Source organism: Bubalus bubalis, chromosome 8 (assembly GCF_019923935.1).
Source record: "Bubalus bubalis isolate 160015118507 breed Murrah chromosome 8, NDDB_SH_1, whole genome shotgun sequence".
Taxonomy (NCBI): Eukaryota; Metazoa; Chordata; class Mammalia; order Artiodactyla; family Bovidae; genus Bubalus; species Bubalus bubalis.
The window spans coordinates 38,480,550-38,624,728 of record NC_059164.1 but is presented as its reverse complement, the minus strand read 5'-3'; the positions used below and the strand labels follow the sequence as shown (position 1 = coordinate 38,624,728).

The 144,179-nt window shown below is 36.3% G+C and overlaps 1 protein-coding gene across 4 annotated transcripts; it reads right to left on the bottom strand.

The window, feature by feature from the left end:
• Positions 1–46,678: 46,678 nt before the first annotated feature.
• On the bottom strand, positions 46,679–132,092 carry HGF (hepatocyte growth factor). 4 transcript variants are annotated; one of them, XM_025291053.3, is made up of 20 exons: positions 131,931–132,092; positions 131,516–131,645; positions 126,103–126,135; positions 124,443–124,608; positions 118,843–118,955; positions 116,985–117,099; positions 111,190–111,332; positions 105,108–105,228; positions 103,627–103,745; positions 83,900–84,074; positions 80,477–80,604; positions 70,161–70,263; positions 64,050–64,183; positions 60,125–60,163; positions 58,847–58,943; positions 56,365–56,439; positions 55,379–55,525; positions 54,582–54,688; positions 54,316–54,461; positions 46,679–50,335 (listed from the first exon to the last, which is right to left on the bottom strand). In XM_025291053.3, exons 4-20 carry the CDS (start codon positions 124,505–124,507, stop codon positions 50,159–50,161), a joined length of 2,004 nt encoding a protein of 667 aa, XP_025146838.1. In that variant the 5' UTR covers positions 124,508–124,608; positions 126,103–126,135; positions 131,516–131,645; positions 131,931–132,092; the 3' UTR covers positions 46,679–50,158. The 4 variants fall into 4 exon arrangements, with proteins under 4 accessions (XP_025146838.1, XP_006069492.2, XP_025146835.1 ...); XM_006069430.4 differs by lacking the exon at positions 126,103–126,135; XM_025291050.3 differs by lacking the exon at positions 126,103–126,135 and having other exon boundaries at positions 111,190–111,317.
• Positions 132,093–144,179: the final 12,087 nt, after the last annotated feature.

Here is a 144,179-nt window from a genome sequence, read left to right as displayed (position 1 = left end):
TCTTTTTTTATTTATCCATTATTCTCAGGAGGTAATCTGTTTAAAAAATAAAATTTTTTTTTTTAAGGATTGTCCCTGGGTTTAAGAAAAAAAATGTTTCTTACATGCAGGACCAGCTGTATTTCCAATGCCCTGTTTTGTTTGTTTTTACAAGTATTTTCAAGTATTTAAAGGCAAATAGAAAGGGATGTTAGTGGATTTTGATTTTTGTTCTATTGTCTATCTTCAATCTTATTAAAGGAGTCCTAACACCTAGCCTTTATACCAATATTAGAGCTATCAATATTTGTTTTTAATTTAACCAATTCAAATAATCCATTATGTGGCCATTATGATGAGTAGTATCTGTTAATCTTAACAGCAGCTGAGTCCAATAAGCCTTTTTGTGGCTAAACCATGTAGTTAAGTGCTATACTATAAAAGAGTGGAAATATTGCAGCCCTTACAAGATCCAGGAAGTTCACTGTCAGAGTTAAACCTAAGAAAGTAAAGGCAGTAACTATGAGGGGCTCTGTTTTTAAGCAGCAGAGAATCTCATGTTTTCCCCCCTATTGAACAGAACAGAGTGACTTACCAACCCACAAGTTCTCCATTTCTTTAGATCCACAGCCTACTCAGCTGCCCACCAGGTGCATATGTATCCTCTGACTGGCAGCGATCAGAGAGAAAACAGTGACCATCTCTGGCAGGAACAAGATCAACAGAAAACCAGAATATAACATCCAAATATTTTCTAGGGTCCCTTTAGCCCAAAGAACTAGCTCCACGTATACTTTCTTTTGCTAATCTGAATTTATCTATTTTGGCTGTTTCTTTTTTCTTTTTTTTTTTTTTAACATGGGCTTTTCTCTAGTTGCAGCAAGCAGTGCACGGGCTCAGTAGTTGCGACTCGCAGGATATAGAGCACTGGCTCAATAGCTGTGTCACATGGGCTTAGCTGCTCCGAGGCATGTGGGATCTTCTCGGACCAGGGATTAAACCTGTGTCTCCTGCATTGACAGGTGGAGTCTTAACCACTGATTCGCCAGGGAAACTTGCTTATCTTAATTTAGAAAAGAGAGAGGGGGTCAGGGGGAAAAAAAAGACAATTCTTACCACTTTCACTTCTAACGTACCCTAGAGCAGGCTGAAATCTGGGAAACTGATATGGCAAGAAATGTCACCTTATTATGCTTGCTGTTGTCAGATGTCCCAGAATCTATTCATCTGCCATAGTTTTTGGGAGAAAGCAGTTTTCCAGCCAGAGAATGCCCATGTTAGGTACCAAAACTGTCAGGAAGGAGAAAAAGAAAACTTTTCTCTACCCTTCTAGGTTCTTCTGGCTGGCCTAAGAATTAAACTGACATGAGACATATTAACAGTAAAGAATTAAACTTAATTTTGTACATATGGGAATCTAACACACATGAGAAGTTCAGAGACAGAAAGATAAAATTATATATATATATATATTTATTTATTTATTTATTTATATATATATGGCATTCTTGTTTAAGGAATGGGATAGGAGCCCAGGGATTCCAAGGACAAGAGGGTCATTCACAGAATGATAAGAAAAGCAGATGTTTGGTAATTAGATCTTTGCCCTGACATATAGATGGAACCACTTAGATAAAATTTATCTCTAGTAATAATTATTTTTCTTGGAAAAATCCACAATTTAATTTCTTCTAGGTAGTTAAGAGATAGGCAGTAGTTTCTCTTGAACCTGTAGCTAGGTTGTCTTTAGCTCAAAATAATCTTCTTGCAAATGTGATACATTTGGGGGAAAGCTTGTTCTGAACCCCTACTGTTTCTTGTTCAGTAGTATTCTTTTAGATTTCTAAAAATCATGAAGAATGAAATGCATCACTACAAGGCTTTTGAGGACAGTATTCTTTACTTTAAACTCTTTTTGTTACAACACTTAGAACAAACTCATTTCTTGTTTTGGTATCAAGAAAGGTCTGCCTCTTCTGAGTAATTTTTGTCTCTGTAAACTATATGGCTACCTGTACATTACTTTTAAATTTGTTGGTAAGGAAGATTTTTTAAATGGCTGCCTCCATTTATAATTTACTAAAATTTTATGGCACTTCTGTATATGCTTTAGCTGGGTTTCAGCTATCAGCTAGGATTGCCTGGGGCACCACATGGGACTGTACTACTTGGGTGATTTGCCATAAACATTTCTCCAGAAAGAGCCAATGTTGTGGCTGGACCAGCCCTTCTGATTCTTATTATGATTGCAGGATGCTCCTCAGCAACAACTATCAGGAAATTTTGAAAAACAAGTTTTATTACTCACATGTCCTGGAGGGTACACAATATGCCCAGGGCCACACAGCTAAGTCAAACAGAAAGACAGAGAGAAAGCAACAACATGGGGTTCTGCCTTTGTTAGGATCATGGGGTCATGGGGTGGGGTCCCCAGGATTTTGTGGGTTTACTCTTTACTAGTTAATTTAAAACATAAGAGTAGGAATGAGAGCATGGGAATAGAAGAGTGCTCCCTCAAGAGGTCAGTAATCTAGGTCACTCGGGGCTTTCTAAAAGTAACTTTATGGGTAGAGTGGCCTGAATCTTTATTTAGTTGTATAGCGGGCAATATGTTTATTTGAGATGAATGTCTTTGAAATGGATGTCTCAGCAATCAAAAGCTTGATGTCAGTCACTTACATTACAATCAAAAAGCTGATTGTCAGGTACTTACACTAAATTAGGGCTTCCCAGGTGGCCCTAGTGGGAAAGAACCCTCCTGCCAATGCAGGGGACAGAAGAGGTGCCGGTCAATCCCTGGGTTAGGAAGATGCCCTGGAGAAGAAAATATCAACCTATTCCAGTATTCTTTCCTGGGGAATCCTCCTAGACAGAGGAGCCTGGAGGACTCCTCTGCAGTCCATAGGGTGCACAGAGTCGGACACAACTGAAGCGACTTAGCACACACAGTAAATTATACTAACCTCATCTTTGCTGTGTTATGTTCCTGTCATTTCTTCCTCTGAAATTTCTCTAATATACTCCTTTCTGTTTTTTTCCCCCTCTCTGGGTCAGATAGGCTAGCCTCCTTCAGGGAGAGATATCACAGATGTCTTCTCTATTTTAGTAGTGGTACTCATAGAAACCACCAGTCCCAATTATGATGAAAACTATGGCCTTGAAGAAAGCCACCTGAAATAGCAGCTGGAGAGTAGGGCCTGGAGAGAAAGGAGGTTCAGAGGTGAAACAGTGCACCTCAGATTGGGACTTGAACTCAGTCTAAACCAGATTGGGACTTGAATCAATGGTGTCTTTTAACTGAGATCACATACCTGGTCTCAGGACTTAATGTAACTCAGGTTCTTTATGTCTTACAAAAGAGAGAATTCGGTGAGAGATACGGTGATAGGTAAGAAGTGGATTTATCTAGAGAGATACACACTCCATAGACAGAATGTGGCCTATCTCAAAAGGCAAGAATGGCCTTGGTAGAAACACACACCACAGAGTGTGGGCCGTCTCAGGAGATGAGAGGGCCTCAAATATGGGGTGCTTAGTTTTTACAGGCTGGGTAATTTCATAGGCTAATGACTGGGAGGAGTATTCCAACTATTTCTGGGGAGGGGTGGGGATTTCTGGAGAAGGGCAGGGATTTCCAGGAATTGGGATGCACCTCACTTTTTGTTTTGTTTTTTTTTATGGTTTTATCTCAGAACTGTCACAGTTCAGGTGGGTGTGTCATTTAGAATGCTGACATATTACAATGAGCATATAACAAAGTTCAGGTCTGTTGGAAGTCAAATCTTCTGCTGTCTTGGATCTAGTTAGCTCTAGCCAAAGAATGCTCAAACTACTGCACAATTGCACTCATCTCACACACTAGTAAAGTAATGCTCAAAATTCTCCAAAGCCAGGCTTCAGTAATACGTGAACTGTGAACTTTCAGATGTTCAAGCTTGTTTTAGAAAAGGCAGAGGAACCAGAGATCAAATTGCCAACATCCACTGGATCATCGAAAAAGCAACAGAGTTCCAGAGAAACATCTATTTCTGCTTTACTGACTATGCCAAAGCCTTTGACTGTGTGGATCACAATAAACTGTGGAAAATTCTGAAAGAGATGAGAATACCAGACCACCTGACCTGCCTCTCAAGAAACCTATCTGCAGGTCAGGAAGCAACAGTTAGAACTGGACATGGAACAACAGACTGGTTCCAAATAGGAAAAGGAGTGCGTCAAGGTTGTATAATGTGACCCTGCTTATTTAACTTATATGCACAGTACATCATGAGAAACACTGGGCTGGAAGAAGCACAAGCTAGAATCAAGATTGCTGGGAGAAATATCAATAACCTCAGATATGCAGATGACACCACCCTTACGGAAGAAAATAAAGAACTAAAGAGCCTCTTGATGACAGTGAAAGAGGAGAGTGAAAATTTGGCTTAAAGCTCAACATTCAGAAAACAAAGATCATGGCATCTGGTCCCATCACTTCATGGGAAATAGATGGGGAAACAGTGGAAACAGTGTCAGACTTTCTTTTTTGGGCTCCAAAATCACTGCAGATGGTGATTGCAGCCATGAAATTAAAAGATGCTTACTCCTTGGAAGGAAAGTTATGACCAACCTAGACAGCGTATTGAAAAGCAGAGACATTACTTTGCCAACAAACATCTGTCTAGTCAAGGCTATGGTTTTTCCAGCGGTCATGTATGGATGTGAGAGTTGGACTGTGAAGAAAGCTGAGTGCTGAAGAATTGATGCTTTTGAACTCTGGTGTTGGAGAAGACTCTTGAGAGCCCTTTGGACTTCAAAGAGATCCAACCAGTCCATCCATCCTAAAGGAGATCAGTCCTGGGTGTTCACTGGAAAGACTGATGTTGAATCTGAAACTCCAGTACTTTGGCCACCTGATGCAAAAAGCTGACTCGTTTGAAAAGACCCTTATGCTGGGAAAGATTGAGGGCAGGAGAAGAAGGGGACGACAGAGGATGAGATGGTTGGATGGCATCCCCAACTCAATGGACAGAGGTTTGGGTAGACTTCGGCAGTGGGTGATGGACAGAATGGCCTGGCGTGCTGCAGTTCATGGGGTCACAAAGAGTCGGACACGACTGAGCGACTGAACTGAACTGAACCAGTTTTTGTCATATCCAATAGCTATGTCATTCTTTTAAAGATTGTGCCTTGCCCTCTTCCCTCTTGTTGCAGAAGGACCTTGGAAAGCCAGTATTTCCTGGAGCCCAACCTGGGTAAAGAGGGAATCCCAATGGAACCTGTCGTGTGATACAGACAGGAAGTGTGGAGTGACCTTTAACTTCTGGACCTGATTTTAACCACAGTCCTTCCATGAACTCATCCAGTAGATTACACCCTGTTTCTCTTAAATAAAGACAGTAACTCTAGCCAGTAGCTAGCTGCTAGAAGTTGGATATACCCGTCATAGGGACATCACATGTATCAATTATTACCTTGCCCTAGTCTGTTCTTCACAGTGAGGCTGACCCCTGTAGCCTACACTTCCCAGCTTCCCTCAACTGGGTTCCTACTATTTTCTGCCTATAGGAGGCTCTTTTGGAAGAGAGGATGGAGTCCACAGGATGCTAGAAGCCACAGTACTTCTTAGCTCTTTCTCTGCAGGATTGCAGTCAGTAACTACTTCCTCCACATGGACCTGGCTCCTTCCTGTCAGACAGACCTGCAGTGGGTCTAGTTCCTATGAGGAGACTCTAGTCCTTACATCCCTAATGCAGCTTTATTTCCCTGTCCTTCAACTGAAGATGGTAGCTACTTCCTGTTGTTTATAAATTCTCTGTTGCCTAGTGAATTTCTGTTGCCTAGTGAATTCTCTGTTGCCTAGTGTCCCCTATTTGGACTCTCACTAGTTTAATAACCCCTGGGTAAATAATTTCTGTCATTAAACTAACTATTTAAAACGCAGTTAGAGCAGTTTCTGTATTCCTGGTTCGACTATGACAATGCTGTTGGTGAATTTCATGTATTTCCATATAAGGGATCTTAAATACTTTTGGGACACAGCAGAGTCTGGATAGACAGGAAGCAAAGGACAGAGAGAGTCAAAGAGAGACACAGATTCAGAAAGAGAGGCCATATAAATATTATGTTTGTAATGATTGTAAACAGATTTCTAAGGCACAATTGCTTTTGAACTTGTATTTTATTTTATAATTCTTTCTGGTTTTTTTTTTTAATCATTTTTGCTTTCTTAATGGTTGTAAAAGGATGTTAAGGAATAAAATTGTTGTAAAAGGATGTTAAGGAATACAATTTATAAGAAGAAGCAATTAACTTTTTTTGCATGTCTATGCTGAAAATAACTGTAATCTTTTAATATTTTTCCATTTTCATTTGGATTTAAGACATCCTTCAGTCTTGCATAAAATAACACATCTTACTTACTCTTATCAGTTCAGTTCAGTCACTCAGTCGTGTCCAACTCTTTGCACCCCATGAATCGCAGCACACCAGACCTCCCTGTCCATCACCAACCCCCGGAGTTTACTCAAACTCATGTCCACCGAGTCGGTGGTGCCATCCAGCCATCTCATCCTATGTCGTCCCCTTCTCCTCCTGCCCGCAATCCCTCCCAGCATCGGGGTCTTTTCCAGTGAGTCGACTCTTCGCATGAGGTGGCCAAAGTACTTACTCTTATAATTTGAGTCAATTTAAAATTAATATGCAAAGTCTCATGTTTTTCAAAGACATACTTGTTTTCTTTTTTATGTCATGAATATTAATTACTCTGAGAAATCCCTGATATTTATACATGGGGATTATAATAGAGATATTATAAATCTGTTTCACCTGTAAAAAGCAACCTAACAGCTGTCTTATTCCATATGTGCTCCAGATATTTTTCTAGAATCTTTTAATGAGACATAATTATTTTATTATGTACCCATGATTTTAATATGTTTGATAGGAGTTTACATTTTTTTATTTTTCATTTTTTTAAACATTCCTTTCTGACATGCTGTTTGTCAAGAAAAGACATATGATGTGTAAGTTGCAGCTCTTCAATAGCAGACATATACCATAAGAGACTTCAAGTTTCTTTTTGATAAATATTTATGTGACTTTAACACCACAAATTAAACTCTAAACAGGCCACACTGATATTTTTCCTCTAAAAACAATCTTTAATAATAAATACATTGACAAAGACAACTACTCTCTATTTTGACAAATATTAAATATCATCAAAAAATCAGCAGTTATTACTAATAATAAAGTTTAACTTTTGAGACAAAGACTCTTTAAAATGGAAGCTAACATTTTGCATATTGGTAATTATGAATTCCATTAATAATTGTGGTATATATTACATGGAAGTATTTATTTTTTTAACAATGTATTTTTTTTTGCCTGTCTAACTTATTCAGTGTAATTCTTTCTTTTTTTGAAATATAGCAGATTTACAGTATACTGTTAGTTTCAGATGTACAACACATTGCTTCAGATTATGTACACATATATGTGTGTGTGTGTGTGTTCTTTTTCAGATTCTTTCCCCTTATAGATTATTACAAATGTTATTATAAAATATTGAGTGTAGACCCCAGTGCTGTACATTATTAGGTCCTTGTTGGTTGACAGGTTAATCCCAACCTTCTAATTTATTTCTACCCACCCCTTTCCTCTTTGGTAGCCATAAATTTGTTTTCTATGTCTGTGAGTCTTTCTGTTTTGTAGATAAGTTCCATTGTATATATATATATTTTTATATTCTACATGTAAGTGATATCATATGATATTTGTCTTTCTCTGCCTGGCTTACTTCATTTAGTATGATAATCTCTTAAATCCATCCATATTATGCTAATGACATTTTTTCATTCTTTTTATGGCTGAGTAATTGTCCATTGTGTATGCCTGTGTTTGTGTGTGTACCACATCTTCTTTATCCATTCAAATACCCATCAACATTTAGGTTACTTCTATGTCTTGGCTATTGTAAACAGTGCTGCTATGAACACTGGGGTGCATGTGTCTTTTTAAATTATTGTTTTCTCTGAAGATATGCTCAGGAGAGGAATTGCATAGTCATATGTTAATTCTATTTTTAGTTTTTTTAAGGAACCTCCATACTGTTCTCCATGGTGACTGTTCCATTACCACCAAGTGTTCAGTTCAGTTCAGTCGCTCAGTCATGTCCAACTCTTTGCAAGCCCATGAATCGCAGCACGCCAAGCCTCCCTGTCCATCACCGACTCCCAGGGTTTACCCAAACTTCTGTCCATAGAGTCGGTGATGCCATCCAGCCATTGTGTCCTCTGTCGTCCCCTTCTCCTCCTCCCCTCAATCCCTCCCAGCATCGGGGTCTTTTCAAATGAGTCAGCTCTACCCATCAGGTGCCAAGTATTGGAGTTTTAGCTACAGCATCAGTCCTTCCAATGAACACCCAGGACTGATCTCCTTTAGGATGGACTGGTTGGAACTCCTTGCAGTCCAAGGGACTTTCAAGAGTCTTCTCCAACACAACAGTTCAAAAGCATCAATTCTTCGAGGTCAGCCTTCTTCACCATCCAACTCTCACATCCATACATAACCACTGGAAAAACCATAGCCTTGACTAGAAAGACCTTTGTTGGCAAAGTAATGTTTCTGCTTTTGAATTTAGGTTGGTCATAACTTTCCTTCCAAGGAGTAAGCATCTTTTAATTTCATGGCTGCAATCACCATCTGCAGTGATTTTGGAGCCCCCCAAAATAAAGTGTGACACTGTTTCTACTGTGTCCCCATCTATTTCCCATGAAGTGATGGGACCAGATGCCATGATCTTCGTTTTCGGAATGTTGAGCTTTAAGCCAACTTTTTCACTCTCCACTTTAACTTTCATCAAGAGGCTCTTTAGTTCCTCTTCACTTTCTGCCATAAGGGTGGTGTCATCTGCATATCTGAGGTATTTGATATTTCTCCCAGCAATCTTGATTCCAGCTTGTGCTTCTTCCAGCCCAGCATTTCTCATGATGTACACTGCATAGAAGTTAAATAAGCAGGGTCACAATATACAGCCTTGACATACTCCTTTTCCTATTTGGAACCAGTCTGTTGTTCCATGTCCAGCTCTAACTGTTGCTTCCTGACCTGCATACAGATTTCTCAAAAGGCAGGTCAGGTGGTCTGGTATTCCCATCTCTTTCAGAATTTTCCACAGTTTATTGTGATCCACACAGTCAAAGGCTTTGGCATAGTCAATAAAGCAGAAATAGATTTCTTCTGGAACTCTCTTGCTTTTTTCATGATCCAGCGGATGTTGGCAATTTGATCTCTGGTTCCTCTGCCTTTTCTAAAACCAGCTTGAACATCAGGAAGTTCACGGTTCACGTATTGCTGAAGCCTGGCTTGGAGAATTTTGAGCATTACTTTACTAGCGTGTGAGATGAATGCAATTGTGCGGTAGTTTGAGCATTCTTCGGCATTGCCTTTCTTTGGGATTGCAATGAAAACTGTCCTTTTCCAGTCCTGTGGCCACTGCTGAGTTTTCCAAATTTGCTGGCATATTGAGTACAGCACCTTCACAGCATCATCTTTCAGGATTTGAAATAGCTCAACTGGAATTCCATCACTTCCACTAGCTTTGTTCTTAGTGATGCTTTCTAAGGCCCACTTGAGTTCACATTCCAGGTGTCTGGCTCTAGCTGAGTGATCACACCATCATGATTTTCTGGGTCGTGAAGATCTATTTTGTACAGTTCTGTGTATTGTTGCCACATCTTCTTAATATCTTCTATTTCTGTTAGGTCCATACCATTTCTGTCCTTTATTGAGTCCATCTTTGCATGAAATGTTCACTTGGTATCTCTAATTTTCTTGAAGAGATCTTTAGTCTTTCCCATTCTGTTGTTTTCCTCTATTTCTTTGCATTGATCACTGAGGAAGGCTTTCTTATCTCTCCTTGCTATTCTTTGGAACTCTGCATTCAGATGCTTATATCTTTCCTTTTCTCCTTTGCTTTTCGCTTCTCTTCTTTTCACAGCTATTTGTAAGGCCTCCCCAGACAGCCATTTTGCTTTTTTGCATTTCTTTTTCTTGGGGATGGTCTTGATCCCTTCTCCTGTACAGTGTCACCAACTTCCATCCATAGTTCATCAGGCTATGAACTCTATCAGATCTAGTCCCTTAAATCTGTTTCTCACTTCCACTGTATAATCATAAGGGATTTGATTTAAGTCATACCTGAATGGTCTAGTGGTTTTCCCTACTTTCTTCAATTTAAGTCAGAATTTGGCAATAAAGAGTTCATGGTCTGAGCCACAGTCAGCTCCCGGTCTTATTTTTGCTGACTGTATAGAGCTTCTCCATCTTTGGCTGCAAGGAATATAATCAATCTGATTTCAGTGTTGACCATCTGGTGATGTCCATGTGTAGAGTCTTCTCTTGTGTTGTTGGAAGAGGGTGTTTGCTATGACCAGTGCGTTCTCTTGGCAAAACTCTATTAACCTTTGCCCTGCTTCATTCCATACTCCAAGGCCAAATTTGCCTGTTACTCCAGGTGTTTCTTGACTTCCTACTTTTGTATTCCAGTCCCCTATAATGAAAACGACATCTTTTTTGGGTATTAGTTCTAAAAGGTCTTGTAGGTCTTCATAGAACTGTTCAACTTCAGCTTCTTCAGCATTACTGGTTGGGGCATAGGCTTGGATTAGCGTGATATTGAATGGTTTGCCTTGGAAACGAACAGAGATCATTCTGTCGTTTTTGAGATTGCATCCAAGTACTGCATTTCGGACTTTTTGTTGACCATGATGGCTTCTCCTTTTTTTCTAAGGGATTCCTGCCCGCAGTAGTAGATATAATGGTCATCTGAGTTAAATTCACCCATTCCAGTCCATTTTAGTTCACTGATTCCTAGAATGTTGACGTTCACTCTTGCCATCTCCTGTTTGACCACTTCCAATTTGCCTTGATTCATGGACCTGACATTCCAGGTTCCTATGCAATATTGCTCTTTACAGCATCAGACCTTGCTTCTATCAGCAGTCACATCCACAGCTGGGTATTGTTTTTGCTTTGGCTCCATCCCTTCATTCTTTCTGGAGTTATTTCTCCACTGATCTCCAGTAGCATATTGGGCACCTACTGACCTGGGGAGTTTCTCTTTCAGTATCCTATCATTTTGCCTTTTCATACTGTTCATGGGGTTCTCAAGGCAAGAATACTGAAGTGGTTTGCCATTCCCTTCTGCAGTGGACCACATTCTGTCAGATCTTTCCACCATGACCCGCCCGTCTTGGGTTGCCCCACGGGCATGGCTTAGTTTCATTGAGTTAGACAAGGCTGTGGTCCTAGTGTGATTAGATTGATTAGTTTTCTGTGAGTATGGTTTCAGTGTGTCTGCCCTCTGATGCCCTCTTGCAACTCCTACTGTCTTACTTGGGTTTCTCTTACCTTGGACGTGGGGTATCTCTTCACGGCTGCTCCAGCAAAGTGCAGCCAATGCTCCTTACCTTGGACGAGGGGTATCTCCTCAGGGTCGCCCCTCCTGACCTTGAAGGTGGTGTAGCTCCTCTCGGCCCTCCTGCTCCCGTGAAGCCACTCCTTGGACGTGGGGTTGCTCCTCTTGGCCGCCGCCCCTGACCTTGGATGTAGGGTAGCTCCTCTCGGCCACCACCCCTGACCTCAGACATGGGGTAGCTCCTCTCAACCGCTCCTGTGCCATCACAGCCTGGCGCTCTCGGTCGCCTCTGACCTTGGGTGAGGGGTAGCTCCTTCGGCCACCCTTCTGCACGTCCGTCGCAGCTGGAATGTCTAAATTGTATAAAGGATTACTAGAGCATAATAAACTGTAAAACCGAAGTAAAATTTTGATACTATCATTTAAGTCTACTGCTTTAAATGTTGGAGAATACATATGGAACAGAGACCATTTTTCATTGATGCTGAGATGCTTTTCCAGGCATGAATCAGTCATGAAGCCCAATTTCAACACAAATTCACTACAAAAATGCAATAAGTATGAAGGTGAAGTTTTGTCCTTTTCATATTTTCATAGAGTTAAGGTACATATTCAATTCACTGATAGATATAGTAATGATAATAGATTAAATAGTAAAAATATATGAGGAAACAACCATTTGACAATTTAAAGTTGGATTAATATCTGAATATAGGTGATATGGTAATGTAAACCCTAAAGGTAACTAGTAAAACTTGAAAAAATAAGTAAAAATTGTGCAGAAAAAAAAATGAGAAAATTAGAATCAATGCTTAAAGAACCATCTTGATAAACCGTGCTGTTAGCTAACTCTGGACACTAGTTCAAGAGATAGGGGAATTATAATTAAGCAGAAGACAGCGACTAGCTTGTAATGTTTCCAAGAGTAATTTTGCTTTAAACACAAGGCTTTATGTGGTTGTTGTTGTTCACTGTTGCTCAGTCACTAAGTTGTGTCTGACTCTCTGTGACCCCATGAAATGCAGCTCTCCAGGTTTACCTGTCCTTCACTATCTCCCAGAGCTTACTCAAACTCATGTCCATTGAGTTGATGATGCCATCTAACTATCTAATCCTCTATCGGCCCCTTCTCCACCTGCCCTCGATCTTTCCCAGCATCAGGGTCTTTTCCAATGAGCTAAATCATTGCATTAGGTGGCCAAAGTATTGGAGCTTCAGCTATAGCATCAGTCCTTCCAATGAATATTCAGCATTGACTTCCTTTAGGATGGACTGGTTTGATCTCTTTGCTGTCCAAGGGACTCTCAAGAGTCTTCTCCAGCACCACAATTTTAAAGCACCAATTCTTCGGTGCTCAGCCTTCTTTATGGTCCAACTCTCACATCTGTGCATGACTACTGGAAAAACCATAGCTTTGACTACACGAACCTTTGTCAGCCCTAAAGTATGTTGTTCCACAAACCTTAAATTCTAACTGGTGTGAAGGATTGAAAGAAAGTAGACCAATCCATTAGGGTGGATAAAACTGTTTTAAAACTATATTTACTTTATCATTATAACTCACTAGCAATTTTCCTCTTTGAAGATCTCTATTTTGTAATGAAGTAATTGGAATTGGTATATACTTAGTACCTTCAGAGAGTATGATTATTCAGTGTGGAGGCAGGATGTTAAGAAAAATCAAGTCCTTTGGGGGGAGGGGAGAATGCTACAATTTAATGAAGAAAATTGCTTTACCAGCTCAGTTTTGTTGATAGTAAGTCTTAAAGACTTCTCTTTAAGAAATGGTTCTGGCTTTCTTTTTCTTGAATAAATTTACTTGTCTTCCAGTAAAACTTTCAATTACCTCCACCCAATCCAACTGAAACAGAAGTGCCTCACCCCTTCACTGCTATCTGTTGTCACTAGTCATTTGAGTTGGAATATCATAGCTATGAAATGCATGGTTGTGCCAAGAGAAATATTTCATAATTTTAAAGTAGTAGTATTACTTGAATTCCTCTATTATATATTTCCTTCTATGAAAACTGGGACCACAACTAAAATATGATACCAGACACAAACTCTTCTTCAAAGATTGTAGTTCTCCCAATGGATAAAGATAAACCAAACTGATAACTTTAATCTCAACATCAACTATTAAAGAGATTGATTAGGAATAAGACAGCTGAATTTACCCCCCCAAAAAAATCCCTAGAGTAGAAATTATTTGTTCATATCAGTCAGTCAGTCAGTTCAGTCGCTCAGTCGTGTCCGACTCTTTGTGACCCCATGAATCGCAGCACTCCAGGCCTCCCTGTCCATCACCAACTCCCGGAGTTCACTCAAACTCACGTCCATCGAGTCAGTGATGCCATCCAGCCATCTCATCCTCTGTGGTCCCCTTCTCCTCCTGCCCCCAATCCCTCACAGCATCAGAGTCTTTTCCAATGAGTCAACTCTTCACATCAGGTGGCCCAAGTACTGGAGTTTCAGTCTCAGCATCAGTCCTTCCAAAGAACACCCAGGACTGATCTCCTTTAGAAGGGACTGGTTGGATCTCCTTGCAGTCCAAGGGACTGTCAAGAGTCTTCTCCAACACCACAATTCAAAAGCATCAGTTCTTTGGCACTCAGCTTTCTTCACAGTTCAACTCTCATGTTCCATGCATGACCACCGGAAAAACCATAGCCTTGACTAGACAGACCTTTGTTGGCAAAGTAATGTCTCTGCTTCTGAATGTGCTATCTATGGTGGTCATAATTTTCCTTCCAAGGAGTAAGCATCTTTTAATTTCATGGCTGCAGTCACCATCTGCAGTGATTTTGGAGCCCCCAAAAATAAAGTCAGCCACTGTTTCCACTGTTTCCCCATCTATTTCCCATGAAGTGATGGGACCAGATGCCATGATCTTAGTTTTCTGAATGTTGAGCTTTACAGTGAAAAATCCTTGCATTCCAAATTTCTAACAAAATGTCCACTAATTCAAAAGAAAACTTTAAATTTAATTACAGATCAAATGTCTTTCTTTAAGCCAAAGTTGAAAAGAATTAGAAAGTACTACAGTATTTTGGAAATCAAACTTGGTGACTTCCATTCTGCAAAACTACAGGAAAATGATTCCTTGCTACTTAGATTCACAGAGGCATATATTATAGTCTAACTACCGCACAATTGCACTCATCTCACACGCTAGTAAGGTAGTGCTCAAAACTCTCCAAGCCAGGCTTCAGCAATACATGAAATATGAAATTCCAGATGTTCAAGCTGGTTTTAGAAAAGGCAGAGGAACCAGAGATCAAATTGCCAACATCCGCTGGATCATGGAAAAAGCAAGAGAGTTCCAGAAAAACATCTATTTCTGCTTTATTGACTATGCCAAAGCCTTTGACTGTGTGGATCACAATAAACTGTGGAAAATTCTGAAAGAGATGGGAATACCAGACCACCTGACCTGCCTCTTGAGAAATCTGTATGCAGGTCAGGAAGCAACGGTTAGAACTGGACATGGAACAACAGACTGGTTCCAAATAGGAAAAGGAGTATGTCAAGGCTGTATATTGTGACCCTGCTTATTTAACTTCTATGCAGAGTACATCATGAGAAATGCTGGGCTGGAAGAAGCACAAGCTGGAATCAAGATTGCCAGGAGAAATATCAATAACCTCAGATATGCAGATGACACCACCCTTATGGCAGAAAGTGAAGAGGAACTCAAAAGCCTCTTGATGAAAGTGAAAGTGGAGAGTGAAACAGTTGGCTTAAAGCTCAACATTCAGAAAACGAAGATCATGGCATCTGGTCCCATCACTTCATTGGAAATAGATGGGGAAACAGTGGAAACAGTGTCAGACTTTATTTTGGGGGGCTCCAAAATCATTGCAGATGGTGACTGCAGCCATGAAATTAAAAGACACTTACTCCTTGGAAGGAAAGTTATGACCAACCTAGATAGCATATTCAAAAGCAGAGACATTACTTTGCCAACAAAGGTCCGTCCAGTCAAGGCTATTGTTTTTCCAGTGGTAATGTATGGATGTGAGAGTTGGACTGTGAAGAAGGCTGAGCGCTGAAGAATATATGCTTTTGAACTGTGGTGTTGGAGAAGACTCTTGAGAGTCCCTTGGACTGCAAGGAGATCCAACCAGTCCATTCTGAAGGAGATCAGCCCTGGGATTTCTTTGGAAGGACTGATGCTAAAGCTGAAACTCCAGTACTTTGGCCACCTCATGAGAAGAGTTGCCTCATTGGAAAAGACTCTGATGCTGGGAGGGATTGGGGGCAGGAGGAGAAGGGGACCACAGAGGATGAGATGGCTGGATGGCATCACTGACTGGATGGATGTGAGTTTGAGTGAACTCCGGGAGTTGATGATGGACAGGGAGGCCTGGCGTGCTGCAATTCATGGGGTCGCAAAGAGTCGGACATGACTGAGTGACTGAATTGAACTGAAGGGAATTTAGCTTAATTAGCCATTTATCTTAATATGATTTATTTTAAATGTATATATATACATATCTTATACTAATTTATTTATAAAAAAACATATTTTAGGCTCAACTGTGGTAATGTTCACTTTTGCTCTGATGAACAAAAAGGAAAAAAAGAAAAGAATAAAAGGAAGGGAAGAAGAGGGAAAGAAATTTGAAAGTTATGTTAATGAAATAACTTGAAAATACACTACACTTTATTATATATCAGCCTAGTATTTGTGCAAGAGAAAAAAATTGTACCTACATATGCCAAAGAATAATCATTAAAGAAAGGAGAACAAAAAAAGCCAATTTGTGTCAGCAATTAGATCAGGCACATCAGAGCCCTGAGCTAATTGGTTCAAGGAAGGCAACAAACTGGGATGACAATTTTCAGGTTTAAAATGTACACGTCCGTCCCTCATAATACAGAAATAGTTGTTTATTTACTGCCTTCTTCAGCGTTAGGATTTATCTTTTTCTCTTCTTCCATGAAATTCTTTTTCTTTCTGTAGTCCCTTCTGAAAAGGAATAGGAATGCTGATCTTGAACTACTTTCCTCCATCAGGAGCCACTGTACTCTAAGAACTTTCGGGGAATTCCCACTTGATGAGACATAAGTTAAATCTAGCAAATGGATTTACCAATTGTTAGAAAAATAAAATATTGGTGTTTATAAGCTTAATAGCTTGTACTACAACATTAACACGACTTCCTTGATAATATTAATGGCACAGACTGGCCATTATTTCAATAGCCAGCTTAGTTCAAAGCCAAAAGAACTTAATTTATAAAATGGCTTTGTATTTATAACAGATAAATGTGCAGGACAGTTGCATTTGTGCTTGATTGAAAGCTACATTGAATTATATGCCATTCTTTGGAGAGAATTCTACTTTTAGATTTATTTTTTGGAAACAAACAGCTGCTTTTAGTTTAAATAGTTTACTCTTGCTAAAAGTGATGGCAGTCCAGAAACATTTTTCTATCAAGGTTTATCTCCACTTGTTAAAGTTTAGATAAGAGACTGCCAGATTTTCTGCTTCAAAAGAGATAAGAACAACTGTAACCACAGACACTGCTCATTTATCACTAGTGCATATGGTTTTACAGAACAAAGTAAAAATGCATCTATCTCTGCTTAGACAGAGGATACATTCGAATTAGACCAAGGAAGAAATATTGGATATTTAATTTCAAAAGATAGTAACACGGTTTTTGTATGGAAGGAGAGAATAATTCATATCTAATACAATAATGAAATTTCAAAGATAAAGTTGATAAGTGAGTTTTGAACTCCACTAGTTTCAGTTGTTTTAAAGGTTTTGCAGAAGACTGAATGTTCAAAATAATCACTTATTTTTATTCTAGTGTTCAGAATTGAAACAGTGATTTTTCTATTCAAGGAGATTTGCAAATATTTTTCATGACTACATAGTATCCTTTTTCAATTTAGCCTCCAACATTTATGTGCACTTAAATTATTGAAAATTACTAATTACTATCGGAGAAGGCGATGGCACCCCACTCCAGTACTCTTGCCTGGAAAATCCCATGGACGGAGGAGCCTGGTAGGCTGCGGTCCATGGGGTCGCGAAGAGTCGGGCACGACTGAGCGACTTCACTTTCACTTTTCACTTTCCTGCATTGGAGAAGGAAATGGCAACCCACTCCAGTGTTCTTGCCTGGAGAATCCCAGGGACGGGGGAGCCTGGTGGGCTGCCGTCTATGAGGTCGCACAGAGTCGGACACGACTGAAGCGACTTAGCAGCAGCAGCAGCAGCACTAATTACTAAAAACAAAATAATTATCAGGAATTACTCTGTAGGTAGTATAGTCTAGGCATGATGCTAACACAGAGGATTAAAAGACAAGAAATAAAAGAATTCCAGAGGGAGAAGTGCTAGAAAAAGTACAAATACTCATAATGTAGTATGATAGGGATTATGGGAGAATAATGAATAATTAATTTATTGATAAAGCAAGATTCATGGAGAGGAAAATATTGGACCTAGGATATGAAGAATAATCAAGTTTATGCCAGAGAATGAGAAAGGGAGAGGCATACTATTTAAGTAAAGGCACTGGATCATAAAATATCAGGGGTTTAGGGACAGAAATACAGTATGACTCGATCATACATTACTAGGTGATGAAATGGTCTGATAGAAAACATGGAGGAGATATAGATTTGGGCCAAATAATCAAGAACATATAATTAAAACTTTGGCAAAAGTACATCATATATTTTTGTCATGGCAAATGTGTCACTATGGCTTTATCTTTGAGTACCCAAGGAAAAAAGAAGCAGATAAAAAAGACTAGAGAGATACGTTTGCAGCACATTGAGAAGCACATCATGTCATACTGAAAGGCTTATATTTAACTTCAGGCAGTGAATTTAAGCTGGGAAGTAACATGATGAGATGTTAATAGAGAAAAACTCCACTGATGCTGTATAGTATAAGAATGTGAAGGAACTAAATTGCTTAAGACCAGAGTCATGTTAATTTTGCCTTCCCATCACTCTTCTTCCCCCTTTTAGTAAATGCACTTTCCCTTTTTTTTTTTTTTTCTGAATGTAGAAGAAAAGAGCATTCTACCTTATCTTGACTGGGTTAATGATAAATAATAACCATTTATCCATGACCACAGTGAAAGGAACAGAGAAGAGTATATGCTAGCTGCCTGAAAATTACAGATTATAGCTGAACAGAGAAAAGAGTTCTATCCTTATATCTAATCTTCTCTGAAAATAGCTTCATCCCATTTCTAAATTTTATTTATATGAGTATAGTATATTGAGTATGAAAATGGCACCAAGTCTTCCTCTCTCTCTTTACCTGTGCCCTTTGCAGTGTGAATTTTCATCTCCTTCCTTGAAAATGCAGCATCTATTTCTCCATGCCTTATATCTGGCATAGCTGTGACTTGCCTTGGGCAACAAAATGAGGCAGACGTGCCTATGTTTCAGTTATGAGCCTGGGCCTCAGAAAGCCTAAGACAATTTGTTCTTTAGAAACCCTGCCATTGCTATAAGAACAAACTGAGGGCAACATGCTGAAAGTTGGGAAACCATATAGAGAAAAGTTGAGTCAGCCCAAATACTAGGCAGCTGGCCTGCCAGTCTACCTCAGACACATAAACTAGCCCAGCCAAGGTTATTCAAACCAGTCCAATCCACAGACTGCTCACCTAATTCACAGACTTACAGAGCAAAATAAATTTTAGTATTATATTTCACAGAGGTTTTGTTTTATTTTCTGATGCAGCATTATTGTGGCAGTTCATACAATAAGCCAACAAATCCCACCCCCCTTCCCCACTTTTTAAAGTAAGTTACCTGGATTTGAGATTCTGACACAAGACCTTAAGAAGGCATTTTGATATCAAGGTGAGAGTTCAAGCCAGAAATACTGTGGAATGCACAAGACATTAACATTAAAAATCAATCTAATGAGTAATGGCCAAAACTTTTATGCAGTTGAATATGGTTTGGGACAAAGTGGGCATTGTTAGGAATGATGCTAAAATTTATGTCTAGAAAAATTGGGTGATTTATAATTGAAGTGGGGAATAAATAAGCAGACCAGATAAAGGTGGTCTAGCAAAAGAGTAAGCATAGCAAAGGTATTTTGCATCCGATGACCTGTAGCTTGGGGTTATTATGGATAGTGCTGCTATAAATATTTTAGTACTCATCTAGGTGAACATGTTTATGAATTTCTATTAAGAATATATCTAGGAGTTGAACTGCCAGGTCACAGGGCATCAATATGCTCAGCTTATTTTATAAAACTAGTTTTCCAAAGGGGCCACACCAACATACACTGCCCCCAGCACAGATACAAGTTCTAGTTACTCTATATCCTTTCCAACACTAAAAATTCCAAGCTATTTCCCTTATTTTATACTGTAGTCATTTTGGTGGGTATGTGGTGATATCTTAGTAAAGTTTTAATTTTTGTTTCCTGGCCTTCCATTCCTACCCTCGTGTCTTCCCAAGACAGTTGACTGAGACCTGAGACCCAGCACAGCTCTCACATGACTGCACTATTTTATATCCCATAGTAATAGTAAGCAATTAATAAATTTAAGTCTTGCCCCACAAGAACAGCCCAGAATTTCATGGATTAATTGGTTAATTGCATTTACAGAATATATAACATCAACACCTCAAAATTTTTTTCAGAAAATAAGAGGAAAAAGCAACACTCTTCAACTCTAGGAGGCCATATTACCCTGATACGTAAGCCATTAAAAATATATTATTAAAACAAGAAACAAATATACCTTATAAATATAGATGTAAAAATTTTCAACAAAATATTAGCAAATGGAATCCAGCAACATATAAAATAATTATACCTCATGACCAAATGAAGTTTATTCCAGTGATACAAAACTACTACAACATTCAAAAATCAGTCAATGTAATCTACATACATTGTAGATTACATATTACATATTACAACCTACAGAAGAAAAGTCACATGAAATACAGTTGAGTACAAATTTATTAAATTTCCAGCAGGCTTTATTCCCCAGAAATTGATAAATTTCTAATCCTCAAATTTATATCAAGATATAAAGGACCAAGAATAGCAAAAAAAAGCATTGCCAAAAAGCAAGGCAGAAAACAGCTGCCTCCCAATTTCAAAATTTTTAAAAACTACAGTAATAAAGACACTGTGGTACTGGCATGAAGTAAATTCTCCATTTGGATGAGCAAATAAATGAGGACTCAAGCAAAACAGAACAAACAAAAACCAAACAACAACAAAAACACAACAGTTTGCCTGAATGCAAAGTGTTGTAAAGTTATATGGAATATGATCAAGGAATTTCATCAGCTTGATTTTGCTGGAGCATAAATTGTGCTATGGAAGTTGCAATCAATGAAGTCAGGAACAAAAACAAGGTCCAGATGATGAAGACCTCTATGCATTCCTAAGATTGGGATTTGTCCTATAAAGAAGCTTAAGGGTGGATGATGCTTAAGGCAAAGGGCTATAGGATCAGATTTTTATTTAGAAAAATAACTCAGGGGACAGTATGGAGACAGAAAGAAGTAGGGATAAGGCTAGGGTATAAAGACAGTCCAGGTAACATACTTTTCAAATATCAGTTATTCCCATAAAAGTCTTCAAGATTTTTTTGCATTTAAATGTATGGCCTATCAGACATGACTGAGCGACTTCACTTTCACTTTTCACTTTCATGCATTGGAAAAGGAAATGGCAACCCATTCCAGTGCTCTTGCCTGGAGAATCCCAGAGACGGGGGAGCCTGGTGGGCTGCCGTCTATGGGGTCGCACAGAATCAGACACGACTGAAGCGACTTAGCATAGCATAGCATAGCATAGCATATGTCTTTTACTTAATCCTTACTTTTATATCAACTTGCTTTAAAATTCAAACCTATTGATTCAGAAAGAAAATTTATATATCTTAAAATAAAATAAATAATGGCTCCTTTTTAAAATTTATCCCTACATGCATTCTAAAATAATCTTCCATACTGCTAGTGGCATGTGTACAATTTGGAAAATAATACTCTGTCATTCAGGGGTAATACAAAGGAGAGGATAGAGTTAAGAGATACCAAGAGAAAAGATTTGTCAAGACCTAGTAACTGATTGGATGATGGTGGGAATATTATCTAATCTTATATTAGATAATTAATATATGAAGAACTGTACAAAAAAGATCTTCACAACCCAGATAATCATGATGGTGTGATCACTGACCTAGAGCCAGACGTCCTGGAATGTGAAGTCAAGTGGGCCTTAGAAAGCATCACTACAAACAAAGCTAGTGGAGATGATGGAATTCCAGTTGAGCTATTTCAAATCCTGAAAGATGATGCTGTGAAAGTGCTGCACTCAATATGCCAGCCAATTTGGAAAACTCAGCAGTGGCCACAGGACTGGAAAAGGTCAGTTTTCATTCCAATCCCAAAGAAAGGCAATGCCAAAAATGCTCAAACTACTGCACAATTGCACTCATCTCACACGCTAGTAAAGTAATGCTCAAAATTCTCCAAGCCAAGCTTTAGCAATACATGAATTGTGAACTTCCAGATGTTCAAGCTGGTTTTAGAAAAGGCAGAGGAATCAGAGATCAAATTGCCAACATCTGCTGGATCATCGAAAAAGCAAGAGAGTTCCAGAAGAAATCTATTTCTGCTCTATTGACTATGCCAAAGCCTTTGACTGTGTGGATCACAATAAACTGTGGAAAATTCTGAAAGAGATGGGAATACCAGACCACCTGACCAGCCTCTTTAGAAATTTATATGCAGGTCAGGAAGCAACAGTTAGAACTGGACATGGAACAGCAGACTGGTTCCAAATAGGAAAAGGAGTACATCAAGGCTGTATGTTGTCACCCTGCTTATTTAACTTATATGCAGAATACATCATGAGAAACGCTGGGCTGGAGGAGGCACAAGCTGGAATTAAGATTGCTGGGAGAAATATCAAATATCTCAGGTATGCAGATGACACCACCCTTATGACAGAAAGTGAAGAGGAACTAAAAAGCCTCTTGATGAAACCGAAAGAGGAGAGTGAAAAAGCTGGCTTAAAGCTCAACATTCAGAAAACAAAGATCATGGCATCCGGTCCCATCACTTCATGGGAAATATATGTGGAAACAGTGTCAGAGTTTATTTTTTTGGGCTCCAAAATCACTGCAGATGGTGACTGCAGCCATGAAATTAAAAGACACTTACTCCTTGGAAGGAAAGTTATGACCAACCTAGATAGCATATTCAAAAGCAGAGACATTACTTTGCCAACAAAGGTCCGTCTAGTCAAGGCTATGGTTTTTCCAGTGGTCATATATGGATGTGAGAGTAGGACTGTGAAGAAGACTGAGTGCCGAAGGATTGATGCTTTTGAACTGTGGTGTTGGAGAAGACTCTTGAGAGTCCCTTGGACTGCAAGGAGATCCAACCAGTCCATCCTAAAGGAGATCAGTCCTGGGTGTTCTATGGAAGGACTGATGCTAAAGCTGAAACTCCAGTACTTTGGCCACCTCATGAGAAGAGTTGCCTCATTGGAAAAGACTCTGATGCTGGGAGAGATTGGGGGCAGGAGGAGAAGGGGACGACAGAGGATGAGATGGCTGGATGGCATCGCCAACTCGATAGACATGAGTTTGAGTAAGCTCTGGGAGTTGGTGATGGACAGGGAGGCCTGGCGTGCTGCAGTTCATGGGGTCGCAAAGAGTAGGACATGACTGAGCACCTGAACTGAAGTAAACTGAACACAACTGTAAGCACTTTACCCTATAAGAATACCCTTATCATTTCCATTTCATGGAGGGAAGGTCTCAGTGAGAGCTTTGCTCTTTGACAAAGACCTGAAGACATTAAATCATGATATAACCAAAGTAACAATATTCTAGTCAGAGATGGAGAATAGAAGCTGAAAGTATTAGCTGGAATTTACCCATTTCAGTTCAGTTCAGTTCAGTTGCTCAGTCGTGTCCGACTCTTTGCGACCCCATGAATTTGCAGCACGCCAGGCCTCCCTGCCCATCACCAATTCCCGGAGTTCACTCAAACTCACATCCATCGAGTTGGTGATTCCATCAGGCCATCTCATCCTCTGTCTTCCCCTTCTCCTCCTGCCCCCAATCTCTCCCAGCATCAGAGTCTTTTCCAATGAGTCAACTCTTTGCATGAGGTGGCCAAAGTACTGGAGTTTCATCTTTAGCATCATTCCTTCCAAAGAACACCCAGGACTGGAAGATAAAAGAAATGAACAATGGCAAAGTGAAAATGAAAGTCCTTCAGTTGTGTCTGACTCTTTGCAATGCCATGGACTGTATAGTCCATGGAATTCTCCAGGCCAGAATACTGGAGTGGGTACACCCCTTTTCCTTCTCCAGGGGATCTTCCCAACCGAGGGATCGAACCCAGGTCTCCCACATTGTGGGTGGATTCTTTACCAGATGAGCCACAAGGGAACCCCGAACAATGGCAACAACATGTTCAGTTTATTATGACTCCATTTGCTGGTTATTATGGATTATAATATACTTGAACTCTGAACAGAGACCAGCAACTAGCTCTTCCTTGAGGAAACACTAAGAATGGGCTTAACAGAAGCAGGCATGACATGAGAAAAGGGTAAACGTATTGTCCCCAGTGCTGCTGCTGCTAAGTTGCTTCAGTCATGTCTGACTCTGTGCGACCCCTTAGATGGCAGCCCACCTGGCTCTCCTGTCCCTGGGATTCTCCAGGCAAGAACACTGGAGTGGGTTGCCATTTCCTTCTCCAATGCATGAAAGTGAAAAGTGAAAGTGAAGTCACTCAGTCATGTCCGACCCTCAGCGACCCCATGGACTGCAGCCTTCCAGGCTCCTCCATCCATGGGATTTTCCAGGCAAGAGTACTGGAGTGGGGTGCCATTGCCTTCTCCATACTAATAGAATAGTAGGGGGTCTTTGCACAAATAACTTCAGTTTCTGCCAGATTGTGTTCAAAGGATTGTTTTTCCAGATTAACTTCCCTGTTATCATCATATATGCATCTACTTGGCTTAATTCATCATTGAAATAAAGTCAATATTATGCTTAAATACAGTAGCTGTTTTCTAGTACATTATGGAATAATCAAAGGTAGGATGTTTAAACACTACAATAATGCAATTAATCACTCTTTTTTTAGAGTACTCTCACTTAAGAGTTATCTTAGTTTTAGTAAAGTATTGAGTTTCAGTTTATAGAAATCAATACCTCTTTGGAAAAGAATTTTATGACAGTATAAATATGTGTTCAACCAGTAAAGTTGCTCATATGAGGAAAACAACCTTCAAATATAGGATATTATTGAAATGAGTTTCCTATATTTACACTGTTTCTAAAATCATAAGAAGAAAGTGATTATAAAAATGAATCAAAGGCCACTGAAATGTCAATAAAATCTGATGAAAGAGACACGACGCTCACGTTCCAATGTTGGCTTCACTCAGTTCAGTTCAGTTCAGTCACTCAGTCGTGTCCGACTCTTTGCGACCCCATGAATCACAGCACGCCAGGCCTCCCTGTCCATCACAAACACCCGGAGTTCACCCAAACTCATGTCCATCGAGTCAGTGATGCCATCCAGCCATCTCATCCTCTGTCATCCCCTTCTCCTCCTGTCCCAATCCCTCCCAGCATCAGAGTCTTTTCCAATGAGTCAACTCTTTGCATGAGGTGGCCAAAGTACTGGAGTTTCAGCGTTAGCATCATTACTTCCAAAGAAATCCCAGGGCTGAGCTCCTTCAGAATGGACTGGTTGGATCTCCTTGCAGTCCAAGGGACTCTCAAGAGTCTTCTCCAATACCACAGTAATGTCTCTGCTTTTGAATATGCTATCTAGGTTGGTCATAACTCTCCTTCCAAAGAGTAAGCGTCTTTTAATTTCATGGCTGCAGTCACCATCTGCAGTGATTTTGGAGCCCAAAAAAGTAATGTCTGACACTTTTCCACTGTTTCCCCATCTATTTCCCATAAAGTGATGGGACCAGATGCCATGATCTTCGTTTTCTGAATGTTGAGCTTTAAGCCAACTGTTTCATTCTCCTCTTTCTCTTTCATCAAGAGGCTTTTGAGTTCCTCTTCACTTTCTGCCATAAGGGTGGTGTCACCTGCATATCTGAGGTTATTGATATTTCTCCTGGCAATCTTGATTCCAGCTTGTGCTTCTTCCAGTCCAGCGTTTCTCATGATGTACTCTGCATAGAAGTTAAATAAGCAGGGTGACAATATACAGCCTTGACGTACTCCTTTTCCTATTTGGAACCAGTCTGTTGTTCCATGTCCAGTTCTAACTGTTGCTTCCTCACCTGCATACAAATTTCTCAAGAGGCAGGTCATGTGGTCTGGTATTCCCATCTCTTTCAGAATTTTCCACAGTTTATTGTGATCCACACAGTCAAAGGCTTTGGCATAGTCAATAAAGCAGAAATAGATGTTTTTCTGGAACTCTCTTGCTTTTTCCATGATGCAGCAGATGTTGGCAATTTGATCTCTGGTTCCTCTGCCTTTCTCAAACCAGCTTGAACATCAGGAAGTTCACAGTTCACGTATTGCTGAAGCCTGGCTTGGAGAATTTTGAGCATTACTTTATAGCGTGTGAGATGAGTGCAATTGTGTGGTTGTTTGAGCGTTCTTTGGCATTGCCTTTCTTTGGGATTGGAATGAAAACTGACCTTTTCCAGTCCTGTGGCCACTGCTGAGTTTTCCAAATTTGCTGGCATATTGAGTGCAGCACTTTCACAGCATCATCTTTCAGGATTTGGCTTCACTAGAACTAGATAATTAGAAATGAAGAAGGTACAGCTATCATGAAACACTTCTGGTGCCTTTAAAAGGAGGCCAGGAGAGTCTTTCCTTAGTTCTTCTTCCTGTGGTCAGCAAAACAAAATACATGATTGGGACTTAAGATTGTAGTACACTCTGGCAATATCTTTTGGCTTCTTTGAGTTATCTTATAAAAGAGATGTCTGTACTGTGTTCTGACCTTTTTCATTATCAATTCTGGAGTAGAATAGGCTGCAAAAGTGATGTTTTACACCATGATTAGTATCATCTATGGTTTTTCCAGTAGTCATGTATGGATGTGAGAGTTGGACTATAAAGAAAGCTGAGCACAGAAGAATTGATGCTTTTGAACTGTGGTGTTGGGGAAGACTCTTGAGAGTCTCTTGGACTGCAAGGAGATCCAACCAGTCCATTCTAAAGGAAATAATTCCTGAATATTCATTGGAAGGACTGATGTTGAAGCTGAAACTCCAATACTTTGGCCACCTGATGCGAAGAACTGACTCATTTGATAAGACCGTAATGCTGGGAAAGATTGAGGGTGGAGGAGAAGGGGACGACAGAGGATGAGATGGTTGGATGGCATCACCGACTTGATAGACATGAGTTTGAGTAAGCTCTGGGAGTTGGTGATGGACAGGGAGGCCTGGCATTTTGCAGTCCATGGGGTCGCAGAGAGTTGGACACAACTGAGCGACTGAATTGACTGACTGTCATCTGCGTGGTATAGACATACAGCCCCACAAAAGATGCAGATTTACCTTTATTAAATAGTCTTCATATAGATTTAGTGATTTCTTAGTCTGTTGTCAGAATTGGTATATAACCTTAAAGTAATTATTTCGTGGGATTTATTTAGCTTTCATTTCTTGAGCACCAACTATTTTAACCAATGGACTAGACTGTTGGGAAGACAAACAGTAGCCTCAAACAGTGATCCTACTTTCCAAAAGTTTGTGTTCTAGTGAAAATATAAGCATAGTCCTACTATCTTATGATATGTACTATGGTAAAGGCATATAAAAATTGTTTCACAGGTTCATAGTAGGAAATGATTTTTTTCTCTGAAGAAGTCTGGGAAAATATCCCTGAGGTGGTGACAATTCAGTGGCATGTGAAATATGAATTTAAGTTCACCATTTGTATGAATGAGTTGAGATAACGGGAGAAAACATATGCAAAGTTGTAAAACAGTATGCCATGTTTAGTGAGTGAAAATGAGTTCTGCACGATTATGGTATAGGGAAGTGAAGTGAAGTGAAAGTCACTCACTCATATCTGACTCTGTGACCCCATGGACTATACAGTCCATGGAATTCTCCAGGCCAGAATACTAGAGTGGGCAGCCTTTCCCGTCTCCAGGGCAACTTCCCAACCAAGGGATCGAATTCAGGTCTCCTGCATTGCAGGTGGATTCTTTACCAGCTGAGCCACAAGGGAAGCCCAAGAGTACTGGAGTGGGTAGCCTATCCCTTCTCCAGTGGATCTTCCCGAAGTAGGGGACAAAAAAGTTTGAATGGCTTTTTAATATTCTTGTTAATTTAAGCCTAGATCCTTTAGAGAATTTGAAGCCATTGGAAGTTTTTAAGTATGATTATTAAATTTTATTTTCAAAGATAAAATGTGGAGCAGTGTAAAACAAATGTTATTTATTATGAACACTTAAATAAGTGACATTAAATGGCTTAATGGAAAGATTAAAGGCCATGTATTTATACAGACATGTTCATATACTATCACAGTCATTTATCACCTTTACTTTTTAAAATGTAGAACCAGTTTTCCCTCCCTTTTGTAAAATGATGATTATATATTTAACTTGCATGATAGCTGGAAATCACAGAGTATCAGGTACATGGTAGAGGTTAAATAGATATTTTATCACCAATGGCTTTTATTCTCAGGGTTGTTATGAAGATAAAAAATAATTTATACAGTTAAAGTTCCTAGTATAATGCTGGCATATGTAAAACACAATGTTTTATTTCCCTTTTTCTTTCTTTTTAAACTGAAATAGAGATTTTTCATGGTGTTGTTCATGAGAAAAAGCAAAAATAAATTCATTTTGAAGGTACCGTAAGGAAATCTTGGGGACTGAGTAGTGTGATTAAAAATAAAAAGTGACATGACAAAGTTATGTGGTATCCATTCAAACAAAAAAGTAATAGTTTTTAGTTGAAATGCTAACAACAATGTACAAACTAAAAATATAGAATGATTTCAGTAATGAGAGAAAGAAATTGTTTATAAATGTGATCAAGGGAAGATGCACTACCCTATAGTCTTGAGCACACAAAAGTGTATATATATATATATATATATATATATATATATATATGTAATATAAATAGATATAATTTAAAAGATATATGCCAAACTGTTAATATAATTTCTATGATGATGTGTCAGTTTCAGTTTTACCTTATATTGTTACATTGTTCTGCATCTTTTGCTTTTGTTCAGGCATGTATGATTTTTTTTTATGAATACAAAACTTGGTAAAACAAATGCGCACACACACAAACACAAATTTACACTAAGATAATACCCTTATGGCAGAAAGCGAAGAAGAACTAAAGAGCCTCTTGATGAAAGTGAAAGAGGAGAGTGAAAAAGTTGGCTTAAAACTCAACATTCAGAAAACTAAGATCATGGCATCTGGTCCCATCACTTCATGGGAAATAGATGGGGAAACAATAAGAGACTTTACTTTTTGGGGCTCCAAAATCACTGCAGATCATGACTGCAGCCATGAAATTAAAAGATGCTTGCTTCTTGGAGGAAAAGCTGTGACCAACCTGCTGCTGCTGCTGCTGCTAAGTCGCTTCAGTTGTGTCCGACTCTGTGAGACCCCATGGACGGCAGCCCACCAAGCTCCCCCGTCCCTGGGATGCTCCAGGCAAGAACACTGGAGTGGGTTGCCATTTCCTTCTCCAATGTATGAAAGTGAAAAGTGAAAGTGAAGTCGCTCAGTCGTGTCCGACTCTAGCGACCCCATGGACCGCAGCCCACCAGGTTCCTCCATCCATGGGATTTTCCAGGCAAGAGTACTGGAGTGGGGTGCCATTGCCTTTTCTGGTGACCAACCTAGACAGCATACTAAAAAGCAGACATATTATTTTGCCAACAAAGGTTCATCTATTCAAAGCTATGGTTTTTTCCAGTAGTCATGTATGGATGTGAGATGTGGACTATAAAGAAAGCTGAGCACAGAAGAATTGATGCTTTTGAACTGTGGTGTTGTAGATGACTCGAAAGTCCCTAGGACTGCAAGGAGATCCAACCAGTCCATCCTAAAGGAAGTCAGTCCTGAATATTCATTGGAAGGACTGATGCTGAAGCTGAAACTCCATTTCTTTGGCCACCTGGTGCGAAGAACAGACTCATTTGAAAAGACCCTGATGATGGGAAAGATTGAAGGCGGGAAGAGAAGGGGACGACAGAGGATGAGATGGTTGGATGGCATCACCGACTCGATAGACATGAGTTTGAGTAAGCTCTGGGAGTTGGTGATGGACAGGAAAGCCTTGTGTACTGCAATCCATGGGGTCACAAAGAGTAGGACAGGACTGGACTGAACTGAAGATAATACACCAAAGATAGCATTAAAGAACAAAACACCAATTCCTTTTACAAAGGGATCCAGCTCACAAAAATGCAAAGGGGAAGTGGTGGCTTTATCTCAGTGATAAGGCTGACATTGAGAAATTCCAGGGGAAAGTAATTGAAGAGACATGCGGAGCCTTGTCTCCACTCCTTTATGGTTGGTTACTAATTACTAACACTGCTGCCTCACAAGGACAGCAGAGGAAATCTGTGAGGCTTACAATTAAATAAGTAAAGATAAATCTCCCCCTTTTTCTACACTAAATTAGAGGCAGAAAGGGTCAGGGACTGAGGTGATAAATAGCATGAAATTAAACTTTAGCAAATGGCACCTACAGTGACACAAGATATGTCTTTGGAGACTCAGCTAGAGTTAAAGTTTTCATCATTTTCAAATGATAAATTGATGGTATAAGATTATGAAGTGGATTAATATGGAGCCATGAAGAGTCTCATTATATGTTGCACTAAAGAATGTTGGCAATGTTAAAGGGGAAAATGCTATTTTTCATGTAGATGAGAACTATGATTTTCTCTTTAAAACACTTACTTTATGAACATTTTGCATTTGTATATACTATGTTTTTCTGCTTAGAAAGACCAAGGCTGAGAGGGAACATCTGGAAAAACAAACTAAAGTTACCTGCTAATTCAATACATAATATTTAATTTCTTTTCACCCTCAATTGAATCTTGTCTTCCTAAGATATAACACTCAACATAACACTGAACTTTCCAAATCCTACAACCCCTGTTTCTTCCTTTTTAAACTGTGGATGCATGCATATACTATAAAGTAGTAAAAACTGTACAAAGTAGCAAGACTAATTTGAAATCCCTTCTTTGTTCCTCATCGTTTGACTATAGTTCTCACCATTTTGGTTTCTTGCCATCCCACGGTTTTCTCTTTCATTTTTTACTTTTACTATACTATATATAGACTTCACAAGCACAAGCATTTTACACGTAACCTCAGCAATATAGTGTATTTTAATAGCAGCAAAATATATCTATGAGTTTGTATTATACATTTCATCATTCTAAAGCTGGCCATTTAGGGTCCTTCAGAGTTGAAATATTGTAAAATTGCTATGCTAAACATATTTACATGCTTTCTCTCTCTCTCTCTCTATCTTGGCCATACTATCAAGAATTAATAATAATATGTATAAAAATGACTCCCTGACACCACTTACCCTGGTGCAAACCAGAATGGCCTATGAGAAACAGGTCAACTCTAAGTCAACACCTCTTTATTTAGAGTATCTGCCTAGCTGAATTTTAATTTTGTCTTCATACATGAAAACCATCATTTGTTTTCTCATTCCATAGAATCTTTTCTTTTCTTTTTTTTTTTTTCAGTTTTATGGAGGTATAATTGACAAAATTGTCTTGGATTTTTTTTTTTTTTTTTTTTTTAAGAATAGGGCGAGTGGATAAGTGGAGAACAGGGGATCTCTTTTTAAAATTTAATTATTTATATTTTTGGCTGTGCTTGGGCTTTGTTGGTGTGCATGGGCTTTCTCTAGTTTCGGTGAGTGGGGGCTACTCTTTGTTGTGGTACACGAGCCGCTCATTGTGGTGGCCCCTCTTATTGTGGAGCACAGGCTCTAGGCACATGGGCTTCAGTGGTTGTAGCACACAGGCTCAGTAATTGAAGCTCATGGGCTTCAGTTGCTCCACAGCATGTGAAATCTTCCTGGACCAGGGGTCAAACCTGTGTCCCCTGAATTGGCAGGTGGATTCTTATCCACTGTACCATCAGGGAAGATTCTGTCATTGAATCTTAGTGCTTATTGTATGCTGTTGTTGATCAGCCTCCAAGTAGGGGGTCATAGTGTATTCTAGTTGTAATCCTCAGATGCATAATTCTGTCAGTCAAGATAGGCTAGGTTATGTCATGGTAATAAACAAAATGAATATCTTAAGTGGTTTTCAAAACAAAGTTGTTTTTTTTTTTTTCATCCCCCATATGCTAGTGGAAAGAGCATGGGAAGGGACATCTTAGGAACTAGAGAGACTTACAGGGGCATTCAAACTCTAGCTCAGGAGTCCCCAATCTCTGGGATCTAATGCCTGATGATCTGAGGTCGAGCTGATGCAATGACAATAGAAATAAAATGCACAATGAATGTAATGCACTTGAATCATCCCCAAACCATCACTTGTCACCCTTCCCTCCCCACCCCATTTATGGAAAAATTGTCTTCCAGGAAACCAGTCCCTGATGCCAAAAGGTTGGTCTAGCTCCTTTCGGAAATCAGAGTAGAAGAAAGTGTTCCTACTGTGCTATGTGAAGAAATGAAAACACATGAAGCTAGAAAACAAACTACCACCACCAGAAAACTACCAGAGCTCATTAAAGAGTTTGATAAAATTGAAGGATACAAAATCAATATACATGAATCAGTTTCATTTCTATACACTAACAATGAAAGATCAGAAAGAGAAATTAAAGAAGCAATCTCATTTACCATCACATTAAATATCATAAACTACCTAGGAATAAACCTAACTAAGGAGGCAAAAGACCTGTACTGTGAAAACTATGACTCTGATGAAAGAAACTGAAGACAGCACAAGCAGATGAAAAGGTGTATGTATTCATGGACTGGAAGAATCAATACTGTTAAAATGACCATCCCACCCAAGACAAGCTACAGATTCAATGCAACCGCTATCAAAATACCAATTGTACACTGTACATTCTTCCCCACAAAATTGTTTACAATAAAAGTATACATAGTGAAAATTAAACTGTTTTAAAAAGTGAAACTTCAGGACTGTGGTCAGATGAAAACAGTAAAAGAATGAATATAAAAGGAGAATGTGAGGGGATGTGATTTTTCTTCAGCGTATATTCTTATTCTCAGCCTAAATAACATGGAGTACTTATTTGAACCCCTTACAAATACCTGATTGTCCCTTTATATAGCCTGATCCTGTCATTTAAAGAGAATGTTATTATTACTAGGTGAGTTACATAATTGTCACTACTTCCTCTAAGTACGTCTTCCTCTAAGTAAGTACTTCCTCTTAGCATGCCTACTAAGTTGCTTCAGTTGTGTCCAACTCTTTGCGACCCCATGGACTGTAGCCTGGCAAGCCCCTGTGTCCATGGGATTCTCCAGGCAAGAACACTGGGGTGGGTAGCCATGTCCTCCTCCAGGGGATCTACCTGACACAGGGATTTAACCTGTGTTTCTTATGTCTCCTGCATTGGCAGGAGGGTTCTTTACCACCAGTGTTACATGTATAATAATACTGATTTGTTATCTTTCCACCCTTTTCCTCTAAGCCCCACTACACAAGGAAGAGAGAGTAACTACTGACCCTAGGTGTAACCTTCTCTTGTCCTTCATCCTGACCAGCTGACTGGCTGGATCCCACTTTCTTGTTCAGTTTCTGCTAGACCTGTTGGCAGAGGGGTAACTACTTATAAGTTAAGTAGTCACCTAAAAAATTTAAATGTTTTGTTTAAAAAAGTAAATCTTCCCATCACATAGTTTGCTCTTAATAGCATTCCCCCAAATTCATTCTCCACTTCTTCCTTAAAAATAGCATCCACAATATTTACTTGGGCATATGGAGCCCAAGAGTCTACCAACTCTTTCAGCTAAAGTTTGGCCATGAGACTAAGTTATGGGCAGGGGACTCCTGGGAAGTGATCTCAAATGGAGGATGTCCTTCTAGCCTTCCTTTCTTTTTCCTGCTGTCTGGAAAACAGACTTAATGATAGAACTCTGAGCAACTACTTTGGACCTGAAAAAGAACTGAATACTGAAAATAATGCAGCAATAAAATAGATTCCTTGATGATTCCCTTAATTTACCATGCCAACCCTGGACTCCTACCTCCAGATTGCTTTTATATGAAACAGGAATAAAATTATTATTTTGAATTTTTGTCTACTGTAGCCAAACCTAATTTTAACTGAAAAACCCACCACTGTGGGATTTTTGTTTATATTACTGTCAGAATACTTAATATTACAAACTATAACAACAACAACAACAAAACCCCACAAAAGTATAGATGGAAAGTTAAGTACTGATACTTAACTGAAGACTTAAGGGGATCCAAACTACTATTGATTAACTTAAAATCTAAAATTAAAATAAACCCAAGGTCATAATTATTTTTAAAATCATTCATGTGTGTAGTTTTCTAAATTCCATTTCATAGAAGGGAAAGCAAAATATCAGAATCTGTGGTTCATTGATAAACACCTGTTCCCCCTGCAGTCCTGAACGTATTAGGTGACACTTGATGTGGAAGCAGAAGCTCCAAGGAAGAGGGATCAACTGTGAGAATAACATCACAGGAGTTTTACATGTGACTGTTGTTCAAACTCCAAAGGATTAGTCCCAGCTAACAACCACAGAACTGAGATCCTGTTGCCCCAGGGAAAGTAGCTTCTTTAAGGATAGTCATCTAAAAACAGATGGAATTGATCTAGAGCAGTGTTTTGCTCCCAGACAACAGGTCTGGCAGAAACTGAACAAGAAAGTGGGATCCAGCCAGTCAGCTGGTCAGGATAAAGAACAAGAGAAGGTTACACCTAGGGTCAATCTCAAAACTTAAGAAGTTAGCAACTAATAGAGATGGTAGGCAGAACTACATCAGGAAGACAGAAGACCATGAAATAGTTATTGAGGGAAGAAACAGAAGAACAAATGAAAAGAAACAAATGGTAAAACAAATCACCATTTTTTTCAAGCAGCTACCATGATATCTGTTTGCATGAAGCAGAGTGAACAAGGAGGGAAGAGGTATAGAGTGAGCTCTGAGGTCACTAAGAAGGTTGGTGTCTGCATCGTGGCAGATGGAGAGGCATATTTATGATCTGCCTTTGTCATGTGTGCCTTTTAAAAGGATCACTCTAACTATGGAAGAGGATGCCTTAAGGGAGAACCAATTTGTATTTAGCCTTTTATGATATTGAAGCAGTGGAGGGAAATAATGAGGGCTTCAACTAGGGGAGAAGAGGTAAAACAGAAGAAGAATGAGCCTTTTCAAGACATAGTTAGATGTCAGAATCAGCACAGCTGGAGACCTGAGCTGTAGGGAGCAGGGAGAAGAATGGTATGAACCAAGCTGGCACTGTAAGAGCCAGTGCCCTTGTTCAGTGGGTTTGCAGACGGTACTGCCATGACTGAAATAGAAAATATTGGAGGAAAATCAGGTTCAGTGGGAAATAACAAATTCTGGGTTTGGTAGAGTTTTGTCTTTTTGAGTAAATCTCAGAAGAGCATTTTGGACTCTAGATACATTAAACTCAAAGCATAGCATGGCAACCCACTCCAGTATTCTTGCCTGGAAAATCTCATGGCCAAAGGAGCCTGGCAGGCTATAGTCCACGGGGTTGCAAAGAGTCAGACACGACTGAGTGACTTCACTTTCTTTCACTTTACTTCATAACACTGTAAGAAAAAAAATCAGTTGACTAAAACATAGGCCACATTATTATGAGGTTAATAAAAATAACCTTTATTTTTAGGTTATTGTTACTATTACCAAAAAACCCCACAAAATCCAGCTTATCCACTGGACATCATTGACCATATACTTAAGTGATAAAAGTTGAAATGATCCAGGGGCCACATTTGCCAACACTACTCCTTCCGTCTTCAGGACTATAACATCAAGGAATGAGACTGCACGGTTCCCAGACAGGATCACTAGACTAAAGTAGACTTTGGGTATGTTTTTAGACAGATAAACATCCTGAGAATGCTCACTAGGTACATAGAGACAGAGTTTGAAAAATCAAACTGGTGAATTAAGGTAGCTGAGCAATATATAAATCATATGTATAATGTTGAGAACTATAAGTACTATTTCAATAAGCCTTTAATCTCAGGGTATGACCTTGTATTTGGGAAATTTAAAGCTAGAGTTTTAAACTCATCTCCTTACAGGTTGCACAACCACAGAACACCACTGACTCCACATGAGGAACTGAAAGTAATTCTAATCTGTAAGTAAAACCAAACTTTTAAAAACTGCTTTAAAAAATAAAATCCCTGGGTGAGGAACTCTTGCCAATTTCTGAATTGGTTATCCCCAGGAGGTTTATTTACCCAGGGGTTAGGAAGAACAGTCCTATGCACATCATTTCGTTTTATGCTACTGCTTGTTAGCGTATGTTTTTGCTTCTTCTGCATTTAAACTCTGTTTCTGCCAAAAAACTAACACATCCCCACTCCTCCCCCCGCCCCACCCCAGCTTGTCCTTAGAAGGCTTCTTCCCAGTCAGAGATGGGATCAGATCACAGACTGAGATAGGGAAGGAAGCCTGATGACACCCACCTTGGCTTATTCCTTAGTAGGAGTTTGCTGGCTCTCTACCTAGTACTGGGCCTCTCTGCCAGGAATTAGGCCAGATTCCTTTAGGTTGTAAAGTAAATTGAACCTCACTTTTGTCTGGGCAGCATTTTAAGTTTTTATTAACCCTTCTTTTTAAATTACTATTTTTTTAAACTATGGTTCTTTTGAGGTTTTGACTAAATTTCAGTATTATGTATTTTATGATCTTGGTTCAAAATAAGTAAATAATAAAACCAAAGTTTTGAATTTTAAAAGGAGTAGATTTGTTTCTGGGACTGGATCTGCCTCTAGCTATGTCATAGCTAGTTATGTCTAGCTATGACATAACAGATAAGTCGTTCTGTTTTTCTTGTTTTTTCCTCTGTAATTTAAAATGTGAGTTTTAGTATAGCTTTGCGGCTGTGAAAGTCTTTGATTCCACATGTGTGCCGTCATTTCAGTCTTGTCCGACTCTTTGCAACCCTGTAAATAGTAGCCCGCCAGGCTCCTCTGTCCATGGGATTCTCCAGGCAAGAATATTGGAGTGGGCTGCCATGCACTTCTCCAGGGGATCTCCCACCCAGAGATTGAACCCATGTCTCCTGCATTGGCGGACAGGTTCTTTACCACTAGCACCACCTTGCAAGCCCTTGATTCCATGTAATATAATGCAAAAAAAGAAATGTGTAAATCAAGTTTTTCCAAGGACTGCAGTGACCATTTGTAAAAGATTATAATTTCCTTGGGAGTTTTTCCCCTCTTTCATATAATACTTTCTGGTATCTGCAATTACAGGGCAAGCACCATTACGCCTTTGCTTTAGAATAAATTCTGAGTTTTTTCCCCTCATTGGGGCCCTTTTGAATTCTTACCACCACATGTTTCTCTGTGATTTTTATTACTTGTCTCACAAGGCTGTTGTACTTTTTTAGTCGATAGCTATTATCCAACTCTCCCATCAAAGGTAAAGAAACCTCTTCTGTGGAACTAGCTCTTTACCCCTCTGGCCTTCAACTCCATCATAAGTAGCAATACAAGTAACTCATCTTTTAGTCATTTATATTTAAAGATGAGAAGTTCATGCTCTTTTAGCTGATGATGACTCACAGAACTTTGGGGAAGGCCGGCTGAAAAGCAACTGTCCCTGAAATAGATTTTTGCTCATATCCTGTCCAGATGATGGCAGTGTTTTCTTGTTTAAATAAGTTTCCCCCTTGGCCCTACTTTGCTAGAAAATAATTAAATATACATTAGATAGGCTAGAAGGGAAGAATCAAGCGGAATTAATACTGAAAATCTGCTCCTATGTTCTTTTTACAAGTTATTTGAACATCTCCTTTTCTCTAAAATTAATATAGTTATGAAAGTGAAGTTGCTCAGTCACGTCCAACTCTTTGCGACCCCGTGGACTGTAGCCTAGCAGGCTCCTCCGTCCATGGAATTCTCCAGGCAAGAATACTGGAGTGGATTGCCATTTCTTTCTCCAGGGGATCTTCCCGACCTAGGGATCAAACCCGGATCTCCTGCATTGCAGGCAGACGCTTTACCCTCTGAGCCACCAGGGAAGGCCAATATAGTTATAGAACCTGCCTATGTAACATTGTGATGCTGATTAAATGAGATAAAACAGAGTCTGACAAATAAAAAGCACTGAATGAATGTTATCTACTGTCATTAAATCATCTTCAAATATAATTAAAAAGTTATCATGATAAACTTATCAGTCTTGCACTAGCAAAGGAAATCTTTATACATTTTTCTTTTCTTTCTTTCTTATTTTTTTTAAGGCAGAGTGGGGACTAGCTTGGGGGTGGGGTGGGGGTGGCCAGGCACTCTCTGCCCAGGGGAAAAGATGTTTGTGGTTTCTTTGAGTGACAGCCAGACATTCACTACATGGAACAGGATCAGAAGAAACCTTTATAATTTCATCTCTAAAATTTGTTAGTGTTATTTCCCTTTGAGAAGTTACATTATTCCTTTGATAATAAATACATAAACCTCTTTGAATCTACTAAAAGCATCAGAAGATTCTTGGGAATGTAAGGAAAAGGGTGCAGAATTTAAAAGATTAGTATCCTGGAAAACTGATTAATAAGGGAGAAGATGGAAAAAAAAAAAAAAGAAACTCTGTACTTAGTTAAATAATTAGTAATGCAATGAAGGAAATGTTCAAAAAATAGAATAAAATGAATATTCAAATTGTCAGGATTTTAGACTACAGCAGTACAGAAAGATCAAGGGAAGATGAACAAAAAGCTCAGTGAAATCTTACCATATCCTTCTGAAGTTATTCACACTTCTCAGTTAACACTTTCAGGTCCTTATCTTATGCTTGTCTCCCAGACTTGTCTGTATTTATAATTAAAGTAGAAGCCAAATTTTATTCACTATTATATTTCCAGTACCTAGCTCTATCACAGTAGGTGATCAATAAATATGAGCTGACATGAAATAGAAATATGTTACAGAGGCTGATAGAAACCTCCTCCTTAACACTACTACTGAAGAAATTTGGAAGTGTTATTAATAGCAAACAAAATTTAGAATTTATGAAATTGGAATTGATTGAAAAATAAAATATCCTGCAAGCAGATAATTACTGATACATTTATTTTAAAATATTATCATGTAATACTTAGTTGGTACTGAAGATACATGTGTGAAGAATTTACTTCTAGCCCACATTCTCAGGGAGCTTACAATCTAGGAAGAGAGACTATGCAAATAACAATTTAATTAATGGAGATAAATGTTCTGAAATAAAAGTGCATCATACTTTGAGATGTGTAACTGGGTCTGGAGCAGTGGTGAGGGGACAATTTGTGACATTTAAGTTTAAGGATGAAGTAAGCATTAGTCAGGGAAAAACTGGTGGGTAGAAGGTAATTTCAGGCAGAAAGAATAGCTGATACAAAGACTTTGAGGAAGTAAAGAGTTTAACATACTCCCACAATGGAAAGAGTCGGATGTAGCTGAAATATAGTAAGCAAAGAGAAGAGAGTGGATGGTGGATGAGTTAAATAGTCATGGACAGTTCATATAGACATAGTAGGCCAGTAGGAATAAAGGAGTCTCTGGACTGTGATTTGGGCAAGCCAGATTGATGTGCCTTTTGAAAACAAGATTGAGGGGAAAGGAGGGAGTAGTCTTTAGTTTTGGAGTCATTCAGTGTAGATGATGAGAGTGCATCCAAGGAGTGATGTCAAGTGGGCAGCTGGACGTTTGCCTTTGTGCTTCCATTCGATACCTCAGTTCTTTACTGTTGTGCAATCTTCCTGAGATTCCAGCCATGTTCATCTATTTTCTATGGCAGAGGAAAGATACTGAAGCCCTTGAAGGTGAGAAGGGTGTTATAATATTTTACAGAGCAATATTAATATATTGAGAATTTTGTTTTTCCTTATTGGATCATGGGTATGATGTAATTGAGAGAGGCAGCAAGTAAAAAAGGAATGGAGAAGATGAAAGAATAAAAATGGAACCCTGACTATGAATATAGAAGATCTATACTCATACTCTATATTTGTTAATTTTAGGGTCACTCCTTATATTTAGTTTTTACAAGTGGATTTAGAAATAAAAATGACTGTGACAAAGAAGGAAACAGACTAAAAAAGAAAAATGCTTTACATAATTTTCTTGACTTTACTTCCAGGGACATGTAAACAACCTCCAGAAAACTTTCCCAGCTCCCTTCCAGATATTTTTTTTTTCCCTTTTTCTCTTTCTTTTCTTTTTATAATCTTTTCTCATCTTTTTTCCCTCTTGGTTTCCTCACTTTCAAATAATTTCAGCAGATGAGAGGATACTGTGAGCACTAGTAAAATGGGGGGGGGGGAACGGGCTATTTTCTTTTTTTCTATTTTTAGTTTTGGGTGGTAAAATATTGTTATCTTATAATTTTGTTATCAATTTTGCTTTCATATTAATGATATGAGAGATCAGGTAAGTGGTACACATATACCAAAGTATATTCCTAAACTTCCCCTAAGTGTCTAAATTTTACTCAAATTAAGTACAAAAGGGCAAATCATGTAAAAAAAAAAAAAGATAGATTGATCTGGAAAAATTTGCCAAAAGGAAAGATTGCTGAGAGATGTTTTTCGGGAGACAGAAATTACTGTAGATTATTAAAGACAATAGAAAACTCGTACTGTATAGTTACTACTTCCTCTGGTTCAGAAAATATGTAAATCTTTTCCTATACTTCATTTATCAGAACTTTAATGCGAGAGGTATAAATATCATCTTCATAATTGTAAGGAGGTTTTTGTAGTATAGTAAATTTGAAAACCATGTTATACCATACTCCTTTGTGTAGCTTCAAAACATGTACGAACATCTGAAGGCCCCAGACAACTGTGCAGCTAAGTGACCTATTTAAAGCATCCCAGCATCTCTAAAACTTATTCAAACCCCAAACACTATGTTCTCAGCACAGCTTTTAGTATCCTACAAAATGGCAGTCCATGACAGACTAGTCTGGGTAAACTTACCTAAGTCAATGAGGAAACATTTCCTATTTTAAGAAGTGTCCATAGTAAGAGGTTCTGAGATTTCTTATTCATTTTTGTATTTTATAGTCTTCAGAATTATGGAGCCCTACCTGATACTTAAACTGACACAAATATCAATCTTATTTTCCCCAAATTCTTACTTTCTTAATCAGAAATATCTAAGCATTTATTTCCTCTCAGAATGACACTTTGAACAACCAAAGAATATGTTAAATCATGTGTGTACCTTCTCTGATAGACAGAGTGCCTGAAGAACTATGGATGAAGGTTTGTAACATTTGTATATTGTACAAAAATGAGGAGGCAACGATCAAGACCATCCCCAAGAAAAAGAAATTCAACAAAACAAAATGGTTGTCTGAGGAGGCCTTACAAGTAGATGTGAAAAGAAGACAAGTGAAAGGCAAAGGAGAAAAGGAAAGATATATCCATTTGAATGCCGAGTTCCAAAGAATAGCAAGGAGAGATAAAAAAGCCTTTCTCAGTGATCAATGCAAAGAAATAGAGGAAAATAATAGAATGAGAAAGATTAGAGATCTCTTCAAGAAAATTTCTAATCTCAAGAAAATTAGAGATACCAAGGGAACATTTCATGCAAAGATGGGCACAATAAAGGACAGAAATGGTATGGACCTAGCAGAAGCAGAAGATATTAAGAGGAGGTGGCAAGAATACATGGAAGAACTGTACAAAAAAAATCTTCTGCTTCTGCTTTATTAACTATACCAAAGCCTTTGATGTGTGGATCACAACAAACAGTGGAAAATTCTGAAAGAGATGGGAATACCAGACCACCTGACCTGCGTCTTGAGAAATCTGTATGCAGGTCAGGAAGCAACAATTAGAACTGGACATGGAACAACAAACTGGTTCCAAGTCAAGAAAGGAGTACTCGAGGCTGTATATTGTCACCCTGCTTATTTAACTCATATGCAAATACATCATGAGAAATGCTGGACTGGATAAAACACAAGCTGGAATCAAGATTGCTGGGAGAAATATCAATAACCTCAGATATGCAGATGACACCACCCTTATGGCAGAAAGTGAAGAACTACAGAGCCTTTTGATTAAAGTGAAAGAGGGGAATGAAAAAGTTGGCTTAAAACTCAACATTCAGAAAATGAAGATCATGGCATCTTGTCCCATCACTTCATGGCAAAGAGATGGGGAAACAGTGGAAACGGTGACAAACTTTTTTGGGGGGCTCCAAAATCACTGCAGATGGTGATTGTAGCCATGAAATTAAACAATGGTTACTCCTTGGAAGAAAAGTTATGACCAACCTAGACAGCATATTAAAAAGCAGAGACATTACTCTGACAACAAAGGTCCATCTAGTCAATATGGTTTTATAGAAAGCTGAGCACAGAAGAATTGATGCTTTTGAATTGTGCTGTTGGAGAAGACTCTTGAGAATCCCTTGGAGTGCAAGGAGATCCAACCAGTCCATTCTAAAGGAAATCAGTCCTGAATATTCATTGGAAGGACTGATGCTGAAGCTGGAACTCCAGTACTTTGGCCACCTGATGTGAAGAAGTGACTCATTTGAAAAGACCCTGATGCTGGGAAAGATTGAATTCAGGAGAAGGGGAGACAGAGATGGTTGGATGGCATCAGCAGCTCAATGGACATGAGTTTGAGTAAACTCTGGGAGTTGGTGATGGACAGGGAGGCCTGGCGTGCTGCAGTGTACGGGGTCGCCAAGAGTCGGACATGACCGAGCGACTAAACTGTACCTTCTCTATTTTGAAAAGACTTTATTAACTTTTAACACTCCATGGTGTCCAATTTCTACTTATTAAATATTTTATTATTATGATTTTATAAAAAATAAAGGTTTAGGGTATAGTCATATTCCATACTTTCATTGAATTTGAGTTTAGCACGTGAAAAATAAGATATATGAAAACTAGACAATATTTTGTAAACCATTAAAATATATGGAAAAAAAACAACTAAAATCCAAATCTGCCTTTTCTCTGTTTCATTTTATTGCAACATTTTATCTGAGATTTCTATCAGTTAAGAAAATTCATCAAATGAGGATCTTTTGCTAATTGAGTAACAATATTGTGAAACTTTCAATGCACAGCAGATGGCATATTTTAACATAAGTCATAAGTGGACTATTCTTGACTCAGAATATTTTTGCAATAACTGACATAATCCCTTTCCCCTAAAAGATATGACATCAACATTTCCCCCCCCAACACACACACACAAAATCAGACCAGAAAATGTTTACCAACATAATCTAAATTATATTAGGTTGTATGAAGTAAATATCAGTGTCCATTAGTAAACTAAAATCTCTTTTCCATTTTCATTTTAATAACTACATTTATAAATTTACATGTAAAACTCTTAAAGTTAATAGTTCCTCTCTTTTCTAGTTGTATGTTCTAGTATTGAAATACAATAAACATTTTAAAATAGCCCCAATTACTAATTCAAATTAATAATGCAATTAAATATAAAACCCCAAATTCTTAACCTTCAGTGTGAGTTGCACAATTTGTATAAACACTTTAAATCTCTGGATGATACTGATAAGCCTTCAAAAAGAGAATGGACTATAAAATATTAATAATTATATGATTGGGATATTATCATGTGAAAACATTGTAGAATAAAGGATATACAAATATTAATGACAAGATATTGCCGATGCCTTCAAGGAATTTAAACTGAGTGGAGGTAGAATGCATATTGAAAACAAAGCAGAAGGTGTCCAGTGACTTTCTAGCAGAAATATTGCAGGCCAGGAGAGAGTGCCAAAATACATTTAAACTGATGAAGGGAAAAATCTAAAACCAAGAATACTCTACTCAGCAAAGCTGTCATTTAGATTTGAAGAAGAAATAAAGAGGATTACAAACAATCAAAAGCTAAAAGAATTCAGCCGCACTGACTTTACCACAGCATGAAAGGAATTTCCCTAAGGGGAAAAGTCGGGGGAGAAGAGGGAGAGATGTACAGAAAGAGTAATGGAAACTTATATTACCATATGTAAAATAGATAGCCAATGGCTCAGGAAACTCAAACCGGGGCTCTGTATCAACCTAGAGGGATGGGATGGGAGGGAGATGGGAGGGAGGTTCAAAAGGGAGGGGATATATGTATACCTGTGGGTTATTCATGTTGAGGTTTGACAGAAAACAGCAAAATTCTGTAAAGCAATTACCCTTCAAAAAAATTAATTAATTAAAAACAACAACAACAAGAAATAATAGAAAAGGTCAATGAAGCTAAGAGTTGGTTGTTTGAAAAGTTAAATAAAACTGATAAACCTTTAGCTAGCTTCATCACTTCACTTCATGGCAAATAGATGAGGGGAAAGTGGAAACAGTGACATTTTATTTCCTTGGGCTCCAAAATCACCGCAAACGGTGACTACATCCACAAAATTAAAAGATGCTTGTTCTTTGCAAGAAAAGCTGTGTCAAACCTAGATAGCATATTAAAAAGCAGAGACATCACTTCGTCAACAAAGGTCCATCTAGTCAAAGCTATGGTTTTTCCAGTAGTCATGTATGGATGTGAACGTTGGACCATAAAGAGGGCTGAGTGCCAGAGAATTGTTTTCAAACTGTGGTGCTGGAGAAGACTCTAAGAGTCCCTTGGACAGCAAGGATATCAAACCAATCAATCCTAAAGGAAATAAACTCTGAATATTCTTTGGAAGGACTGATGCTGACTCTCCAATACTTTGGCCACCTGATGGGAAGAGCTGACTCATTGGAAGAAACCATGATTCTGGGAAAACTGAAGGCAGGAAGTGAAGGTGGTGACAGAGAATAAGATGGTTGGATGGCATCACTGACTCAGTGAACATTAGTTTCAGCAAACTCCAGGAGACAGTGAAGGACAGGGAATCCTGGAGTGCTGCAAGTACATGGGGTCACAAAGAGTCAGACCCAACTCAGCGACTGGACAATGAATAACAAGATTCATGAAGAGAAATATAATGATTTTTCCAAATCAATAAAATCAGAAACAAAAAAGGAAAAGTTACCATAAATACCACAGAAATACAAACAGTAAGAGATTACTATGAACAATTATATGCCCCCAAAAATGCACAACCTAAAAAAATGGATAAATTCTGAGAAACAGACAATCTCACAAGACTGAATCAGGAAGAAATAGAAAATATGTACAGATAAATTACCAGTAATGACTATGAATCAGTAATAAAAATCAACATCTGAACAAACAAAAGTCTAAGACCAGATGGCTTCCATGTGAAGTCTACCAAACATTCAAACAATTAACACTTACCCTGCTTAAATTATTCCCAAAAAAAGAAAGGGCAGGAACACATCTGAAGTCATTCCATGACCAGATAAAGACACCATGAGGAAAAAAAAAAAAAAAGAACTTGCTCTTTATAGTGCGTTTGTGCGTGCATGCTCAGTCGCGTCAGTCATGTCCGACTCTGGCATCCTATGGACTGTAGCCTGCCATTGAACCCACATCTCCTGCGTCTCCTGCATTGTAGGCGGGTTCTTTACTCACTGAGCCACCTGGGAAGCCCGTTCCTCATAGTACTATAAAATGCTTCTGAATTACCTTACATATAGTTTTATCTTAAAGTTATTAATACTTTTAAAATCAGCTTTCCCAAACAACACATGCAATAGAGATATTTGCAAATTCATGAACCAAAAGAAAAATTTATACTGGCTAAAATAAGACTTTTAATATAAGTTATACATGAAAGTGGTGTAACTTGGTGAAATGATGTGGAAAGCACATCTAGGGCTGTGTAGATTAAGGATGGTGCCTGTGCAATGTAATAACGGAGTGAAAGAAAGTGAAGTTGCTCAGTCATGTCCGACTCTTTGCGACCCCATGAACTGTAGCCGACCACGTTCCTCCATCCATGGATTTTCCAGGCAAGAGTACTGGAGTGGGTTGCCATTACCTTCTCCAGAGCATCTTCCCGACCCAGGGATCGAACCCGGGTCTCCCACATTGTAGGCAGATGCTTTACCGTCTGAGCCACCCGGGGAAGTTCTAATGGAATAGAATGGCAATAAAACTCCTGGATTAAAACACTGAGGAATTGCAAACCAAGGTGATTCTATTCAGAACACTGACAAACGGTGACTAATTAAAGCATTATAATTTGTAAGAGTAAATAAATACATTATATTAAGAAGCCAGCAAAAATATTGTCCAAGCTCTCCTTCTCAGATTCCAGATATTATCACAACTTTCTCACTTGCTCTCTCACTTCACTGAGTATCCTATTATAATACCATCTCTCAAAGGAGCTTTTCTGGACTATTCTACTTAAAATAGCACAATATAGGTTTAGGATGAAATGGAGTTTTAGAAAAGAGAAAAAATAAAAAATTAGAAAAATTAACAATATATACATTTGAAATGTTCTTATTGACACCAAAAATGAGTGAATACATATATTCTACTTGGATCATAACCATTAAAAAGATTAAATATTTTATAATGGGCTCTAGAATTAGATATACTAATCACCACTTGAGATGAGAATTTATGCCAGAAAAATTGGTAAAGCAACCTTTTTGAGGGATAGATAGTATAATATAACTTGAAATAGTCAATGGTGTTATAGAACTCTTTTTGGTTAGACCAATTGATAATTAGTTCTTCCAATTTTGCCTCCAATTTGAATGAAACGAGTGAATTTGATTCATATTTATTCTGAATTTAATGTATACATTGAAGATAAATTCTAAAGTGATTAATTGACTTATAATACCCTTTGTAATATATAGTAACATAGTAAAGGAATTCAGATGATCATTCATGACAACTTGTATCAGAGCATCACTCTAGCAAATATGAAGAATGAATAATTATATTTTGCAGTGGAAGAAACTGAAGTCCATAGAAATTAACAGTTTACTGAAGATCACTGATATTACCATAGATAGAAGTTGTAACAGAATAATAACTTTTGTCTTGGTTCTATACACAAGTTATATGATCTTTCTTGCAATTAAGCATATATAATTTCTGTCAATGAGATCATTGTTGTTTGTTTTCTGCATTAACCCCAGAGCAGATTCAAATATGTCCACTTATATAACTAAAATGAAGAGAGCATTTTGATAAAATATTTTATTAATAATAATAAGCATGGTTATAAAAATAACAACTTTATTAACTACAGAAAATTTATATACATGTCATAACCACAGTGTTCCCCTTTGGGTAAGCATCCAGCTATACCACTCAATAGGCAGCTTATCTATTTCCTATTTACATACAAGACAAACAGTAATAACATCCACAGTATTCCATTTTCAGTTTCCTAAAGACAGAAACTTTCTGTGCAAATGGAAGTGAACCTACTGAAAACCACACTGTCAATATTTATAGGGTCCAGAGAATTTTAACTTTTTTTATATTAGCAAATTCTTAGTTCAAAATTGTTGAATACTGAAAGATAAATTCTTTTGGATTTTATTATGAAACATAATTTATTTACATAAAGATTATATTTCATTCAAATTAACTTTATTTCTCAAATGAGTTTGTCTATATATATGGGGTATAATTGATTGAAAGTAGTTCTTTTTTGGACTATGTCAATTTAAAATATTTTTAGTGTGAGTTTATTAAAATTCTTCACCACATGATCCCTATATTGCAAAGCCAGTATTTTTTTTTTTAATGTTTAGAAAAAGCAAGAAAATTCCTGACAGCAATTTCTTATTTCTTGACAGTGTTTTTTTCAAGAGAATGTTGTGGCTATAACATTCACTTTCTACAGTACCATTGGTACCAACAAGAAATATTCACAGGAATAAGTGAAATACAATTTTGTTATCACATGTCATTATTGTTATTTTTCTTGCCCTCCAGTGTCTCACATTTCCCATAGTTTGAAACACTTAGATAGCAAGCAAGAGCCTGTTAATACTAGAGATTCACTCAATATAAACCATTTTACTGAGGACCTGCCCACAGCAGATAGGTAAAAGTCAATACACATTTCACAATAAAATTAAAGAAGTACACAAAAGGATTATCATTCCTTCTGCACGGCAGAGGCATTATGACAAATATTTTAATTTTACATTACTATTCCTGGTAGACATAAGAAAATGTCCACAATTATAACAGCACATAACCATTATTCAAACAGCCAAAATAAAAATGTCATTGAAAACTTCTAATTTAAAGATTTTTTTTCCATGACTCAAATGAAATGGATTTTTACAAAATTGGATTTTTTATTTTTTATTAAGAAAAAAGAATGCCCAGGAAATAGTATTTTTCACCAGAGAAAAATGACATGGTTATTCCCTGTTGCACCACCTAAAATAACATGGGTCTTGTTCATCTTGCTTTTATATCTATTCCACCAATCTCCTATAAAAAGGGAACTCCCAAAGAAAAGAACTGCTTTTTACACATCTGATAGTTATTGGTGGTCTTGTTTTATCCTTATTAAAATGGAAAACACTGAGTTCAAAACATCTATAAAGTTAGCTTCATTTTGTATCTATGTCATCTCTACCCTCAGTGGAAATTTAGAGGAAAAGACATAAAAGAAATATTTTTAAATGTGAGTATTTAAAAGAATTGCAATTTAGTAAGTGTTTTACAAATATAATTAATATGTGACAATAAAATTTTGTCATTTAGCGAGAAGAAACTGAAAAATACTTTAATATCTAGACAATTTACCTTGGAAATTTCTGTTTGATTATAATGGTATATTACGTAAGGGAGAGAAAAATACAATACACTGTTATGTACTAGCAACTTGTTGGATTTCTCTTCACTGTCACTGTTTCTTGATACCAGCACATATATTATTACAAAAAATAAAGAAAATGGCACAATTTCGAAAAGAATTTTGGATTTGCTGCCCATAATCTGAACTAAGTTCTTGAGTAAAATTAAAACCATTTTACTCAAGATTGAACAGTGTCTTCTGGAATTTTTAGAGCATCATTTGGATCCGTGGCCTTAACTGAGATCATCCAAAAGAAACAAGTCAGAGAAATGAACGTACTAGATTCAAAATGTTCAAATAATTATTTTTAAAGAATTTTTATACAGGAATATTTTGTGAAACTTCAGAACATATAATAATTACTCTTTGTTATTTCTTGACAAATACATGATCTTTAGCTAATCATGACTAATACAATAATAAATATGGTCTGGTTATTATCATACAGAATACAAAATCTGAAATTTCCCATGCATTAGGAAAGATCTATGTAAAATTAAGTAAGATAAAATAAAGGTATTTTGATAAAATACCTCATTCAGCAGATTTAACTGTACTTTAAAAAATAATCGAATACAGAGTTTAGACAAACTAGTTCCTTTCCTTTTACATTTTTTCCTTTACTTGAGTAAAGTTTGATTAGACTAAAACACCTCCAGTTAGACAAAGTGATTTTTATTTCTTTCTTCAATATATATTTTAATGCATAATTTGGTGAAAGGCTATTTACAAATTTTAGAGACATGGGAATTTTCCTCTTACATATTTGCTTTTAAGTTAAAGAAGATGAGAAAGAAGCCAATCACAGCAGCAAGTCTTAGACTTAGATCCTTAAATACATCTTAAGGACCATTACACTTTTAAATTTCAATTAGTTATCTCTCATGTTTTTAACTACTTTAGGAAAAAAGATCTAAAAATACCTTGCATAAATAAGTGTCCCTAAATTTGAAAGAAAGAATACTAATAAACAAATAGCCTATTCCCTTTAAGAATCAGAAACTATCTAAAATAACTTGGATAATAAATATACGTAAGCACCTAGGTTAGGTGTTATTTAACTCTGTGTGTTATGACCACACCTCAATTGCCAAGGAGTAGAGGTCATCTGCAGATTATATGGAGGATGATCTAGTCACTTCTATCTTGCACTTTTCCTTAATATTCCTACTAGTCTTTAGAATTTTTTAAATATTTTTCTTAAGGAAAAACTATAAATATACAATTTCAGCATATTTAGGGATTACATTAGATACACCACAGTTTGAACTGTAGTGTATGCACATGTGTACCCATGTATTTGCATATAGGTATATGTTTTTGTAAAAAGTATATGTACCAGTATTACAGGATACATGATGAGGAGAAATGAATGAACTATAATGTATAGCATATTAAAGGTAATATAATTTAATATAGAGTTACAGTTTAAGGACACAAGATATAAATTGTTTTTGTGAGGTTGAAATAATGTTTAACTTATGGTTTATTTATTATTATGAAACTAACCTTGGAAAGCAGCTGAGAGAAATTAATTGATCTTTTCCATTGTATCTTTAGCATCCAGCAATTATACCTTTGCATTTTTTAGTTCATTCAAGTATCTTCAGGAGATATGTTACTACACTTGCATGTACCTTAATTCACTTCAACATTTACAAAATAACACTGACAAACAAAACAACAGCAAACGCCCATAAATATTAATGAGTATCTTAACAAACATGACACTCAAGTAGTTGTCTCAGGATTTTTAAGTTACATTTTAATTCCATGTACTCCAAAATCTTCTTGTAAAAGAGACTTGTGTTATTGGAAGCTTCAGACAGTTATACCAGCTACGACTGTGGGGCCTTATACGTTAATATGATTTTGTGTATCCATTTTGCATAATATGCCACTCGGACAAAAATACCAGGACGGTTTGGAATGGCACAGCCACGACCAGGAACAATGACACCAAGAACCATTCTCATTTTATGTTGTTCACAAACAAGTGGGCCACCATAATCTCCCTAGGAAGAAGACATCAATAATAACAACAAAGTATTATTTTAGAAATAAAAATGAACAAATCATTAGCATTTCATATATCAATTTATATCTCAAATATATATATATGTAAAAAAGAGAATAACTTCAACTAAAATATGAAGACATTCAATTGATGTACTAAACCATTGGTTGTCTTTCTATTAGACAACTCAAGACTGAGATAAGTACAAAGGTTCAATAGTGTTCTATCATGTGTAGTAATCATTTAAGAATGATTTGTCTTTTCTAAAATAGTCACTCATATTTTAAAGTGGTTTTTGCTTTTGTTCCATGCAGACTAATTAATACATAACCACTGATAGCTTTTTAAGAAAGTAGATTTTATATTCATTCTGGTTTTCTTCTGGTGTTCTGAGTATGTTCAATATAGAAAAAATGGAAAATATAGACAAATACAGTATCAAAAAAACCTCACCTGTAATCATACAGTTTAAATGATTAAGCCACATTAACTTTTATCTAATTTCTTCCCTTCTCTCAACCCTGCCCCCAAAATGATTTTAACAAGTTAAACAAAAACTTGTAGGCAGTAAAATAATTCTATTTACTGTTTAGAAATTGCTTTTCTGGGCCTAAAGAAGGAATGTTCCTGCACTTACTGTTAGTATTAGTAGTTAACAGTTATATATATATTCGTCTTACTCCTTGTGGAAAGGTTGTATGGTAACCCTGTTGTATGATCATATCTTCATAAGTAATAGATGAAAGATGAATAGATTGATAAAAGGATTTACATGTATATTTTTTTAATATAGATGTTATGTTTATACCATTGTTGTATGTCATCATTAAAATGTGCTGCATCACTTTTTTTGTGCCATACAGCCTCCTGGGATTGTAGTGACTGACTTTTGGCATCTTTGTATCTAGAAGAGTGCTTGGGACTATCTTCATTTTCCCCCAACAGTGATGAGATAAACTAAACTACTGCAAAATTTAATTCTGTAATACAAGTAGAAAGAAGAGAGCTATCAACATTCTATGATAGATAAAATCAAGGTGGGGGTGACACAGAAGATAAAATACTAAGGAAAATAGTTTATTCAAAGAGACTTGATGCAGATGTACAGAAGGGACTTGTGGACACAGCAGGGGAAAGAGAGGATGGGACAAACTGAGAGAGCAACGTTGACACACACACACTACCATGCATAAGATAGATAGCTAGTGGGAAGCTGCTGCAGAGCACAGGGAACTTAGCTTGGCGTCTGTGATTACCTAGAGGAGCAGGATGGGGTGGGGTGGGTAGGGATATATGTATACTTATAGCAGACTCATGTTGTTGTACAGTAGAAACCACAACATTGAAAGGCAATTATCCTTTGATTAAAAATAAATGAATAAATAACCCACAAAAAAGTGCAATGAAGTGAAAGTCTTCTGAAGGCCAAAATTCATCATAAACAATGTTCAAATAAAGCCACAGATTGAAAGAACATTTGAAACTCCTATAAATCAATTTGAAAAAGTAAATGACTTAACAGATAAATTTGCAAATGAATGAAAAAGTAATTACAAAGTATGATGAAAATAGGAACAGATGCTTAAATATGTGAGCAATAAAATCTGATCAAACAAAAATGAGATAAATTTTGAACTGGCTTCCCTGGTGGCTCAGACAGTAAGGAATCTGCCTGCAATGCAAGAGTTCTGGGTTTGATCCCTGGAGCAGGAAGATGCCCTGGAGTGGAAATGGCTACCCACTCCAGTACTCTTGCCTGGAGAATTCCATAGACAGAGGGCTACAGTCCATGGGGTCATAAAGAGTTGGATGTAACTGAGTGACTAGCACTTTCATTTCTTCATTTGTACCAAAATATTAAAAATTGACGATACTGAGTCTTAGCAATGGGAAAAGGGGATTTCTTTTTCATATAGTGTTTCTGGAAGAATAATTGATATAAACTTTTGAGGGCAATTTGACAGAATGTATAAATTCTCTAAATTTGCTTTAATGTTGTCATTCCATGTTAAGAATCTATCCTAAAGAACTTATGATTCAGACACATGCAAAAAGATTTCTCTATAGGAATATCAGTTTTGCTGTGTGTTTAGTCTCTTAGTCGTGTCCAACTCTTTGCAACCCCAAGGAGTGTATTCCACCAGGCTCCTCTGTCCATGGGGATTCTCCAGGCAAGAATACTGGAGTGAGTTGCCATGCCCTCCTCCAGGGGATCTTCCCAATGCAGGGATCGAACCCAGGTCTCCTTAAATGCAGGCGGATTCTTTACCATCTGAGCCAAGAGGGATAGCTCTGCTAATAGTAGCAAATGATTAGAAACTAATAACTGAACTGAAGTATTCAATAAAGAGTAGGGGTTAATTTTTTAATTAAAAATAAAAAGAGGATATATGCATACATATAACTGGTTGACACTGCTGTACAGCAGAAATTAACACATTATAAAGCAGCTATATTCCAGTGATTTTTTTTAAAGACTTGATTAAACTCTGCCACATGAATTTATCTGGTTTTTAAATTAATGCACCAGTGTTCACTGATACAAATTGTTCAAGTCAATTACATTTTTAGAGACTTTCATTAAATGTGATACTATTGCTATCCTACAAATGTTTAAGAGATTTCTTTTTCAAGTGTTTAGATTTCAGTGGTCTGGGTGATTAAATTATCATTTCAAATAACAGTGATATAAAAAAATTAAGCATTTTTAAGAAGTGGCTGCATCAATTTGAAGTAAATGGATAAAAAATAGCAAATATGTGATAATATGATAAATTTTTCAGTGCTAAAGTTAGGAATCTAAGAGTATATAGATGATAAACCAGATTACAGGCTATCCAGAAGAGCAATTGTCAAAGTAATAATGGCAGTAGAACTTGAATAAGTGTAAACTTCCTAACTATCTCAAAGACTTGGTTTAGCTCAACATTTTTGTATTTACAGAGCTCTTTGGGGAATAAATAAATAGATAAAAAATATTCCTCATAAATTTTCATTTGTTATAATAGACTTAGTGATGTTAGATTTACTGGAACAAAAAACACCAAATTCCAAAGTGGTTATAAACACATAATCAGTTTCTATTCATATTATTTTCAAGCAATTTAAACTTTTTTTTTAACTTAAAAATATTTTATTTTCTTTTCAAAGATGAAATCTCAAAGCAATATATACATAACATATGGACTTCAATACAAATTTATGCTCCATACATAGGGCATTTTCCTAAAAGTCAAAAGATATTTCACTATTACTGAACTCATTCCATATTTTACTACACATAGTATTCTATAATTCCAGAATTCTCAGGGTTGGAGAACTTGTCTCTTGCATTGAAAATACATCTAAAATAGCAGTTTAACAGCTTGTTTATGTTAAATAGGGATAGGAACACTGCCAAGTAAAAAGAACAGTTGCCTAAGAAATGAAAATGTCCAAACTCTTAAAGTCACAAACTTTGACCTTCTGGTTTTTTAAAATAGAAGCGCGCACGCACACACACACACGCACGCACACAGACACATACACACATACACACACACACTGGCTTAACCAAAAACACATTTAAAGGTTTAAAACCAGGCATGGATCTCTTACTAAAATTAATAGAGTTAGGTTAGAATTTGGGAAGATCAGATAAATTTAGAAAAACATTAGAAAAAATGCAAGCTATGATATCAAACTGCACGTTGGCTACTTCTAATTTGAACAGCTTTCTCTTAGAGTTTTGGCTGTATTAATTTCTTGCTATTTGAGAGATGAATGGCATCTTAGTTTGCTGCTAATGAAATATGGATTGTTCACTGTTTAGCTAAAAGAGGTATACAAGAATAATAAGGGTTATATTTTCCAATTCCTTTCTCTTACAACAGGCAGATGTACAATGATTCTTATTTGAGAAAAATAGAAAAAAATTATAAACAGGAAAAAATATGCTATCTATCACGTGTTACTTATTTTAAAATCCCCCTTTTTTACCTCACATGGTCCTGATACAATATTTTCAGCCCCAGCACATATTTCAGACTCATTCAGAGTCACCTTCCCTTGATGATATTGGCTGCATTTCTCATTCCCCATAATATAGAGATGTGCTACTCGTAGTAGACCATCTGAGTTGATCACTGGAATGGTGCAAAATATGTATGGTTAATGAGCATAGGGTAAAGTGAGAAAATAAACAATTACAAAATATTTTTGTAAAATAAATATGATATTGCCTTATCTTTTAAAAAATAGCTTACATCCAGTGTAGCCCCAGCCATAAACACTGCAAGTGGTTTTTTCAGGAATTGTACACCCATAATTAGGTAAATCAATTGTACTAACAAAATCATCCAAAATAGCAGGCCTGAAAAGAGAAAATATAATGGTAAGTACCTTTGACTGGATTCAGCACAAAATAAACATATTAAAATGTAGTATAAAAGTTTAATATACTTCATTTAGAAAGAATAAATAATTTTGCTTCAAGTAGGTAGTAGAGAAATGAATATTTGAAAATATTTAAGAGTAAATGGTCATTGTTATTTTTAAATCATTATTTTACCTGTTAAAAGTTACCATATAATTGCTCACTAAGCTTTGGTTTTAGAGCAGGCTAACCATATTGTTGGCCCAATTTCATTTATTCACATATGAACAATTTGAAATGCCCCTCTCTTTGCCTCTGTATGCATATACACACATACACACACATATGACATGTGACATATGCTTTATAATATATTTACATGAAAGTGAAAGTGAAGTCACTCAGTCATGTCTGACTCTTTGCAACCCCATGGACTGTAGCCTATCAGGCTCCTCCGTCCATGGGATTTTTCCAGGCAAGAGTGCTGGAGTGGACTGCCGTTGCCTTCTCCAGGGGATCTTCCCAACCCAGGGATCGAACCCAGGTCTCCCACATTGCAGGCAGACCCTTTACCGTCTGAGCCACTAGGGAAGCCCATGAGAGAGAAGGAATAACCACACAGTTGAATAAAAAGATTCAACCATTCAAGTGTATGATAAAAATATGAAACTATCTAAAGGAACTAACCTAGCAAGCTTCAGTAATACCAGATCTGATCCTTCAGGCCCATATACCAGTTGGGTAACATTTAGAACCTGTTTGCGTTTCTCATCTCCTCTCCCATGGACATCATGAATTCCAAGCCAAGCTTCATAATCTTTCAAGTCCTTGTTTCTAAGTAAAAATTAAAATATAAAATATAACTTTAAATTATGCAATATTATTTATATGTATTGTTATATTAGCTTACAAGGGCAGATAAATAACCTAAATTTAAAGTTTAAAGTATAATAAAGAGCAACACATTTTTTATTGGAAGATTCTGAATACTACAAGAACATATAAGCAGAAAGAGCCTTTAAATTGCTGAAATTCTAAACGGCTATTTTTTCAACTTGCTTATTCTTGCTAGAGAGTAGGTCATTTATGAAAAATTCTCAGGTAAAGCATATTACAAGAATTATAATTTATTGCAAGTTTTCCTCTGTATCTCAAAAGTGTATATGTTTGCCTTATTAATAAGGATTGAAGATTTATACTAACAAAATCAGTATAATCTTGATGAAAATCAAGAAGTAAGCTAACAAATGCTATTTCTTTATCTTTTCCTTAGGCTAATTTACTCTGAAAATCATTCTCAGTATTATTCTGAGGCTGGCTGTACATAAGAAGGAAGTGAGGATTGAAAGAAGTTTGTTGCTAATTCAGAAAAAGAATTTCTATCTAGAAATATAGAATTCAAGAAGGAGGTTAGGGTAAAAATTATTAACATAATTCTAGCAAAATTTTCTCCCAAATGAGAGTAGTGCTAATCGTGGAAAGAGGTAGACAGAAGTAGTACTCATAACTATTAATTAAGTCAGTTTCATAAGCTAAATCTAAAATAAAAATAAATTAATTTGTTCACCCTATGCTGGTGAATATCTGTTAAATGACTATACATTCTAGGGGGAATCTAGGGGGAAGCCATACATATTTTTAAATGCTTAAAACAAATATTGGTTTCACTTTACCGAGAAGGGAAACACTGTCTTGCAGTAAGAATCCAACTTTCCTTTATCAATGATCCTCCGCAGATATGTTTATTTCTAAAAGAAAGAGGAAAGAAAAACAAGTAACATCTGTACAGAAAGAGTGCTTGCCAATTAATGCAAAACCTATGGCTCCATTTGTTAAGCATAAACACATTGAGAGGAAACTGTAGATATTAACCCAAATAGAATAAATGAGTATTTTTTTATCAGAAGGATGATACTTGATGATGTAGCATTAGAACTTGTTTTTCATAATGTGATTATAATTTTATATAATCAACTTTATTGATTCATTACCAAACACATGTTCACATGTGTGTAGTCTATCCTTATAAAAGAAAGCATGTGCTATAAACAGGATTATCAGACCTAATTTAAATTCAGTGTTTGATTATGAAAATGACAAATTTGAGTTTTTATTTAAATTCTGAAAACCATCTTGTGGTAACCATATATAATATTTATGCACTATTTGCTTCTTTCATTACCATTATTTAGTTCTGATACATTAACAGGATATAACAGTAAATTTGTTTGTCCAGCTTAATATCAACAATATAACATTTTACTTATCAAATTAAAACAGTTTTTCAAGATATATCATCTAGGAAATTATAATATATTTGTAAAGAATAATAAATACTAGAATATTTATTTGATGATATCCAAAATCTGTAAATGTATTCTTTTTTGGCAAACACATGGGAAAAAGTACAACTACTCAGAATTTACATTTCCAAAGAGTACAGATGTTCAGTGCTTCAGAGAGTAATAGAATAAGATTCCCAGACTAAGACCACATTTATTTACGGCCTATACCACACAGGAGGATAAGAATATATAGAGAGTTTTAGTTTCTATTCCTCTCTATGAGTTTTGGAACAATAGATAAACAGCTGTTGTTACTAAGAACTTAGATTTAAAAGGAAAAGAGTACTTTTTTAAAAAAAGTTTATACTACACTGATCTGGTGAAAAAGTTTCACCTACTTCTCCAAAGATGGAGACTTCAAAAGGAAGTCTCCTATGAGTAAGAATAAATTCAAAAGTATTTGCCTTTTCTTCTGGAGTAATGAGATTTGCAGAGATCCTCTAATTAGCTCAAAGATGTAGATTATTGGAAATTTTTCTACAGTAAAGAAAATACCACCCTCAAATTTTACAGCCTTCATTATGTCTTCACATTGCATGATTAACTTTAATATTCTGGTGAGTTTCATAACTCTATTTTAGTTACTACCCTACAATTATCAGCATAAAGATTTATAAAAATTGATGTTAATTCCTTGAAAGAAAGACACACTAAGGGAACTCTAGGTCATTTTCTACTTGGTGTATAAAGAATATAAACTTCATGCTTATTAAGAATTGACTTATTCATTGAAAGAAACATAACCAGTTTCAAGTTGTCCCTATTCTACTTTAATGTCACTGTGAGTTAATTATAGTAAAAATGAATTTTATTCCTAAATTCTAGGAAGCTAGAGTTAAAGAAACAGGGAAGGTTTAGAAAAAAAGGAGATATTCCAGTTTGTATTTAAAAAATACACATTTTGTAGGCATAAAATATGGAGGAAGAAAGCTCCAACAGCACAAAGGCCAGAGGGAGAAACATGGAGGGTCTTGAAAACAAGGGAAAATGCGGCTAGAATTCAGGTGCACTTTGAGGTATGTTTCATGATGACATTCCAATAGAGATAGATATAGAAAAAAAAATTTTAACGTTCTGATTACCATACAGTATAATATGTGTAGTATATAGAAAGTTCTAAGATCAGGTTTTAAAGCTAGCTCCTATTTTCAGTATTTACTTCTTATAATAAATAATCTTAATTTTGTATAATAATATATTTTGAAAACCTATTTTACATAGAACATGGCATTGATTTTTACACTAAGCAATAGACATGTCTTGTCATATCAAATATTATAATTTCAAGACTGTTAAACTATCAGTATAATTTATACTTTTCTTAATGATAAAATATTCTAGTATTTTAAATTATTGCCATTTTTCATTAGAATGACAATGAAAAAGTCAGAAATTAAAATCAAATATAAATGTTTTGCTATGCTTGTGCATAAACATGTTAGAAAATAATCTCATAATATCCTTAATTGGGAAATTAACATAAATATTACAACTACCGTGGTTATTTCAAGGTATAAGTAGGTTTCCTGTGTAGTTGTCTTTTGCTTAACAACTAAAATGTCACATCAGGGACAATGGCAACACATATGGGACCTTTGTAAACATTTAAAACAGCTCTATCTCTGGAGGCACAAACTGCAAAATCCAGGGATGTTTGGCAAGCAGAATGTGATTAGCCCCTCTTGTGTCCCCCTCATATGGGTGCCTTGTGCAGGGCACAACCTTCATGGCTGCATATGGCCATACTGCTGGGAATATAACTATTTGCAAATAATCCAAATGTGTATGATTTGTGTCTATTAATAATTACCTGTATTTCAAACTAACCATCCATCCTACATTTGTTCGTGTTGGAATTCCATTTACAACTCGCAATTGTTTTGTTTTGGCGCAAGATATTACTGGATCTAAAAAGAGGACCAAACAACATTTTGACAAAACATTTTGAAACAACCTGTGCCTCTCAGCTTTCTTAAGCATTTGACGGTAACTACACAAATGTAACTACTGTAACTGTGTCAGAAGTACATTTTGGAAAAAATCAAAGGTAAATAGAGTTACTACAGTGCCAGATCAGACCCAAAATGTTTGCTCTCCTCATCTAAGTAGGTAGATAGCAAAGAAAAAGTAATCAACTCAAGGTCAGCAGAATTGACATCATAGTGACAGACTTTGCTCTCTATGTACAAGTTCTTCAGGTCTAACAGCAATTGTATTTTCCTTACCAACCTCAACACGACAGAAGGATGCTATTTACAGTGCTTTTTTTCCTAAATATCAATGGAAAGCCCCAGTGGGGGAAAATATATATATATTTGGTTTATTACTTCTGAATTTGTATAGTAAGAATGTAGAACTGTTTTGCAACGTGTTAACCAAAGTGATCTTAATTGAAATGATATCCAAATGACATAATTATGTTTAAATCATTATATCCAAATGATATAACACAGACTCTTTGAAGTAAACTTTTTCCTGACCCTCGTCAGTGTTCTTTGCTTTATCCTATCTACTCTTGTCCATGGTCTAAAATAGATTTCCATTTGCTTCTTCAGACACAGCAGGTGGTCTCTCAAACCAAAACATTTGAGTAACTTCCTTCAGCCCAAGAAATGTGTGATACAAGCAGCTCCTAAATGCAGTTTAGATTTTCCCAAACTGAGGATTAACTAAACCTTTCACACTGTGTCATCTTTTGCCTCATAGAAAATGCAAAGAGCTTTAAAGATAGAGCAGGATAAAGACAGTGCATAACTTTCCAACCTTCTAGTTTCATTCTTTCTAACTTTGCCATCCTGATTTAATTTAAAGGATGGTGAAGGTCCACTGGATATATTCTGCCCCAAGTTAAAAAAGCACTATACATGCTTTTTCAAAGTTTAATATAATATTTTCTGACAGAGCAATGAATTTTGATATTTAGCATGCAGCTGTCTTTGTAATACCTTTATACATTTACACAGGAAAAGTGTTCAAATAAAACAATTCATGATGGAAGTTTATATAATGATATTTTTATGAAGTAAATAATGATCATTATGACACATAGATACTAAGATATAATAAATTCTTTTGAAGGATTACTTACGGTCTAAATTGACTATTGTAGGTGTGGTATCGCCCTCACCTGTAAAAACAAATATATACATAATTCATGTATACATATTTCTGTATGTAAAAATAAAATGTACTATTCAATAGTACATCATTTTGTATTGAAACCCAAGTATCCATGAATTGATAATTTAAGACAATTCTTTACATTTATTCAAAAATATAATGTAATAATACCCTTTTGAATAATTCTGTATCACTTTTATTATACAAAGTTGAAAGTATGGTAGTGGGTGATGTGAGGAAAAACCTGTTTTATGATTTCTGAAGACTCTCGGGCGTGTGGTTTGATGATGTTGGCACTGCTGGAACCGAGGAGCTGCCTCATTCTCCCAACATGCCAAACACTGTACACAATGAACATTCCACTGCTTATTATTGTTTGTTTGGGCCATTCATATAAACTATATAGCTTTACTGTAATTTTGGCCCATTTACATTATTGCTGAAAATTACTTTTATCTTTTATATGATTAAGGATAATTGAATCTTCCTCTATGTTTCAGAAAACTTTTTTTAATAATTTGAGAATATAGAAATCCACCTCACTCATGGAAAAAGAGGAATAACAAAATATAATTATGTTTTGTCAGAATATTTCAAAGATTGGTTTTTCTAGGTAGTAAAGGGAAAAGTATAAAAAAAAAAGAGAACTTGGAAACTGCAAATAAATTATGACTAACACTTCATACTTAATTCTTTTTTATAACCTCTCTACTGAGTGGGGTTTAACTGCTGCAAAGAGATTGGCTTGGAAGATTCTAGAATTTAAAAATACTTAAGTAGTAATGAATGAGGCCCAAGACATTTCCTGGATTTTAATGTGTGACTGTTTAGAATTGATGACATAGAGTTTAATCAGGCATTGTTTAGACCCAGCTGGTTGTTAGTCCTTAGAAGTGCCCTGAGCTCAAATAAACCAGCAACAAAACAAAAATGGCATATGGATTCCTTTGTAATAGATGAAAAGTTGATTTTCATTTATGGGGAATTTTGAGAAAATTAACACATGCTAAAGCTTTTTTGTTTATGTTCATTTTCCAGATCTAGATATTTTAAGTGAATGAGCATAAAGGTGAACTATAAATTTCATCATTTCCCTTTCCTTTTAGTTTATCCCAAGGGAGAGTTTTGTCTTAGAGTCAGCTGAGGTAATTGTTTTAGTTCATAGTATAAATGTGGTCATTAAAACATCAAGGATATTGGTTTTTCCACTTAATTTCTAAAAATTCCAAACTGAAAAGCTGTTTATTTCTTATATTGTTGTGGTGAGAAAAGACTAGACTATTCATTGTATTCTTTTTTTAAATAAATGTTTAATAAGATAACATTTGGGATAGAGCCTAAAGGGCACTTAAAAAAACAAAACAGAGAACTATAGTTCTTAAAACAAAAGAGTTTAATCTCCAAAATTAAAAACTTTTGAGGCACTGTGATTGATTGCATATTCATTGTATTGTTAATTGCGTATCAAGTTTCCTACTTTTAAGCATCAAACTAAAAGTTCTGCAAAGTATTCAGTTTGTTATTGTGCCTCATTAAAAATTTAAATTTTTTAAATGTTTAGATATTATAATTTAGAGGCTTTAATAATTATATATATATATATTTTTTTTTTTTTCTGTAAGCCAATATTTAGAAAAGCTGTAATACCACTTAAAGTCAGATTTCTAAATATTCTGGGTAGTTTGTTAGATTGCAAATTGTTAAAAAGCATTCTAGTTTCTTCAGCTTTCAAAGCCTTTTCCCTTTTCCCTTAAAATACTATTTTCACTTCACTTCTTTTACTTTTCCTTCATATCTCTACCATAGTACTCAAATCTGAATAACTATATATGATACAAATCTTGTTTATATTGACTCAACTTAACTTTGAAGAGGGAAAACTTGTCAATGATAAAAGTTTTTCCTGTGGAACAGTAGAGATATATGTGTCTATGTGTTGATATGTGGCCTCAGAAAAAACATGGGCTCTTAGTAAAAGCATAAAGAAAACTTTCTTTTAATAGATCCTTAAAGTTTCAACTCAAATTCCAAACTTTATGAACAACGCATATTTTCCAGACTGATATTTGTATTCCCATTTCATTATATATTTTAATATTAACATGTATGTATTTAAATGACTGTATTTGTGATTAGGTATGTAGCTGTCTCCTCTCTACATTGAAAATGATTTGAGTACAGGAGACACTGTTTATATTTTCTATACCTAGAATGTTATATAGGGCTTTGCACACAGTAGCAGCTCAATTTAAAATTATTAATAAATGAATACGTACATGCAAACTGAAGTGGAAGAAATTTACCCAAGGCACTTAAAGTGTTAGAACTATAATTTTTACCTAGGAAGTCAGAGTTACAACTCTAAACCACTGCATTCTCTTAACACTTAGATACTGAAATATATATCTAATTAATACCTAGATACTATATAAGTAGATATATATCTATTTAATACTAAGATATAGTGTGTGTACACGTATAGACAAATACAGACATTTCTACAGTTTTACTTTTGCATCTTGATAATCTTAAAATATATAACATATCATTTTGTAAAACTTTTTAAAGGAATACAAAAAAAAGAAGTAGAAACCTTTGCATGTTTTGTAATGCAAATGTACAGTGTGAAAATGATATATACAATCTCTGAAGTTAAATAGATAAGAAATCAAATCTTCTGAAGATAAATATTTTTAGCCTTTCACTAGTGATAAAATATAAAGAAATCCTGGTTATATATATAGTTAGAAAAATGACAGCAAAATATTTGCTGAAATTAATGTTCAGAATGCATTGAAATAAATGTTATCTGCAATAGCATTTAATCAAATACTAGTAATGCCCCCAAGTCTTTCAATACCACATTACTAATTTTTAGTTTAAAAATGTTAGTTGACCATATGTTTAAAAACTTTTTTAATTAGCGCTTCCCTGGTGGCTCAGTGGTAAAGAACCTGTCTGCCAGTGCAGGAGACATAGGTTCAATCCCTGACCTGGGAAGATCCCACGTGCCAAGGAGCAACTAGGCCTGTGTGCCACAACTACTGAGCTTGTGCTCTAGAGCCTGTGTGTACGTTAGTTGCTTAGTCGTGTCTGACTCTTTGTGACCCCATGTGGTGTAACCCGCCAGGGCCCTCCGTCCATGGGATTTCCCAGACAAGAATACTGGAGTGCGTTGCCATTTCCTTCTCCAGGGGATCTTCCTGACCCAGGGATTGAACCAGGGTCTCCTGCATTGCAGGCAGACTCTACCATCTGGGCTAATAGGAAAACCAAAAAAGTGAAAGTTGCTCAGTCCTGTCCAACTCTTTGTGGCCCAGGCCAGAATACTGGAGTGCTTTTTCCCTTTTCCAGCAGATCTTTCCAACCCAGGAATTGAACCAGGGCCTCCTGCATTGCAGGCAGATTCTTTACCAACTGAGCTATCAGCAAAGCCCCAAGAAGACTGGAAAGGGTAGCCCATCGCTTCTCCAGTGGATCTTCCTGACCCAGGAATTGAACTGGGGTCTTCTGCATTGCAGGCAGAGTCTTTACCAACTAAGCTATGAGGGAAGCCCTCCTGAATCGATATATATTGCTAATATTAAGTTTATTGATGGTGGGGCAAGGCAGTCTTTCTAGCCCAGTCAGAACCATGGCCATGTATTGCTTCTGGATTCCAAATAGGAATCTTTTGAGGGAGGAAAAATCTCTTTTAAAAGGTCAGCAAAATGTCTCTTTGTCTAGAGGAGAGATAAAATTGTGTGTATATGTATTGCTATCTGGATTGCATCCTTATTTTGGGATCAACTCTAGCCCTCCTGTATTACTTCCACCTCCAATTGAATTATCATTTTAGGGCATGCAGTATACTTAAAATAATTCACCTGAAAAAGATCACAAAATGTACTTACAACGAGAAATAGGGCAATAATCCCAAGGAATGAGAGGATTCCCTGTGTAACACCAGGGACCGTGGGCATCGTCATCAGGATTCCGACAGTAATTCTTATTCAGCTTAGTAGCATCTGGTTCCCAGAAGATATGCCTGCATAAACAGCAAACTCGGAACATCACAAGAAGCACACATCTTGTCCAAGAGAAACAAAACAAGAAGATACAACCCTAGCACATAATTTTCATTAGAGGCACAACATAAACTACCTGCTGTGAACTTTTCTTTTTTATTTTTTGAGACTTTGTTGTTGTTCTTGCAGTTTGGAAGCATGTTCTTTAACTGAGGAATAAGGCTGAATAATTAGCATAGATAAAATGATAAAAAAATTTATTACATTGTTTCTATTAAATAATTATACTGGGAAGGTAACAATGCACCATGCAAGAAAGAAGCAGATGATAAAGATCTAAGTTATAAAATGTATAAAAATATAAGCTATTGCAAAAATATTTATTTTTTCATGTTTCAGAAACATGTAAACAAGCTTCATTAGCAACACGGCTATGACAACATACAGGAAGATACACTGAAAGCACAGTGTGCTAATAAACATTAAATTTGAGAATTTCACTGGTCATTTAAGATATAGTTTTTGAAAGATAACTGAGTAACATTTCAGGCTATCTCATTTTACATCTTAACTAAATTTAGTACAAAAGAAAAGCAAAAAACTGCTGTATATTATTTTATTAGACCATGCCCACTCATATGTGTTCTGTGCTTAGTCTCTCAGTCATGCTGGGCTCTTTGTGACTCCATAGACTGCAGCCCAGCAGACTCCTCTATCCATGGGGATTCTCCAGGCAAGAATTCTGAAATGGGTTGCCATCCCCTCCTCCAGGGGATCTTCCCAACCTAGGGATTCAACCCAGGTCTCCTGCATTGCAGGTGAATTCTTTACCATTTGAGCCACCAGGGAAGCCTGCCCACTCATAAAACATCAACATTAATTAACCATCATGCTTGAATTTAATCAATGTGTCATTTTTAAAATTTGGGAAGAACTTCAACATAGAAACTTAGACTGTCTTTCCAAACTCAGGTTCACTTTTTGGACCAATAAAACAAGAAAGACATGCATGTAACAGATTCTACTATGTAGACTTGCATACTTACTTAGACCAACCTGATGAGACAGGCTCTAAGATTATGCAACTTTGTATTTGAGGAAATTGAAATCCACAGAGAACAATTAATTTGTCTAGGGTCACATATTTTTTCAGCTGTAGATCAGGTGTTTGAACACGTAGCATTTTCCAGAGTCTTCGTTCAAAATCATCACATCGCATTACCTCTTCACGCAGTCACAGATTTGTTCTTAAACCAAAATGGTACCATGCAACTTACTCATTCATCAATAGCCTACAAGTTCTTTCCAAATGACTTTTAACTATTCCCAAAGGCAAATCAAAACACAGTGAATTTAAAGTTATAATAATTGTAGTTCCTGAATAAATATGTTGTAAATTTCCAGTGATATGTTGATAAATATTTAGCAACTGGCATTTTGAACTGTGTATGGAGGGAGTCTGTAATTGCTGTCCTTGCAGATTTCTGTAGCATAACTTCTTCCACCATAAAACTGTCAAGCATCTAATGCTGGAATCACTGAAGGCAGAGTTGGTTACAGTTATTTCTCACAAGCAGGTAAAGAGCTCACTCTACCCCATCATATTTCTAAAAATGATTTAAAACTACCAGTGTTAAAATGAGCATTAGTTTTGGCCATGCCAATTCTTGCTAAAATTCTTAATGGACCCATATGGGCTTAGGATAAAACCCAAATTCCTTAACAAAGGTTAAAGGGCCTGTATGGCTTTGCCACTAGAGAATTTCTTCTCTATGCCCACTGACCAAATGTAACTGCTTAAACCTTAGGGTTAATAAAAGTATTTCCGATTTTCAAACAGTTCAATTTAAGAGCTTTTGGACAAGTTGTTTCTTCTGCCTGAAGTTTTTTCTGCCTGTGTTTTTCCTCCTACACTTCTTTGACCAACTCCTACCAATTATGTGTATCCTGCTAATGTCCCTTCTGCTAGGAAAGCTTCCTAACCATCTAAGTCTGGCTGGCTTCTTTGCAGTCCCATAACATAAAATGTAGTGTTTTCATGGAAAATTCTTAAAGAGATGGGAATACCAAACAACCTTACCCACCTCCTGAGAAACCTGTATGTAGGTAAAGAAGCAACAGTTAGAACCGGACATGGAACAATGGACTAGTTCCAAATTGTAAAAGGAGTACATGAAGGTTGTCACCCTGCTTATTTAACTTATATGCAGAATACATCATGTGAAATGCTGGGCTGAATGGAGCACAAGCTGGAATCAAGATTGCTGGGAGAAATAGCAGTAACCTCAGATATGCAGATGACACCACCATTATGGCAGAAAGTAAAGAGGAACTAAAGAGCCTCTTGATGAAAGTGAAAGAGGAGAGTGAAAAAGCTGGCTTAAAACTCAACATGCAAAAAACTAAGTTCATGGCAACCAGTCTCATCACTTCATGGCAAATAGAAGGGGAAACAATGGAAACAGTGACAGACTTCATTTTCTTGGGCTCCGAAATCACCGCTGATGGTGACTGCAGCCATGAAATTAAAAGATGCTTGCTCCTTGGAAGAAAAGCCACAACAAACCTAGACAGCATATTAAAAAGCAGAGACATCAGTTTGCCAACAAAGGTCCATCTAGTCAAAGCTATGGTTTTTCCAGTAAGAGTTGGATGATAAAGAAAGCTGAACACTGAAGAATTGATGCTTTTGAACTATGGTGTTGGATAAGACTCTTGAGAGACCCTTGGACTGCAAGGAGATCCAACCAGTCCATCCTAAAGGAAATCAGTCCTGAATATTCATTGGAACAACTGATGCTGAAGCTGAAACTCCAATACTTTAGCTACCTGCTATGAAGAACTGACTCATTGGTAAAGACCCTGATGCTGGGAAAGACTGAAGGCAGGAGGAGAAGGGGACAACAGAGGATGAGATGGTTGGATGGCATCACTGACTTGATGGACATGAGTTTGAGCATGCTTCGGGAGTTGGTGATAGACAGGGCAGCCTAGCATGCTGCAGTCCATGGGTCGCAAAGAGTCGGACACGACTGAGTGAATAACAACAATGGATTTTTTAAAATATGGCATTGGCATTGCTGTTTCAGCCATTCCATACTACAGAGTAAGATCCATGATGGCAGAATTCTACTTAATTTTGGAGTCCTAGAACTGCAATTTCCTATAGAGTAACTACTAGCCAAATGTGGCGACAAAGTAGTACATGACCTCTCCAAATTGAAAGTGATGTAATTATAAATACACACCAAATTTTGAAGCTTTAATATAAAATGTAAAATATCTCATTAGTAATTTTATATTGAATACATATTGAAAGGAAAAGCTTTAGAAATGCTGAATAATATAAACCTATTATTTAAAATCAGATTAATTACATCTTTTGCAGCCAAAGATGGAGAAGGTCTCTATATAGTCAGTAAAAACAAGACTGGGAGCTGACTGTGGCTCAGATCCTGAGCTCTTATTGCAAAATTCAGACTTGAAGAAAGGGAAAATCACTAGGCCATTCGGATATGACAAGCCAAATTCCTTATGATTGATTATACAGTGGAAGTGAAAAATAAAATGATTAGATTTATGGATGGAGGTTTGTAACAGGAGGTGGTGACCAAATCCATCCCCAAGAAAAAGATGCAACAAAACAAAATGGTTGCCTGAGGAGACCTTAAAATAGCTGAGAAAAGAAGAGAAATGGAAGGCAAAGGAGAAAAGGAAAGATATACCCATCTGAATGCAAAGTTCCAAAGAATATCAAGAAGAGACAAGAAACCCTTCTTAAGTGAACAATGCAAATAAATAGAGAAAAAAAAACAATAGAATGGGAAAGACTAGAAATGTCTTTGAGAAAATTAAAGATACCAAGGGAATATTTCATGCAAAATGGATACAATAAAGGACAAAAATGGTATGGACCTAATAGAAGCAGAAGATATTAAGAAGAGGTGGCAAGAATACACAGAAGAACTATACAAAAAAGGTCTTAGTCACCTGGATAACCACAATGGTATGATCACTCACCTAGAACCAGAATGTGAAGTCAAGCGGATCACAGGGAGCATAACTACAAACAAAGCTAATGGAGGTGATGGAATTCTAGCTGAGCTATTTCAAATCCTAAAAGATGATGCTGTGAAAGTGCTTCACGCAATGTGCCAGCAAATTTGGAAAACTCAGCAGTGGCCACAAGACTGGAAAAGTCAGTTTTCATTCCAATCCTTAAGAAGGTCAATGCCAAAGAATGTTGAAACTACCCCACAACTGCTCCCATTTCACATGATAGTAAGATAATGGTCAAAATCCTTCAAACTAGGCTGCAGTAATATGTGAATTGAGAACTTCCAGATGTAGGAGCTGGGTTTAGAAAAGAGAGGAACCAGAAATCAAATTGCCAACATCTGTTGTGTCACAGAAAAAGCAAGGGAATCCCAGAAAAACATCTACTTGTGCTTCATTGACTGCACTAAAACCTTTGACTGTGTGGATCACAACAAACTGTGGAAAATTATTAAAGACACGGGAATACCAGACCACCTTACTTGCCTCCAGAAAAAACTTGTATGCAGGTCAAAAAGCAACAGTTAGAACCAGACATGGAACAACAGACTGGTTCAAAATGGGAAAGGAGGACATCAAGGCAGTATATTGTCACCCTGCGTATTTAACTCACACCCAGAGTACCTCATGCAGAATGCCAGGCTGGGTGAAGCACAAGCTGGGATCAAGATTGCCGGAAGAAATATCAATAACCTCAGGTATACAGATGACTCCACCCTAATGGCAGAAAACGAACAGGAACTAAACAGCCTCTTATTGAAGGTGAAAGAGGAGAGTGAAATCACTGGCTTAAAACTCAACATACAAAAAACTAAGATCATGGCATCTGGTCTCATCAGTTCAAGACAAATAGATGGGGAAACAATGGAAACAGTGACAGGCTACTATAAAACTTAAAAGTACAAGTGCGGCTTACATATTTGAATTGCATATTTATGTTAGAGAACACTGCTTTAGAACTATCACTGTTCGTGACAGTAAATCAATCAAAACTGTATAATCCACTAGTGAGTAAATTTTGAAACAGAATAAGAACTTTAAAATGGAACTGGGAACAAAATGACTCAACTTCTCTAGGTCCTTAAATTCTTATACACACATATAGAACTATCTTCAGTATATAATTATGATGGTCAAATGTGATAACAACTCATATAAAGCAACCATGTTGTAGATACTTTGTTAAATGACACTACCTTTTTTTTCTCTTAATCCTTTTGCATATATTCTGGGATATTTAATAAAAATCTCTTCTATGTGATAAATATGTCTCATAATTCTTTTATTATTTCAAACACACTAGCGATTTGCTGGGGAAAGATAGTGGAAGGCAACTGCTTTTTTGTAAATATATTCAATGTCAAAATCTCATTGAAATATATGGGTTTTCAATTCCATATCTATTCCATTAATTATAGAAAAATTGTGTGTCAAAATAAACGTATACAAGGAAACATATCTCAATAGGTTTTTAGTAAAGTGGAATTTTAAGGTATCTAAGTACATGAAGATGATAACATCAATTTTATAAACTACTATTAATAAATAATTATGAGAATATAAACATGTAAGGTACCATATGAAACACTAGATTTGACATTTAATTATTCATGTCTTATCAAGTTGTATAATTGTTTTCTCAATATGAACATATCCTGCTTACAGGTGAAGCCAAAACATATGTCTACTTTTTGTTAATGTCTCCAAGGCACCTTTTATAGACCAGAACACACAGTAAATGCTCAATAAATATTTGCTAGTTTGAATTGTTTGCCACATAGGGAGAAAATATTGTATTTAGTTACACTGAATAATCAATCTAATGTTTCTATTAGGTTACTAAGATACGTAAATGAATAGAAAGAAATACCAATGCATCTCCATACATCTATCTGCTGCTATCACTACATACTATATATTTAAAGAAATAAATTTACATACCGGTGTAAGTCTTCCATGTTCTTATCCCACATAGAACATGTTAGTCCAGATCGTGTTTTGGATAAACTGCCCATATAATTTTTGCCATTCCCACGATAACAATCTAAACATAAAGTATATGAAAACTAATGAATCCTAGGGAGTATTCTTAAAGACATTTTTACAAACATATGAATTCATGAAAATCAACATAAAAATGAAAGCAACACACTGAAATATGTGCAAAGCAAAGGGACTTAACTATCTCTAATAAAACATTTTTTAAGCCAGATTTCTTCTTCATTAAAATGAAAGTTTGTACATCAAATTACAAACTTAAAAAAAAATCCAAAGAAAAATTAAATAAGTGCCTCTTAGGGACATCAAAGAAAGAAAAACTTTGTGCTGTTTATTCGCTCAGTCGTGACCAACTTTTTGCAACCCCACAAACTACAGCACACCGGGGTTCCCTGTCTTTCACTATCTCCCGGAGTTTGCTCAAACTCATGTCCATTGAGTCAGTGATGCCATCCAACCATCTCATCCTCTGTTGCCCCCTTCTCCTCCTGCTCTCAATCTTTCCAGCATCAGGGTCTTTTCCAATGAGTAGGTTCTTTGCATCATGTGGCCAAAGTGTTGGGAGTTTCAGCTTCTGTATCAGTCCATCCAATGAATATTCAGGGTTGATTTCCTTTAGGATTGTCTGGTTTGATCTCCTTGCAGTCCAAGGGACTCTCAAGAGTCTTATCCAACACCACAGTTCAAAAGCATCAATTCTTGGCCACTTAGCCTTCTTTCTCACATCCGTACATGACTGCTGGAATAACCATAGCTTTGACTAGAGGGACCTTTGTCAGCAAAGTGATGTCTCTTCTTCTTAATATGCTGTCTAGGTTTGTCATAGATTTTCTTCCAAGGAGCAAGCAAGCATTTTTTAATTTCATGGTTGCAGTCACCATCTGCAGTGATTTTGGAGCCCAAGAAAATAAAATCTGTCACTGTTTCCACTTTCTTCGCATCTATTTGCCATGAAGTGATGGCACCAGATGCTATGATCTTAGTTTTTCGCATGTGAGTTTTAAGCCAGCTTTTTCACTCTCCTCTTTCACCCACATCAAGAGGCTCTTTAGTTCCTCTTCCCTTTCTACCATTAGAGTGGTATGATCTGTATATCTGAGGTTGTTGACATTTCTCCTGACAATCTTGATTCCAACTTGTAAGTCATCCAGCCCAGCATTCCACATGTTGTAGTCTACACATAAGTCAAATAAGCAGGGTGACAACATATAGCCTTGATGTACTCCTTTCCCAATTTCGAACTGGTCCATTGTTCTATCTCCAGTTCTAACTGTTGCTTCTTGACCTGCTTACAGGTTTCTCTGGAGGCAGGAAAGGTGGTTTGGTATTCCCATCTCTTTAAGGATTTTCCATGTTTGTTGTGATCCACATGGTCAAAGGCTCTAGTATAGTCAATGAAGCAGATTTTTTTTTTTTAATTCCATTATTTTCTCTGTGATCCAACAGGTATTTGCAATCTGATCTCTAGTTCCTCTGACTTTTCTACACCCAGCTCCTACATCTGGAATTTCTTGGTTCATGTACTGTTGAAGTCTAGCTTGAAGGACTTTGAGCATTACCTTTCTAGCATGTGAAATGAGCGCAATTGTATAGTAGTTTGAACATTCTTTTGCATTGCCTTTCTTTAATATCTGTTTTCCAATGGAGAAATTTTACTCCACAGAAGAGTCACAAGAGATATAATGACTACTCATGTACCAGTCACATTTGTTGACTTATGATTTTTGTCTTACATGAGGTTGACATTCTGGGTCATTCAAGCCAGCTGTCTCGCAAATGCTCTTTAATTTAGTCTTGTCTGATTATCCTTATGAATGAAATCAAGTTAAATACAGAAATATTATATAAGGTGATATTTTGTTGCATTTATAGCATTATTTCATGTGACACATGATGTCAGTTTTTTCAATTATTGGTGATGAGTTTGATAACTTGGTTAAGTGATAAAAAGGAAAAAGTTCTCTTCATATATAACAAAAACAAGCAAATTTTGAGACCTTTGAGACTGACAACATCCTATTCCCAAACAAATTTTTAAAAAATGGCTTAGGAATACTTTGACTAATATTGCATGAATCAGTTATTACTATGTTGGTTTTAAAATATTATCTTTCTTTCTTGTATTTTTTTATTTCTTGGTATTCTTCTCTAACACAGAGTTTTACCTTTTCCCCCAACTCCCTTCATTTAAATATCACTAAATACTTCTAGTAGTAGTACTAGCAATGGCATTGGCAGAACTACTAGTAGAAGTAGTAATGTAAAGATGGACTCATGGATTCTCTTTTTATTCAACATGATATATCATCTATTCCTGTTGTTCATTTTAATGCTCAAGTTGTTACAAATTTAGCCAATGGAAGCCACGTTAAAATGATTCCTGTGCCTTTTATCATGTCCCATGTGATTTTTTCACTTTTTTTCAAATGAGCAATTTGCATTCTGTTAAACATTGATAGGAGTGACATATTCTTAATTTTTAAATTAAGAAAAAGAAGTTAAGTTCTTTCTAATATATATGTAGCAATTTCTACATTTGAAAAAAGCACTGTGCTACTGCTAAGTCGCTTCAGTCATCTCCGACTCTGTGCAACCCCAGAGACGGCAGCCCACCAGGCTCCCCCGTCCCTGGGATTCTCCAGGCAAGAACACTGGAGTGGGTTGCCATTTCCTTCTCCAATGCAGGAAAGTGAAAAGTGAAAGTGAAGTCGCTCAGTCGTGTCCGACTCTTAGTGACCCCACGGACTGCTGCGTACCAGGCTCCTCCGTCCATGGGATTTTCATATTCTTAAATAATCTTGCGTATTTTAAAAGTAACTAAAAATTCTGATTTTTATGTGGATAAATATAAAAGACTATAAAATGTTACCTAGAAATGCACATCAACATTAAGATTATTTTCTTTTAAATTTGGTAAGCCAAAGAATATTATCATTGGTTTTAAATATGTTATGTGATTAGAATAAATAATAGGTATTCTGTGCTTAGTGGTTCAGTCATGTCCGACTTTTTGTGACCCCATGGACTGTAGCCCACTAGGAGCCTCTGTCTATGTGGTTTCTCCAGGCAAGAATACTGGAGTGGGTTGTCATGACCTCCTCCAGGGGACCTTCCCAACACAGGGATCCAACCCAGGTATCCCACATTGCAGGCAGATTATTTACCATCTGAGCCACCAGGGAAGCCCAAGAATACTGAAGTGGGTACCCATCTTTTCTCCAGGGAATCTTCCTGACCCAGGAATCGAACCAGAGTCTCCTGCATGGCAGGCAGACTGTTGACTAGCTGAGCTATCAGGGAAGCCCCAAGATAATAGGTAGAAAGCTTAATAAAAATTTTAAATAAATTGTCCAGGAATTAATTTAGTATAGTATATATTTATATTTACTAAAGTAAATATAATTTAGTAAACTATATTAATTTAGTAAACTATATAAATTAATTTACTAAAGTATATATAAAATATACAGTAAGTATATTCAATAGCTGTGTTTTGGTATTCATGATTTAAACTTAAATATACAAATTCAAATGATATGGGATTTGATACAAATAATATAGCAATCATTACAATACACAATAAAATTGTTTTCAGAAAGCATAATTTTATAAAATCCAATTCTTGTACATATGCAGAACGTATCAGTTAAAATTTCCTCTGACAATGCTATTTTTTCCTTTATTATGAAATCTTAAGCCTTTGGCTGTTAAATAGTAAATTATTTAAATAAGTTCTCACTGAAGAAAACAATTGTGCAATGCAGTATATGGTACTGCTCTTTAATACATTTTTCATTTTACACCTATGTTTTCTGTATTAGAGAAAGAGGATGAGCTATAAGCTAGGTTTTTTTTTTTAAGTAAACTTTATATTCTAGAATAGCTTTTAATTTACAAAAAAACATATAAGTTTGTATAAAGTTCTAATACACCACATAGTTTCCCCTACTATCTTATATTGGTACGATGGATTTAACACCACTATTCAACATTATTACTAACTGAAGACTATTTTGTTCCAATTTATTCATAGTTTTTACCTAGAGTACTTTTTGTGTTCTAGGATGATGCCACATTACATTTAACTGTCATGTTTTTTAGGCTCTTCTAGATTTAACAGTTTTTCAGATTTTCTTTTTTGATGATCCTAACAGTTTTAATGAGAACCGTCATGTTATAAAATGTCCATCAGTTGGGTTTATGTGATATTTTCTTCATGATTAGATCTAGGTTATAAGTTTTTGAGAGGGAGACGTGAATTTTTGAGCACTTGCTAGCTTTCTGGCAAAAGATACTCCAGCCTTACTTTGTGTTTTTCTTGCCCTAGGCATGGATTCTTCAATTTCACCAGAGAGCCATTGTTAGTGATGAAAAGTAAGAAGACAAGAAACAGGTGTGCTCATTGCTATTTGCTACCATTTTTTCTAGTCCCTTTCATTTTATAGGGCCAAGCTCTGTGTGTGTGTATGTGTGTGTGTGTATGTAACTGATCACTTCTAACTCCAGTCTAGTACAAGAATTTTTCCTCTTCTCTATTTTAATGGTGTATTTCCTTTCTCCCATAGTAAGAACACTGATTGTAGGTACATGAATGTATTTCTTCATTTTCTCAATCCTCCAATGCACACAAGATAATGTCAAATCTGCTACATCCTAACAACAAATTTATACTTTAAAGTTCAAAACACATTTACAGTTATCTACTTTTAAATGTATTTCAGTGAGGCTATATATTAAAAAAATTGTGTTTAAAAATCATTTTGAAATTTATTTTCCAAATTCTGTAGTAATGGTATCTCTTTGATACACAGATAGGTATATTTCTGTGCTTTTCCCTCCATCTTTCTTGAGATTACTTTTTGAACATTTAAAACACTATTAAAACATTAGTTTTGGTATATGAGAGTATGTATTCAGACTGTTCTCATTTTCCCTCTTGCTTCTGTGTCATATTTCTACTCACTGCTAGCCACCATTAGAGTAACCAATTTCATTAGTTTCTGTTTATGGTGCTTATGTTTCTTTGTTTTACTTTTCTGGCAAGGATACATACCAAACATACATACATATATATATATGTAATATGACTATATATATTATACGTATATGTCCTATGTATGTATTATTATATCCCATTTTTTATTACTAGGAGTAAATACCTTTTATTAATAGAATACCAAATACATATTTTAGTGCCTTTTTTCATTAATAATATACTTGAAAATCACTTCATATTAATTAAAAAAACCCTTATCATTCTTTTGCAAATCCACAGTGTTCCATTGTGTGAGTTTGCCAGAGTAGATTTGTGTTGTTTTGCTACCATACAAAATGCTGAAATTAAAAACTCGTGCATATGAGTTTCCATATTATTGGAGCTATATATTCAGATAGTGTATTGTTAGGTGAAAAGATGGATGCATATGTAATTTAATTATTGTAATATTCCATTCCATATGAATTTTACCATTTTCCATTCCCAATAACAAAGTGTGAGAGTTCATATTCCCATACAGTTTTGCCAAAAGATAGTGTTGACAAGATTTTGAATCTTTGTGAATTTATATGTGAAAAACAGAAGTCCCATATTATGAAAAATCCCTACTTATATTTTAATTTTTTCTTGTTACATGTGACTTTACACATAATTTTCATGTTCTCTAAAGAAATCTTCATGTTCATATGTTTTGTCCATTATTTAATTTTTTGGTCCTATATTTTTCACTTTCATAGCTTTTATATATTAGAAATATTTCTCTTTATCTGTGATATACATTTTAAAACTTGTTTCCAAATTTGTCATTTGTCTTTTGAATTTAAAAATATAGGTTTGATTATGTTTTTGTCATGACACTTTTGGTAGCTTATTTTTTTTCTTTTATTGCCTTTAGAATTTGAGTGTTAATTAGAAACCGCATTGCTACATCTAAGAAATAAAGTATTTTTCCAAGTTTACTCCTAGTATCTATATGGTTTCCATTTTTATGCTCATATCTATTATCCATTTGAAGTTTATTTTCAGCTATGGTGCAAAGCATGGATTAATTTTATTATTTTTCCAAATAGAACTGTATTGATCCACTATTATTTTTTAATTTTTACCCAGTGACATATAGTGCCACATTTTAAATATAATCTCAGTAAGGAGTCTATTTTTAGATCCTGTGTTCTGTTCTAATTGTCAATTTATTCTTGTGGTAGAACTACATTTTTAAAATTATAAACTCTTTAATAATATTTTAGTATCTGATAAAGTTTTTTACCTCTAATCACTTCTTTTTCACATTTTCCTTACTACAGTTACATGTTTATTCTTCTAGGAAAGATTTAGAATGCATTTGTTTGATATCAAAAAATATGGTAATCTATTTATTAATATCACACTAAATTTACAAATTAGCTTAGGTGAAACTGATGTATTTGTGATATTGAGATCTTATATGAAGAGCAAGTGATTTTTTCTACATGTTAAAGTACAATTTGGGACTTTCAGTAGTAATCTGAAATTTAATTACATAGATTTGCACATCTTTCCTAAGTTTACTCCTAAGTTTTCATCAGTTTTGTTTCCTATTACAGATGTAGTTTTCTCCTTAATTATATCTTCAAACACATATGTGAATGCTATTAATATTTGTATATTAATTATATATCATGCTACCTTAGTGGGTTTTTTTACTATTTGAATTTAGATTTCCAAGAATATTACTATTATATAATTTGCACAAAGATCTTTTGCCTTTTTACTCAATCAATAAATAAGCCTTCTTATCTCATTGTATAAAATGTCAACATTGCAGTGTCAAAGAAAATATAATGTTAAAATATTTATATTAAATAGTAAGGGAGATAGTGGCCTTCCCTGGAGTCTCAGTAGTAAAGAATCTACATGCCAATGCAGGAAATACGGGTTCCATCCCTGGTTTGAGAAGATATCCTGGAGAGAGAAATAGCAACTAACTCCAGTATTCTTGCCTGGGAAATCCAATGAACAGAGAAGCCTGGCAAGCTATAGTCCATGGGGTTGCAAAGAGCTGGACATGACTGAGGATGCTATATATATATATATATATATATATATATGCACACATATATATATACACACACACACACATACACATATATAGATACAGATATATGGGTGTGTAAGTTTGTATGTATACCGAATATTTTTGAGTATTTTTATGAAGAATGCATGAATTTTTGTCACAGTAATTTCAGAATCTGTTGAGATTTGTTATATGGTTGCTTTTCTTACAACTAAGGTGAATTATATTAATGGGTTTCTAAAACTGAACCATTTTTGTACTCAGACTATATTCAACCATTATGTATTATTTTCTTAATTTCTTTATTAAACTATTCATTCAAATTTCATTTAAGATTTTACATTAATATTTACAAATGATATGAATGTATAGTTTTCTTCTCTGATACCTTTATCATATTTAGGATTCAATATTATAATTTCATCCAGAAATAATTTGAAATTTTTATTACATTTGTTAAACTATAGGATAAGTTATATAGCATTGTGATCACTTGATCTGTGAATTCATCAAGGCATGATGTGGTTTGTGGTGGAACAATTTATTATAAATTTCCATGTTTCTTCTATAGGAATGAGTCTAAATTTTCTTTCTCTATCAGGGTCAATTCAACTAACTTGAATTTTCCTACTGTATTATCCATTTTATTTTCATTTTCAGTTTTCATATGAGGTTGTATAAAATAATCTCATGTTTTCTAATTTTCCAGTTCATTGGTTATCTTTACCTTCATAATTATTATTTTATATATTTACCATCTCTCTTGAGTCAGTTGGCTAATGGTTGTCCATTTTGTTAATTTTTTCAAAGAATCATCATTTAGCTTTATTCATTAGTTCTACTATTTTTTCTTTACTTTTATAATGTCTGCTTTTGTCCTAGTTGTTTCCCTTCTTCTGTTGCTTTTGGTTTACTTTTTTTACACTTCTTGGAGTGGGAAATTTCATTCCCCTCTCTTTATCATATATTATTGATATAAATATTTAAAATGTGAATTGTTTGTTTTCTACCTTAAATGTACCTTATATAATCTAATACAGTGTTTCATCAGTGTTTTTAAATAAATTCTACAATTTCAATTTTTTTAACAGTTATTTAATATCCAAATGGAAAAGCTTTTATATATATGCTAATTCAGATGCTGCAAGATTTGAGCAAAAGTTTTTAACTCATCAACCTATATGTAAAATTTATGTTTCCTGTTATATACAGAGGGATAAGAGCACTATCCTTTCATGTGTGTGTGTGGGGGAGGGATGGATAGGTATGTGTATATGTGTGTCTCTCCATGCATACATATCATATATGTAACAATGCCTACTATTAGCTTGGCAGTATTATACAATGATATAACTGTCTGATAAAATTTCACAACTCTGTTGGCTAACTGTCTCAAAACCAATTGCCCCACAGGACCCTGTAGATTGTTGCATATCAGGTATATTGTTAAATAAAAAGATTATAATATATTGTTAAAATATTAATGAAAAGCAGAAAGCATGGGGTAATGGAAAGGTCATTTTAAGGAGAATTCAGGTAAATCCTAGTTGTGTTAGTTTGAGAATTTAGGCAAGTTACTTGAATTCCACAAAACTAATTTCTTCATCTATTAATGTGTAGGTTTATTATATAAGCAATAACATCAACTTTGCTTTCAAAACCAAAAATCTATATTCTATTACCTGATCCTTTGATAAGTGATATATCTGTACATAAAAGCATCTTAATACACACCAGAAGCTTACAAAACAATTATTCTCATTTGCCTCTGTCACTCAGAAATTAGCAGTAATTGTTTAAATGAATAAAGCAGGGACAAAATAGATCCAGCTGGTACCAAACCTTCTTTAATCATTGTTTTCAACTTCATTTCCAACTGACCTTTAAAGTCTGCCCAGGAAGAGTGAAATTGATTGAAAAGGGACTCATCCCCTTCTTCCCTCTACAACTGTTTTCGGAGTTGTTCACGAAAAATGGCACTGAGGGAAAGTCAGGGGATGGAAGAAGTATGTATGGGGCAATAAATCCGTGAAACAAAGCTTTAAATTTGGTTTGGACTTTTTAGAATGATTTAGAACTGACCATGTCCATGACCATCAAAAGTAAATTTATGTGAAAGAATATGATTATTAAAAATCATAACTCCCAATTCATTCTATAGCAATAAATGCCCAGAGGCCAACATTATTATTATTGTTTGACAAATGATTTTTTAAACCTGTTTCAATATGACTTTCCTTAACCACTGCTCCCTGAAACAATTCTTTGCAATGGTTGTCTGTGTTTCCAAGTACAATGGTGATTTATCTCAAAGCCCACTTTTGCTTATCATCTCTACTGCTAACACTCCTGTCCACATCACTCTCCTTTCTTGCCTAGATTACTGAAACAATCATTCAACTGATCCCCTTGTTTTGGCCCTTGTCAGGAGCTCTGGCTATTTTTCATAATGCAGCCAGAGTCATCCAGTTAGAATTGAAATCAAACAGATCATTTAATTTCCCTTCTCAGAATCCTACAGCAGTCTCTTCTCTTTCAGAATAGAAATGTAAATCCTTCCAGTTTTTACAAGACTTATGAAGTTTTAGCTCAGCTGCTCTCTAACCTCATCTTCTGCTACTCTCTACCTTGCTCATTCTGTACCAGCCACGATGATGTGCTGTTTCTTTCTTTTAACTTTTCAAGCACTTTCCCATCTCATCTCATTTTCATCTGCAATTTCCTCTCCCCAGAATGCTCTTTACAATTATGCACATGGTACATGCTGCTCTCCCACTCTTTCAGGTCCTCCTTAAATGTTACCTTAATATGTAAGATATTCTCAGACCATTAAAACGTAAAATAGCAACACCCTCCTCTCTAACTCTGGGACATTTATCTCTCTAGCATTTACACAAATTAGCTTACTATCCCCACCTCCATTTTAATTTTGCTTGTTTTTTATTTGCTGGACATTAGTTCCATGGAGCCAGAGAATTTTGTTTACTGGTATATCCACAGTGCCTAAAATTGTCCCTGGCACTAGTATACGGTCACATAAATAAATGGATATTGAGCAAATTAATATAAAAAAGAAATCCAACTTTGGACTTTGTGATTTTGTTTGCTAACGTGCAATAAGAAATAGCTCATCTCCTATAAAATGTATACTCCCTTTAGGCATTTCCACTGCGTTTAATCATGCCCACACTGCAAAATGTCAGCTATTACCTTGTCCACTTGACACGTCACATTTTGGAATTTGGGAGCAGTAGCCAACTCGGATGTTTGGATCAGTGGTAAAACACCACGGTGACTCAGCCCCATCTGGATTTCGGCAATAATTTTCTCTTAGGTCCCTATTGAGAATAAGCATGTTAATGTAAATTGCCAGGGTTTCTTACATTGGTGAAGTCAGTGTTATTACATTTCTAGAATCCCAGAATATATGCATTCTATAAATACAACTCTACATTTTAGATTTGGGATAGTTTTAACAATTTAGACTTCAATATACACAGCCGACACTGCCCACATTACTGAAATAAATGCTGTCAGATGTCAGAATTCTTTTACTTCCACAGACCTGGAGTTTCACACAAACACTACTGCTTCATGAAAAAGAGAAATAATACCACTTCATTATTCTCACTCATTTTTAAGACTTGGACTCTCAACTGTTACAATTTTTAAAGTCTGGTCTGTTACTCATTGTATTATCATGGATCATAGATAATGTAGAAACAACATTCTCTTTGCAGAAGAAAGACTATTATAATTAACAGTCTTTAATTACTCTTGTTAAAAATGAAGTTCTACCTATTCAAACATTTGCCACGAAAAAAATATTTTAAATTCTGTATTTCTTTGATTTATTTAATTCACCACATAGATTTCTTTTAATTACAAAGTAGTTCTTTCTTGATTTAGAGATATTACCTGAAATTTTATATTTCTGTAAAATTAAGGCCTAATTACAATATAGAAAACCTACCTATAGAAAAAGTTGTCAACATAGCACACGTACTTCCTTTATTTTATCAATGATATAGTTAGACATTTGGAGCTTGTGATAAGGAAAAAGTCTAAATTAATATTATCTGTAGGTAAAAGGATTTTACCTTTAATACAAAGTTCACATTAAATAAAATGGGGAGTTCATGATTTGTTCCCCTGATAGTGCTCTCTAATTTGAAGAAAGTGTGTACTTCCTTTCCATAGATCTCTCTAATAATTTAACAAAATTAATATTCATTCTATAGGAAGGTATGCTATTTCACTTAGGCCCAATTAAAAATACGACACATTTAATACTAATCAGTTGGCCATTAGAAACTGAAAACCATTTTTTAAAAAAGCCTGAGTTTGGTTATAAAATCAACAAGTAATAGTTTATCAAGCCAAAATAGGTCCTGACATAAACTATGTTATTTAAGGTTGTAAGAACAGTGAGTGCCAATAGATTTGACCATTCTATAGCAAATGTTCTTATTTATAACCCACATTTAAACCTTTACTCTTCTTATAAAATCATAAAATTATTAACTGGAGAAATGAAGAAAATCTTTTCTTCTAACTAGTTTATACTCAAATTTTAAAAGATTATGTCAGTACAATATATGTGCACTGAATTTTATATAAAGTGTATAGAAATTTGCAATTTTAAATGAATAATTGCTTAGTTAACTTTGAGTTGTAATTTAAGGCAAGATAATTAAACATATATCTAAGGCTATCAAAAAACTTAAAGTTCCCCTTTTATAATCTATATCTAGAAGCACCTCATTAATCTAGATTAAACCAAAAAGTCATGGTTTGCTCAAATATTTTTTCTAAGTTTATTCACCTCACTTGAAGAATCAGTTACAACTATTGAAACAAACTAATGATTGTATGATTCATGTACATCATCACAGGCCGTATTTTTTAGTTATAGTGCTTTAAAAATCGTCATTTGTAAGGAATCTGAGTACTGGGGCAAACAGTGTTTGGTACAACCAGAGACACCTGACTAGAACTCCATTCTCTGCTAGCCCACGAACAGTAAATGCATCAGTACTCTGAGCAAAATGATGCATCAGATTTTATGTGTTTAATAACACAACTCACTTTTTGTTTTTTCATATTTATGTTTATCTTGACCAAATAACCTATTAAGAAAGAATAGCTTGGTGGTTGTGGTGGTTTTGTCACTAAGTCGTGTTTGACTCTTGCAACTCCATGGACCGTAGCCCATGATACTCCAGGCAAGAGTAATGAAGTGGGTTGCCATTTCATTCTTCAGGGGATCCTCCCAACCCAGGTATTGAACTCAGGTCTCCTGCATTGCAGGCAGAGTTTTTACCCACTGAGCTACAAGGGAAGCCTTCCCCCAAAAAAGAATAGCTTAAATTCCAATAATATATAGCAACTAAACTTTTGATCATTTTTTATTGTGAAACGTGTGGATTCAATTTCTGTAATGAATTTCTGTTTCTTACAGATGAGGTTAATTTGGTTCACATACACAATCTTGAGTATTACCAGTCATTAGAAGTTAACCAGAAGTGTGCATGGCACTGATACTGTCTTCTTTGTCTCTCTTAACTATCCTTTTCTCATTTTCTTTGTTCTCTCTACTTTTATGTTTATTTCTGAGGTGTCAAACACATGGGTCAAAAATAGAGTGAATTGCTGTGAAGAAAATGAGGGAAATAAACAAAGTGGCAACAATACATTTATTATAAAATAATTTTTAAAATACAACAGGTGAATATTTAGTATCTAAGCAAAGAACTCTGAATTGGTTAAAAAAAATTTAAATTATATAAAAAACCATAAACTATATCCCCTCTCCAGTGAATGGGCCAACTAATGTTCATAGTTCTCCATCTTGAAATGTTAAGCCCTCTTATTAAAAGTCAGTTACATAAAGCCAATATATGTTATTTATAGGTGCTATTTCAGCAAAGCCACTATGAATGACACGTGTGTTATAAATTTTAAAAGCAATCATTTTATGTTCCTAATAACAAGGTGGACAATTTAAAAACACATGGCACTGTGGCTGTCCAACAAAATTCAAGTGGTGAAGAAAAGCAGCCATGGGGAAGAACATAACAAGTATATAACTGATATTCAAGGGCGGTTTCTTCACCTTGATTCATCTATACAATTGTTTTACTTCCCTACTTGTTAAATAAAATGTTGAAACAATAAAAAAATTTCATATAAAACTATAAATTTTTTTTCAAGGCTGAAATCTCATCAGTTTACAATGTTGACTTAAGGTATGCCTTGTAATCTCCCCTCAAGTTAATATGAAAATTTAAGGAAGCACTAGTTTGAACGTTTCCTGGTTATTGTTACCACTAATTTGTTCATTAAATAGACCTGCAAGAACAAAGCTGTGATCAGAAACCTAAAGATGTGTTTCCCAAAGCATGGATGGTACATCAACCATCTGATTCAGAATCAGCAAGAGTGGTTGCTAAAATGTATTATTTGAGGTCCAAATTTCAGACCTGAAGAATCAAAAATTTGGGGTGGATGTATCTGCCTTTTAATTGCTAAATTTTCCCTAGGCACACTAAAGTTTAAGGATCACTAACATAGAAATTAGTAAAAATCAACCATTCTGCCTACTGAAATTTATAATTTCCCTAATTTACTCACTTGCACTTGAAATTTTCAGGAGTTATGTCATGCTGGTGAGGATACTGGGAATCCCAACGCTGACAGGGAATTCCATTCCAAATGGTATTGATGGTGCCCCGGTAACCTTCTCCTTGACCTTGAATGCATTCAGTCGTTTGCATAGGGACATCTGTGTCATTCATAGTACTGTGGGCTATTGGTAAAAAGAAATATAAATTTAAATAAAATAATTTAGTTTTTCATCTACCTCTTAGAGTTCACTTGCATTTTATTTGTAGGATTTTCTGTCACATAAGTTTTTACAATAATTGAATGAAATAAAAAATTCAGTTTATCATTATTACTATCTCATTCAACCAAAAGGAGGATTAAAATGGTGGACTCAACTTGTTGACATTTTAAAAATACTGCTTGCCTCTAAGCAGATTTATTTATTGCCTTTTTGTTTGTCTAATTTCGGTGCTTACCATACCTGATAAAGATCCTGAAAATCTCAGTAAGAAAATATTTAAAGTACAAAATTAAATTTATAAAACTTGAGCTCTCTCTTTGTCTTAAAATATACTCACTTATACAAAATATAACTCAAAGCATTCTGGAGCAACTAAAATTCATATACCTTCTCAAAACATGCATGAAAATGTTTATGTTTCCATGTAAACTCACCAGTTACCTTTAACCTAAATGGTTATTCAAGATGCCTCTGGATAAAACTCAAGTTGACACTGTCTAGGATAGTTTAAAAAGTGAATAAATGTCTTTTATTCATCTATTCTGGAATTTGATGTCTCATTTCTCCAAAGGAGAGGTCAGAATTAGACATGTCTTCAGAGGCTAGGGATGTGTATAAAAATGTAATATATTTAACAGTGTAACTACTTTAAAAGTGGCTCTTTAGCTTCATTTTTAATTTCTTTCTTTCTTGCAAATAATTGTTACCTTATGTGGCTGAATGCTTTATTTCATCGAGTTCCTTGCAAAGGTAGTAGAGCCTAAGTTTGGAGTTGTTCTATGAAGCTTTGTGAAAAATAAGGATTAATTAATGACCATCTCAACCACTAGAACATTTTAAACACAAATTTTCACAAACTGCTCATTTAGTAATTTTTCTTTAAAAAAAACTTCTTCAGCTCATCTTAAAATGTGTTATTTCTTATGCATCTGCTTTAGGGAATAGAAATGCAGCTTAGAAACATCCTAAATTAAAAAGAAATCCAAATGGACATGAGAAAATGTCCACAGATTGACCCATAAAATGGACATTGAGAGTGGATGACTTAGAAATTAGTATCTGTTGATATTGGCAATGTATATTGATTCAGAGGGCTTCCCTCATAGCTCAGTTGGTAAAGAATCTGGCTGCAATGCAGGAGAGCCCAGTTCGATTCCTGGGTTGGGAAGAGCTCCTGGAGAAGGGAAAGGCTACCCACTCCAGTATTATGGCCTGGAGAATTCCATGGACTGTATAGTCCATGGTTGCAAAGAGTTAGACACAACTGAGCAACTTTCACTTCACTTCATTGATTCAGGAAGAACAAAAATTTTGAACTGAGAAATTATTTGTATAGAAGTTCATACTATTTAAGTTCATTATGATTTTAATACTACCTGAAGTTCTTTGATGAAATAGAAAATATTAAATTTCATAGATTCTGAGGGTTAGAACTATATTTCATTAAAACAAATGCTACTAAGCTATTTTTTCTGATAATGTGAGTGGATTGTTAAATAATTTGAGGAGATTGGGTATGTGCCGGAAGTCTTTAAAGGGTGACAAGTCTAAAACAGGTACTGACATATACATCTAGTTATAAAACTATGGTGTGAACAAAGACAAAAGGAATGTCCCCAGGAATCTGTCACTTCATTAGCTTAACATTTTAAGAAGAAAACTTTTGATCCCCCACTTCTTGGACACAAGCTCCTGGGCAGTAAACTTGTGACCTCAGTCAGGTCTCAGATTACTGACAATGGCAAGAAGGTCAGAGTTAGGGCAGCCAGAGCAAAAACACTTCCTCTACTCTCATGGACTTCATTGCCTGACTTGGGTACTACAGCTCTCGTACTTTCCTAGTTATGTGTGTGTGTTGTTTTGCGTGTTAGTGATCCATCCTTCTCAGTATCATTTTGGCACTATGAACTTGCAACTGAAGAATCCAGGCAGCCAGGGCCACCTTTGGCTAGATAATGGGCCTTGCACGCCCATCAGAGGTTAACACACTCTACTCCTTGTACTCCACTATGATTGTGTAGACACCAACCTAAACAATGAAAAAAGAGGAATGATAAAATTTAAAAGCTAGTAAAAGATAAATATTTTTCTAATTTGAGGTTAAGTTTTCAAATCTTTGGAGTCCTGGTGAAAAGAATTATCTATATTACAAAAACTCTAAGTCAAAGAAAAGACTACCTGTATAAGAGTATGGAGGAAAATATTTCTTTGCTGATCAATGCATTAAAATTTCAGTGTCAAGTTCAGAGACCTGAATTGTTTTACTGACCTTGCACCTCAACTGCAGAGGTTCCCAGAAAGTTTTAAAGAATTTGTTTTCACTTTAACTATCATAAAATCCTCATTTGAACAATTATGCTAAATATTTTTTCTGAACTTTTATTATTATATTTTAAAAATGATATAAACTTATTATAACGAGTCACTATTGGACAGGGAGGCCTGGCATGCTGTGATTCATGGGGTCGCAAAGAATCGGACACGACTGAGCAACTGATCTGATCTGATCTGATTATTCACTAAAAGACAGTGTAATTTAAAATGGTTAGATTAAAAACTAAATTTTTGGATTTGGATTAAATAATTGGATTATTGAACAGATTCTAATTTGGAGGATTATTGAACAATTTCTAATTTTGAAATTATAAAAATTTATAGAATACAAAGAATTTTTGTACACTAGTAAAAATACAATATTGTACAGAATAAATATAATTTCATTAGGTCTTGTTATAAACTGAATATTTGTGTCTTCCTCAAATTCATATGTTATGGTATTAGACAGTGGGGCCTTTGGCAAATGTTTAGATTGTAAGAGCAGAGCCCTCATAAATGGGATTATAAAAGAGATCCTGCAGAGCTCCCTTGCTTCTTCTACCATATGAAGACACAGGGAAGAGTTAGCCACCTATAAACCAGGAATCAGCCCCTCTAGATACCAAACCCGCTGGCACCTTGACCTTGGACTTTCAGCCTCCAGATCTATGAGAAATATGTTTCTGTTGTTTAGAATCTACCAAATCTATGGTATTCTCTTATAGCGGCCTGAAATAAGTCTGGCCCTATCAAGATGTAAAGAATATAAATAATATTATTGTTTTTGACTCTTATTTTAACAAGCATCTGTAGCTTGCATTCTAAAGGCGATCAGTCCTGGGTGTTCATTGGAAAGACTGATGCTAAAGCTGAAACTCCAGTACTTTGGCTATCTCATGCGAAGAGTTGACTCACTGGAAAAGACCCTGATGCTGGGAGGGATTGGGGGCAGGAGAAGAAGGGGACGACAGAGGATGAGATGGCTGGATGGCATCACCGACTCAATGAACATGAGTTTGAGTAAACTCCGGGAGTTGGTGATGGACAGGGAGGCCTGGCATGCTGCAATTCAGGGGTCGCAAAGAGTCGGACATGACTGAGTGACTGAACTGAACTGAACTGAACTTTGAAATATTTAACCTGAAACAACTTGATGATTTTACTTATTGTGATGTTTTAACTCAGTAGAAATATTTCTTGTGATTTAACTACAAACTATCAATATTTATGTAGTATTTTTATTTACTTAAAAAGTACCCTCTGAAGTCAGTATTAATCCATTTCAGCTGCTAGAAGAGGCCCCATAAACAAAGCTACAGAATTCTGATGGCAATGTATAGAATAAATAATATAAGCAAAAAAAGATATATTAGTACAACAAGGTAACTACATAGCTTTCATTAATTAGTAACAGTTATTGTGAGACTTTATGCAGCTATTTAATAAATAATATCTGAGGGGGACCATGAATGATTTGTCCATAGACCATTTAACTGATATAAATGTTTGATCTCTGCCGCCTACATGAATACTTATGATTCAAACAAAAGGAATTATTCCTGGTCTGCAATAAAATAGACTCCCTCAGCTGTCCTACTATATAAACATCAAAACTTGGAGCAAAAACAAAACAAATGTTTCATGCTATTTGATTTGAAAGGGCTGTTAAATGTTGGGAAATCTATTCTTTTGGATTTAATACTTAAACATTAGACCTGAATAAGGGAAGGCTTTGAAGAGTCTCCAGTGGCCTAGCAAAGTATTAAAGAAGCACAGAAACACCCCCAGTATCAGCTGAAGATTATCAAGTTTAGCCAAAGCAACATGTTTTTAAAATATTGCATCTCAACATCCACAAATTTTTCTGCAAGTATGTCTACCAGGCTTACACCGAAAATACCAGGAACTCTTCTGAGAGTTTCTAACAAATAAAACATTTTGCCAGGGGTGTAAGTAGTAGTAACCCTTTGGAAGCAGAGGCAAAGATATCTGTATGATCCTCAGTGGCCTATGAGTGAAGGAATGTTTTTCTTTGATGACTGACACAAAGTTTTCTATTTGGAAATGCTTTAAGAAAAAAAAAAAAAAACAAAAAAAAACAAGCTATTGAAAAATTTCACTGTCTTGCTAGAACATGATCAAATACAATGGGTGTCTCTTGGAACATTAATTTCACTTTGCTGGTATGGATGTGCTGTGATCTTATTATTATACTATTTGGTAGAGAATTTTAAGGTCTGAGTTGATTTTTTGACAGAATTAACATTAATTGTTATGTAATTGCTAGGAAAGCCCTCTTGCCTCCAAGACAATGTATAATAAATTGACCCTTTTTCTCTGTTAAAGGCTAGTCGAGTCCTTCCAGAGAGGCCACAAGGCCCTGACAGAGGCCTGTGAAAGGCAGTGGAGAATGTGAGTACACACATATGTAACAGAAAGCCACACCCAGGGCTCCATAACTTTTACATGGACAATTAATAAATCCACATTTACAGTCCCCTTAGCCCGCCAAAAAATCTGGATTTCTTAGTGGTGACAAGCTATCGTGTTCTCTTGCCTATAGCTAAGAACAAGTTGCTTCAAAAGCCATTGGCTAAATACCTGATTATTCTTAGAATAATTCAACCCAAACTACTTCTTATTCCCAGCTACTGAAGAGCAATTGAAATGCAGGATTTACTTTACGATGGTCCCTGGATATTTAGAACAATGTGTAAAGCTACTCTCCCGTCATCAGACTTCTGCTCTTTGGGCCGCAAAGGGCAGGATAAGGCTCAATGTAAATTTAAAGAGCTCCTTGTTTTAAACTGTTGTGAGAGAATAGTATAAAGACCTCCAAAACACAAACCTCAAGTTGCTTCCATGTTTTCTTTCCACGTGAACCTGGAATTCATGTCTGAAACTTTTCCCTGGACTTTATCCAATTCTTTTCTGTTGTAAACTGCTCAGGAGACAAGACTTTCATGAAAGGTCTTCAATTTTATTCTCTTATTCCTTAGAAGATGACTTGGAAAAGACCTCCAGTACAAGGTCTTTCCCTTGAGAAAGGATATTGATAGCAATTTTTTCCTGACACTGAATTCAATGAGAGGACTATATTTCTATGAATCTCTGTTCTGGCCTTGAATTAATTAATAAAATTTAGACAAATAATTAGCTTTCTTTAAGAAAGAAAATGATTTGCTAAAGTCAGTTTCCCAACACACAAAGACATGAAATTTTAAAAGGTTATATATTGATGCCAATGTACATTGGGTACTAGGAGAAAGGATTCTTTTAATTTAGTACCAATGGCAACATATCTTCTCAAGTCACCATAACAAAATAAAACTGGGTGGCTTAATCAACAGTAATATATTTTCTTATAATTCTGGCAGCTATAAAGTCCAAGATTAAGGTGGTAACCAGTGATTCCTGGTGAGAGTTCTATTCCTGGCTTGTAGATGTAGGTATAGACATACCCTTTTGGTATGTCCTCATATTGTAGAGAGAGAGATTATGCTCATCTCCTACTTTTAAGGCCACAAATCCTATTGTTTTAGGATCCCATCATTATGCTTCATCATCCTTAATTGTCTCCTAAGAACCCAACTCCAAATGCAATAAGGGTTTAGACTTCAGTGTATGAATTTTGAGTAGAACACAAGTCAACCCATAATGATAATTTTGATAGAAATCTTAGCTATCAGAGATCTGCCTAGGCCACATTTCTGCAGTGGGGAGCTGTTCAAGTATAAAGTTTCAGTTATGCAAGATGAGTAAGTTTTAGAGATCTATGATATGACAGAGTAACTATACTTGACAATACTGTGTTATATACTAAACAATTGACGCCTCAAGTTGTGTTCTTACCAAACACACACACAAAAAGGCAAGGGAAGTCAGGAGGAAACTTCTGAAGGTAATTAATATGGTTATTATCTTGATTGTGGAGACAGATTCATAGGCATATGTTCAAAGCTATCAAACTGTTCATTAAATATGTGATGTTGTTAAACATCAGTTATAGCTCAGTAAAGCTCTTAAAAATATAAAATGGCTCTGGACATTTATATATCAGAAGTTTAAAAAATAAACGGGAAAAGAAAAAGGAGGCGAAAAAATAGGGAGGACGTCACAAGCTTTGTTTGTTTTATTGAAGGAAAACCCATCAAGACAAGCAGCAAAGGAGCAAAACTAGCTCAGGGAAGCATGAAGTCTGACAGTGAGTTGAAGTGATGGGAAGAAGGTAAGAAGCAAATCTTCCTAGTTGGAAATGTTTGGGGAAAGCCTGTTTTTTATACATGAAAATCAAAATACATAGAATAAATTCCAAGAGACATTAAAAGAAAATGAAAAACTACCACTGATTAGGAAAGGAACAGTCATTCACTTAACAAAGACTTGTTGAACTCCTATCACAAACAAGGCAATGTGGTAAGTCTCTGGGATACAAAAAAAGACATAGTCCTTACTCTTTTGGAGCTTAAAAATTTTGATAGAGAGAGCTATTAACCAAATAGCTTCAAAAATAAATGTGGAAACCAAACTCTGAGAAGTACATGGAAGGAGAGGTTTCTGTTGCTATAAATATACAGTAAGGAATTTGACCCAGTCTGGGAAGTCAAATGAAGAAATGATAACTGACTTGAAATTTGTACAATGGGTAGCTGTCAATTAGGTTAGGAAGGAAGAGAACATTTTTTAAGGCCGAGGAGATGGCAGGGGTTGAAGGAACTATAATGAGAATATGGAAGATATGAGGCATAGGAAGAAACATATTCTGGCTGGTACAGAGAGCATGGAGAGACATGTATATGAGGCTGGAGAGTCGGGTGGAGAAGTAAAAGATGGTTTTGTTTTGTCTGTGTCCTAAGATCAAAGGCAGTGACTGCAGAGTTTTAAACTGGTGTGTGTGTGTGTGATGTGCTAGGCATAGGGAATGATATATTCAGATTTTTTTTTTTTAAATAGTCTATTTGCCAAGTAGAGAAGAAGTTGGAGGGGAAAAGCTTGTGAACATGGATATAGCTCCACTCAGAAGTCCATCCGAATGTTCAAGAAAGTTCAAAAAAATAATTCTTAGATAAAAGTGATGAAGTGAAATGGAGATTTGAGAGCTACATAGAAAATAAAATTTACAGGCCTTATGATGTATCAAATGTGAGACATGAAGGAAAGAGCATGTTTAGAATTATTTTAAGCTTTTGGATTTTAAACTGTGTAAATGGTGGTATCAGTCATGCAAAAGAGAGCGTACAAAGCAGATTAGACCATCCTACAGGATAAATGAAGAAAGTCCGAGAGAAAGATAATAAATGATAGAAGTCTCCAAGAAGGCAAGTTGCTGGTGATTGAAGGGTGGGAACAGATATACAACAAGTATATCCTAATTAGAGTATTTTTATGGGACATCAGCCTTACATGTCTGACATGGAGCAGAAAGTTCTCAGAGGGATACCTGGCATTCCGGAGATCTTTGCAGGAATCTAGGAAGTCAAAACTGTTTTCATAACCATGCTAGAATGCCACTTGTCCTTTTTACAGTGGTATATCCAGGTGCACTTTGATGTATGATATCCCAAAAGACTGAACGCAGAAGCAAATACAAGACACTCAGCTATCTTCTTACAATTAAGGTAACATTAAAGAAATTTACAAAAAAAAAACCTAAACCATTATTAGCATTTTTCTATTTTTCTGAAAAAAGTTATTTTTCCTTTAAAATGTTATATTTATTAACACTGAATGAGCTTATTATGTCTAATCAATTAATAAATGTTTTTAATTTATGTTTTAATTTCCAATACATTAGATATTGACTCATGTAACTCACTCAGACAATTTGGTGTTCTCAATAATGTGTAAAGATATCCTCAGTTTAATTGATTTAAATAATCAATGGGATACCTAAGGGACGTCAACCACATCATAAGGGACATAAACCACAAGTTAGTTTTTCAGTTGCCGAAGAGCTACTAAAATTCACTTCAGAGAAGCACAATTAGTCCCAACAAATATTTTATTTCTCTCTGAAAAGCATGAACTAATACATAAAACAAACTTACTCAGAATACAGAGTTATTGTTATAGGGAAAAACCATTAAAAAATAAGTATTTCATTTAAGCACTACATGGGACCTCCAATCTTACTACATGTTTGCAGTGTTTTAAAATTCTTGGAAGTCTGTTAAAGTTATATCACAGAGTATGTGTAGGCTGCTGTCATCTGGGGAGAAATCACCTTTTGAAGAATATGGTGTGAAGGCGGACTGACAAGGCCTCTCCCAGAGCAGCCTGGTACACATGTGTCAGGTGTGAACTTTCACTGATACACTGATTTCAAGATGAGAAACTCAGAAGCAAAGTGACAATTATAAATTTATAGTTCATTCAGCTTTTTAACAAATAAGAGGAACTGAAAGCAGTGTTCAGAACTTTGGCTCTGGTGTAAAAACTCCATTATCAAGGCATTCATCTTTTACTTTACTAGTTTATGCTAAAATTATGAAATTGCAATTTTATCATAGACTTTGCTCTGTTTTGTTCACTTCTCTATCCCCAGAATCTAAAAAAATGACATATAAGAGCTACTCAGTAAATATTTGTTTAATGAATTCTATACAAAAGGGGCAAATACCCCTCTTTATGCTCTCTCTACAGTGGCAACCCACTCCAGTACTCTTGCCTGGAAAATCCCATGGATGGAGGAGCCTGGTAGGCTGCAGTCCATGGGGTCGCTAAGAGTAGGACACGACTGAGTGACTTCACTTTCACTTTTCACTTTCATGCATTGGAGAAAGAAATGGCAACCCACTCCAGTGTTCTTGCCTGGAGAATCCCAGGGACGGCGGAGCCTGGTGGGCTGCAGTCCATGAGGTCGCTAGGAGTCGGACACGACTGAGCAACTTCACTTTCACTTTTCACTTTCATGCATTGGAGAAGGAAATGGCAACCCACTCCAGTGTTCTTGCCTGGAGAATCCCAGGTACAGCGGAGCCTGGTGGTCTGCTGTCTATGGGGTCGCACAGAGTTGGACATGACTGAAGTGACTTAGCAGCAGCAGCAGCAGCAGCAGCATGCTCTCTCTATGCTTCCTCGGAGTGCTGCTATGTCCAAGGCTTTTGATTTCAGTATTCACTTCTGATTTTGCATGACATTCATGGAAGATTGAACTTAAATATGCTTTGAGCACTGACATGAAGCACCTGCATCTCAATATAAACAGAACCAAACTTAATATCTTTCTCCTCAAATTTATTCCTCTTAAATATGCATCATTTAATCAACTTAGGAAAAAACCTTTAGACTTTACCTTTTCCCTATCTCATTTCCAAGTTGATACAACTTGTCATTTTATATGGGATGCTTTATATCATCATTATATACTTGAACTCTTTAATATTGTTCACATCCTTCTTCACCTTGTTATTGTCACTGTTTACTGCCTTAGTTCACATTCTCTTTCTTACTTTACTGTTAAAATAAGCTCTTATGAGATGCACTTGCCTCCTTGTTCAACACTATGCTGCTGCTGCTGCTAAGTTGCTTCAGTCGTGTCTGACTCTGTGCGACCCCAGAGCCAGCAGCCCACCAGGCTCCCCCGTCCCTGGGATTCTCCAGGCAAGAACACTGGAGTGGGTTGTCATTTCCTTCTCCAATGCATGAAAGTGAAAAGTGAAAGTGAAGTCACTCAGTCGTGTCCAACTCCTAGCGACCCATGGACTGCAGCCCACCAGGCTCCTCCCTCCATGGCATTTTCCAGGCAAGAGTACTGGAGTGGGGTGCCATTGCCTTCTCCACAACACTATGCTAACCACCCAGAATATATAGTAATTCTTATGGATCAGTTCAGTTCAATTCAGTCGCTCAGTTGTGTCCAACTCTTTGCGACCCCATGAATTACAGCACGCCAGGCCTCCCTGTCCATCACCAACTCCCGGAGTTCACCCAAACCCATGTCCATCGAGTCGGTGATGCCATCCAGCCATCTCATCCTCTGTTGTCCCCTTCTCTTCCTGCCCCCAATCCCTCCCAGCATCAGAATCTTTTCCAATGATTCAACTCTTCGCATGAAGTGGCCAAAGTATTGGAGTTTCAGCTTTAGCATCAGTCCTTCCAATGAACACCCAGGACTGGTCTCCTTTAGAATGGATCAGTAGTCTTCAAATGTTGGCATTTTTTTGTTTTTGGTTTTTGCTCTTGTTACTAAAATTATTATGAAAAATTACTTCTATTCCCTCTCATGTTTTTAAGTTGCCATCTACATTTTTATGCTAAGTTTAAATAGCTGCAAAAGATGTGATTTCTAGCATGTTTTAATTATTGACAGTTTTAAAACAAAAAATTGTATATCACTCTTTTGAATGGATTTAAGGTTCTCTAAATACCACGGGGATTTATATCTACCTTTTTCTCGATAAAATGTACATTATCAAGTTCTTTGTCTCATCAAATCATTTTCCATTCCACTTTAACCACAGGATGTTACTTTAGTGTAATGTATTTTATGTTGGAGAGTATGTATGTATGTCTTTTATTGCTCATTTCTCATACTTTGCTGAAAGATTTTTATATATTTAAATCATATAAAAATCTCTTGTGACTACAAAATTCTGAGACAAATACACACTAAACACATGCACAGGCACAAATGTACAAATACTACACACATATATATGTGTGCATGTTATGAATTGTTCTTGCTGTTTAAATGCTAAGTCATGTCCAACACTTTGGTGACAGCATGAACTGTAGCCCACCAGATACCTGTGTCCATGGGATTCTCCAGGCAAGAATACTGGAGTGGGTCGCAGTTTACTTCTCCAGGGGATCTTCTCAACCCAGGGATAGAACCCACATCTCCTGCATTGTGGGCCTATTATGTGCATTATGGATTGTTGTTCAGTTGATGAGCTGTGTCTGACTCTGCAACTCCATGGACTCCAGCACGCCAGGCTTCCTTGTCCTTCACTATCTCCCGGAGTTTGCTCAAATTCAAGGCCACTGAGTCAATGATGTTATCTAACCATCTCATCCTATGCTGCTGCCTTCTCCTACTGCCCTCAGTCTTTCCCAGCATCAGGGTATTTCCCAGTGAGCTGGCTTTTCACATCAGGTGGCCAAAGTATTGGAGCTCCAGCTTCAGCATCAACCGTTCCAATGAATATTCAGTGTTGTTTTCCTTTAGGATTGACTGGTTTGATCACCCCGCTGTCCAAGCAACTCTCAAGAGTCTTCTCCAGCACCACAATTTAAAAGCATTGATTTTTTAGCACTCAGCCTTCATGATGGTCCAACTCTCACATCCATAAATGACTACTGAAAAAACCATAGCTTTGACTATATGGACCTATGTCAGCAGAGTGATGTGTCTGCTTTTTAATACACTGTCTAGGTTTGTCATGGCTTTTCTTCCAAGGAACAAGCATCTTTTAATTTCATGTCTGCAGTCACTGTCCGCAGTGATTTTAAAACCCCCAAACATAAAATCTCTCAGTGCCGTGACGTCATTGGACTGGATGCCATGATCTTCGTTTTTTGAACGTTCAAATGTAAGCCATTTTTTTCACTGTCCTTTTTGACCCTCATCAAGAGGCTCTTTAGTTCCCCTTTGTTCTCTGCCATTATTGGTATCATCTGCATATCTCCTGACAATTTTGATTATAGCTTGTGATTCATCCAGCCCAGCATTTCACATTATGTACTCTACATAGAAGTTAAATAAGCAAGGTGACAATAAACAGCATTGAGCTACTCCTTTCCCAGTTTTGAGCCAGTCCATTGTTCAGTGTGTCTGGTTCTAACTGTTGCTTGTTGACCTGAACACAGGTTTCTCAGGAGGTAGATACGGTGGTCTGGTATTCTCATCTCTTTAAGAATTTCCACAGTTTGTTGTTATCCACATAAAGATTTTAGCATAGTCAATGAAGCAGATGAAGATATTTTTTTGGAATCCCTTTGATCTTTTTATGATCCAGCAGATGTTGGCAATTTGATCTCTGGTTACTATGCCTTTTCTAAATCCAGCTTGAACATGTGGAAATTTTTGGTTCATGTACTGTTGAAGCATAGCTTGAAGGATTTTGAGCATTACTTTGCTAGTATGTGAAATGAGTACAATTGTACGGTAGTTGAAACATACTTTGGCATTGCTTTTCTTTGGGGTTAGAATGAAACTGACGTTTTCTAGTCCAGTGGCCACTGCTGAGTTTTCCAAATTTGCTGGCATATTGGGTGAATTTTAACAGCTGCATCTTTCAGGATTTGAAATAGCTCAGCAGGAATACCATCACCTCCACTAGTTTTGTTCATAGTTCAGTTCAGTCACTCAGTCGTGTCCGACTCTTTGCGACCCCATGAATCTCAGCACGCCAGGCCTCCCTGTCCATCACCAACTCCCGGAGTTCACTCAGACTCACGTCCATCGAGTCGGTGATGCCATCCAGCCACCTCATCCTCTGTTGTCCCCTTCTCCTCCTGCCCCCAATCCCTCCCAGCATCAGAGTTTTTTCCAGTGAGTCAACTCTTCGCATGAGGTGGCCAAAGTATTGGAGTTTCAGGTTTAGCATCATTTCTTCCAAGGAACACCCAGGGCTGATCTCCTTTAGAATGGACTGGTTGGATCTCCTTGCAGTCCAAAGGACTCTCAAGAGTCTTCTCCAACACCACAGTTCAAAAGCATCAGTTCTTCGGCACTCAGCCTTCTTCACAGTCCAACTCTCGCATCCATACATTACTACTGGAAAAACCATAGCCTTGACTAAATGGACCTTTGTTGGCAAAGTAATATCTCTGCTTTTCATTATGTTCATAGTAATGCTTCCTAAGACCCACTTGACTTCACACTCCAGGATATCTGGCTCTAGGTGAGTGACCAAATCATCCTGATTATCTGGGTCATTAAGACCTTCTTTGTATAGTTCTTCTGTGTATTCTTGCCACCTCTTCTTAATATCTTCTGCTTCTGTTAGGTCCTTACTCTTTCTGTCCTTTATTGTGCTCATCTTTGCATGAAATGTTCCCTTGGTATCTCTAATTTTCTTGAAGAGATCTCTAGTCTTTCCCATTCTGTTTCCCCTCCCCACCCCCCCACCCCCATTTCTTTGTATTGTTCACTTAAGGCTTTCTCATCTCTCCTTGCTATTCTCTGGAACTCTGCATTCAGTTGGTATATCTTTCCCTTTCTCCTTTTACTTTCGCTTCTCTTCTTTTCTCAGCTATTTGTAAGCCCTCCTCAGACAACAACTTTACCTTCTTGCATTTATTTTTCTGGGGGATGGTTTTGGTCATCACTTCCCATACAATGTTATAAACCTTTGTCCATAGTTTCTCAGGGACTCTGTCTACCAGATCTAATCCCTTGAATCTACTTGTCCCCTCCACTGTATAATCATAAGTGATTTGATTTAGGTCATATCCAAAAGTGGTTTTCCCTATTTTATTCATTTTAAGCCTGCAGTTTGCAATAAGGAGTTCACGATCTGAGCCACAGTCAGCTCCAGGTCTTGCTTTTGCTAACTATATAGAGTTTCTCCATCTTCGGCTTCAAAGAATGTAATCTGTCTGATCCATGTGTAGAGTCGTCTCTTGTGTTGTTGTTTGCTATGACCATCATGTTCTCTTGGCAAAACTCTGTTATCCTTTGCCTTGCTTCATTTTGTACTCCAAGGTCAAACTTGCCTATTATTCCAGGTATCTCTTGACTTCCTACTTTTGCTTTCCAATCCCCTATGATGAAAAGGACATTTTTTTTTTTTTTCCTGGTGTTAGTTCTAGGAAGTGTTGTAGGCTTTCACAGAACTGGTCATCTTCCACTTCCTTGGCATCAGTGGTTGGGGCATAGACTCGGATTACTGTGACTTGAAAATTTTGCCTTGGAAACAAACCAAGATCATTTTGTTGTTTTTGAGATTGCACCCAAGTACTGCATTTCAGACTCTTGTTGATCATGAGGGCTATTCCATTTCTTCTAACAGATTCTTGCCGGCAGTAGTAGATATAATGTCATCTGAATTAAATTTGCCCATTCTTGTCCATTTTAGTCCACTGATTCCTAAAATGTTGATGCTCACTCTTGCCATCTCCTGCTTGACCACTTCCAATTTACCTAGATCCATGGACCTAACATTCCACGTTCTGTGAAATATTGTTCTATGAATATGTGTCCCATATATTCCTATGAAATATTACATCATCAGACTTTACTCTCACCATCAGGCACATCCACAGCTGAGTGTTGTTTCTGCTTTGGTCCAGCCTCTTCATTATTTCTGGAGGAATTTCTCCACTCTCCCCCATTAACATATTGGACACCTTCCGACCTAGGGGGATCATCTTCTGGTATCATATCTTTCTGCCTTTTCATGCTGTCCATGGGATTCTTGAGGCAAGAATACTGAAGTGGTTTGCCATTCCCTGATCCAGTGAGCCACATTTTGTCAGAACTCTCCACCATAACCCATCCATCATGGGTGGCCTTGTACGCCATGGCTCATAGCTTCACTGAGTTACACAAGGCTGTGATCCATACAATCATTTTGATTAGCTTTCTGTGATGGTGGTTTTTGTTCTGGAGGCTGTGAAATTAAAGTTCTTACTTCTTCTGTCTGCCTTCTGATGGATGAGAATAAGAGGCTTATGTAAACTTCCTGATGTGGGGGAAACTGAGTCTTGTTCTGGTGGGCAAGGCCATGCTCAGTAAATCTTTAGTCAAACTGTCTTTGGATGGGAGTGCTGTGCTCCCACCCTGTTAGTTGTTTGGCCTAAGGTGAGTCCTAGAGTGTATAGGCTCTATGGTAGGGCTACTGGCAACCTCCAAAAAGGACTTATACCCAACACATGCCTCCCAGAACTGTTGCTTCCTGTGCCCCTGTCCCCGCGGCAGGCCACTTCCAACCCACGCCTCTGCAAAAGACCCTCCAACACACAGGCAGGTTTGGCTCAGTCTCTTGTGGGGTCACTGCTCTTTTCCCCTGGGTCCTGGTGTACACAAGATTTTGTGCCCTCCAAGAGTCTCTGTTTCCCCCAGTCTTGTGGGAGTTCTGGAATCAAACCCACTGTCTTTCAAAGTCAGATTCCCTGGGGAGTCCCTTCGCCAGATTCCCTGGTTGGAAAGTCTGATGTGGGGCCTAGAACTTTCACAACAGTGTGAGCAGTTCTTTAGTATTATTGTGATATTCTTTGGTATTATCTGTTATGGATGGAGTTATATAATTATTAGCAGTATGTAGATGATAAACAGCATGAATACATAGTATTTTCAAAGGTCTCTTTGTTTAGTGTCCCCAAGATTTTCACACCCAGGACAATATACCCCATTAATATTCAGGTAGGACTGACAGTTTACCTTTTTTCAGTACAGTAGCAAGAGGCAGTTGTCAGCGGACAGGTAGGATATTGAATTTGATTGACCCCTTAGCAACCCATGCACCTCAAGCAAAAGATTTTGAGAAAGAATTCATATGGAAAAAGAGGAGCTGAAAGTTGAGGCTTTTAACCTATTCATGTCCTTAAATCCCTAGGACAGGCTTTGTGTTCCGCTGGGTTTCATGCACACTGATTTGGAAGCTATTGTTCTAGATAACGAACAAGATAAGATCATTCTCCCTGCTTAATTTTTCAGTGTTTGTCATGGCAACTAGCTGGGATACTCTTAGATTCTACTTCATCTGCCTCACATTAATCTAATTTTCTCATCTCCTTACATTTCTCTGTCTTTATCACATCCTTATCTATATCAACCTAATTACCATGTCATGAATATTGCAGTCTGCGCCACTGATCATGTCTTTGCACACATTTCATCACTGGCCTACCTAATCACAGCCATTTTGAGATACAGATTATTGTTAATAGATGGAAAGCACCTTTCAGTAGATGTTAAATAAATAATAGCAGTTATAATTTTCTTATACAGTTGTTATATAATAAAACAAGAGTTTCAAAATCTGCCTTCAACTTTAGAGAAGACAAATGACACAATCATAAACTCTATTCTTTTCTTCAAACATATTGAAAGCTCAGAATGAATTCAAGCAGTTGAGACTGAGAGATAACCAGAGATAGCCAGAGAGATAACCCAAGAATCAAATGATATAAGTAATACATAATAAACCAATATTCTTTTACAGCCAGTGCATATAAACATGTGTGTGGTATACAGGATTCTAATATAGCCCTTAAGATTTCTGCCCACTGATGTATGTTCTGTAACCCCCTCCCCTCTAGTATGGGTATAACTTGTGAATAGCCACTTGGGAAATCCACTTCTGTAATTAGTTTATGTTGTACAACAAAAGTGAGGAGATTTTTTTTAGATGTAATTAAAGTTCCCAATCAGTTGACTTTAAATTAATTAAAGGAAGACTTCCTTGGGTGGGCTGACCTAATGAGGTGAGCTCTTTAAAAGGGTGCAGAGCTTTCTGTATCAAATCATACACAGGGTGAGGGCAAAAACTGACCAGTTATTTTTCAATCATTGTCCCCAATAAACATATACAATTTTCCCAGGAAAAATAAAACACGGTTATTTTTGCCTTTCACAACTCTGTGTTAAGATGAAAGAAATTACATAGAAGCGCTAAAAGATATAATTTCCTAACAGGTCCTTTTGAAATTCATCCCTAGTGCAGAATCTTGGAGAAAGTTGGCTTATAAAATTTTAATAACTTTGAAAAAAAATCTTGGTAAATAAATGAAAGAGGGCGCAGACATCAGAGGTTCAAAGTAACAGAAAGCTATGCTATTGGTCTTGGAGAAGTAAACTGCCATATTTTGAAGAGGGCCATGTGGAAGAAAACATCAGGGAGTTTCTAAGAGCTGAGCAGCTTAGCACTACAACCACAAGAAACTGAATTGGAATGGGGACACTCAATCTTAGATGAGATAGTATGTCTGGTGGGCACCAGGATTCTGGCCTTGTGAGATCCTAAGCAGAGAACACACCTGATTTATGCCTTGACTCCTGTCCCACAGAAAACTTGAGATAATACATATGTGTTACTTTAAGCTACCAAGTTTCTGATAATTTGATAGTTTCTGATAATTTGTTATATAGCAATAGAAAATTAATACACAATTGAAACCATTACCAATTTTCTTAGTTTTTCATTGTAGGCTTATATGTACAAGACAAAATATCTGGAAGAAAGTATCTGTTACATTTTCCAGAATTCCTAAATGCCAGTTTATTTCACTAATTTTGATAAAAGTATAGTCTCTCTATATAAGTTTACAAACTAAAACTTAAAATATTTTAAAAGTATTCCCAAACCCTTAAAATAATTTTATCTTAACTACAACTGATCCTTGAACAGCATGGATTTGAACTCCATAGGTCCATTTATATGCTGGGTTTTTCCTATGGTAGATGCTATTACCTATTAGTACTACAAGATCCCACAGTTGGTTGAATTCACAGACACAAGGGGAGCCAGGAGAGTCAGTGCCACCTAATCATCATGTTGTTTAAGGCCCAAATGTATAGAGGGTTGGTTCACAAATTCTACCACCATTTTCTTGGAATTAGCATCCTATAAACACCACCCTCTGTTTAATAAATCCATCAGAATTGTTGCATGTTGTATAAATAGTCAACTCTGGACAGAAGAGAAAAAAAAAAATCTACCTAACAGAAGTGTCATATTCATTGTATTTTTTTCCTCTCCCAATGTCTTTTAAAAATAGCCAATCTTGCGCTTGCCAGTTGAAAGGTGAATGTGCCAGTCCATATGCATGTGTGTGTGTGTGTATGTGTGTGTGTTACTACTGGTCTCATTCCAGAGACAATTTATGAGTGCCTAAAACACACACACACACACACACACACACACACACACACACACACACACAAGGAAGGGAAACTATTGGTTTATTGTACCTGCCTGGTCTAGATAATAAACAGATTAATAACATTTAAAAAGTCAATGAGTTGCACTAACCCAATCTATACAGAGAAACACCGTCACAAAAATCATCCTTTATTTTAAAGGACCAAACAGATGGTTCAGTTTCCTTGGAACATTGAGAGCATTCCAGATTCTGCAGTTATTTCACATATGCCAGACATGTCTCTTTTCTATGGGTTTTATTTGAGTCGTCCAAAACATTTCTTTTTATTAGCAGCTTTAAGTGGAGAGATATTTACCTTGGCAGTATCACAGTGTAGATAATACTGAATAAGTTTGTTCAAAGAAACAGTCTCATCATGCCAATCTAAGGAAATATGCAAATCCCTATGCATAGCCTAGTAATTGTATATTTATCATTTGGTGTGCTGGCACTTGATTATCTGTCTTTATATTTTTCTCTCCATATATACATATTTTTATATTAGCAAGACAATTTATAACATGATTACACTTACTACATTTTGCAATTCTACTGATTTGAAAGCATTTTAGGATCTTGTTGAAAAAAATAAGGCTTCTTATACACAGAAATAAAAGCATATCTACATCTAATTATTATCCAGGATAATTTTAGAGAAGAATAAAAATGTGTGAGCTAATGAAGAAGAGGACCAAGTGTACAGATTTAAAGAGATATCACAAAGCAAGTAAGAAAAGAAGCCTTTATCATAAACTCAGGAGAGTAGGGTAAAGGCCAGGATGCAGAAGGGCTATATGACTGCTAAAATACAAGGTGAAAGAGAATGCAGGCTGTGCACAAGGACAGCCAGAGTGGTGAAAATTAGCTGCTAGAGATTAAAGATGTCTGTAAGAATCTTCTATCAGACTTAGTTTTCTGCATTGCCGCCTCTATCATTCACCAGAAGAGGTCCATAGTCGGTTGACTGCTCATGCTATGTCTAGGAGGATAGGTTAGGGAAAGGATCCAGGATTGGTAGGTAAGAGTCTAAGGTCCTCACTCTTACAGCCCTAATGACATTATGATACTGCACATAATCCCTGATCTTTTTCTCATTCTGTTTTTTTTTTTCCTTTTCCTTGATAACATGAGAATGTGTAGGCCTTTACCATGAGTTTGTTTTGTGTGTGACACTTACATGTGTATCTCAAAATAATGGCTCTCTGAAAATGCAATAACTTATCTGAAATGCAAAACTTATCTGAAAATGGATAAGTTTATGTAACACATTCTTAAAACCTATACGCATTAAAGTATCAAACAGTTGTTAACCTGTCTCACTAATAATCACCTGCTTAGATCCAGTCTGTGAGAGGAAAAGGAAGCAATAAATTTGGCCCTAACTTACCGCACATTTTAATTGCACAGTACTCCCAGGGGGTGTCAGGGTCAAGAGTATAGCACCATGGCCTCGGCTTGCCATCAGGATTGCGGCAATAATTATCATCAAAGCCCTTGTCAGGATATCTGCAAACCACACCAAGAAAAGTGTCATGTAAATCTTCCTGGAACATTACCCAGCCCTCAGCTCACAAAATAACTTTTGACTTAGCTCGGATACTATTTTAACTGGTGAAAGAAGAGATTTTTCTATGTTTTGCCTTACAAGGACTGCTAATCATTGACTGCTGAGTGTATTAATGTACATATAGTACTAAGGCTAGGGTACCATCCCCTTCAATAATAAGATAGGTCCATTTGGCACCTGTACACCAGTTGAGGTCTCAAACTGAATCCCCTTCTCACAAGCCCAATTAAGGACAGATTACATACACGTTGACCTTGTATAGATTATTTATTAAGAAAACAGGTCCTCTTCTAGAGCAGGCTTAAAGTTCAAACTGAAAGTTAGGTTTCAATAGCTATGTCACTAATGATAGCTCAATTTTGGAGCTAGAGCTTTCTAGGTCATGCCCTCACCTCCACCAGAGTAAAAGACAAACTCCATCACACCTCTTTTTCTATACCCACCTCCCTTTAAATTAACAGGGTCCTGAATTGGTGGTTTGCTTTTAATTACTACCATATCCCTTCTGATCTCACTTGAAAGATGAGAAATGTGCTTTAAAATAAAGCAGTTTTAATTTCATCTAAAAAAGCAACAAACAAAAAAGAGAAAATATAAAGAAAAAACACCATTTGGCAATTTCCAGAGAAAGGGGGAGAAAGACCTTCTTCTGTATTTATTTGTATTTTCATTCTTTATAATAAAAAAGGGAAAATTTTTTCAACTAAAACGTTGCCTATGAAATTTATAGACCAAAATACACATAATTTTTAAACTCAAAACGTTCTCCTGAGGAGAAAAGTAAACTTGGTTGCCTGACTTCCAGATAGGCAATTAAAAAATCTACCATAAGAAAGCAGCCAAGGAATTGCTTGTTCCACCTTTAGCCTGTGACACGGCGTCATACAATGACCCTACTTTCCCTGAGTCACAGGAAGGTGTGGCACAAGGAGGAGATTGGCTTTCAGTTAACAATCATGCCACCCTCCCCAGCTTGGACCTGTCGAAGTGGTTATTATTGAATGCACTTTTATCTTTTTTGCTGCCATGGAAGAGAAAGAGGAAGCATCTGTTAGTGTTTTCCTTTTGTACCCACTGATGCTCCTGTGTTCAGGACCATCCTGATTTCAGGGACTCTCAACCTAATCAGCCAAGACTAGCTGACGCTGTAGTCAGCACTCTTGTGTACCTCATCATAAATCCCTCTGTCCCAAGACTATCAGGAAAACATTATAGAAAGAGAGTTTCCATGTAATTTGTCATGGGACAAATTACAGTTTGTAAAGAGGATCACTTGGAAACGTGATTTGGTGGTATTTTACCTTTCTGGCAAGAATTTGTGCCGGTGTGGTGTCTGATGATCCCAGCGCTGACAAATCTTGCCTGTTTCTGTGTGATCCATGGGACCTCGGTAACTTTCCCCATTGCAGGTCATGCATTCAACTAATAAAATCAAAGCATGGCATATTAATTGCTTCTGACAGCAAAATCAAGAGCACCACTGTTCCATTTAAAGAACAGTAAATCACCTAAACAGCAAGGATATTTTTAGGAAAACTTACATACTATTTTAACTTTAAATTAGGGCTCATGTCCATTAACAGTGGCATAAAATACTCCCTACAGAACTTTTCACACAGTTTAAATGGAATTTTTGTAGTTAGTGTCATACAAAATTACCACAGGGCCAAGATACTACCTTCCTAATTTTTGATAACTATCTGAAAGGTACCTAGAAACTGAAAAGTCCTTGGGAATTTTCCCTTTGTCGGTCTATAATGCCAGGGATCTCAACATCTATACTGTCAACATAATAGTGCTCCTCTTTCAACTTACCCTCCAATACATACACAGAAAATGCACAGTTTGAAATGAGTACACATCATACTGCTACTGTTAATGCAAAGATCAGGACCACACAGATTTGAGAGACCAGCTTCAAATAGTAATCTAGTACTATTTAAAGAATACACATATTTTAAAACAAAAAATCACAGTTCCTTTCTATTAGTGAGCATCCACATCGAATAACTGAGCAGACTTACATTCTTATCTAAAGCTTAGGATAGAATATGACCTACTATTGAACTTCTTGTACTCACTATTTTTAAAAATCTATAAACTGATCTAACTATGCTAAATATTACTGTTGATTCTCTGAGGTTAATTAATAGTTTTCTGGCTGGCACCTTAGGCCACACTGAAAACTCTGAATCATATCAACTAGCTGAAAATGAGACTTCTCAAATGGACAGGTTGATCTGATGTAGCACAGCAGGCATCCTGTGGAATAAATCATTGCTTGGCTTTCCTACGAATCCGGCAAACTTCCCCAAACACATCATTTGTATCTTGTGATTACTGATCATCTAACATTAGCTGAAGTGGGAAAAGATATCAGGGTTTCATTTTATCCACTGGGATCTAGGCTAATGAGTATTTATAGTAGTTTGGGATATACTATTAGAATCATCACTTTTGAAACTTTAATTTTTATAATCTAATAGGACATTAACAATTAAATCTCTAAAACATGAAACCATTTGGCCTGATCTATTTCTTTTCATGTAAGTTAATCTATGAAGTAAGAAAAGAGACAGATTCAGCTTCCTCTCATTTGATACTGAGCTCCCCCAGACAACAGTCGGTAAACACCTGAGGGGGTCCAAGAGCATGTAGATAAAAGTGCTCTGGCTGGCAAAGATCGAATCCACATAGGTTACGGATCATCACATTTCCGCTTTCCATCTGAATAGGATTACAAGCTTACTTAGTCTCCATTTTGAAAAGAATGTAAGGTTTGATAGGTTGATAGGTTCACGTATCATCGATCATTGTCGTTTGCTCCTTTGTATTGAATGAAAGCATATAATAGAATCCTACAATCACAGATAAGAATAAATATACACATGTACAATTTCTAATCTTTAATAGTACTTAAGAACCAGAATACACCTATTTTGTGTCCATCAGAAAATGCAGTTTATAAGAGCATATCCTTTTCAAATTAGAGCAAATAAAATTATTTTTGGGGAAATTGTTGTGGAGCATTATTAAAAGAACGTTTCTCCTGAAACTTTAGAATTTTTAAATTTCTAAAGGAAAAATAGCTACACAAATGAAACAGGTGATTCTATAAGATGACCACTTTCCAGCATGAGTAGTAGATCAGAGCTTCTCCAGACTTTAATGTGCATAAACGTTACTTTGAGATCTTGTCCAATAAAGGACAAGTTCTGACTCAGTGAATCAGGGTTGGGGCATGAATAGTAAGTTCCCAGTGGATGCTGATGCTTCTCGTTCTTGGACCTCACATTGAGTGTCAAGTTTGTAGATAATCTGTTCAATTCTGAAAGTTCTTAGTGTTTGGCAGTAATAGCTTTTAGGAGAGAATGGATTTCCCTTAGATCTTGAAGAATGGATGACATGTGGATAAACTATAAAGGGAGCAAAATAACCTAAATGGTTCCCAAAAAATGAACTAGTATGCTATGTTTATAGTATAGTGAAGGGAGCGTTATGAATGCAGGTGCAAACCTAATGAAGTTGGAAAAAATAATAAAACTTAACATGAATAATGTTCAGTTTTGGAAGGCAATGAAAGTTGCTGTTGGGGTAGGAATTAAATGTATCCTGTGAGGACTGAGATGCTAAAAATATAGTTACATATTCTTTGATTATTCAGTATTTTGAACATGTAAGAAATTATTTGATCCTTGCAGTGAGGAAAGCAAAGCCCACAAAAGTTTTAAGGGACTTACCTAAAACAGAAAATGCCAGATCTGTAACTAGAACACAGGTCAGACCCACAGTCCAGCGCTCTTTCCATTCCCCTAACTGTCTATCCATCCTATATATTTAACTTGTTTCCTATACATTCTAACTGGCCATACTTTAAGATAGACCAAAAGTAAAACTTTTAGAAGGTCAGTCTCCCTGTCTTTTTTTAATATTGTCCTCATTACCCTCTTCCCTCTTTTTACAGCCATCAGTTGTTCTCCTGTTGGTTTCTCACCTATTGAAGGTTACAAGAAATGAGATTGGCTCTCTTATCTAAGGATAAAAAATGTGTGATTCTTCCTTTGCCTCAAACCATCCGGTTAGTCATAAAAATTACTTTGAGAAAGGCAAATTTTGATCTCATATTTACTTCTCAATCTTCGAGAATTCTAAGACTCTTCTAAGTTTTCCCAGCTCATAGTCAAGCCAACCAGGTGTAAACCAAGTCCATCTAAGGACTCAGGTGAAAGCATTAACTAGATAATAGTTCAAGAAGGTAAGCATTGCATCTCCTGTTCTATGTTCTTTTGACTCTCTCTGTTATGGCTAATGTATTCCTTAGCCATTCCAGAAAGCTCTCCCCTTAAAATTAAAAAAAAAAAAATTATGTCCCAGTTCTCATAAATTCAAACAAAATCTCTATTCATAAGTAGAATATTTTTTTCTCATTATAGTTCTGCACTAATTGATAATACAAAGGTACACACACTATACATTAATCATAAGTAGGATTAATTTAACACCTTTCTGGTATACTACTAACCAACTAAACTCGAAAGTTGCTCTGTTCCATTTTTCTCAGTCATAAAGTCACAAGTGATCTGAGTTTACAGACTAAAACTATTTTGAAAGTATCTCTCAGATAAATCCATGCTGGTGATTATTTCAGCAAAACAGAATGTTTAAAATATGAATAGTCTCACAAACCCCCATTTATAAATAATAGTTTTATTTAAATCTTTGTTTTTAAAAGTCTTTTGCCACACAGGAATTACACATTTAAAGTTATAGCAGAATTATTTGGTATTTTATGTGTAAGTATTTTAAAATATAATTGTCTTAATAAAATGCATTTACTTGAGTATTTATCATTTTAAAAACCTGTTTCAATGAAAAATGATTGCTTTATTTTAAATCCCAAGCAAATGTTAAAGCAAAAAGTCAGATTTCATATACCTCAATTTTCCATAATCTTTGAATTAAACGTTAATGGTAGTATTTTCCTTACATAGTTATGTAAGGTTTTAAATGTGATAAATGAGTATTCATTTTCTTTTGGAATGCTTAATATACTTCAAAGGTTTAACTTATCAGATAATAACTTTAATATCAGATATATTTTTATGAACCAAAATTTCAAATTTCAGATAATTATTTAAAGCAAATTTTTTAATATAGTTAGAAAGATTTCAAAATATATAGAAAGATTTCAAAAAATATATATTGTTTTACTTGTCCTTTTCCAAATAGTCCAAAGTTGATTAAAGGTACTTTAATTTTAAAATATACAAAATGATGGCATCTTTAATGTTTCATTCATATAAATAACCTTTGGAACTTGACATTTGCAATATCCATATATTAAAATGTCTCACCCATCATACTATTTAAACATTGTGAATTTTGAGGCTTTTTCCCTCAAATATATATTTTAATAGAAATTTACATCATATGTACATTATTTTGTATATTTTGTATTATCCATTTTGTAAATAACTCTTTCTCTATTAATGTTTGACTATGCTTCTTCTGATTTGAGAGCTTCTTTATTAAAATCCTTCTAAAACATTGTTCATTTTAGTATGAGCTTAAATATCAAAGCTCAATTCACAGTCCTGATATATATTTAGCCCACAGGACAGGTGTTGGTTTACTTCTCTCACAGGAGAGTTTTGCAAGTACTGTCAGACTAAGTAGTTTCCAGAAAAGTATACCTGCGATCTTTGATGCCATGGTGACCAACAGCATCAAGTGCCATTCGTGCTACTGAACAAGGTCCTTTTCTAAGGGAGGTGTGAGAATCTCAAATCATTGAAAAAAATATTCAAGATGTATACCCTAATAAGAATGACCAGAAATTTTCCCAGTCATTTATTTTTAGCACACTTATTTTTTGCCTGATAGTTTAAATCTGTGTGAATATATTTCGATGAAGGTTCTTCTTATAAATCAGGGGTTGAAAAATCACATTGCCACAAACTAGGCACACAGAAAAAATGCTAAACTGTTTAAAGTTTGACCATTTTGCCTTTCCTTGAAAACACTGTCCCAGGTCAAATAAAACCAATAAATAAAACTCTTTGCCAATAATTTCCAACCTCAAAAAACTGTGATAGCAGAGAAATCCCTAAAAGTAGGGTTTTCTTCCATGTGCAAACTTAAGACAGATATTAAATACAGACTTATTCATACAAAACAGACTTATTCATAACGTTATCACAGATCAGTTTATTATTTTTAAAAGAAGAGAAAACAATGAATAAGTTATAGTGAACAGAATATGATATGGAATGGAAAGTAAGAATTTACAAACAGAGTTGGGACTGGCTCTAGCACATTAATTCAAGAATTTTAAACTAACTAACAACAAAAAACAAAATTCGACTTCTCTGTGACAAATAGCCAACAACGGCCTTTTTAGGTGATAAATATCAACCTAATATTTAATGAATATTATGGAAGAAATAGTTCAAAGATATTTGCTTAATAACAAACAAGTAAGATATCCTACTATAAAGACTGGACAGCATTCCAGCAGTAACCCCCACCCCAAGCACTTCAAAACCCTACCAAATTTTTATCAGAATTTAATCCATGTTTCATTGTGATTTTTAGAATTTTAGTTTCAGACACCACTAAAAAGCCAGCTATTACGTAGCCAGAGACTAAGAAAACCACGTACAATGCTGAAACGGTTACTTTTCCTTCTCTTCAGTCATTCATTTTCCACTGGAAAAGTAAGGAAGGGCCCTTTCACGCTGTGAGAGGAGATGAATACGCGGATGTGGAGTGGCTGCCTTCAAGACAGCTGGAATCTATAGATTTGAGCTCTTCAGATAACATTCTGAATGGTACTTAGTTCCAGACTACGTGTCAAATTTGGTTCTAGACACATATTCACCAAAACACATACAGGGCATTCAAAATTTCAGTTACCCCCCTTCTTCATTCTCTTCTGGTTCTGTATACCCTTGCCACACCACTTCAATACAGATTTGACAAAACTTCTGCAGAAGCAGGTTCTGATTGTATAGAATTAGTGTTACAAATAAAGGGCTAAGTGTCATTTGGCTCCTTTCCGGTGAGGAGATTGAGGGAGTAGATTGAGGTATATAAGCTCAAAACAGTAGATGAAGAAGCCCGAATTTTACTCTACCCAGAGAGATACCTCAGGCTCCTTTGAAATTCAAACTAACTCCCTCCATTACTTTGCATTAATTTGATGATAATCAGTTTTTAATTTTTAAAACATCCTATAAAAATGCTCAAATAATGATCTACAGTTGCATTTGCATGGACAGCATATTCATTGTGATTTAATTCAATTCTGTTAACCTTTAATGTGAGTTGCAGTTTTACACAAAGGGGGAACAGAGTGCCCCACATGGCACTCAGGTCATTTACCTTCTGAACACTGAGGAATGTCACAGACTTCGTAGCGTACCTCTGGATTGCTTGTGAAACACCAAGGTCCCCCTTCTTCCCCTCGAGGATTTCGACAGTAGTTTTCCTGTAGGTCTTTACCCCGATAGCTCGAAGGCAAAAAGCTAGTTTTAAAATGATAATCATTACAGTATAAGAGCATGCAACTTTGGGGGGCCTATTAATTTTACTAACTAGTGGATATATTTTCCTGAAAGTAGAGAAATTCTTTACTCTATCTCAGACAGCCGTATATATTAACTTGAATTCTATCACTTCCATCCATTCTTAAAATACTTTAAATTTTATAGACATTTACCTAACTGAATTCTCGTATTCTGCACCAATAAGAATGATTCATCTCTGACTTTGCTAATCATTCTAGAACCTAATTGACACTGTTTGAACCATAGTTTCAAAGTTCCACTCAAAGGTAGCAAATGATACAGGAGAACCCCTAAGGAGAGGCACTGACATCTCACTATTACATTGTTTATCTGAGATAATTACTTGTTTTTTATATATTTTCTTATGAATAATACCCGCCCCCCTTTTCTTCACAATTGATAAACAAATTGATGAAGTAACAGAAACAAAGATTTTAGACTCAAACTAAACCCGGACTCAAATTTCAGCTCTATCTTACTAACTGGAGACCCCAGTGGGCAATGTAGCCTCTTTGAGCCTGTTAGCTTACCTGTACACCGAGTATAACCATAACTTGTAACATCTTACACCTCATGCGGTTGTTTTGAGTTCAAAGAGACAAGAGTAACTGAGACTTAATAAATGCTACCTATTATTAAGTGCACTCCACTTAGTTTTTAGATGTCATAGTAAAAGACAGAAATGCTATTCTCTTTAAAATTTTTTAAAGTTTTCACTGTGACTGGAGCGTGGTGTTTTCAGGCTTAGTTCATAGTATTTGGCCATAGACTGAAATACAGGACCTTTGTTTAAAATTTCTAATGCCCTAGCTATAATTTTGTTATCAGCATAAGGTATTTCAACATAAAAGCCAAAAAGTCCAAAGCTCTTTTTATTCTTTTGTACTGCTTGTGACCTTGGCCTCAGTTGTGCAGCGTGTGTCTCCTGGACTGCGCACATAAACAGCATAAGTAAACAATATACATCTGTAGGTAACATTTGTAAGCGCTTTCTTGGAAAATCCAACTGTATTTTCAATATTCAGTACAGTGTTTTCCATAAAGCTTAATTTCTACTTTTACTGATCTCTGAGTTCTAAATGGTACTTAAACCACAGTCAAATCCAAAGCTTTTAGTCTGTCAGTAAATGCTATTCAAATATGTTTCCTATGCACTTAAACTTTAAGTTAAGAAATAATGGTTTTTCATTATGCTGTAGCACATAATAAATAGGAACATGCCTTGGGTACCAAGCAACATTTTGCAAAGAAATCATTTACTTTGGACGTGAAATACAATAAAGTCCTCAGAAAATATAAATTATTGGTCAAAAATAGTCTAAGAGACTTACTACTAACTAAACAATTTCAAGATATGAATTAAGCATCATTAACATTATGAAATGTCAAAATAGTTTAATTCTTATTCCACTAGCATTTTAAATACTGGGGAATAATAATTAAACATTTGGTCTTATGATTGATACAAATTATAATTAAAGTTTATCATGACTTTACAGTTCTTAACACTATTTAATTTTCAAAGAAAACAATGTCATCTTTTGTCTTCGTTTTAGCTCTATTATTCCAGAATAACTTAAGATAATCTTTGTGGCATTGCATGAAATGTATTTTCTTTTCATTTTTGCCAGTTATCCAATTTTTCATAGTAAATTTATAATGAAATACTCATTTTTCTGATAGAATCAAAACTGAATTTTACTTTATATTTTTTTCATAAAGCATTGCTTTAACCAAATCTACCTAAGAAAACCCCCCTATAACTCTACTTTCTTAAAAGTTTGGCTTATCATAGTAATAAGAATAGGTTATTGTTAATCATGAAAATCTACATAGTTGCCCTATACATTTCACTCGACTAGTATACAACACTAGTCCTCAGGCAATTTACTTGCTTTTTGGGTTTTCAACTTGACTTACAAAATGAATGGAGTGAATTAGATTATTATAAGGTCCTTTACTTTTATCCTTCTATGTATTAAGTTTAAAAAGCTAAGTGATGATTTAACACATTAAATGCACACATTATAAAATACCTGAAGTTTTAGAGATTTTTGTTACACACACACACACAAAACACATACACGTATACACTACACATACACAAACATATACCTTTCCAGTAGATTTGTAAAGTGAAAAAGAAGCTGTGAAGAAGTAATGAATGCATAAGTCAACAGTTTAGTAGGAAAGATGCAAGTTGGAAGGAAGAGAGATAAAGTAAAAATCTAAAATAGGTATGGTTAAAAGAATAAAGTTTTCCCAATAGAGTTAATAAAAATGAAAAATGAAGAGAAAAATATGTGCTGCTTTCCACAGTTCTGTATCAGTGCATATCAAACTCCTCTTTAGGACACGCGGGGTAAAGAGCAGTGTAGGTCATCTCTTCATTCTTTGGTATATATAACTTTTGCCCAAATTAACTGGCATTCTTCAGTGTTCTGAGGTTTTTAGTGTGCTTTTCTTTAACATATCATACTTGACCAAGTGATGAAGCCTAATCCTGTTCTTTGTTCTTATGTGTTCATTCAACACATATTTATGAAAATCTATTACACCCATGCCCTGTGCCAGGCAATAAGCTCTGTAATAAACTTATACTCACATGCATACTATTTTTGGTTCTTTGTCCTTGTGACCAAAGCTTTATTTTTAGAGAGATAAGTGAAAGAAAATGTAAAATTGATTTATATCCAAATATACTTGGAAATACAAATTAGATCTTCTGGGTGCTAGCCACCTTTTCTTTTCTTTTAATATGAACTGTGTTTATAGGAAACTTGATCCATTCCATCATCTGCTTCTTTAATGAATGCTGGGTGGCCAGTGAAGGATACAGATGGAGATATCAGGTCACCTGATTTTCTAGTTAAGCTTCTATACTAATTTCATCATCTATCATCATCTTCCCATTAAGCCACTTGTAAAATATTTCAATTTAGGGAGTCCACAATAAATCACCCTTCTAGACAGAGACATATATAGATATATATTTATTTTTCCACTTTCCATACAATTAATCTTTAGTTATCACTTTAAAAGTGTTAACCTATCATTTAGATATTCCAAATAGCCGCTAATTGATGAAAATGTGTTGCTCCCATTGAATACAAAAACTGATTGACCTATGAAGTCTTCTCTTCCTTAAAGCTCTATATCACAAGGAAATGTTTGTTGATAAAATAGCTGATTGGACTGGGAAGCCAGTTCCCAGGGAGATCTATTTCACATGTACTCCTGTAGCAGAGAATCATAATCATAGAGAATTTGGGTTGAAATAAGACCTTTACTGGGTCAGTCCAGTGCACTCTCCTTGACTACAGTAGGATTGATTTCAAACACTATTCCTTTGTTCATGAAATTCTTAGATCCATCTATTTAAGCAAAATGTTTTCCTCACTATGCAGGGAATGCTGCTGCTGCTAAGTTGCTTCAGTCGTGTCCGACTCTGTGCGACCCCATAGATGGCAGCCCACCAGGCTCCCCCGTCCCTGGGATTCTCCAGGCAAGAACACTGGAGTGGGTTGCCCTTTCCTTCTCCAATGCATGGAAGTGAAAAGTGAAAGTGAAGTCGTTCAGTCATGTCTGACTCCCAGTGACCCCGTGGACTGCAGCCCACCAGGCTCCTCCTTCCATGGGATTTTCCAGGCAAGAGTACTGGAGTAGGGTGCCATTGCCTTCTCCAAACAATATAATTGGTTTTGTCCTCTCATAGGATTTGCATGATGCAGGGACTGGCACCATGCAAATCCTATGAGAGGACAAAACCAATTATATTGTTTGCTTTGTACTATAATGATAAAACTATTTTTTGGAGGTATTCATGCATAATTATAAGTAATGAATTTGACAAAAATAATTAGTTGCTTTCTGTTATTCAAACACTGTAAAACTGATTCACTTGGACGCTTGCTGGTTGGCATTAACTAGACCAACATCAAAGATTTCATCCCAGTGTAGACCAACCAACTCTTTTTCTTTATATGTGGACCAATGAACTCTGTTTACTGAAGTAAAATCATCTTGCATGGTTATTCCCCACCAAATGAATGAAAATGGACAAAGTGGGTTCATCAAGGCAAGTAAATTACCACTGTTGCAAAAAGAAGTCACAGTATGTATCCTGATTTGCTGAGTGTTTGGCCCGAAAGTTGTTAAAAGCACAGGATTTAGAGTGGCATTGGCAGGCCTCAGATTCTGATTACACGACTTGCTAGCTGTGTGTGACTTTGAAAACTTACTAAGATCTTCGCCATTCAGTTTCACCATATAAAAAACAGAACTAATAAAAGCACCTACTGTGTGGTTCTTGGGGGCTTCCTAGATGGTGCTAGTGATAAAGAATTCACCTGCCAATGCAGGAGACACAAGAGACATGGGTTCGGTTCCTGGGTTGGGAAGATCCCCTAGAGTAGGAAATGGTACCCCACTCCGGTATTCTTGCCTAGAAAATTCCATGGGCTGAGGAGTCTGGCAGGCTACAGTCTATAGGGCCGCAAAGAGTCAGACACGACTTAGTGACTGAGCACACAGGTGGTTCTTGAGAGGATTAAATGAGATAACCTAGGTATACTGTTTAACAAGGTACTAGGCACATGGTAATATAAATCTTTCAGTGCATCTAATAACCAGGTAGAGCTATTTTAAACTACTGCTGCTAAGTTACTTCAGTCGTGTCCGACTCTGTGTGACCCCATAGATGGCAGCCCACCAGGCTCCTCCGTCCCTGGGATTCTTCAGGCAAGAGTACTGGAGCGGAGTGCCATTGCCTTCTCTGATTTTAAACTAGTTCCTGTTAAAATTATTTCCAGAATAAGTCTTGAAAAACTTTGGCTATATATAGCTCTCCAATGAGTAGATATCTGTTTCTCCTCCATGATGTTTAAAACTCTCAGACTAATGAGTCTATGGATATTATATTTACTCATCTTTATATAGCATTCATCTGTTATAATGAACACAATCTTTCTCTTAACTATAGACATTTAATTTCCAAGAAATAAGTTTTCTCCAGTCATTAGGTGCTAGGTGAAAAGGGAAAGGTGGTCATCTGAGACACAAATTTTTAGCAAAGCTCTATAGAAAAACTGGTGGCTAGGTTATTTCCCCCAAAAGATTCTGATTTAATCAGTCCATATTGACACCCAAGTGGTAGGATTCATTAAGGGCTTTTAGCGATTTTAATGTGCAGCCAAGTTTGAGAACCACCATGGTTAAACAACATTTGGCCCCTGGGGAAGATCAGAATTTCTCCATCTCCAACTTAGCACAGACAACCTCTCCACTCCAGCTGCAGAGTGCTGTGCCTTCTCACAGGCAAAGGGAAGGAAAAAAAAATTTATTACTTTTTTATTATTTCTTCCCAAACACCAAGATCTATAAATTGAGGTTTTGTGGTGAAATAATGTTAGGCTACATCTTAATGATATATATTTTTTATTCTTTGGCTAACTATCAGCTATTAATTCAGAAAAGCCTTAGACTAATACATTTCAGCAAAGTTGGCTAAACTATTACAGAAGTGTAGGATTAATCTGAAGGACTAACCTGGGCCTGCTAACAGACCCGTCCAAGAAAGGCTCTATCTTCCTTTCTTCATGTTAGTCTTACCTGTGTTCGTGTGGTATCATGGAATTCCAGGGCTGACATTTGATGCCACTTTTAGTGATAGATACCGTTCCCTTGTAGCTACCGCCTTTACCAATGATACAGTTTCTAATGTAGTCTATTAAAAGAAAGCAGAAAAAAATGTTATAACCATGTGTAATATATGCTGTATATATTAAAAATAAAAATTATAAAATTCCATTTGAATCTTTAAGTAATTAATGCTTATAAACCACCACAAATACTGAAATTTCTTGCCTAAAACTTCTACTAATATTTTCAAAATAATGCATTTAGAGTAATCCAAAACAAACAAAAACAACAGACCATTGAGAAGTTTTAATTTTGTGAGTATATACCTGGGAAACTCTAGAGATTAGTCTACCTGTTTAACGCAGATTATTCTATATACTCAATTGACGAGGCAAATTTAATTTGGCCCAATTATTTGCTTAAGTGCAGAGACCATTTTAAGAAAATATTAAAAATAAAAATTTGTAAACCTATTTGAATTCAAGCAGTTACTTTGAGGTAATGGAAATAACTGATTATTTTGATATAAATGATCTGATTCATTTTTTTTTAATTAGAAGATAATTGTTTTACAAAGTTGTGTTGGTTTCTGCCATACAACAATGCAAATGAGCCATAAGTGTATATGTTTCTATATGTATATCCCCTCCCTCTAGGTCACCACAGAGCACCAGGTTGGACGCCCTGTACTATTCAGCAGCTTCCAACTAGCTATCTAACTTACACATATAGTGTATATATGCCAATGCTATTGATTTGCCTTTACATCAGTAAAATCGTGTGAGTTTTTGTGTATGTGTGTGTATGTGACAATTACATTATTCTGATTATTATTTTCCATATTTTTTCTAACAGATTGGCTGCTAAATTATAGGACAATCAAATAGAAACAAGCTGTATATTCCTATCAAATAGCAGTATATTCAATTAGCAATCTAGAAGACTGAAGATGGTTTTACACTAGATTATAAATCATGTTTAGGATTTATAGAATTATTGGGGTGCATAGAGATCATCTTATTTTCTAACATGAATTAATTTTAATGTAATCTAAGCATTTTCCCTATTAACAAAGAAATGAATATGTGTATCACTAAATAACTAAATTTATGAAAATATGATATAACAAAACATTAAAATTGAGACATAGTATTATCAAAAACATAACTCATGATTATTATTTTGTGTGATGAGAGATTATTTTATTGATATAAATCTGCTTTGGAGCAAAGTAAATACCTTGAGAATACAGTATCAAATTACCAGCATAGACAAATTAACAAATAATATGGTCTCAATTCTTTTAAAGATTTTTTTAAGTATATAACTAGCAATAGATCCAATTAAATTTTCAAAACCTCCATATTTTATTATTATCAGCCATCATAAGTATAACTTAGATTAATTATCCATAGATTAAAATTTAGTTATTAGAAAAAAGTTGTTAAAATTTAGAGTACTGTATAAATATATGTTTATATATATAAAATGTCTTAAACTAATATAAATATATAAAACATCTTAAACTAATAACTTAAGGTGGCACATTCTAAAATGAATGTGGAGAATATCAGTCCCAGGAGATGTTACTAGAAATAAACAAAGAGAGAGGGGGTAATCTAATTATGGAAAATTTGGGAAAAGCTCTTTTTAAAGGGCCACACTGAAAACAGTCAAGGCGTTAGTGTCATCTGTCTTAATGGATGAATCGACTGCATAACAGATCAGGATATGATGGAAAAATCAGTTAGAAAGAGCACTGTGGCAGGTAATTACATATACTTTATACTTTATTTCATTATGAAATATTTAGAGAAAAGCCAGTTACCTTTGTTTTCATAGAGATCAAATTCATGGCCAAACTCTTTTTTTACTCCACTTGACATGCTATTGAAAGGGAACCAGAGGCATCGTTTTCTTGCTTTATCAAAAACAAAGGCCCTGAAAAAAATATCTGAATGAAAAGAAGGAATACTACTATTTATACAGCTTTTAAAGAATAGGTACATGGTTTAACCAAGGAAGATAATATAAAAACAAATGAATTATTACGTATACAGAAACGAGGATATTTGAACCTACAATTTTGATAGCGAAATGAGACAGAACAAAATTAAATTTTTATAGCTGTAGATTTAAATACCAGATAGAGTAAAACTTGAAATGGTGTCATGTTATTCTACATGAAATGTAGAAAAATGAGGGCTTCAACAAGCACAATCAATATACAACACAATTACTTGGCTTATTTATGAAGATTTTATTATTTTTGTAAGTACACAGAAAGTTGGAAGGTTTTTTTGTGGTTATATACAAATGATTATATTTTAAATATCATGATTAATTTCCAGAGTTTATAATTATAAAAAGCACATTCTAAACTGACATGTCCTAAAATGCAATAGACAAATCACAACCCCAAGAGATCCTGCTAGCAAAGAAGGATCTGAAATCAAATGTTTGGGAAATTTTATATACAGCATCCTTTCTTGTTGAGTTATAAAGCATTGAAACTTATTAAAGGCTATGAAAATCCCTGTATTAGTTAGCTTTATATAAGTAAATGTTTCCTAAATAGATTTGCTTGCATAAGCATTTTTAATTTTTAAGAAACTATTAATATAATAGAGAATATGCTTCTAATATATCATCTTGACAAAAATAACTAAAATGTGTTAACTCTTAAAATCATCATTCCTACAGCTAAGTATTATATTGGATTTTTGTTGCTCATTAAAAAATATATTTCTAAAAAAATATATATGTTTCTAAAGCAGAATGATAAATACAAAAATCCCTTAACTGAGAATAGTAAAGTACTTAAAATTTTCAACACATTAAGTGTTACCATTTTTTACAATACAAAAAATAAAGTTAGAACCTGAATTATTTTCTTTCCATTAAGAAATAATATTAAAACTCCTTCTTACCATGTTCATGCTAACTATAATGCCACCATGTATAAGCATCAAATTAAGAGAAATACACAGATTTTCTAAGAATAAAGATTTTTCACTCCCAGGCCATATATTTTGAAACCTCAATTTTCTTGCAATTTTAGATAGTTCAAGTTAATCACTTATTTCTTTATATTTCAACAGCTTTTAAATATTTTTAAATGAGGGGAAATAACTTTTATAAAACAACTTTTTAAAAGATGCTATAAAATTATTTAAAATATTTTATCTATTATTATATTTTTACATAGTACATTTTAGTCTACAGCTAAATAACATCAAAAATTATATATATAAACTCTGTGCTTTGGTTTACAGGTAGACATTTTCAAATATCCACCTACAAGAACATTTTATACCTGTAATAGCATTAGAAAACAAACATAAAAATATATTGTTGCAATTGATAAGAAATAACTTAGTAAGAGAAAAACTGACTAATGATAGATTTGAATTTTGATCTGGAAGATAGTAAACTTATGCAATACGTGTTACATTTCCCTATTGTAGGGCATTAGGGAGAGAGTGTTAAATGACTTTCAAAGTGTAATAATTAGATAAAGAATACACATGAAGATAAAAAACTAAACAAATACCTAAAAGGAAATCTTAAAGTTACAGAATCAAATACCTACCCCTTAACTTCACCTTAAAATTAAAATGTACCACACATACATGTACTACTTTTCTGTCAATAACGTGGCAGGTGACTCATTGAACCCCATCAAGAACATGTAAGATTGCCTGTTTCATTCACCATTTTCTCACAGTCCATGGCAATTCATCTACTCTCAGAAAACTGTTTTTGCTCATATCATTTTACACCTCTATGTGGACTGCATCCAAGCTAACAAATTCCATGAATTGCATATCTTCTTTTAAGTTTGATTTTAGGAGTCTTTATCCTAGTCATATTTTTAACTACCATCTTCCTTTCAAGAATTCATTATGTTGAGTTGTTTATGGCAGGAGTGCACTTTCAATACCATTTACCCAGTCATAGTTAGAAATTTTCATCTCTTAAGTCAGTTCTTGTACGTAAATTTTCTGAAAAGCTTAGAATCAGGCATTCTGGTCATCTTTCTCGTACAGCAAAAAAAATATTTTCAGTCTCTATAAAATCAGTATTGTTGACACTTCCTCAAGAGGAAACAGTGTTTGAGACTTCCACCTCATGCCCACTGAATCACAGATGCTTTCACGCAGCATTGCTGGTATTTTCCAAAGGTTTTTGTGTAATTGCCATTGTTTTTTAATGATTCTAGTTCATGTTACAAGCTGCAAAAAGATCTTCAATTCTTGAAGAACTTACTTTTAGAGTATTACAGTATGTCCATTCAATTCTGAATGGAATCACTAAATATATTACTTAAATAGGTGTGTGGCCTCCCTGTCCATCACCAACTCCCGGACTTTACCCAAACTCATGTCTATTGAGTCGGTGATGCCATCCAACCATCTCATCTTCTGTCATCCCCTTCTCCTCCGCCTTCAATCTTTCCCAGCATCAGGGTCTTTTCAAATGAGTCAGTTCTTCGCACCAAGTGGCCAAAGTATTGGAGTGTCAGCTTCAACATCAGTCCTTCCAATGAACACCCAGGACTGATCTCCTTGTGGACAGACTGTTTGGATCTCCCTGCAGTCCAAGGGACTCTCAATAGTCTCCAACACCACAGTTCAAAAGCATCAATTCTTCGGCGCTCAGCTTTCTTAATAGTCCAACTCTCACATCCATACATGACCACTGGAAAAACCATAGCCTTGACTAGATGGACCTTTGTTGGCAAAGTGATGTCTCTGCTTTTTAATATGCTGTCTAGGTTGGTCATAACTTTCCTTCCAAGGAGTAAGCGTCTTTTAATTTCATGGCTGCAATCACCATCTGCAGCGATTTTGGAGCCCAGAAAAATAAAGTCTGACACTGTTTCCACTGTTTCCCCATCTATTTCCCATGAAGTGATGGGACCTAATGCCATTATCTTAGTTTTCTCAATGTTGAGTTTTAAGCAGACTTTTTCACTCTCCTCTTTCACTTTCATCAAGAGGCTCTTTAGTTCTTCTTCACTTTCTGCCATAAGGGTGGTGTCATCTGTATATCTGAGGCTATTGAAATTTCTCCAGCAATCTTGATTCCAGCTTGTGTTTCTTCCAGTCCAGCGTTTCTCATGATGTACTCTGCATATAAGTTAAATAAGCAGGGTGACAATATACAGCCTTGACATACTCCTCTTCCTATTTGGAACCAGTCTGTTGTTCCATGTCCAGTTCTAACTGTTGCTTCCTGACCTGCATACAGATTTCTCAGGAGGCAGGTCAGGTGGTCTGGTATTCCCATCTCTTTCAGAATTTTCCACAGTTTATTGTGATCCACACAGTCAAAGGCTTTGGCATAGTCAATAAAGCAGAAATAGATGTTTTTCTGGAACTCTCTTGCTTTTTTGATGATCCAGCAGATGTTGGCACTTTGAACTCTGGTTCCTCTGCCTTTTCTAAAACCAGCTTGAACATCTGGAAGTTCACAGTTCACATATTGTTGAAGTGCATGCTAAGTCACTTGTATCCAACTCTTTGTGACCTAATGGACTGTAACCTGCCAAGCTCCTATGCTCATGGCATTCTTCAGGCAAGAACACTGGAGCAGGTTGTCTTGCCCTCTTCCATGGGATCTTTCCAACCCATGGATCAAACCCATGTCTCTTACTTCTCCTGCACTGGCAGATAGTTTTTTTTCCACTAGTGCTATCTGGGAAGCCTATATATATTTAGGATAGACAAGTGTGAAGGATGACACCATTTCTGAGCAGAGAATTTTGGTCGTACATTGGTATTACCACAAGTGGTTTTCTGCACAGGTTGGCTTAAATTTGGTGACTAAATATAACTCAACCAGAATATGGTAGAAAAGTGTGAAACCTCATATACATGGGATATGTAGAGATTTATTAATAAGGTCACATGTCTTCTCCAACACAACAAAATCATTTTAATTTCTCCTAAATAAAATAAAGGGAAGTCTGTTTTGTTTTTTCTAGCCAAAGGGCTGATTAGTGTAAAACTTGAGGCTTAGCAGTACTTTCCTTATTTGTGGACCCAGGAGAGTGCATTTTCAGATTCAAAGTTAAAAATCAACAAAGAGATGTGGTTCTTCTCCCATTCCCTTTGCCCTGCCCTTCTAACCCTGAGAGGGAAAAATACAATAAATCCAACCCCTCAATTGCCAGAAGAACATCTCCATAAATCTACACAGCTGAGATGTTGATTGAGAGTAATTTTCTCTATTATTTTTTTTTAATATCAAGACTTTTCTAGGAAAGTCAGAGAAAGATGGAATTATCATATGAATTATTTGCAAAGTTAATTCCCCACTCCCTGTGCCAGGAAATATCTCCCAGTAAGTGGCAATTTGGCTATAAGAATACTTCTAGAGGAGATATAAATGAAAAGAAAAGAGATAGTCTGTCTTCCCACTAAATCTATGGAAGACTTCCTCTGACCATGTCCTTTCTCCTCAGACCCATAACACTTATTTCCCTGAGAAAGGCAATTTGAATATAGGAATTCTGGCCATGACATTCCTAAAATCTGTGTTCACATCATGTGTCACAAGCCAAATGTAATAGAGTAGATTCTTCAAAAGTGACAGGTGGCCCTGTGCAATGCTATTGAAATGGAATGAAATAGGGAATAAAACGGTGAAAAGTGAGAGGAGGGAATGTTTTTTGAAGAACTAGAACATGAATTTTCTTTGGGCAATTTGGAAGACTATTCAGATGAAATTGTCACCTTCATGGCCCCAAACTCCAAGTTGTATGCTCTGAGAGTACTGACAAAGTGGGAAGGAATTTTCCTGGGAGGTGCAGAAGAACTTTCAAAAGATGAGACAACTCCCCATTTGAGTCCCCTCGTGCCTCTTTGAATTGCTCCATCACTTTTCATCTAAAACTTCATCACACTACCTCCTAACTACTTTAAGAGGCTGTTTAAGCTTTTGCTGCTAACACCAATACCCCTAGGTTTTTTATCTAATTATATCAACGCTTTTTATTTCTAGCCCTAAAGACAATAAGTTGCAGTAAGTTTTGACTGTTGCCCAATTTATATTCTGAAAATTCCTCCACTCCTCTTGTGAGGAAAATAAGAAAAAGTTTACTCTGAACAGAATATTTTAAAATATTAGAAATAAAAAGTTAATCTAATTGAATTTTAGTTCCTAAAGTTCAATTGTTCATAAAATGAGAAAATACAAATTCCATAACTAAAACAACTATGAATTCTAAACAATCTTGTGGTTCATGTGTTCTCCCTTACACATATTTCCATCAAATGAGAGCTAAGTCTTCTGTTATAATGAGTTAAAACTAACCAAGCTTATAATTTTAAGAGCACATCCCATTGAATTCAAAACCGATGATGATAATGAGCACATTCTATATTTGGAAAATTATTCTAAGAACAAAATGAAGCAACTTACTTGCAAGTGAATGGAAGTCCTTTATTCCTAATACATCTATTGGCACATTGGTCTGCAGTGTTCATTTTTTTTGTTTTTATCTTCAGTAATGGGTCCTCTTTAATTAGAGTAGTCTTTGCTGACCTTTTGAATTCATGAAGTGTGTTTCTTCTTTTCTTCTGTCCTTCTATTAATAATAATAATTTTTTTAAAACATAGGGGAAAATATTTTAAGGGTCATATAGTAAAATATCCTTTAAGAATCATCTACAAGATAGTGATTTTGACAACATACCGGACCTCCAGGGCTTGGAGGTAGAATGATGCGGGGAATGATACTCTCAGATAATTAAGAGCAAGAAAGGAATACTTAATTGTGAAGAAAAAATAACTTCTCATACAGAGTCACTTATCTACATTCTTTCAAATGAAGGATGCTTTTAAAAATTAGGACAGAGTTCACTCTTAAGAAATAAGTAATATGATATTCTCCAAACAGTATGAAAGCAAGTGCCAGGGCATATCATATCATATCATGTTCTATAATTTAATTTGTCATTTCCTTCTACAATTGATCTTATGTAACTTATAGTATTAATACTAATTACATAAGCCAATTCAATGACAGGTGAGAAACTTCTCCTTAAAAATGGTGCACTGGATAAATACTTGACTTGCTCTTTAAAATATTTCATTCTATTCATATTTTAGTCTTTCTCATTTCCTACATAAGACTTTTCTGTGTTTGGGGGCACTATTTCTTAGTATCGCTGAATTGCTTGTTTTGAAATCAAGCCAAACGCTATAAATCAAATGAATGTAAAACTTCATCCTTTAATGAAGCAATATCATTTTTCTTCATCATAGTATTCTACCAGGCCCCTAGATACATGAAGCCTCCTACTAAAAACCCAAAGAGCAGAGCCAAAATATCCCAAAAGACTTAATCTTTGAATAATTTTGGAATATGAAGAACTTCTTCATTCTTAATTTATCCAAAGTTACCTGGTCTCTAATGATAATCTCCTCTTCACAATGAGGATCAAATTGTCTAAGAGACAGTAGCTATTTTATAAAGGATGGACATAACTGTACCCCTCCCCTGCCTGTCCAACTTTCGAATACCCTTACAACAAAGGTAGCAATAAATTTTTAAGATCAAGAAACCAAGATAGAGGGGAAAACTGGCAACTTAGAAGATCTGATTCAAAATCCAGCTGCCTGGATTCAGAACCCCCACTCTTAAACACTTACAATGCCATCCTCCTCTAAGATTTGCTAAGAGAGTATATGAAAATATGGCTTATAAATAGTTTCTGAAGATTTGGTTAAAGCTATCAATAGAGAAATAACTTGCATGTCAGAACAAGAAATCATTTCCGGTCTTTAAACATGGTGAAATGTGTCGAGAAAAGAGGATGAAAATTTTTGTGCAGGAAATTTGGGAATATGGCTTAACAGAGTGAGATAACAAGAATAGCATCATACTTTGAAGCTTGCCAGCAACCACTAGCTCCAGTCGTTTTATTAAACATGCAAATGCTACTCGCTAATATCTATCCTAACATGAAGTCCACAAGAAACAGGAGGAAACATGAATTCCTCTGAATTTCTGGTTCTCTGTAAAACCCCAGAATAAAATCCCCAAAAGACTGGAACTAATTTCTATAATAATGCTTACATTTTATCTTCTTTTCTTCAACTTTTCTTTGCCCTACAAGATGAAATGGCTATGGTAAAAGAGATATAATTTAGAAGACATTTTAACATAGAAACTCAGTCAACCAAATAATCTATCAACATGTTATTCATTGAGTGTGGACCAAATGCCTTGCATAATGTTGGCAGACTGATGATAATTCTGGCATTCTTATTGACTTGCCAAGTGACTTTGTTTTATTACCTTAAATGCTAATGTCCATTATTCAATCTATTGATACAAAATAAAAGTTATAGTTGAACTAAAAGGAGTGATTTAAACTGTAATCATTTGGAAATCAATTTCGATTATGAAATATTATGAATATGCAAAATATTACTTTTGTTTTTGAAATTTCATCCTTTAATTTCTGGCATAAGAGAAGAAACCGTTATTCTCCCAAGCTAAGAAGTGGTATTATTCTTTTCAAATTTTTATTTCTGCCGTATGACCATGTTAATGGGAGCTAAGTTTCACCACTAAGAGTTTTTCCTTCTTTTGACCTTGGTGCACTATTTCATAGATGCACTATTTCTTCAGATGATTTCATAAAGATCATCTGAATTTCTGTATAAATTGGAATATTTCTTAGAGACAAATAGTAATAGATGCAAAAAATATACTCAAAAAACTATTACCAAAATGAAAAAAAATATGTTATATATATATATGTAATCAATTAAATTAACTAAAAGTACAGAACTTAAATTGGCCTAATGTATATTGCATTTATTACATATGTTTAAGTGTGAGAGAAGAATGTAAAACTAAATTTAAAAAGTCTAAGACAAACACTGAGTTCAGATATACATTTTATTAATTACAAAAAATAGCACCTCTGGCCAGTGCTCTGTTTTGTTTTCTCAGAACCAGACAACAGAAGGAAGGCATTGAGGATGACTATAGAGAAAAGGGGTTTCTGTGGGATCGTTGGTTATGTTTAATTCTGCAGATCCTCAGCTGACCTATAGAAATGTGTTAATGTGTGGCTGTACCTCATAAAAATAGTCTACTCTTGCTTGCTGACAAACTTTCAATCACTACCTTTCATCTAAAGATCAAAAAGTATCCTGAAAAACAAATAAATCTATAATTTCCCTTTACTAGATAATAAATAGGAGAGAAAAGCTTGTCTGGGGTTACAAAGCTAATCAGAGGCAATCAGAACCAGATACTAGGATTCCCTTTTCACTCTTTATTTCTACTGACTTAGAAGCTTTCCCTTATAGTTCAGTCATCTCTACTAGGTCAGTAAATGATTACTCAAAACTGCAAAGTTCAAGCTAGTTGTACATCATGTAATCCACACACCTATAAAATTAATTCCTTCTTCAATAAAAGAAAAATTTAAAACAGGAGTCATTCAAAAACAGCATCTGAAAATAAAATTCCTTTGCTGAAAATACTTTCAACTTTCTCTTCCATATGTATTAACAACTGATACTTGTTTTGCTAAAAACAGTTAAAACACAAACTTAATTTTGGAGGAAACTCAAAAATATCTTTGGATAAGATTTTCCCTACTATTTTTTTGTGCATGACTGTTAGTTGAAGTTTATAAACAAAATACTGAAATGAAATCAAAGGGTAAGAGATCACTGCAACTTTGTCATACTTTCCTGTATTTTAAACTGCAACTCCTTTTCCCTCTTCCCTCAGTATGGGAAAACATTCTCAAAGCTATATTTCCTAAAAAAAGCTTAAGTCCCAGTTTTAGAACTGAAATCATTAAGATCTTAGTGAAAACCTACAAACAGAAAGTAGGGTCAAATATATCAAGGTGCTTGAAGAAAGACGCATTTCTCCCTCTGGTCCCCAGGCCTCACACTCATTTCTCTCAGTACCTCATATATTTCTTCTCTGTATGGACTAACCATTGACTTCAAAGGAAAATCATGCAAAGGGAAGGATTTGCAGGGTGTGGAAAGAAGCAGGAATCTGGCTCCACATATTCTGAGAAACCTACCCACGTGATTAGTGATTAACAGCTTGAAGTGGCAAGATGTTAAGATGAAAGTACACAAATAATTAATGGAAGGGAATGGTAGTGACTGGAAATTTACTTCCCAGAGGCAAAAATCATAAAAAACAAGTCCAAATCTTCATTGCTGTTATCTAGGAACTTGGATTCATAAGCAGACAATTTTCTCCCCTTCTTTAGAGAAGTAAACAGTATCACAAGTAAAGATGTCAAGAAAGGATCAAATCAGATTTCAATCAAATGTTAGTATTTGAGAAGCAGTGTAATTATCTCTTCCAAAAAGATTTACAAATGAAATGATGTTCAGTATGAGTTTAGGACCCTCCCTAGGCATCTCCCTCCTTCTACTTCATTCCACTTCCTCCTTCAGCCTCTTCCTGGTCTCTTGCTTCATTGTCTGTTTCTTTCTATAGCTCTCCTCCACACCCCAACCAAAGCAACCACGCTTCATCCATGTATTTGTGAACTCAGAACCATCCATAATGTTTAAAATAATGTAATTTAGTGTGATGTTCAAGCATACATATGCACCATGCTCAGTCGTGTCTGACTTTTTGTGACCCCATGGGCTCTAGTCCACCAGGTTCCTCTGTTCATGGGATTTTCAAGGTAGGAATACTGGAGTGGGTTGCCATTTCCTCCTCCTCCAGGGGACCTTCCCAACCCAGGGACTGAAACTGCATCTTTTTTGTCTCCTGCATTGGCAGGCAGATTCTTTACCACTGTGCCACCTGGGAAGCCCATATACATGCTAGTCTATTTTTCCAAACCTAGGTCATACTCCTCCTCCTCAGGCACTCAGTACACCACCCCTACATGATTACCTGTCCTTTGATATACTTACTCATTTCAGTACCTTCAGCCACTTTATGTTTCCCTGACTTAAGTACTGAGCATACTACTACCTATATTTTCATACTCCACTCGGCTATTACATACCCCCTAAACCTTATTTGATCTTCTAAGCTAGAAATGAACTCTCAACCGTAACATAATACTACTTTTAACACAGAATCATCCTTGTATTACTAACTAAAGTAGATTTTTTTAAGTAAGTTTTGATTGATTTCACTGCTTCTGTTTTCAATATAAATAAAAGGAAAAAATGCACATTGCATATTTCATTCATGTAGATTTAGGTAAGAATCTCAGTTCTATCCATTATCTAAGATAATAAGACAATTAAGAGTTTAACTTCAGTTTCCTTCTGTAAAATGAGTCAATCCAATAATGCCAATCTTATTAGAATTAAATAAGCTTTGTTTTAGAACCAGGTCCATAACAGTTGCTCAACAAATGTAGGTCTTTTTGTCATTTGTTCATCTGTAAATCTTGCACAGACTCCTTGACAATAGGGGCTCCTTTAATGTTCCTTTGTTGTTGTTAGAGGGAATTGGATATTTGTATCCAGTGCAGGTGGGATGATGGAGGATAATCCTATGTGGACTAGTTTCTTATAAAGATGGCTTGGGTCTGTAACAATATTTCTTCAAGTTTTTTGAAACTTTTCTAAAAATATCTCCATAATACATTCTGCTCATAACTGGTTATCAGCTCATTATAATACCGACTTCGTTTTAAATATTGTGTTATCTCACAGTATGTAAAAATGCAGAGTCATCAGATAAATCAAAAAAGTATAACCTAAGCAAGTAACAGCAATAACAAAGTTCTCAATGTTCCATTTTAGATGTTATATAAAAGAACAGACTTTCTTTGTATGTTCTAAGAGGGCTAGCCATGTTTTCTACTTTGAAGAATGTTATGTTTTTTTAAAAACTATCAAAATAAACTTGACAAAGGCAAATCCTCTTTTGGATAACAATTTTAACATTATCCACTCTAGGAATTATTCTATTATCTGTAATTCCCAACTGGCTTCTTCTTGCTTGCAGCATTCTCTTGGGTTCCATTCTCCCTATATTCAGGAAATGCAGTCATTTCAACACTAGCCAAAGTGAAATATAATTGCAAGTGTATATCTCCTGCCAAAGTTTCAAAATGCATGCCAAAAGCAGATAGGCATTGTCTATGGTTGATCTACTGTTTGGGTTTTCCACACCGCGATCCCCATGGATTAGCACAGATGACCCCAGGTAACCATATTCTACGTCAGCCCATCAACATTTTAATTTTAGAAATGAAAATCCTCAAAATGTTAGCCATCATTTCAATTTAGGCTCAAAATCCCCCAAACCAGCAATGTCATATAAGAATTAATTTTAACATGACACATCTCAAGGGTGATAACCTGCTAGATTGATACTTTTTTCCGATCTCTTTAGAAATCTAACATAAATGCTTTCAAACTGACCCTTTCTACACAGTGTTGTTTTCCAAAAAGAACACGTCACAAAATCAAAGAAAGCCAGGTAGGACTGAATGACTTTTCTTGTCACTTGCAAATTCTTGGTGTTTTCACCCTTTGGATTACATCGAAAACTAGATCAGAGGTCTGATAAATTTCATATTTAACTTATCTCAAAAAATACATCCAGTTCTCTGTCTTGTATTATTTTTTAAAAAACCATGTCTACCATCTGGGCATTTGTTCTATTCCTTTATTCCCTTGTGCCCACCTCTGATGCTCACTACCCTCTCCTGTTGGCATCCCAGCCACGACAGTGATAATACAACCAAATACAGATGTTTCCTCTTGCCCTGATAACAACAGAAAACTTCCCAAAGCAGCAAATGAAAGTCTAAACTTCCAGACAATATGAACTCCCAAGCAACTCCTTCCCAACCTGTAAATTCTGGGGAGAAAACAGGAGACCAAAAGGAGCAGTTCTGCAGCTATAATCAAGTCACACAATTTTTGCCTCCCTTGCACTGCAGTGTCCAAAGGGCAGGCTTCCATACTCAGAAAGAATAAGACCTTAGAAGAGAGGCTTTCTCTTTCATTTTTATAACATGCATATACTCAGAGTTTAATCTGCCTTCTCCAAACGAAAACCTGTATTAAGTCATAATTTGGCCCTGAATGTTGATTGAGTGATGTGGGATAGCGGACTGTCGTGGAAAATTGTCTCTGAAAAAAAAAAAAAAAATTGTATCCCTGCTGTACTGACCATCACTGTCCCCGTTCAGATCAGACCCTCTGTTCAGCTTTAAACTTCTCCAAGCTGGTGTTAGCACTCCATTCCCATTCCACCATCCAGGACTATCAGGCTAAGTGAGATGGGGCTGGATCAATGAGAGATGGGTGGAAACAACAGGGGGGATGCTAATTATCATTTTAAATGCTTTTCAAACAGCAAAAGAATGTCAAAAGAAAGATAAATGAGAGGTTTAAAAAAACCTTACCACAAACTGAGTTAAGGAAGGATGCTGGGAGTAAGGCAAAAGGAGAGTTAGGGAAAGCAAAGGTTAGCAAGAGAGAGTGAAATAATAATATTAAAGGAGAAAACTAACCTGCATAGGGGATGGCGATGGGAAGCAGGAGGAGGTGGAGGAGGACGTGCTGCAGCAGCAGGACTGGCAGAAGTCTGGTCACCCACATGGTCCTGCTGGGTGTGCTGGCGGATCCCACTGGAGCAGATGCCTGGGTGAAAGAACCCTCTTCCGACTCAGAGCCTAAAAGAGCCCGTCGGCTCTGAGCTGCTTTTTATTGCGATGAGCTAAGTTTGTTGTGTGATTAACTGGAAAGATCTAGGTCTGAACTCCCTCTTACGGTAAGAAACTGTTTAACAACAGCCCTTTACTCTCTCCCACCCTCCCTCCTTTCCTCACTAGCCCCCCCGCCCCCCCCTTTTGCCCACCACACCACCAAACAGATCCCAGCTCCCCACCCCCCCCCACCCCCACTCTGCTTAGGAAAGAAACTTACAAAGAAAAGGTCACCTGGCCTGAGGCCAGCTGCAATTTGGAAGTTGGAGCTCCAGATCCCAGTGGCTCCTATCCGAGTAAGGAAGGGAGGAGCAAGGCTCAGCCCAATAGCTAAATCAAGGCACAGGCAGAGGACCAATTCGCTAAGTTTAAACAGGAAAATACATGTGTTTACATATCTATTTGGGAAAAGAGGAAGGGGAAGCAGCATAAGAAGAAAGCAAAGCACTGCCTTTCTGTTAAATGTGCTTCAACTCCTAATCTGTCTAGTTGTACTGCTATGAGCAATCTAGGGATTCCAAACACTGAGGCAGTTTCCCTAGGGTGTTAGAGCCCGGGAAGGAGCTGGGAGGCAGTCTGGGAGGCAGACGGCAGACAGGTCCAAGCCCAGGTAGAAAGAAGTCCCATGAGAACAGAATATGATACTGTGGGGTAAAAATAAATGAACCAACAAAACAAAAACACCCACGATTGTCAGGCAGAAAAATTGCCCCTATTCAATGGGCTCAGAGCAGGTAACTTTTTTCAGAAGCTCAGCTAAGCTCCCCTGTTACAGCAAAGGTACCAAAAGCACATAAACTTGTCTGATGTGGGGACTGTGATAAAATTTGGTCATGCCCTCTTCTTAAAATGTCTAAAACATTGAGATTATCCACTGCTTCTCCCTGACAGATAAATGTGGCATGGATTCCATGTTCTGCCTCCCCCCACCCTCCTCTTTTCTAGCTCCATCCCATATGCATGCACTTCCCAGCCTCCCTCAAAGTGGAGGGGATGAAGGGCTTGCACTGGGGAGGCGGGGAGAAGATAAGGGAAGGACACTTGTGATATAGAGGTTTGTCTTTGCACCTTGAGGTAGTGCTTTGATTGTTTTAGGTAATAATAGCTTTTGCTATTTTTAATGAATTTGGGGGTATAGTTGCCCCATGTGTTTCTGAAATGGATACAAATAAGAACAATGTCTCTGTCTACAGAGGAAGGGAAAATGGGCATAATGTGATCTGTCTCTGGAGCTGTACAGAGATGATAGTGGGCAAAATTAAAGCCATCTTCAAAACAGCCTTTCCTCCACAGCTCTCATTCCTCATCCTTCAGTTTAGCCCACCTCCACCTCCTGAAAGGACTTGAACCTGAGGAAGAGCGTGAAAGTGAAAGTGAAGTCACTCAGTCGTGTCCGACTCTTTGACCCCGTGGACTGTAGCCTACCAGGCTCCTCCGACCATGGGATTCTCCAGGCAAGAATACTGGAGTGGGTTGCCATTTCATTCTCCAGGTGGGTCTTCCCGACCCAGCGATCGAACCCAGGGATTGAACCTGGGTCTCCTGCACTGGAGGCAGATGCTTTAACGTCTGAGCCACCAGGGAAGTGCTAGCTATTAAGAGAACTAGTCTTGAGGAATCCACTTCATCTTACCTTTTCCTATTTTTAATCCTTTTCTTTTCTCATTTTCTCCATATAAAAACAAAACCAAGCAAACACACAAATAATTTGTCAACCTTTCCTAATGTCCTAAGTACTCATCTTATTTACTTTTTAGTCCAACTCTTAGCAATCCCATGACTGTAGCCCACCAGGCTCCTCTGTCCATGGGGTTTTCCAGGCAAGAATACTAGACTGGGTTGCCATTTCTTTCTCCAGGGGGTCTTCCCAACCCAGGGATCAAACCGGGGTGTCCTGCATTGAAGGCAGATTGTCTATGGTCTGAGCTACCAGGGAAGCCCACACACTTTCTATTACACTTCTTGCAAATTCTCAATTTCAGTATGTTATTGTGTGATCATGATCCTGATTTGCCCCATGGTAACTCCTGTGCTTCACTAGGAATTCAGGCTCCTTTTAAAGAAGCTAGATTTTTTGATAAGTAAATTCTGTAGGTAAACAATGAAGGACCAGTCTTCCTATTTGTTTTCTCTCTCTCAGAGAAAGCAGAATCAGGACTATAAGCATAATTGCGATTATCATTATAGCTTGGGGCAAAATCTATCCTGGATAAGAAACTTAGGGCACCAAAAAGAAATTGAACAATCTTATTTAACAGATCACACATTTTCACAGTTTTTATTGCCACATTAAATATAATTTATTTAGAATTATTATTTATATTTCTATTTTGACAGGTTATTTGGTTTATCTATATTGAAATGACAACTAATATGCATTGAATTTTTGGTGTATGCTAAGCATTGTACCAAATACTCTTAAACAGATTCTTACTAATCCTTACAATAAACCTACATTAAAAAAAAAATCCCCATTTATAGTTGAAACAGCTTAAGTAAATTATTTTTATTCTTAAATAACTTGCTCTAGATCCCAAAGGAATAAAGATTCAGGTGGGAGAGCTGAACATTGTTGATCACAACACATGGGATGGGATAAATTTCTGTAAACCTTATAAGAACAAGTTAATCACTAAAATTATCCTGAGACCAAACATATAGGTGGTGCTTAACAATAATTTATGAAATAAATGAAAGTATAAATAATTTTTAATCTCCCAAAAGTATGATGAAATACACAAAGTAATGAAACATGCTATTATTTTACTTTGTCTTGATAAAGATTCTCATTATTTTTTTCAAGTCATAATCACATTTTCCCCATGCTCTGCTCTTCCTTTATACTCCTTAGTTGTTAAACTGTATAAATCCCCAAAAGTGTGAAAATTGATAAGACAGAAAATTTTATGAAGACAATATTTTAAATGCTACAACTTATATAATTCCTTAAATACAAGATGGATCCTCATTGCCTACATAATATCATTTTAAATCTTTCATAAGTTTAACTCTAGTATTCCACACGAACTAGATTGATTGAATGGGAAAAAATAAGTACAAGTACCCCGCTGATGTTTTTTAAAAGCCTATACTTCATCCCCCCTACTCAAAAAAAAAAAAAAAAAAAAATCCCTGTCTTCAAAAGCCTCATGTTTCTCAATCACAAGTGGTGCTTGAGTCCATTTACATTAGAGCGAAACTGATAGGAATTTGTGTTCTGTAGACCACTGAAGAGCTCTACATTCGTGGACAACCCATCTCATTTATTAAGTAATAGGCACATATATTGTGTCATTCTGTTTGCTTCTACTACTTTGTAGACTCAATTTAGTCCTACGCCTGGTTTCAAATCCCAGTTACTATCTTGCCAAAAGTTTTACTTTCATTTCAGTTTCCAAGGATTAATAAACAAAACAAACAAAAAAAAAAACACTCATTACACACAAGTAAACAATTTTAATATTTAGTAGGGGATTATTTAATTTCAATATACAACCATTAAAAGAAAAGCGAAAAAGACACAATGGAGTTAACAACCCCATGTGCATCATCAAATTGCGTCAGTCAACATCCAGACTTGAACAGCACATGCTGGGAATTCCCAAGGAACAGCGGTTTGGAGTCCCAGATGGGAAAAGGTCTAATGCAGTGCATCCGCTCCATGGGTGAGACTTCAAATTGCAGTTTTGGGGGTTCCCACTTATAGTCCTAGGCCTCAAACTGATATCATCATCACTGTGCATGCAAAAATGCAGCTCTGGTTTTACTTTAACATTTTTACAGTGGTGTTTGTTTTATCTTGTGAGTCATAGGATTTCGTTAAACTCCAGGCATGGTTGGCCAGACCTCCAGGGGCTCAAGAATTCCAAGACCCACTCCATTTCTTATCTAAAGTGCCACCTGACTAGCTGTGCTTGTGGGCAGGCATGGAATCTGGGCAGTGTCCAAGCAGATCAGAAGCAAGATCAGAAGACTGCTCTTCTGCTTCTGAAACCTGAACAAGACTTCCTCCATTTTAATTTTCCTTACAGTCAGCCACAGGATTGTTGAGGCTGAAGAACATAGGAATAAGGCAATATAACACGAGCAGTCTTGTTAATTCTGTAGGTCAAAGAACAATTCCAAACAGCCCAAAAGAAACAAGATAATTAAAGAAACAAACAAGGGGTTAAACAATATAGAAAACCATTTCTGAGTGGTAGGGGATGTTGTAAACAAAAAGTTTCACCATGAATTAGAAGTAAGATTTTGTACATTAACTCCTATTTCAATTAACTTATTGGCTGTAATAGCAGTAACAACAGAATGTTCTATCAAGGAACGATTCCTTTTTTCTATGAAATTTTGTAATAATTTAGTTCTTTGCAAAATCTTACATAGGGGTGCTAAGGAAAAGCTAATATTAGCAACAAAGTAGGAAATAGCATTTGAGTCAGTTCAATTCAGTCGCTCAGTTGTGTCTGGTTGTTTGTGACTCCATGAACTGCAGCATGCCAAACTCCCAGAGCTTGCTCAAACTCATGTCCACTGAGTCAGTGACATGGACATTTGAGTCAATAATACCTGAATTTTCATGGAGAGAAAATAATAGATGGTCCCCTTCCAATATAAATGATCAACACATGTTAGACATCTGGAAAAGGCTTCCTAACAGATACATAGAGAGAGTGTTTACATCATCAATTACAATACATACTAATTCAGGGGCTATTTCAAAAAACATATCATAGATTTTAGGGAAAACAATTCATTCACAATAGTTGATGGGTTCTCCAATAAGTGGAGTTCCCCAAGTGCAAGAAGTTGGTCCACATAGTGGTCTCTCATTACTCTTGTCACAGTCTATCAGTAAGTTGTTGCGACAATTACAGGGACACAGGAAATTGTCACATAATACTTGTGTTAAAGGCTTGAGCTGAATCTTTACCAGAGCTGTGTAATCTAGCTGCTGCTGCTGCTAAGTCACCAGTCATGTCCGACTCTTTGCGACCCCATAGACGGCAGCCCACCAGGCTCCGCCGTCCCTGGGATTCTCCAGGCAAGAACACTGAAGTGGGTTGCCATTTCCTTCTCCAATGCATGAAAGTGAAAAGTAAAAGCGAAGTCGCTCAGTCGTGTCCAACCCTCAGCGACCCCATGGACTGCAGCCTTCCAGGCTCCTCCATCCATGGGATTTTCCAGGCAAGAGGACTAGAGTGGGTGCCGTTGCCTTCTCTGGTATAATCTAGCAGACAGATACATTTTTTCTATGGAAAGGTAAAGTTAAGAAAAGACTGGCTTTGAAGTCTTTTGGGCAGATGAAGTTATCCTGAGTTCTGGTCTGGCTCTGCTTTCTCCAGCTGAAGATTCACCAATAGCTTACTTCATGTTTTTCCTTTAATTGTAGCATATCCTTGAAGGTTGAGCCATGAAGGACAAGCTGCATTATAGCCAGGCTTCCAAGAATAATCTATTCACGAGAATAAAAACTCATGGGCTAATTTTCTAATACTCAATTGTTTCAGGATGGAAGTCTATTTTATGAGTTGGTTAAGTTTGAAATGCTCGTTCTCATCAAAGGTGTTTCTGATTCTCCTATAGGTTTATTATTTAAAATATTGAGAGCATTATTTAAGTTGTGTGTGTGTGCATGCTAAGTCACTTCAGTTGTATCCGACTCTTTACAACCCTAACAATCAAAGCCCACCAGGCTCCTCTGTTCATGGGATTCTCCAGACAATACTGGATTGGGTTGCCTTGCCCTTCTCCAGGGGATCTTTCTGACCCAGGGATTGAACCCACGTCTCTTGCATCTTCTGCATTGGCAAATAGGTTCTTTATCACAAGCGCCACCTGGGAAGCCCCATATTTAAGTTAGTCCTCCAGTTCTTATAAGAGCCATCTCCAAGTTTAATTAATTGTTGTTTAAGCATACCATTCATTCTATCAGTCAAAAGCAGCTTGAGAATAATGAAGAATATGAAAGACCCATTGTATATTATGTTCCTGGGAAAATTTTTATATTAATTTATCTTTAAAATGTCACCCATTGTCACTCTGAATTTGAAGTGCAACACCATAATATAGATTAATTATCTCCAAATTTTTAATAGTTATAGTCTGATTGGCTTTCCCAAAAAGAATAGCCACTAAATATTGAGAATAGCTGTCCATAGGAGTACACACTTATTGGCATCCTTTATCTCAGAATTAATGGATCAACAATTGCACTCATCTCACACGCTAGTAAAGTAATGCTCAAAATTCTCCAAGCCAGGCTTCAGCAATATGTGAACCGTGAACTTCCTGATGTTCAAGCTGGTTTTAGAAAAGGCAGAGGAACCAGAGATCAAATTGCCAACATCTGCTGGATCATGGAAAAAGCAAGAGAGTTCCAGAAAAACATCTATTTCTGCTTTATTGACTATGCCAAAGCCTTTGACTGTGTGGATCACAATAAACTGTGGAAAATTCTTCAAGAGATGGGAATACCAGACCACCTGATCTGCCTCTTGAGAAATCTGTATGCAGGTCAGGAAGCAACAGTTAGAACTGGACATGGAACAACAGACTGTTTCCAAATAGGAAAAGGAGTACATCAAGGCTGTATATTGTCACCCTGCTTATTTAACTTCTGTGCAGAGTACATCATGAGAAACGCTTGACTGGAAGAAGCACAAGCTGGAATCAAGATTGCCAGGAGAAATATCAATAACCTCAGATATTCAGATGACACCATCCTTGTGGCAGAAAGTGAAGAGGAACTAAAAAGCCTCTTGATGAAGGTGAAAGAGGAGAGTGAAAAAGTTGGCTTAAAGCTTAACATTCAGAAAACGAAGATCATGGCCAACTTTTTCACTCTCCTCTTTCACTTTCATCAAGAGGCTCTTTAGTTACTCTTCACTTTCTGCCATAAGGGTGGTATCATCTGCATATCTGAGGTTATTGATATTTCTCCTGGCAATCTTGATTCCAGCTTGTGCTTCTTCCAGCCCAGCGTTTCTCATGATGTACTCTGCATAGAAGTTAAATAAGCAGGGTGACAATATACAGCCTTGACATACTCCTTTTCCTATGTGGAACCAGTCTGTTGTTCCATGTCCAGTTCTAACTGTTGCTTCCTGACCTATATATAGGTTTCTCAAGAGGCAGGTCAGGTGGCCTGGTATTCCCATCTCTTTCAGAATTTTCCACAGTTTATTGTGATCCACACAGTCAAAGGCTTTGGCATAGTCAATAAAGCAGAAATAGATGTTTTTCTCGAACTCTCTTGCTTTTTTGATGATCCAGCAGATGTTGGCAACTTGATCTCTGCTTCCTCTGCCTTTTCTAAAACCAGCTTGAACATCAGGAAGTTCATGGTTCACGTATTGCTGAAGCCTGGCTTGGAGAATTTTGAGCATTACTTTACTAGCATGTGAGATGAGTGCAACTGTGTGGTAGTTTGAGCACTCTTTGGCATTGCCTTTCTTTGAGATTGCAATGAAAACTGACCTTTTCCAGTCCTGTAGCCACTCCTGAGTTTTCCAAATTTGCTGGCATATTGAGCGCAGCACTTTCACAGCATAATCTTTCAGGATTTGAAATAGCTCCACTGGAATTCCATCACCTCCACTAGCTTTGTTTGTAGTGATGCTTTCTAAGGCCCACTTGACTTCACATTCCAGGATGTCTGGCTCTAGCTGAGTGATCACACCATTGTGATTATCTTGGTCTTGAAGATCTTTTTTGTATAGTTTTCTGCGTATTCTTGCCACCTCTTCTTAATATCTTCTGCTTCTGTTAGGTCCATATCATTTCTGTCCTTTATCGAGCCCATCTTTGCATGAAATGTTCACTTGGTATCTCTGATTTTCTTGAAGAGATCTCTAGTCTTTCCCATTCTGTTGTTTTCCTCTATTTCTTTTCATTGATCGCTGAGGAAGGCTTTCTTATCTCTTCTTGCTATTCTTTGGACCTCTGCATTCGGATGCTTATGTCTTTCCTTTTCTCCTTTGCTTTTCACTTCTCTTCTTTTCACAGCTATTTGTAAGGCCTCCCCAGACAGCCATTTTGCTTTTTTGCATTTCTTTTCCATGGGGATGGTCTTGATCCCTGTCTCCTGTACAGTGTCACAAACCTCAGTCCATAGTTCATCAGGCACTCTATCTATCAGATCTAGTTCCTTAAATCTATTTCTCACTTCCACTGTATAATCATAAGGGATTTGATTTAGGTCATACCTGAATGGTCTATTGGTTTTCCGTACTTTCTTCAATTTAAGTCTGAATTTGGCAATAAGGGGTTCATGATCTGAGCCACAGTCAGCTCCCGGTCTTGTTTTTGCTGACTGTATAGAGCTTCTCCATCTTTGGCTGCAAAGAATATAATCAGTCTGAATTCGGTATTGACCATCTGGTGATGTCCATGTGTAGAGTCTTCTCTTGTGTTGTTGGAAGAGGGTGTTTGCTATGACCGGTGCATTCTCTTGGCAAAATTCTATTAGCCTTTGCCTTGCTTCGTTCTGTATTCCAAGGCCAAATTTGCCTGTTACTCCAGGTGTTTCTTGACTTCCTACTTTTGCATTCCAGTCTCCTATAATGAAAAGGACATCTTTTTTGTGTGTTAGTTCTAAAAGGTCTTGTAGGTCTTTATAGAACCGTTCAACTTCATCTTCTTCAGCATTACTGGTCAGTCATAGACTTGGATTACTGTGATATTGAATGGTTTGCCTTGGAAATGAAGAGAGATCATTCTGTCGTTTTTGAGATTGCATCCAAGTACTGCATTTTGGACTCCTTTGTTGACCATGATGGCTACTCCATTTCTTCTGAGGGATTCCTGCCCGCAGTCGTAGATATAATGGTCATCTGAGTTAAATTCACCCATTCCAGTCCATTTTAGTTCACTGATTCCTAGAATGTCGACGTTCACTCTTGCCATCTCCTGTTTGACCACTTCCAATCTGCCTTGATTCGTGGACCTGACATTCCAGTTTCCTATGCAGTATTGCTCTTTACAGCATCGGACCTTGCTTCTATCACCAGTCACATCCACAACTGGGTATTGTTTTTGCTTTGACTCCATCCCTTCATTCTTTCTGGAGTTATTTCTCCACTTATCTCCAGTAGCATATTGGGTACCTACTGACCTGGGGAGTTCCTCTTTCAGTACCCTATCATTTTGCCTTTTCATACTGTTCATGGGGTTCTCAAGGCAAGAATACTGAAGTGGTTTGCCATTCCCTTCTCCAGTGGACCACGTTCTGTCAGTTAACCACAGAGTTAACTAGAGGTCAAAAGAAGTTCATTGGAATTTGATTTTAGGAGATTCTGTCAAAATGCGTCAAATGGTTTAGAACACTGTCAGATGAGATCATAGGTCACTATGAAACAATAGTATTCACTTAGACAAAGTAACAATAAAGATTTAAGAAGCTAATACAGAACATATCACTTAAGAGGTAAAGAAACTTAGTATCTGTTGTCAAAGGCAGTTCAACATCCCCAGAAAACTTGTACCATGCATAGAACTCTTTCCTCAGGATCCACTTTTCACAAACCTTTTTTATCACTCTATATTCATCACTTTATTTTCCCATTCAGAAACAGACACATGTAAGTCAGATCTACTTTCTTGTTCCTTAATAAAATGTAATTCCATTCTTCATGACTTATTTACTGAAAACATACATCTGCTTTCCTTAAGCAACTGTAAACTGTCCTTTATATTAGCATTCTGCTGTTTGGTGAGCATAAATGCCACCATTTAGATAATTTCTAAAACTTTTTTGCTTTCTTATAAAGAACATCTCAGGATGATACCAAACATATCCAGTAATAGTTCTAAGTGTTTTGTTTCTCTGTTAAAAAAAAAAAAAGCCAGTGTTTAGTAATTATTGTTTCAGCATCTTATTTTATTTGGAAATGGCCTAATTATTTAAACTTCCATCATTTAGCTTAATTAAGTACAACTCTAGAAATGCAGATCACCAAAACCTGTAGAAACTATTTTAGGTAGAAATTCATAAAGCATAATTATCCCTACACCTCTTCTCTCATTTACATTTTCTTTCCTTAAAAGTTTCTTCACACCAAGTTACTTTGTAAAGTGGGTTCAATATCTGGCCCAAATATGGAATATGCTGTTGCCAGAAATCGATTGCCCTTACATTTCTATGTTCTTTAGCCCATTATATTCCCAAAACTTTATAGTCTGGGTGGACCCCTGAATTTTGGAAGGATTAATCTCCCATCCCAAGCATCAGGGTCCCAGTCTATGCCTGCTTTAGGTATTACCAGATGAACTTTCTTTTATGTTAACCTCGCTGTGCCACTTTTGATATTTAGCTTACATAAACTTTATGGTGGCTTTTTCAGCTGCCAACTTAAATGTGGAGACTAGGTCAGCTAAAATATAATTTTGACAAGGACAGTTGTCTTAGCAAATCACATAATTATTTTTGCAATTGTGACTTCTCTTCAACCAATTTTAAGTTTTGGTTTCTTGTACCTTACAGTAGACTAAGAGACACATTCTTGTCCTTTCTAAATTGATGCACACCCCAAGCATACAATAACTTCAAAATGTTCAGCCCGCTTTAATTCAGAGTCCCAATTTTCACACAATCCAGTGAGGGTGCCGTATTCAGTAGTTAATGAGCACTAAGGGAAATCTTCCCATTCGGGAATGAAAACTTAATTAATTTTAGCCTCTTTCCTAATAGAGTGGCATTTTGTTTCACAAATCCTTCTCACAGTCATAATTTATGTTTTGCCAAAAGTTTTACTTTTGTTTCAGGTTCAAAGGATTCATGAACAAAAGAAACCACTTGTTACACGCAATTTCAATATTTAATAGAGGATTATTTAACTTAATTTCAATATACAGTCTTTAAAAGAAAAGAGAAATAGAAACAATAGAGAAGAGTAACACCACATACATCACCAAATTGGACCGGTCCTCATCCAGCCTTGAACAGCATGCTGGGAAGTCTCAAGTAATAGCAATCTGGAGTCTCAGTGGGGAAAAGGTCTCATGCAGTGCGTCCGCTCCACAGATGAAACTTCAAATTGCAGTTTGGGGGCTTCTAGCTTATAATCCTAAGCTGCAAACTGATAGCATCATCAGTGTACATGCAAAAATGCAGCTCTGCTTTTACTTTAACATTTGTACAGTGCTCTTTGTTTTTTCTCGTGAGTCATGGGATTTTGTTAAACTTCAGGCAAGGTTGGCCAGACCTCCAGGGCTCAAGAATTCTAAGACTCACTCCCTCTCTTATCTAAAGTGCCACCTGACTAGCTGTGCTTATGGGCAGGCATGGAACCAGGGCAGTGTCCAAGCAGGTCAGAAGCAAGGTCAGAGGCCTGCTCTCCTGCTTCTGGAGCCTAAACAAGATTTCATCCATTTTAATTTCCCTAGAGTCACTAATTAAGAAAGTTAATCTCCCTAAAACTCAGCTTCCTCACCAGTAAAATGGGACACTATGTGGCAGTCCTTTGCTTACTGTTTCAAATGTATTAACTCACCCGCCCACCCCTGAACAGAAGCTATGTAAAATGTATTTGTTATTCCTGTCTCTGATTTACATATTAAAAACTGAGATTTAGAGATGATAAGTAACTTGCATTAGTTAAGCTGCTAATAACATGTGATTCTAAGCCCCAGCTGTCTAGATATCAAGTCATTGCTATCAAATAGTATACCACAGGGACAGAGATCCAGATTGAAAGATTAGCAACCTTCTTCCTAGCTTTAAAATTTGACTATTCTACTTAATGGTCACTATACTTTATACAATTCTGATCTTTCCACGTAAGAAAAAAGTTCCTATGTAATCTTTGAGATGGTTTATCTTTCCCATACAACCATATCTTCTCATTCTTCCCCCCTCTTATATGTTCCACCTTCTAAATGGTAATTTTTCAAATGTAGGCCTCAGCACTGATAATTGTGTTGACTACATATAATATAGGAAATATTACAAACTTCATTATGAGTTGTATTGATTTCCTTTAGATAATACAGAACATGTACATAAAATCTTGATCAATATATCAATTTGCCTTCACTTATATTCAAAGTGCTACTATCTGAATGTTTTTGCTCCCTCCCAAATTCTAATATGGAAATTATAACCCCCAAAATGATAGTAATCGGAGGCAAAGTCTTTGGGAGGTGTTTTGGGAATGGGATTAGTGTCTTTATTAAAGTACAAAAGAGCTCCCTTTCCTCTTGCACCATGTGAGGATGCACAATAAGAGGCACCATCTATGGACCAGAAAGCAGGCCTTCACTAGACACCAATCTGCTGGTGCCCTGATCTTGAAATTCCAGCCTCCAGCACTGTGGGAAATAAACTTCTGCTCTATCAACCACCCAGTCTTTATATAGCAGCTCAAACAGGCTAAGACACAGATACTTTACCAGTAGTTCCTAATGAAAAAGGAGTATATGTTCTAGGGATAGAAAATGATTATTGGGTAATTGCTTTTCAGAAAACAAATTTAAA

Coding starts and splice junctions, on each gene's coding strand:
- HGF (XM_006069430.4), bottom strand. CDS start 131,603: ATGTGGGTGACCAGACTTCTGCCAGTCCTGCTGCTGCAGCACGTCCTC. Junction 111,333..116,984: donor ATGATACCACACGAACACAG/GTAAGACTAACA, acceptor TTTTAAAACTAG/CTTTTTGCCTTCGAGCTATC. Junction 105,229..111,189: donor CATTCCTCAGTGTTCAGAAG/GTAAATGACCTG, acceptor TGATTTTATTAG/TTGAATGCATGACCTGCAAT.